The 117,802-nt window shown below is 32.8% G+C and overlaps 2 protein-coding genes across 17 annotated transcripts; both read right to left on the bottom strand.

The window, feature by feature from the left end:
- Positions 1-11,835: 11,835 nt before the first annotated feature.
- LOC143223304 (S-phase kinase-associated protein 2-like) lies at positions 11,836-28,398 on the bottom strand. Its single transcript, XM_076451108.1, has 11 exons — positions 28,302-28,398; positions 27,143-27,404; positions 24,640-24,775; positions 22,069-22,175; positions 19,763-19,877; positions 18,498-18,556; positions 17,647-17,781; positions 16,227-16,325; positions 15,073-15,200; positions 14,565-14,724; positions 11,836-14,084 (listed from the first exon to the last, which is right to left on the bottom strand). The coding sequence occupies exons 3-11, from the start codon at positions 24,688-24,690 to the stop codon at positions 13,898-13,900; spliced, it is 1,041 nt and encodes a 346-aa protein (XP_076307223.1). The 5' UTR covers positions 24,691-24,775; positions 27,143-27,404; positions 28,302-28,398; the 3' UTR covers positions 11,836-13,897.
- Positions 28,399-34,283: 5,885 nt separating this feature from the next.
- On the bottom strand, positions 34,284-105,025 carry LOC143223305 (polypyrimidine tract-binding protein 1-like). 16 transcript variants are annotated; one of them, XR_013012806.1, is made up of 20 exons: positions 99,476-99,518; positions 98,293-98,473; positions 97,359-97,383; positions 60,614-60,706; positions 58,311-58,457; positions 54,070-54,219; positions 53,656-53,793; positions 53,333-53,384; positions 53,032-53,090; positions 52,368-52,530; positions 51,666-51,749; positions 49,923-50,053; positions 48,016-48,049; positions 46,966-47,058; positions 46,513-46,610; positions 45,628-45,746; positions 44,807-44,884; positions 37,900-37,963; positions 36,126-36,259; positions 34,284-34,442 (listed from the first exon to the last, which is right to left on the bottom strand). XR_013012806.1 is itself a non-coding variant. In XM_076451111.1 (19 exons), exons 2-19 carry the CDS (start codon positions 98,367-98,369, stop codon positions 36,191-36,193), a joined length of 1,671 nt encoding a protein of 556 aa, XP_076307226.1. In that variant the 5' UTR covers positions 98,370-98,473; positions 104,867-104,976; the 3' UTR covers positions 34,284-36,190. The 16 variants fall into 16 exon arrangements, 15 of the variants coding, with proteins under 15 accessions (XP_076307226.1, XP_076307225.1, XP_076307224.1 ...); XM_076451111.1 differs by lacking the exon at positions 99,476-99,518 and adding an exon at positions 104,867-104,976 and having other exon boundaries at positions 34,284-36,259; positions 53,656-53,790; XM_076451110.1 differs by having other exon boundaries at positions 34,284-36,259; positions 53,656-53,790.
- Between the last annotated feature and the right edge of the window lie 12,777 nt (positions 105,026-117,802).

Genomic DNA, 117,802 nt, shown 5'->3' on the forward strand with positions numbered 1-117,802 from the left:
AGTTAATAAGATCCATTAATAACGATAAATTTAAAAGTGTAGCATACTTTAAATATAAACCATTTATCATTTAATGCCCAAAATTTGCAACCAAAAATACAGCACAAAGGGCATTTTAATAGTAATACAGATATATATGATTCTCAACCAGGACTAGTTAACAGCCTCATTGCTATTGCAAAATTACTGAACATGCATTCATGATAATACATATTGATAACATCCTTTAACACAGATTGAGAAGAAAAACAAACTTAAAATACACAAAACTATTTATCAAAAATATACATTATCTTATATAGATATTTACTTCATATTCCCACATAACGAAAATAGAATTGAGAGTTATCAAAAATGAAGAGTAATATCTTATAAAGTTAATTTCACTTGTGTACAAAAATCATTATGAAAAAATCACAGATAACTAGTTAAAGTTATTGTAAGTGAAAAGTGACACCCTATTTAAATAGTATTTCACTTGCACTGAAAAACTATAATAAAGGGATCATAAATAACTGATTCAAGTTGTCAGAAAGGAAGGGTAATGTTTTCTGTTCTGGTTTACAAATAAACTAGGGATGATAAAAATGTGAAAAGTAGAAAGGCAGGAATTGTGCACTAAACTTTCGAAGAGTAGTTTCAAATGTCCAATAGCAGACTTTTCAATGCAGTGGCCAATATTATGTTTTCAGAAGCGGTCTTTCATGTGATCTCCATGAACTCTGCAAAGTCTCTCTTCATTTAACAAGTTCTCCTTTGACATGGTAAGGATTTTAGACTGCCTTGGATGGATCACTGCTATCATTGCCCATCTTTTAGTCTTTTTTATGCTGATGCACAGCTCAAACCTTCATCAAATTTATTGTCTAGGCCTAACAACGATGTTTTAGTAGTTTAGAGAACAAAGGTGGTCTTACCTATTTAGTAAACTGGACAAATGCCCAGGGTTCCACATAAGGAAGAGCTCCTGCCGCTATGCCTTTTAATTTACTTCTGAGTTCTTTTATCATTATGAGGCTCCACTAACTGATTTCTGACTGGAACTCCAGAATAATTGAGATCGTCCCTGCTGGAAGCTGTAATTGTCTAAAATAGAAGTCGTTGCATTGTTTAACATTCTCTGTAGGTTACATTAATCCAACTTACATAGTTTAAGATTGTTGGAAGATCAGAAGTTGGTTAAAGAGGTTGAGATTCCTATGCCAGTACGGGAAGTAAAAGTGGAGATACAAGGCTCTTGGCAGTGCTTTCTCAGCCTAACTTCAGGAATCCCTTTCTGGTCTTGTGTATATTGTGATCCTATCACACATGAGTGCGTAGGTTATTTCAATTGTTCCAAGTTTCATCACAACCTTCAGCAGGACACTTGAATGGAATATGGGTACTCTTCTACTTCTTGGCTCTCTTCTCATTCAAGTAAAATTTATTTATGGTCACTAATGTATATTATATGGGCTGTGCAGCAAGCAAGCTGGTTCTGGTGTGGTAACATGGGATGGTGATGCCTCCTAGACTTGCTGTGTTGCTAGAATGTCTGTACAGTTCACGTCAGGTTTATTTTTGCATAAACATCCTACTAGTGCTCGTCGCAAAATTCCACATGAATGCTCAGAAAACAGGGATTGAAAAATGTTTACAGCCTTTACATGTGTTAGAACTTTTAATAATCATTCCAGTCCAGCTAACTCTAAATAATTTTAAGCGTTATATCTAATAACATCAGCTATACTAGCTAACGAATAATCAAGTGACTGTCTGTTTTGTTTGTATGTTTTTTGAATTTCGCACAAAGCTACTCGAGGGCTATCTTTGCTAGCCGTCCCTAATTTAGTAGTGCAAGACTAGAGGGAAGGCAGCTAGTCATTACCACCCACCGCCAACTCTTGGGCTACTCTTTTACCAACGAATAGTGGGATTGATCGTCACATTATAACGATTATGTTTAGCGCGACGGGGATGCGAACCCGCGACCCTCAGATAACGAGTCGCACGCCTTAACACGCTTGGCCATGCCGGGCCCAAGTGACTGTCACACGATACACTACATTTATATCTTAATTTTAAAATATCACCAGGTGGTTTTGAAAGTAAGGATCATAACCCTCTTCCTTTTTACAAATGTTTTATACCTCCTTGCATTCAACTCTAGTCAACGACCTGTCGATGTTATAGATATTATATCAATTAATATCATATCCTTTGTGCTAAATGTCCCTTAATCTAGCTAGCACGTGACGTTCTGAAAAATTCCCACTATTAGTTTAAAAAGGGTCACAATTCCTTTTCAGCATTCAATGTATCGATTAACTCACAATCTTAAATGCTGGGTTGACAAGTTAACTCCAGTTATATTGATCATATAGTTTGTTCGACTAAGTACCATAGAATGAAATGATGACCAGTTCAGCCAGAAATGAATTTCACCTGTGCCAAACCAAAACTTTCATTCCTTCACTGCCTTATCAAAGCGTCTTTTCTACCATATGGCGATTCTCACCAGCTCGTAATGTAACTGTGCAACAACTTATACGGACCTCAACCACTCCACATATTATTGTAGACACTATGACACATTTACTAAAGGGGAAAACAACATACTAAATTCACAGAGAGTTGTTTTTCTTAACCACCTATAAGCATTCTTGTCAAACAACCAGTCAACTTCAATTATGTTGCATGATAAGCCATCATGATATTCAGTAAATGTTCATCTAAGGTTGTCTACTCAGAATTAACAGACTTTGCAAGCACCTGCTTGAAAGCCTTCACTGTCCAGTTTACCAAACCATCAGACTGAGTGTGCAAGGTAAATCTTGTACTTTCACTATATTCAAGATCTTACAACTCAGAATCTAACTGTTGAAATGAGATGCTTTGTGCTCTAGTATGAGGACCAGATATACTTAGGGCTGTTCTCTGTGATGGAGAAAATTTAGAATTTGACCAGAAAAAATAACTTGCAAATTAGTACGTGTTCAAGTATGACAGACTAGGTGCATGAAAATAAGTAGAAGAACCAGTACTAAAAGGAGAAAGTTTGTGATTAGAGAGTATATGCTCTTATCAATATCAGCACTTCCCCAGAGGGGATGATGTCCATTAAAGTCCCCCACGATTAAAAAGGGAGGCAGCAACTGTTCAATGGGAGCATCAAGATCTGATTGATCATATCTCTTCAGGTAGAGAGATCAAACAGTGATGGTATGACCCAATGAAACACGGATGGCTACGGCCTTCAAGGATGTGTCGAATGGCAAAGATAGCGTGGGCACATGCTGATCAACCAACAGTGCTACCCCTCCATGCACTCGTCCTTCACACAGCCTGTCATTTCTGTACAAAGAAAACCGCCAAAAGATTATTGTATAGACAGGTTTCAGAAATGTTTCCAGTAAGGAAAAACATACAGGATGGTAGGAAGCAATCAGTGTTTTGATGTTTACCTGACGATGACCGAAGAAGGTCGAAACGTTCTTCGCTCCTCTGGATAAAAATTTTTTCAACCCAAACGAGCTGTTTATATATATATATTTTTCTCTACAAGTGGGTTTTCTCGTCATCACTGATTTGTGTTTTGATGTAATCCAGATTAGAATGTAAACCTCGACAGTTCCATTGTACCAAGGTGGTAATTTTTACTTACATGTAGGCGAATTGGGTGAAGAACCCTTCTGTTTACGACCACGTCTTTTTTCCTTATTGTCCTCATTCGAGGGAGGTCTATCGACCTCCATGGATCCTGCCCTCGGGGAGGTCTTTACTGTTAGAAGGGAATTCCAGTGACTGGGGACGTGAACAAATGATCGTTTTGCATCTTAGGGTGGGAGAAGAAGATGTATTCGAGGAAATGCCTGCGCCCGAAACCAAAGGATGTAGAAATTGAGGTTTGTTGGAATGTATATAAGGGACAGAGAAAGGTGTTGAAGTTGGTTCATCAACTTTTTAACCATGGAGGTCAAAAGACTTTTCATTTGTTTTGAGAACGATTCTTTGTGCCTCAGAGATATCTGTGCCTTGTTGTGGAATGAAGCGGTGGACAGCAACTTTCGAGCCTCAAGATAAGTAATGTTATGAATCGTTTTCAAACGCTGCACCTCTTTTTCTTCCAACCATTTAGGGCAAGAACGAAAGTAGGACGGGTGAGAGTCATTGCAATTGACGCAATAAGGGTCCATTTCACACTCATAAGCATCGTGGTCCTTGCCACCACAACGAGCACACGTCAGGGAACCATGACATGACGTTTTTGAGCGACCGAACCGATGACACTGGAAACATCAGAGAGTGTTTGGAATGCATGGCTGTACCCTGCAATTAAGATAACCCGCCTTGATGATTGCAGGTGAACGTGGTGATGTAAATGTCAGAACAAGGATATTGGTCGGCATCGTAATTCCATCTTTGCGAGTGGAGATATGCCTCACTGCAGAAACTCCTTGAGTGGAGAAACCAGCGAGAATCTCTGACTCGGGGATGTTCTTCAAATTCCTCTCAACAATAACTCCTCGTGATGAATTCAAAGTAGCATGAGGTATAACCTCAATAGGTAAATTCCCAATCGCCTTTGAATGCAAGAAGAGTTTACTGTGTTGAGATGTGGATGTTTCCACCAATATGTCACCAGATCAAAGTTTCTCAACTGACTTTGGAGAGCTAGCAAGTCCATCCAGTCCCTACTGAATAAAAAAAGAAGACATTCGCCCTAAAGCTTTGTCTGAAAGAGAATGTAGAATAAGAAAATGAGGTGCAGGTGTTACAGATGTTGAAGATTGCTGCTCAGAACCTTTAAGACGTGGTCGTTTACCTGTGGACTGTTTTTTATTATTTTATTTAAGTTTTTATTTGGAGGATCCATAATAAAAAAGGGAAATTTCGGTACCCACCCACCCCACCCACCATGGTACCCTACGAGGGGACGCACTACAATGCCAAACAAGGACACTGCAGCAACGCCAGGGTTTCGTGAGCACTATATCCAAACACCAGCATCAGATATAAAATCCACAACACCTGTTGAGAACATCCAACACTGGTACTTAGTTGATCCTAGCCCAAATGGACCAACCGATTGACCAAAAGGAGCCACCCCAAGGCTGCCCGTCTACAGGAATTCAAGGCCAAAGTCTTGTGTTAGGGTTGGACCCCTCAACCACCAGGATCCTCTCCTTCCCTTCACGGGTCGCCACGCACGGCAAACACGTGGGTGGATGTTTAGGTCCCAGAGGAGGTAAACAGAAAGAATAGAACCTTCCCTGGGAGGGCTCCTCACCACGTACAGAAATCCACACCGAGGGGTCCTATCTCGGAGAAAATTTCATCTACTCCACAGGATACAATATTTAACCTTCAGTGCTTAACACCTCCACTGGCATCAAGAAAATTCCAACAGGTTGGAGTTTCCACTCAGTGGTAAGTCTACCAGCCTGCAAGTCACCACAGATACCCCTCATCTGTCCATGTCTCCTGTGAAAAGAAGGTAACGTTCAGAAGTACAATCTGGTCAGTCACTCTGAAGATCCCTTCGGTGGGCTGAGCAGATAGCCCTTTGTGGCTTTGCTATATGAAAAAAAAACACACAAAACACACTCTGAAGATTCTATGTTAAAGTTTTCTCTTCCTGAATGTAGTTGGAGTAAGATTATAGACATGGTTCTTCACTATAGTAACAAAAGCCAGCATCAAGGGGAGAATTTATTCTGGACCCAACAAATATTTCTGATCAGGTACTACTCCCAATGTCAAACTCCTCCCCTTGTTCTTAAGTCTTTTGTTTGAAATAGCCACTTTTGAGTTTTATTAAAGTACAAATCTTATGCTACATAAAGTTCTCTTAGCAAAACTTATAACTTAATAAATCCTGGGGTAACAGCAATAAATTTCAATCTTACTGCTTTACTTTGTAGTATTCTTGGATGAGCTGATAACTTTTAAAAAATAAGGGTAGCAACTGCAGATAACTGGAGAAATGTAGTGCAGAATTAATATAGATTAATTGAGACTTAAGTGAGATGAAGAAAAGAGATTGGACGTAATTTCGACAGTGCAAAAACTAATTTTTACAAAAGTAAAAGCATGTAATGCATTGCATCTATAGATAGCAGAAAAATGTTTGAATCACAGATGTCAAATAATTCTGTTTCTAGACTAAAAGACCTCCACATATTTGTAATAATAGTGTCAACTCTGCCAGACCATACACATTACCTACATCGTTGGTCAGTCCACAGATGGAAATTAGGAGGACATGGTGTATGGTAACCATATTTTGTAAATCAAAACCGGGGGTACTTATATAAGATTTGTACTGGTAGTCACTTTAATTCCAAATACAGGCAATCCTGTGGAAGCTCGCTGTATTGTAGACAGTTGTATTTCTCTAATGAGTGAACATGTTTTAATATTTTATTATTCTAAGAAAGAATAGGGACGTGCTATATGACATATTCAAAGTCGTAGATGTGGCAACTGCTAAAATGTCAACCACACACATATATATAATGATGTTATACCTAAACTAACAATAATAATTTGTTGAATGTTTAGTTATAATGTATTTCTGCTGCATATTTCCAAATATGTGTAATAAATGAAGTTTAAAGGTACATCGGAACGACTTTTTACAACTAATTGCACTTTCTCCCGTGAACAACTCTCTTCATTCGAAAACTGATTGTAGATGTGGGGGCGTATAGTTATCATAGTACAGCCTATAGATATTCTCAAGCAAAAAATTTAGCAATATTGTTAGAGAGTTCACACGCCTAATTAAGATACTCATCCAACACTAACATCATCAACAAAGTTTAAAAATACCGAAGTGTAACTAGCACACAATATAAAATCATTACTGTACAAAGAGTATTTCCCTGTATTTGAAGCTTTATAATAAGAAAAATTTGAAAACTTTAACATAAACTGACGTTTACCTATCTAATTGTTTTGTGTGGAATTTCGTGCAAAGTTATACGTGGGTTACCTGGCCAGCCGTCCTTAATTTGGCAGAGTTTGTTTGTTTGTTTGAAGTCGAGAACAAAGCTACGCAAAGGGTTAGATATACTATGCCTACCGAAGGTATTGAAACCCGGTTTATAACGTTGTAAGTCCGCAGACCTATCTCTGTACCACCTGGGGCATTTAGCAGTGAAAGACTAGATGAAAGGGGACTAGTCCTCACAACTCACCGTCAATCCTTGGGTTACTCTTTTATTAACGGATTGTTGGGCTGATCGTCACATTATAATGCTTCCACTGCTGAAAGAGCAAGCATATGTGGTGGGACGGGGATACGAACCCACGACTCGCACGTTGCGAAAATAACGCCCTCATCACCTGGCTATGCTAGGCTTACCTTTTTAAATCATTATTGAAAATAACTGTTTTAATGATGTAGTTACTGGGAAGTAAAACTCTCCAAACGTATCTTTTTAATTTTCACTTAACTAGCCACTTACAGTTAGTCCAAATAATAACAAATTAATAATAATTAATACTGTTTCCTTAAAATTAAGCTTTATTAACTTAGTTAGGCCTAATAAAAGTCCTATTATGTAAAGTTATAGTAAGTTTTATTAAAAATGATTTAATTTGAATACTATAAATTTAATATTAAGCTTAGTGCCAGTAATAAATCTAGGTTACAGCTTTATGCACATCATAAATAAATATCATTAAACGTGGGACATTGTTTTGCTTTGTCTTTGTTTTTACCATTAATACTGCCAAGTATTTAAAATTAATTCTAGAGAGACTAAATCTAGCTCTGCACTACTATCCAAGATAAAGTCTAAGTTAGCTCTTGTAGTTACATATATATATATATATATACTCACACACGCATTATATTCCTAAAAATAACCCTTAGGCCTAATACTTTAATTAAGAATAAATATTCAAAATACATTTACACATACATTTATGACTACTTTGTATGTAACACTGGGATTTCACAATTTTTTATTTTTTTTACATAGAGTTAAAAAACATTTTATTTTGGGCTCCAAGTTTATATACGAGAATTTACCATGGCAACGTACTTTACCGTTGATTGTAAAGATTTATTTCTCTACTCATTTTCAATTTAAAATTTCCAGGATAATGTGCGCATGCTCTATAACTTATCCTACGGACATAGCAATAAAAGTAAGTTTTCCATTATTTCATCATATCTTGCGAGAGGTTTATATTGGGTGTAATCCACAACTTATATATGTGTATACAGCCACAAAATTTCACACAAAAACATTAACCTGACCATATATTGCCATTACAGCTTCATCTGGGTAATAAAAAACTCCAGGCAAACTTAATGAAATGTTAATTTGTCACAACAGTATTGTGTTTATTGAACCTTAAACAGAATTTTTATTCAGTACCTTAGAATTTTTACGAAAAAGAGGCTGTGTACTAGTATTTCAAGCACCTTATGTCTCTACATACAGCACCAACCCCCCCCCCTCAGTATAGCGCTAGGTCTATGGATTTACATAGCTAAAATCAGGGGTTCGATTCTTCTCGGTGGGCTCAGTAGATAGCTCGATGTGGCTTTGCTATAAGGAAAAACGCACTCCAGCACCAATCATTGTTTTTCTCAATACTAGAGCTCATGAGGCTGGCTGTGCTACAACAAACGCAACAGTATTCACAATGTTGTTTATGTAACCCATTTGTTAGAATAACAGTTGTTACAGTACGAATATCTTTTATTGGCAAAGCATAATTATATTTAGTTATATTCGTTATGGAACAACAGTATTAAGCTTATTATATTTTTAAACACAACGTACTTTATTGGGTCTTTCAGGGAAGAAAAGTTTGTTTGTTTTTAAATTTCGCACAAAGCAACACGAGGGCTAACTGCGCCAGCCGTCCCTAATTTAGCAGTGTAAGACTAGAAGGAAGGTCATCACCACCTACCGCCAACTCTTGGGCAATTTTTTTTCCAACGAATAGTGGGATTGACTGCACATTGTAACGCCCCCACAGCTGAGAGGCCGAGTATGTTTGGTGCAACGGGGATTCGAACCCACGACTCTCAGATTACGAGTCAAACCCCTTAACCCACCTAGTCAGGGAAGAAAAGTGTATATTAGTTTTCTAACTTTCAGTGTTTGGTTTGTTTGGAGAGTTGGTTTGTACACGAGAGTTATCTGCTGCGCTAGCCGTCCCCAATTTAGCAGTATAAGACCAGAGGGAAGGCAGCTAGTCATCACCACCTACCACCAACTCTTGGGCTACTCTTTTATCAACGAATAGTGCGATTGACTGAACATTATAACGCCCCCACGGCTGAAAGGGCGATTATGTTTGGTATGACGGGGATTCGAATCCGCGACCCTCAGATCACGAGCCGAGTGCCTTAACAGCCTGCATGGCCAAGCGTGTTAAGGCGTTCGACTCGTAATCCGAGGGTCGCGGGTTCGAATCCCAGTCGCACCAAACATGCTCGCCCTTTCAACCGTGGGGGCGTTATAATGTTACGGACAATCCCACTATTCGTTGGTAAAACAGTAGCCCAAGAGTTGGTGGTGGTGACTAGCTGCCTTTCCTCTAGTATTACACTGCTAAATTAGGGACGGCTAACGCAGATAGCCCTCGAGTAGCTTTGCGCGAAATTCAAAACAAACAAACTTAACAGCCTGGCTTAACTTTCAGTTATCTTGGTTATTCGTTGTGATGGTGAATCCGTATGAAATAACTCAAAGCTTTCCTGTTTAAAAGGCTCGCTTCTCAACGATACAGGTTAGTATTATGTAATTTATGTACCACTTCACGTGGTGTGTTTCATGACAATCTCATAATATATACCCCCTTTTTCGTTGGTCGAATGATCAGATGTAAATGCATGCGACATCAGAGTAATAACACTATTTTATTTTGCATATAGTTATTGTACATTTTCAGTCTTATACAGATCTTTGTGGAGATTTCCAGTAATATTTCTTTAGATTTTGGACAGATGACAAAACTGAAGAGCTCTTCAAGTATAGTATTTCATAATGGCGAAAAACCTACTTGAAGTAAAAATATTTTCTAAAGAAGGCTAGTATGGGTATTAAAACTTTAATTAAAATAAACTACAGACCTACTTTCGACCTCTTTATTTGCAAACTCTCTTTGTTAATCTGAAGATGACCTAAGAAGGTCGAAACGTTGTACTGTATTTCAATTCGTTTTAATACCCACACCAGCAGTCTTAGAACACAAGTGTAGTATTTGCGTAAATGATAATAAAAAATAAACTGACCTAAATGAAACTTTTTTAGTTTATAATGTGTGACATTACGAGCAGACGCCCTCTGCCAGGCAGTCAAGACCATATTACAATACACGTGTTTTAAAGTCGTCGCGAGAACGAGGCTGAGCATTTTGACGAGTAAACAAAGCAGATTCTCTTCATTCATTCTATCTATTAACTACAGCCATTACATATGTCATCAGACTGTTAAGTATAAAAATCCACACACACATAACGTATTAAACTTTCCGTCTTTGAAAGGTAAGGTTTAATAGTGTGATTGTATCTTTTACAAGGTAATAAATGGGATAACTACAGCCCTATGGGCGATAACAGAAGCTTCATATATATATATATATATATATATATAGTTAATAACCAGCTTTATACTTTACATGTGGCTGTAAATGAACAAACACATTCCTTATATCTTCGATCTGCCCTTTATCATGATATTCAGATGAAGGAATAGTCAATAAATTACCTACATTTGCAAATGATATTAAGGCCTTAAGTATTGCTAGCTGTAAAGATGCCGCTGCTTTACAAAAGGATTTTGATCATTTCGTGAATTTGGCAAATAAATGGAAGATGGGTTTTAATTATAATAAATGCAAGATATTGCATGTGGGTTATAATTTGAATTGTAAGTATAATTTGGATGGGAATGGCCAAAAGATCGTCTTGAAAGAAAGGGATCTTGGTGTAGCAGTTGGTCAGTCTCTTAATCCACTGAAGCAGTGTGCTGTTGCTAGTGGTAGGTCAAATACGGCTTTAGGTTGTATCTACAATAATTCTGAACAGAAGTCTGAAGAGGTTATAATTCAGTTTTATAGGTCATTGATTAAACCATATTTTGATTATTGTTTAGTCTTGAGCTCCTTACATTACTGTAAGTACAACATAAAATCCTATTTGACATAACACTAGCAACAGCACACCACTTGAATGGCTTAAGAAACTGATCAACCTTTACATCAAGACCCTTTTCTTTCATGAAACCATTAAAGTTATTCCCAACCATATTATGCTTGATACTGTCAAATGTTTTCTGAAAGTCCAGATACACCAAATCTACACCTTTACCCTCATCTACATAAGCAGTAACCTTTCAAAGAATGTCAAAGGATTTGTGAAACCATGTTGACTATCAAATAATATTCTAAACTTTGTTGAATGGCTTTCCAAAGCATCTTTTATCAAACTTTACAAAACTTTTGCCACAACTTATGCAAGACTACTAGGCCTATAATTGCCAAGTGGTAACAGTGTAATTGTTAATTACTAGGTTCAATGTTCTATTATGGTAATGATTCCATAAAGTTAACTTAAAAGGTGGAATTTTTTTTTGAATAATTTAACACAAAGTGAGTTAAAGGCATTTATGGTCATTTTAAACACACGTTGACATGGAGAACAAAATGAATTATTCCACTGACAAATCTAGAATTTACTGTGATACACAATATCTACAGTAAGCAAATACTGGTTTATTAAGTTATTTTATGATATATATTTATATATAGTGAAAAAGAGATTTGTACACTAGTTCCTTTTACATTTATTACCCTTTACCATATCTTGAATAGTGTTAAACGTACTGAACATAGCTTCAATACTTAGCTACAATATTTTTTAAAATTTCCTTTTATACTAGTCAGTAGAAAGCAATATATTTTTATTCTGAATTTTATTCTTTTCAGTCACTGTTTTGAGAGTATTATTAGTGACATACAAAAACGTGGGGGAAAAAATGAAAGCTTATAAATTATGGCAGAAGCTTATTTCACATAAAAAAGCACCAATAAGAAAGATGTAAATTATACAATAAACATAAATTTATGATCTGAACAATTAAATAAGTTTTATTAACTGAATTAGTTTGTACCACCTGAAATAAATGGTCCATACAAAATAAAAACCAGTATGTAATCTATTTATAACATAAATAGATCTGATGAAATAGAGACATTGGTTTTTATTATATTTTTACTGTAAAGAATATGTTGTTTGTCAAAAAATATATTCAAGTGATAAAACAACAAAACAATTAACCACAAATACAATAAAACATAACAAATACCTTGGTTTAACATAGGATTATTCACTCATTTTATCCTTTTATGTATCTATAAATATGCATAAAGTTCACAATCATGTGAATGAAATAACTAGCTAAACAGCAGACACATGAATCATCAGAATGAAACCTTGTCTCTTGTATAAATTTCAAATTAGTGAATTTTCAAGCAAAGAATCTGAATCTACTTTAAAATGAAATAACCTTCAATTTAAAAAGAAAAAATTACAAATACAGACAAGTGCAACAATTACACTGTAAATTGTAAATTTATGAATTGGCACTGTAGTTTTTACACTCAAATATATTCGTAATAAAATTTCACATGGGATAGTCAAAAAGTGTGACACATTAACATAAAATGAACCAGTTTCTGAAAAATACATGAAATAATGAACATTACAACATACTGAAAATATTTTGATTTAAAATTTCCCCAAATATTTTGGAAAAAAAAGACTAATAAAACACACAAAAAGATATACTCTATATTATAAACACCATGTATTAAGGAAAACAACAGCTCTTTTCCCCAAAAATAATAAATCAACTTACATTAATGATTCAACATTTTATCAAATGTTTCATCATACACAATTAGATGTTATTTCAGTTGTCTCACATTCTGTAAGAAATGTATAATAATGAATAATTTACAGTCCCAACAAACACTTAAAAAATGTTTTTATGTGCCATATGTTGTTGTCGTCATAAATAAATGGAAAGCGTAGAAATGTTACGATTTAGAGGCATATGATTTACACACAAATTGATTACACCAATTATCTTGAGGGTGCTTTCACTGAAATATAAAAAATGAAACAAACTATCTTCTACATAACAAACTGTAAAAATCTATCTTACGTTTTGCATTCTTAAATACTATTATCTCTGAGTCATAATTGTTATTTTGAATACATTAAGTTGCAAAGTTTTCCTAAAAACAGAATATGATTTCAGAAAGAAAATGAGATTTAAAATGAATTTTTCTTATAATTTTGTTGCTAACCAAATAGTATTGTAACAATTATGGAATACAATTTCTAGAAACTTCATATTAAGATTAATAGATAATAATAAAATATCAGAAAACCTTAAGAACAAGATTGATTGAACAAATGCCAAAAATTAAACCTTACTCAAGAAATACAAACTTTTAAAGTATGATAGTTCATTGTTCAATAATGTTTTATGCAGAGAAAACAAACCAACATTCTTTTAGTAGACTGTTCCAACAATCCTCAGAAAAAGATACCTTTTCAAGTTCAATAAAAACAAGCAAAGTCAGTGTCTTCTAAAAGAACTTGGACAAGATGACAGTATCTCAATAATTTATCATATTCTAGAGCTAACAAAAGCCATTGGTATAAAAAAAATGTTATCTCATCCTTATTTTTTTTATCACTTTTACAATTATTTTATTTGGAAAAATAGGGGAGGAAGACTTATGAACAATTGCTAGGTTCTTTTTAGGGAAGAAAAGTTTAAACACATTTTCAATCACTAAATATAGTGTAACCCTTTTTAATTGCACTATGAATTATTAAAGCACCTAGTTCACCAGTTACAATATAATTAACTCATTAGTCACGAACACGTAACTCCCAAATACTAGTGCGACGAATGCCTGTAGTTGGTCTTGCAACAACTGAAAATAGTTGACGGTTAATTTCTATGTGAGGTAGATTGATGCGTAAGGACTGAGTGGCTACGTCTGTCAAAACACCAAACACATCTAGGTGACGTAAAGAAGACATATTCTTTAAACATCTAAAGGAAAATAAAATAGATATCACAACTTATGGCTTTTGAAAAGATCTATTAAGTGTGGTTTGTCGCATGTTTAAAGCATCCAAGTCACTGAAAAGTCATACACAAATATTATTCACAGTTATAAAAGGTATATCAATTTAAAATCAAGTTTTGTTTTTACATCTATTTCTTTAAACTACAATAATTTTTCATATAAAATATAACATGTAAAGATAAAAATTAACTCCTGTTAGTTAACAAAGCCCTTACAACCAGCTGAAAACAGCAGTTTAGAGCTTCATCAGTTGTCATTACTCTAGGCAGAACAGTTATTAGAAATATTCAAATAAGTTTAAATTTGGTGTAAGTTGGGATTAAAAACACAGAACAAAAAAAAAAGAACAGTTCTGTTACATAGTACAGTTTCATAAAGTTTATGAAACAAGCCCATTACTTTTTACAAATGTATGCAACTGAAATGGAGCTAGCATTACTTACAAATAATGAGCTGGAGAAATATTGTAACATCGACTAACATGGAGATGTTCCAGGGATTCTAGCTTGATTATTTCATCTAAAGCTTCATTTGTTAGAACCGTGGCATCACTAATATCTAAAGTTTGAAGTCTGGGACATTTTTGGACCAGCATAGCAATATCTGTTAAGAATTGACAAAAAATAACTGCATTCATTTATACAGTTATCTTACTTTTATTAAGAAACAACTATATATGTTTTAATCTTGTGTATATTATAAAACTCTATAAGTAAACTTGAACCAACATACAGAAACAATCAGATAAAAACTGAAATGTTCGAAGAAGATTGTTGGAAAAAAAAAAAAAAAAAAAGACAATACTCCAAGCTCAAAAACCATATTTTTGGCAGAAGTTGTACACTAGTGATTGAACAAAAATATCATATTATGACTTTTAGATTGATTCCACTAGTGATGCCAGAGGACAACACATCTGTGAGTTGCAACTTAGATTACTACAATATGTACCTTCATTGATGAGCCTCTGTCGACAGCCACTTAGGTTTAAATGACAAATGGAATGAGGTAAAGAATGAGCCAGCAGTTGAATACAATCAAGTGAAAGGTGTGTCCACCCCAAGTTCCACGACTCTAGCCTGGGAATAGAACACTCATTACTATAAATGAAAACCTCAGTACTATCATGACTCAATTCCTTATATTACAGTAAAGTTCCTGTTAATGAAATAATTTTGTTACTTGCTTACAGTGGAATAAACTTGATATGCATGCCTGACATATAATAGCTGAAGAGTAGCACAGCAATCTCTCATTTCATTTACATACATGCATTTAGGCTGCAGAATGCCCATCAAATCTTTTAAAATTAATTCTGAATCTATAATAATAAAATCATCCAAGTTTTGTTACATTAAGAGGTTTTTAAGATTTTTCTTTCAAAACCACTAGTATATCTTTCCAGAGAATCAATTCTTAAAATTTGGATGCCAAGGAATGATTCAATGCGTCCCTAAACTGTTAGTCCTCTAAAATGTAAATAATGTGAAGAATTATTAAACTTTACATGTAAATGTTCTGTTCATTTTTCTATTTTAGTTGTTTGGTTTTATGAAATCACACAGACTAGCATCGTGATTATAAAGGACCATTATTCCCCATATACTATCCTAAACTGTGTGGTTAGTTCAGATGTAATCTCTTTGCAATTAGTGTTTCCAAAAGTTAAGTGGATAATTCAAATTTTATAGCTTACAAGCTTATAAATAAAGAACTTGAATTTAATGATACAGTATGAAGTTAAATAATAGAAACAATTATTTTTCTATGTGTTTTCTATTACATATATCAAGAATTATAAAAATAAATCTTTTAAGCTATTAATAATTTTATATTAAGGATATCTTGGTTTAAGTATAATATATTTGTACTGTAGCTCCTACATAAGTGTATAAGAAATGTACAAGAATTCTAATGTTTGACATCTTTGCTTGGTTTGAAGTAAGTTATTCTCCTTTGCTTTTTGTAATGTCTGCAAAGAAAATGTTATTATGGAACAAATAAAAATAAATACAGTATCTATATGGTTATTAACTACTTTATGTACAAAACCTTAAAATGTTTTTTTAAATTGATATTAGGTTTATAGGTTCATTCATACTTACCGTCTACAACCATATAATATAGACTGCAACCCTTCAGCATTCAGTCCTTCACACATTGCCATGTTTAAAGTTTCCAAGTTCGTGTTCAAACCAATGTGACTACAAAGACACGACACAGTTGGCAAGGTATTAAAATACTTATGTTTTAAACTTTACGAATATTATGTTACTATATAGATTGTGAAATTAAAGAAATGAAACAAATATTCCACATTCTTGAATGTTATAAATCTTTAAATTATTGTTGAAAATTTTAACAATACAATTTTACTGTGAAAAAGGCATGACTGATGCTTTAATACATAGAAAACAAGTATCCAAAAATGAGCAAACAGTTATGAGAATTTATAGTTAATTGTATTACTATTACAGATATGGTTATTTGAGACCAACACCAATCTTCCTTCTAATATCATTGTTCTACTTTCCAATCACTTTTTGCACATATCATAAAGTGCAACTGAGTTACATTAAAAACTTAATTAAACCACTTTACTATCAATGTATTTTAATGAAATTAGCATTATCAAGTATGTTATGATTCAGTCTTATATTATTCACTTGTGGGTATGTGTCGACATATATAATCAAAGATAAAGAACAGTAAAGGAAAATAAAATATTAAACCTAAACTATAAGTGTTAACCAGAAAATAAGTAAAAGGTATGATTTCATTGCACTGTACAATGATAATAATAGCTAGTTAGTGATGCTGTAGAAAAAATGGCAAATATAAACATTTACTTCAACAAAAAAAACTTGTTACTCATTTAAAAGGTTCTAAAGATTATGCAAGAGAAATATGAAAAAACTGTAAGGCAAAAATTTGCATTTTTATATTTAACATGAAAATCGCTTTGCAGGTTAACTATTCAGAGTCTAAGTGCAAATAACTACATTAAATAATTAATTTTTATTTAAAAAGTACATAGAAGTAAATGAAAACTCAAGATTAAATATTTTTCTGAAACTGCAGACTTTAAAGAACTTGTCAAATTTCAATTTCACCCACTAGCTTTAGTTTTGTAATAAAATATTATTAGCAACACTATCTACTCTTCGACATAATAGCCAAGACTTATAGGGTTAATGTCATGAACAAACATAACTACTTCAGAAAGTTTGCTTTCACAAAAGACATCACTGCTAAAGATAATTTACTATGATAAGATATCACTAATTAAAAATTTAATGTCCCATTCCACTAACAGATGGCACTGCTAAAAGTGTTTAATTTAATTGTACAGATATTGTTGCTTCATAAAAGTTAGTCAGTAACAGATGTTTACAATAATTCAACATCACCAAGTTATTACTACGTAAGATTAAGTTTACGAGTTTACTATCATTAACAAAAATCAGCATTTATGAAAGCTTTCTGAAAAACTTTCATTAAGAAAAGTTTCAACAAGCTACTCACCAACAACTTTCACTGTTCACTTGACAATGTTCCAGGCTAAGTTTTCTTAACTGTTGACACACTGACAAAATCTCATTCAGACCCTCCAAGGGAATTGTGATCATGCTAAGATCTAGATACTGAAGTTTACTGTATCTGAAATGCAAATGATGATGTTACATCTGAAATAGCTTGAATATTAACCATATTCACCATAAAAACACCAGCATTTAATGACAGAAACTTACCCTGTTTGTTATACAAACACTATCTAATTCTTGGGTATGGAGTAAAAGAGAGTATTAATAGTTTTTATTATTTCATTAAATAATATCTTACTTACTAATAAACCATTGTTTACCAATCAATGACTCTTTTATACCATTAAATTATTTACAAGCTATCGGTTTTGTTATCCTCATATTAACTACCCTTTATTAATACTGGCTTCTCATTTGGAATTATCTACTCTGGTATTTTCTTGTGACAGGTTAAATAGTTTGGAAAATATCAAATAAATATATTTTGCTACTGATTTGTGAATCGTCAACCTGCTTGTTAACAATTTAAGACAGGCTAATTAACTCTTACCTTTAGTGATTAAAAATTGGTTAACCTACCAACTACTTTATTTACAGTTGTTTAAATAACCTATTACCTGACTAGTTTCTAAACTATCTGTAATTTTTAAAAACCTGGTTAACTTGCCTATTCTTGATTTTGGGATAAGTTGGTTGATACATTACTGATTTAGGGTTGACTGACATTCATATTGTTGATATATAGAAAGTTAAATCAGCTGTTACGTATTCAGAATTTCCCAAATTTCTTTTTATATAGTTATTATAAGTAACTTAATTACAAATACTTACCTATAGAAATTATACTTTTTCTGCATCAATGAAAAACTGTCAAAAACTGGTAGCTTTACCTGTAGGGGATAACATGTAACACACTTAACTTTGCAGTTTGTATTGAAAAAAAAAGTTGAAGTAGCAACACACCTTGTTGTATAAAGAAGTAAATAGTATGTGATGTTTATGAAATAGTGCTGTTAGCAATAGTACAACAATAGACAATTTACCTAAAGGAAGGACTTGTAGGCAAACATTTAAGAGCACCCTTTATCTAACAGATTTGATAGTTATATTGTATGGTAAATGGTTACCATACTTTATTTCCAAGGTATAAAAGTTTTCTGTGGCAGTTCATATATAAAATATTTCTGAAGTGTAGCAGATAGCATAAAAAAATTACACATTGGTAAACCTTCTGTACATAAGTTGCACAAGTACATCTCATCTTTGACATGTTAAATTACATCATAATTTGAAAAAGTATAACTTGTCTGATATTACTAAACATCTCTGACACAGCAAGCCACAAAATAGCTTAACAAAAACAACTAGTCTAATATTGTCAAATATCTTGATATGGCAATATATAAAGATGTATTGAGATTACAGATTTAGGGTTTTAAAGACAGATATCCATTCTGTGTAATGACATTGGAAAATAAAAGAATGTGTATCAACTTGTGACACCAGGAACATTCAGAAAGAGACCTACAACAAATCTTACCAAGGCCACAGTAAGCAAAGTGTGATATCTGGTAACATAGGAGACTTCATGAACACAAAGTTGTCCCAGACAACAGTGTACAACATATTCAAGAAGAATCACCACCTGAAAATTTGATACAAGTCACATATACACAAGTCGCTTCCACAACATATCTGTTTAACCATTGCATAGGTCAAGCAGCTGGATAATAAAATGGGTATTCATGCTGTTTTGTATAACAGTATACAAGTCAAGTTTTCTGGTGCAGCATCTAAGGATATCTCTGAGTTTAGACCATTACAGCTGATACTAAGAAACTATCATCCTCACTTGCTATACAGTTTATTGAAAGCAGAAAGTAGTGGTGTGCTTGCAATATACCAGCTTTAAAACAAAAACTTTTTCAACAATAATTTTGCTGCAGGACTGTTGTCAAGATGCACAGCCATCAGAGTATGACAGACATGGTAATATGGACTTTAATGATGAGATGAAGTTACAAAATAATTTTAAAATAACATTCTCAACCCCTGTAACTTAGAAAAGTTTTAGGCTATCCAACATTACTACATACCTCTGACATACAAAGTCGCATAGTGATAACTCCTCTACCAATCACCTTCCCAAGCACACCTGGTTGAAGATGTTTCTTGCCAAGGTCAATTCTTTTCCATAAACTCTCATCATAACTAGAAAATCAACTACTTATGTTAATAAAATACATTGATGTGCATAATTAAAGTAACATTCAATGTATAAAAGGTAGAAAAGTTAGCCTTTTTTTTAAGTACCATTGGATATTGATCCATCATGGTATACCAGTGGTTTCCATAATACTAGTAAAGGATTCTACTAACGTCAAGAAGATAATGACCACAAACACTCATGAGTCATTCCATGTCAAATCATCCAGATTTTGGAAACTTTTCCAGGTGACCCCTTCAGAATGCCTTGAAAAAATTCACATGTGCTCATCTACCCATACAATGAAAAATTGCCAAAGATTAGATCAATATCTCTAATAGTTTCTGATTTACAGCCTTGTCAAATTTAAGTAATTTGTTTTTATTTTTGGCAAATTCATTTTGGGCAACTTTGGCTGCTTAATTGAAGCTGCAAGAGCAATGGTGGTAGAAGGCTGAAATTTGCTACACTGACTGAATTAATCTCACAGAATTCAAAAATGGTCTCAAACTAAGTTTACCTCTCTTATGATTTTCATAGCGAGGCTGTAAAATCACCTGAAAACCCAAAATTGTAAAAAAAACATTGGTTTATTTAATAAGCCATAGCTCTAAGATATGATACAAAGCTGAATTTTGTTTTCAAATTTCCTATATTTCAAATAACTCAAAAAGTAGGTTGAACACTGTCCTGATTTTTTTTGTAGATTATATTCAGAGATGTAAGAATATATAGTAAAAATCTGAAAAGGCTAAATAACTGGTGACATGGTCAAACTGTGGCCTGAAGTAGGGCTATTTTTAGCTAAATCATAAAAAGTTGCATGCAGCTACATTTTTTTACAGGAGATCTAATAGACTTTTAATTACAACAATTGCTGATTTATCAACTGATATGTTATAGGAAATTTAAAAAAAAATCAGCTTTGTATCATATTAAGTATTAGAACTATGGCTTATTAAATAAACCAATGTTTTTTACGATTTTGGGTTTTCAGGTGATTTTACTGCCTCACTATGCAAATCCTAAGAGAAATAAACTTGGTTTGAGACCATTTTTGAATTCTGTGAAATTAATTCAGTCGGTGTAGCAAATTTCAGCCTTCTTCCACCATTGCTCTTGCAGCTTTAATTAAGCAGCCAAAATTGCCCGAAAATGAATTTGCCAAAAATAAAAACAAATTACTTAAATTTTACAAGGCTGTAAATCAGAAACTATTAGAGATATTAATCTAATCTTTGGCAATTTTTTCATTATATGGATAAATGAGCACGTGAATTTTTCAAGGCATTCTGTGGGGTCACCTGCAGTCCCCTGGATGATTTGACATGGAATGACCCTCGTTCAACTTATGCAGAAATAACTTAGCTACAAAAGAAGTTGCTGGAGTCATTCAAATGATGCAATTACCCCCACAGAACCCCCAACTGAACATTTCTGGGGTTTGATAGATCAAAACTTGACAAATCAAAAGTAACTTCCAAAGAAACTTTATGGTAGTGTATTAGAAACATTTGGAGTGAAATCCCAAAGGAAAGTTTTATTAAATATGTTGCAACAATGCCTAAAAACACTGTCTACAGTTATTAAAGCAAAATAGGAATACAAAACATTGTTTACTAAACTCAAACACTTCCACTGAGTTTCTGTTGTACTAAATATGAAGATTAATAAAATATTGATATTTCACCTGTATTTACCTTCTGTTGTTCTTTAATAGTAGCCTGAAATCTGATATTTGATTTTGTTCTAACACTTTGCATAGCATTATATAACTATACAGTCATTGTCCATGGTCATTTGTGTGCATGTTACTTCACCTTTGATAACATGTGATCATTTCTTCTTTGTGTTTTTGTACTTTGTTAAAACTTTCATTTTTTTCTTTCCTCTTGGTTTGCAATGCTTGTTATTTCCACCCCTTACAACTGTTGAAGATATGACAGACGTGACAATTATACATAGTAATCACTAGTGCCAAAAGAGCATCCAATAAACCCCAAAATAACTGATTGTTTAAGAAAAGAACATTGAAAAGGTAAATAGTCTATAATTATTATAAGTCATTAAAACACATCCAGTATACCAAAATACACAGAGTTCGATCTTCCTACTTATCATTCATTCATGAAATAACAACACTTTATTGTATTCCACATGTTATCCTAATAGTTAAAATGAAGCAAGTTTACTTACGCAAGTCTTTTCCATCGTTTACTGACTTGAGCATCTAGCCAATACATACTTTGGAAGCCACTTGAAAATCTGAAGGATGATTTCATCCGATATTTGTAAAAAACGATCTGTGGCAAGATAAACAGTAAAACTTTTATAAAAAAATACACAGATATAACAACTGTTTTTAAATTTAAAAAACTTATAACTGTATTACAGCATTTAGTAACAAAAAAAACTAAAACAAATATTTCCAATTTCAAAGAAAAACATTAATGGATAACACCAATGTTGGTTTTATAAATATGGCACTTAACAAAATACAGAGAATTAAGGAGTTATTAATCTATTAACACATTTGCTGCCAAAGTCGTATTTGTGTAATTTTGCTTCGATTCAACTTCATTTTGTTTACTGAACAGTAATTTTTTAGCAGATTTAGGGTTATTAGATTTAAATATGTTGTTATATAATGTTTTCTATGTTTTTGTTAATTTCACAAAATGAGTGACCTGGGACTCTGTGAAAGTCCATTTACTCCGGGCCATGTCACTTATATGCAATTCACACTTTTTTCTTTTTTTTTCCTTCATGATTTTTGTCCCTAACAAGTTTCCAAGAATTATTTTTCAATAATGTCAGGAAAGAGAAAAGGAAATGCTGAAAAACTGAGTAATCCTGTGTTAGATTCAGATTTTAAGGATGATGATTCTGTGGTTCACCAAGATTTTAGTGCAGGTGAAAAAAGTAATTATGAAAATGTAGAAGCCTTCTCTACTAATAGCTGCTGAAGACGAGGAAGAGTAAACAGAAGATGAAAACCTTGCTCTTCAGAACTCAAGGTCATGTATCTTGGACAGAGTTGAGAAACAGAACACAAAGTGTTCCTTATACAAGAAGTGTACGAAATAAATAAAGGTTAGTAGAAAATACTACCCCATTAGAAATATATCAATATCTTGTTAACAAAGAAGTAATTTCCATGATTAGAAGAGAAACAAATAGGAATATGAAGCAAAATAAAATATCTACTTCCAATAGATCAATCAACATCCACAGCATTCTCCTGGAAACCAGAAACAGAAGAAAATAAAATTTACTTGGTTTGAACATACAAATAGGACTTGTGAAATTAGGAAAATTATCAAATTATTGATCAATTATTCAATCCACAAAAACAAAGTGGCTTCTAAACTGGTGTTGTGAAATAGGTTTCAGTAACTACTTATAAATATCCATTTTGCTGATAATGATGCCATAAAGCCTGGTAACAGACTTGAAAAAAATTCAGCCCTTGATTGGAAAAATGCAAAGAAAAATTCCAGAAACTTTACACCCTGGAAGAAAGCACTGTCATTGTTGAAAGTCTGATATTTAGACAATATATTCCAGCCAAGGCATACAAATATGGCACAAAGGATTTTAGCTTTGCTATTCTGAAGGCTGTTTTTTACCATTGCAAGTATGTGTAGGAAAAGATGCATCAGGTGGTCAAGGAATTGGGCAAGTTGAAAGAATTTATCAAGAATTGACCACATGATTGAGAAATGAAGGACAAACTTTGTATGTCGATAACTTTCACACAAGCTACCCTGTAGCTAAATTCTTTCTTAACAAAACAAAAAACAAAAAAACATGGTAATATACTAAGAGCCAACAAAACAAACATTTTCAACAGGCAGAGATTGTAGTTTGAGATTATATTTGCATTTCCTCCATTTGAGGACTATGCTTTGTTGTTAACAAATGGACATCTCTTGCATCTCTCCACTTCAAACCTACAATGCCATTACTATCTTCTTGAACAATCAAATCAAAACCTAACTGCAATAATTTATTATAATAAAGGAAAAGCTGGAATTAATCTTTCTAGTAAGATGACATCTTATGCAACTGTACTTAGGAAAGAACTAAAATGGTATCAGAAATTAACTACTGAGATATTACTGGGAATGTCTGTTGTAAAGATATCTAATATACAAGAATATTACATCTTTCAAAATTGGAATAAGAGAGATCAAGGAATAACTTGCATCTCCATTGCTGGGACTGCAGAAATCTGAGACGTACTAAATTCTCTGGCCAGGGATAGCTCACACATGAGTGATGTGAAAGTGTTAAGGAACATAAACCTAATTCCTATGGATATCAGCTGAGCTAAATGTGTACAGCTACCAAAAAACTTAAACTGTATTATTCAGAGTAAATACTTATCTCTGAACAGCAACTGGTGATAGTGAATGATAGACATTGTTCCTCCTAATAAGTTACAGTAATATCTTTTATAGAAAATATTATTTTTCAGTATTATCATCTTTGTAATATTATTTTATATTGATGCCCATTTACTCCTGAGAGGTTTCAGTGCCTTAACTAAATCTGAGAGGCCGTGTTCAGTTTCACTCCTTTATGACATTACCTTCAAGTCAATTCATCACAATATTTAAGTCCAGTTCTAAACATGCCATTACCAGTTTTCTCAAAGCAGCACTTTAAATTAGGACATACACTTTTCTTTTGCTTCACAAGTTACTAACATTTAACACTCTAATCTTTAGCATCAACAGATCCACATTCTGAGAGAGTACATACCTTTTCCCAAGAAGCCTTCAGGTCTACTTCGACGAAACAAAACAAAGTCATCTGCTACTCCACTAAATGATGAATTTAAAGAAGTATTAACTTGTTGGTTATTGATTGAGGAATGAGCTGCTGGAGCATAAGGTGCCTATATAATAATATGTGTATGTATTTAAATCAGAGGACCTTCTTTAAAAGTAGTACACAAATATACCAAGATGATTAACCCGTAATAACTTAAATTCTAAAGTTAAGTAACTTATAAATTGTAGAAATTATTAATATTTTTTCAATTACTAAAATATGTTAAAAGCAACTAATCAACTGTAAACCATTTTCACTTATTCAATTGGCAGGTTGTAACAAGTGATTAGAGCAAATGTTAATAGTATTTCTGGAACATCAAACATGGACAAAACAATATGCACTTGCAACACACTTGGGAATTATAAAAATGCTAAACTTAAATTCATTATTCAAATGCTATTGGTATAAAAACATTTAAAAATGTGTAAATAGAGAAATACTAATTCAATGCTACATACATATCTTGAGGTATGAAATTAAGACTTAACTGCTTCTCAATTATTTTGGCAGTTATAAAAGTTAATTTGCTTGTTCCAAATATCTGTGCAGAATTGTCCCTAATTTTGAGCTGATATACCAGATGGCTGGTGGTTAGTCAACAGTATCCAATTCAAATTCTTGAGCTATTCTCATCTGATCAAACTGTGGGATTTCACTGTTGCACTTATGATGCACCTACAGCCAAAAGTGCTGAGTGTACACCTTTTAGAACACATGGGTCCCTGATTCACAGTCTGACACCATTACCACTAGACCATGCTCAATGGTAAATAAAAAGCACAAAAGTATATTACTACAAAAAATATTTCTAGTAATACAACAGTGTTTTTATAGGATATGGCACCATTATTGTATTTGGGTTACTCTCTAAACAAAAATAATTTTAAATTTTCACAGAAAGATAAATAACAATGACTTCAGAATATAAAACTGGAGAAAAAGTATAAGATACAAAATGATAAGCAAGTGCAGGTTACTAAGGGTTGGGGAAATCTTTATTTATAAAGGTTTCACTGTTACTCTATTCAATTTTTGTATGCTACCATTTGAAACATTTTGCCATGTGTTTAGAGTTAAGGCAGAGTTGATTGAACTGGATTTGAAGTTATGGACCACAATATACTGGGAATGTAGGAGCAGATGATGAAGGCCTTAGCACAGAGACTAAACTTTTAACTTCTATACACCAAATTATAAAATGAATAAATTCAATCAATATTTCTTTTACCCATAAAAAGAACAGGAACAACTGTTTCTTACTTTTTAACTTTTAAAATATGTTTCTTTCTTGTTGTAAATATGACATCTAAGAGGAACTGGGGTACTTTGTCTTGGTTGTATTGTGTTTTTTCTAATGCGTTGAAGTATGCTATAATGTTCTTGTTGAAATACTTCACAGGTTAGTGTCGTATAATTGAATAAACCTGAATTAAATCATTACTAAATTTTTATATTATTTAATAATATGCATGTATAAAGTTTGCACATATAAAAAAAATGCAATTCATTGTTCAACTTTTTTCCAAACATTTCATTGACTTTTACAACAATCACCTATTTTGAAAATGCAAATGGAAAAAAGTTCAAGAATTAAAAAGGACACAACTTTAACAGACTTTCTTAAGAAGTATAGTTTCTTCTCAACTAGGTAAATAATTGTAAGTGGCAAACTACATACAAACAAATGATACACACTATATTTTGAAATATTTTAAAGATATAGTACAATGCAAGTATAACGGATGTATTTTTCATAGATCAATACCAAAGCTTTTTGAATTACAAAATAAAGACAAGGTGGCTGACTGTTTAACAATATATAACAATTGTATATTTTTTTAAAAAAAACATTTGGTTGCAAGCTTATTCAGAATTATATTTTTTCACATGCATATACTGATGCTATAAGTACTCTTACTGTTTCAAAAGATTTTGAAATCTTACTTTATTTATTATTAGACTAATGAATAATTGCTGTTTGAATTTCTTAAACCTTTCTTAGAAATCCATATTATTTTAACAATGCATCAGCATGGTCAGTAGTTTGAAATTATAGACAGCACTATGCTTCTTGGACTGCTCACTGGAAAACATGCTGCAACCAGACTCAATAGTTGGATGGAAGAGATCATGTTAAAATCTCTTCTAGCATGCAACCTTAACCATAAAATAGTAATACAGCTTTATGAAGTTCATGATGTATCTGAGATGTAATTTTATGCAGGACATTCAGTACTGGATGATGATGGAAAAGCAAGCAACTGGAGAAAATGTCACAACTGCCATTATGCAAGTAATGAGTATATAAAACAAAAATATTTATAATATCTGATAAATACAGGAAAATAACAATGGGAGATGATCACAAACATAACAGATTTAATTATTTTACAGAAATGTACTAGGAAAATTCAAAATTTCAATTTACTTTACAAGAAGCTCTCTGTTGTGCATTGATTAAACTTTGAGGAGTTGATTCTGGTTCATGATAGCTGTCAAGAGAAGGATCATCTTCCAACATGTTCACTCCCATGTCTTGTAAAATTTCAAGTGCCAAGGCTGTACTAACATCCCATATAACAGGTTGATTAATACATAGAGATTTCCTTGAATGTTGGTCTGCTGTGTTACTACCCTTGACATCAGAGCAGTCCATTGGTAAATCAGACAAATCATCATTTTTTCTTTTCCTTTGCAAAGATATATTTATGCATTACAAACTACACAATAAGTGTTTCGCACAATGTGCCATTTCATTAAACTTATGGATGTTTATGATAAAGACCAGTTATAATAAATTGTCATTAATATTGTTCACATGTTAAGATACTGTTGCTGTCTCAAAACTTAGTAGAGGAATAACTTATTACACCAAATATGATTTCATTATGATTCAAGTTACATCTTACATCACAGCATACTTTAGTCTTCAATAAAACCTCTTTAATGAAACAATGTTAATACTTTACCAAACTATAGTTTAAGTACTTAGGTAAGCCTGATACTTAGTAATAAAAATAGCAGTAAAAATGATGCAAGAGATTTAAACTAATAGTAGGATTTCTGATTAACCTACAAAAGGTTTTATAGCTTGTTTAGCCAAGATCAAAAGTTTAATGTTTATAATTACTTCTATTACTACGCTGTATTTAGAAATCTAAAATTAAATGTAACTTAATTTTTAAAAATAATCAATTCTGATAATTACTGGTTTTCTATCAAATTACAATTTCTATTCAAACATGGCTAAAAGCAATAGCAGTATTAATATTGATAAATCATTATTACTAGTATTATTTGTCAAAATTACATATTTATCATGATACAAAACATTAAACTTTAACAAAATAAATATATTAAAATGCGTTTTAAAAGTACAACTTAACTTCGTGGTGGATAAATCATAACACATATATTCACACACTCTTTGCTTTTCTCAAGCCACTATGTTGCAATAATAAATAGAAAATGCATGACACTAAGAGAGTAACAAACACTTTCACTATGGATAATGCTAATTTTATTTTTTATTACCATCGACACTACATTTCAAATAAAACAGAAAAGACCTAATATTATATACACACCTTGACTGGTTTTGTTTCTTTTCAAAATAGGTATTAGCATTCTCTCTCTTAGTAGAATAAAAAGATTTACTTTTCAACTTACGCGCCATTTCAATAACAGCGCAGCCTAGTAGCAAAATCGTAGAGTGAGAAAAATATTATTCCTTCTTTACTCGGCCCGGCATGGCCAAGTGTGTTAAGGCGTTCGACTCGTAATCCGAGGGTCGCGGGTTCGAGTCAGGGTCGCACCAAACATGCTAGCTCTTTCAGCCGTGGGGGTGTTATAATGTGACGGTCACTCCCACCATTTGTTGGTAAAAGAATAGCCCAAGAGTTGGCGGTGGGTGGTGATGATTAGCTGCCTTCCCTCTGGTCTTACACTGCTAAATTAAGGACGGCTAGCGCAGAGAGCCCTCGAGTAGCTTTGCATGAAATACAAAAAACAAACAAACAAACCTTCTTTACTTTTTTCTCGTTAATAGCTTACAATTTTTCAACACAGAACTTTTTCTTGGACATCATAAACAAATAAAAATGTCCTACCTGTTTATATTCTAATATTGAAGGTAATAATTATAAAGGCACGATTCTAAAGTGTATATTTTTCGTGAAGTGTGATTTCATATTTGCAAATCATCATGTCAGCCTCTTCATTTTACATCTACGTAGTTGTAAGTATAAGTACTGTAGTATTTAGGAATTAAAACAGCTTTAACAATAAGTACTTTTTGCTTTGTTCGAGGGGCACAAGCTACAAAAACACTTTTGGGCGGTTTTCATCTCTCAAACACCTCCTTGTTTTTGTTGTTTTGAATTAAGCACAAAGCTACCCAATGGGCTATCTGTGTTCTGCCCACCATGGGTATCGAAACCCGGTTTTTAGCGTTGTAAGTCCGCAGACATACTACTGAGCCACTGAAGGGGGCTCCTTGTTTTTATCAACATAAATAGATAATTATTTTACCATAAAAACTATTACAGATACTTCTGAAAGTTATACGTCATCGAGAGATTGCTTACATGAAGTTTATATGACTTTGGTTAAACCTCTGCATTAAATTATTTTCTTGTACATTTTAATATTTTAAGTTAGGTTTCTTGATGATGAGAATTGTTTGTTTTTTTTAATTTCGCACAAAGCTACTCGAGGGCTATCTGTGCTAGCCGTCCCTAATTTAGCAGTGTAAGACTAGAGGGAAGGCAGGTAGTCATCACCACCCGCCGCCAACTCTTGGGCTACTCTTTTACAAACGAAAAGTGGGATTGACCGACACATTATAACGCCCCCAAAGCTGAGAGGGCGAGCATGTTTGGCGCGACTCGGGCGCGAACCCGCGACCCTCAGATTACGAAGCGCACGCCTTCGTAATTATAGTTTATGCTCTAAAAATGATTCAATGAGTGTACATGAAGTTTTGAAAACTTAAAAAAAGATACACAGCAAAATTGATATAGCATTTATTTGTTTCTGGGTGCAAAAATTACACACAAATTTTTTTGATATAAACTATGTTCATTTGTGTCATGTAAAAAGACGTATTATCTACCTAATGCTTTCATTAACCAATAATTGTTATAATTCATGAATATACATAAAATTTCAAGGATGAAAAAAGAAAAATACAGAAATAAAATTTCTGATTTTACAAACAGTATTTAAACATATATCTTTGTTTAACTGTAAAGCGTATCACTGTTTTGATTTTATGTAAAATATGGACAATTTAAATCAAAATTGCTTCAATGTTATGCATCATATAAACATACAATACCATGCAAAGGTGTTAGGATAAGAACATTTTTGTCATTCTCTCCATTTTATGGGGCTGATTTTTCCACGCCAATAAAGTATGTAAATTTCAACACTCTGGTAATACTTCACTTATTCCTGTTGACAACTGAATGAGCCAGAATGAGAATGCTTATTGTCTTTAAAATTCCCATATACTTAGCGCATGTCATAAAAGTTCTGCCTAAATGAACATACGGATCAAATTTAGGATCTGAAATAACTCATGGTACACCATATACGTCCCCCAGTGGCTCAGCGTTATGTCTACGGACTTACAACGCTAAAAACCGGGTTTCGATGCCCGTGATGGGCAGAACACAGATAGCCTATTGTGTAGCTTTGTGCTTAATTCAAAACAACAACAACACCATATAGAGTCTTAATTACACAGAAATAAGTTAGCAAGAAGCTACCATATGGTAGCGGTACATGCTAGAATAAATCATTTTTATAGTAGTTTATTAACAAACTTTGATAAAAAATGTTTAACACCATATATTAAATTTTGCTGTTAGGCCACGGTCCAAAAATGTAGAAAATTGTCAGTAGAGCAGAGAGTTTGTATACAAGCTTCATGTGGTTTGTTGGATTTTTTGATAAATTGCTGCCAACTTGAAATGCTTCTCAAACACTGTCAAGCACAACCTAGATTATGAGACCAAGACAGACAAATCTAAAAATAGAAAATGGAGAAGCAGACACCTAAACTCAATGATACTTATATTAATATTAAATGTTTATTTATGCAGTCTTTGGGACATAAGGGAAACTGTCAATTATCTCGAGCATGAAATAAATTACCATGTACCAAATAATAGAAAAATATCCAGATTTGCAGACACAATAGGGCTCAATAAGAATGGAATATTTGGTCGTGTAGCAGCTAAAATCCGTTTACTTCGATCTCCAAATATTGTCAAGAAACTACTGATGATTAGAAAATGTGGTACGGACGGATGAGTACAAGTTCGAATTATCTGTTTCAAAGCTAAGTTGTGTATCTGGCGAAAGAAAGGTAAGAGATATTTACCTCAATACATAGCACTTACCATGAATCATGGGGGAGACAGTGTGATGGTTTGGGGGTGTCAAAAAACTTGACAAATCAAAAGTAACTTCCAAAGAAACTTTATGGTAGTGTATTAGAAACATTTGGAGTGAAATCCCAAAGAAAAGTTTTATTAAATATGTTGCAACAATGCCTAATAACAGTCTACAGTTATTAAAGCAAAATAGGGATACAAAACATTGTTTACTGAACTCAAACACTTCCTGAGTTTCTGTTGTACTAAATATGAAGATTAATAAAATGTTGATATTTCACCTCCATTTACCTTCTGTTGTTCTTTAAAAGTAGCCTGAAATCTGATTTTGTTCTAACACTTTGCATAGCATTATATAACTATACAGTCATTGTCCATGGTCATTTGTGTGCATGTTACTTCACCTTTGATAACATGTGATCATTTCTTCTTTGTGTTTTTGTACTTTGTTAAAACTTTCATTTTTTTCTTTCCTCTTGGTTTGCAATGCTTGTTATTTCCACCCCTTACAACTGTTGAAGATATGACAGACGTGACAATTATACATAGTAATCACTAGTGCCAAAAGAGCATCCAATAAATTCCAAAATAACTGATAGTTTAAGAAATAAACATTGAAAAGGTAAATAGTCTATAACTATTTATTATTTGGAAAAAAGTCCAAAGGACAATTTGATTGAACATGTTGCAACAAAATCTAAAAAGACTATCTGCATTTAAAGCAAAAGAAGAGACGCAAAATATTAACTTTCTGCTGAACTCAGACACTTTGAACGAGTTTCTATTGTACTAAATATGGATAACATTTTGATGCTGCGTCTGTGATTTATCTTCCATCGTTTTTTGAAAGTATCCTGGAATCTATTTGTTGACATTTTTGTATAGTACTGTAGTCTGTATTTCAAATGTCTCGTACAGTCTTTGTTTCTACATTGATCAAAGAACACTGATTTAGCCAGTTTCCAGACAATGCCATGTGCAAAATTTATATATAAAGGTAACAACAATAGTTTTAATTGCTACAATAGTAATGGTTAAACATAGCTATTTACCTACATCCTTTAACACCAAAATAAAGTGAAGCAAATAAATTTATAAAGTTAAACACGAAATTAAAAGTATTTTATGTTATTTAAGTATTTTAGTAATTGTTCTTTTCAAGGCATTATACATATTGAAAACTATAAAGTTAACCATAATGGTATGAAATAAGTGAATGAATACTATAAAGCAAACATAGGTTGAAACGTGTGTGCAGTACATTACCTTTCAAGGAACTATAGTTTCGCTGTCCTTGGTGTGCCTATAGAGCTACCCATCCTATCAACAATGACCTTAGCAAGACCATTACCTTATAGAAACACTGTCTACCATCTCCTTTTCAATAACACATAAGATTAAGCTAATACAGTCATTATACTGAACTTGTGCAAAACTAAAAATACAACTAATAAAAATGTAATTTAATGTAGACTAAATTGTTGATGACATAATATCTTAATATTCCATCGATGTCACTTTGTGGAACTAAGACGCCATCGTCTCTACCTCTTTCCTTTATTGTTTGAGACAGCCATTCAGGGAGCGCGCCCATAGTAACGCACTACTATTTTTTATGAAAAAATGTTATGCTCAGAACTAGATCAAGTGAAATGCAATTTTCATTTAAATTACAGCCACAATTTTGAGGTATTAATAGCATCATTATATATTACTTGAATTTACTATAATGTATAACAATTGGTAAAGCAACAAGCTAGTCTTCTTACTTCTAAAGAATGTGGAGCAAAATTACATCAGTATTTACTCAGTTCCCACTGTTTCAAGCACACATTAATGTGAGGGAAAATTCATTAATTTCGTTCGAATTAAATGCTATTCCTTTAATTTCTGTTATAATAATAGAGTAGTCCATTTCTCCGACTTTTTGTTTTAGCCTTAAATATTTGTAGTACTGCAGTGATTCGTAAAACATTTTGAAAGTAAACATATTATTACAGGCAAAGCAGGTTATGCTTAAATGTAAAAAAACAAACAAAAAACAATTGGTCAGAGTAAGATGTTTCTTCAAAGATAAAAACGAAAACTAGGGACAATCTGAACTTATGTAATATTAACTAAAAGAGTTGGTTGGAATGGTGCCTTAACAAGAAAGACTTCATAGCCATCTTCTCAGCAGAAAAATACAAGTTGTACACCTTCATATTTTTGTGTATGTTGTTACACTTGATTTGTTTAAATATGTCTAGATTTGTACATATTTTGTTGTCATTGGAAATACTTTTTCAACATTGCGTGTGTATACATCCACATGAAAAGAAAACTAAATGAAGCTTTAAAATTGCGAAAACAAAACAGTGACACAATAATTTAAAAAGGCTACTTGAAAAATTAAGCAACTAACTAGAAGGTAAAGCAACCTTCTTAAACTTACAAATATATAACCGAGTTGTTTCAGCATATTAAAGGAAGCCTCCACGTGTCAGTTTTAGTCATGCATGCCCTGTCTTCCTATTACCTTTTCTATTGACGTTAAAAAAAAAGACCAGAGGAAAGAAACAATGACACAGATGAAGTTAAGAACTTTAATAACAACATAGTGAAATACATAGAAAAGATAGTATAGATAGCATACTGAGGACACGAACGACCCTGTTACAGTCAATAAGAAGGCTGAAAAATACGAATGAAAAAGCACAAATGTGATCAGTTTCACATTTAACAAGCTTACCAAAGCGATATACATACAAAAATAGCACATTTACCATCATACGTCCAAAAGGTTCTTGAGGATAACAGAGATACATATATAAAAATAAAAACTTCACTCTTCATTCAGAACAAAACTTTACAGAAATTACAGAAAACAGCAGTTGTGAAGAATTATAATAGTGAGTACACCAAGTAAGGTTCAATAGCATTGAAATTAGGTTTGTTAAAAAATTAAAATCAAAATCAGTACACTTGGCTAATCCACTACAGTGTACAAATTTAGAACTATTCAATTTATTCCAAAAATAGATGGACGTCAAATAATTTTTTTATCAAGTTAAGATCATTATTAGCATTATATGACCCATAAAGATATGTAAAGCATTTCTTCTGCACGTGTTTTCCAGCAGTAGTTTTTTTAATCTCTCAATGAACAATTACAAGAAATGACAGAAATATGCTAAAATACTATTTTCTTTATTTCAATAACTTGGTTTCTTGATACAACTGGGAATGAAAGCTCATTTTTTGTGTTTGTCTTTGGAAGAAGCACCACCTTGATGATAAAGGCACCCGATCCAAGGGTTTATTTTCTCACATTCAGGTCTTCTCTAACTAGCACAATTGAACATACTAAAATATACCAACAGTAAAATTCTACATGGCTAATGAAAAAAAAAAGGGGGAGGTATCTTTACTTTTTTGCTTGTGTCCTGAAAATGTTACATTTTTATTTTTGTAAACAATAAAAAAAATAGCACACTTAATAACAGAGAGTATTAGGGAGGTTAATGCTTGCTACTAGGTAAGGGTGTAAGGAGTTAACTATCCTTAACATGTTAAAGTTTATTAACAAATCACAATATTTAAAGTTTTCAGTAAAAAATTTACGGCCAGTGCTCCCAAACTTTACAATCAAAAACAAAATTTCATAACAATCATAAATACTTTTCCTGCACAGTTGGTCAAATACACAACAAACAGTAAATTTTAAAGATAACAACACATATTTAACTAAAAATCCTTGCTGTTAATTGATCTATTTTATATTTTGCTACCAATTACATGATAATTCAACATATTTTAAATTCATTAAACAACTGCAAGAATGGACAATTATTCAAAATTGTGTGTATTTCTTTTTTCCTAAGGCATCTTTTCCAATTTAATAAGTAGAACACATGAATATTGTATTCTTTTAGAAATATGTAAAAAATTTACTTGTATAAAACAGACATTTGTATAAATATCTTTACCTTCTTTGTTCTTATTTTTAGTAAATATACTTATAAAAACACAGTGATAAAATATTACTAATGAACCTTCATACATAAAGAAATCGACTGTGTCTAACCCCAAAAACTACCACACAGTAACAGGAGATTTGAAAGAAATGAGCTAGAAAGAGGAGGGACAGGACAGAAATGATTAATAATAAATATTTAAGCTAAACATCATGTGAAACCACAATAACATTTTAATTATATTTATAACAAAGCCACAATAAGTATAAAAATGTTTACAAGAAAAATGGTACCTCAATAAAAGTGGACAAGCCTTTTAGGTATGCTACAATCATGCATGCAAATAACTAGTTATAATGTAGCAAAACATTAGTCAGCAGTTAAACTATAAAAAACATTAAACTTCTAAAAGTGCAAAACTTTAGCTAAGTTCATCCAATCTTAGCATTCTTTGGTTTTAAGCCTAGTGACAACTAGACTGGAGATACAGACCAATTCCAAGGTACAAAGAAGTCAATAAATAGAAATATTTTGGTGTTATGTATTCTTGTTTATGTTTATATGAAAAACATTGTTAGTAGATATGAAAATAGAGATTTACAAACACCAAAACAGACATTAGGTAAAATCACTGGACTACAAAAAGGAAAGAAAAAAAGACAGAAAGCCTGCAAAAATACAGTCTTATTTATAATATATAAAAAAAAAAGTTTATACACAACATTAAAACAAACTGCACAAAATACACTTCTTGATATAAAGTATGGATGCCAAGAAAGTTAAAAACCCATAAACACCTACAAAATGTCCCTTCCCAAATGGTTTTGGTAAAACTATTTTCAGTTCTGTTAGAAACTAGTTTCATTCGACACTAATCATGTAGAACTGCTCACAGCATGGCAGTGATCATCCCACAGAGTTAGGCCAAGGTCCCAAGAAGATAACTATTAAGGAATCATTTCTATTGAAAATCCAGTAGCAATGTTGTTCTAGATCCTGGCAATCTGTGCCATGTACAAAAAAGTCAGAATAAAGAACATTTTTCAATTCAGACCTTGTTTCCTGGTTTATAAAATGTAACATCACTGGAACAATTTGCAGGGGTGAAAAATGGTCAATTCAGATAGTGGATTTGGAGAAAGACACTCTTAGATGACTGGAGTCTGCTAACTGGTAATTGTGCATTTTCTGTAAAACAAAACAATTTCATACGTCAATCAGCAACAAAGTTTTAAAATATTTCAGGAGGTGTGTGTTTTTCTTATAGCAAAGCCACATCTAGATATCTGTTGAGTCCACCGAGGAGAATCAAACCCCTGATTTTAGCATTGTAAACCCGTAGACTTACTGCTGTACTAGCGGGGGTGCTTTCTCAGGAGGTATTAAATATGTGTGTAAGAGTAATTTTAGTTTTATGTCCTTCAATAAAAGTGTTGGTCAAACTCTTTACACATTAAATAAACTGTGGTATATAAATTTTTATACCACAAATTCTATGCAAGCAGAATAATCTTTGACACTGTATATTACCATCAAGACTCTTTACAATCTTAAACCAATTCAGTTACAAATGCTGAATTTTTCCCCGATAGTCTGATCTAGTTCTATTTTCACAAAATATCTAAATAAATTTCTTTTGAATTTACAAATTGTCAAATTATTTGAAATAACTTTTACACATATTTCAAAATATTTATTCATGTTTCAAGCAACAAATCAAACTGTGAACCACATACTCATACCATTCCTCATAGAGAAGATCTCACTTCTTCCTTCATACATCACACTAACAGATTTCTAATCCTACATCACAGACTGACTTCTTTAATCCCAAGATATGAATCACTTTAATTCCAGTGTCTCTCATAATGACTTTAATTCCTGTCTTATATTAATTCCTCCTCCTTTGATATTCAGTTTTTATATACACTGAGAAATTTGAAAGGAACAAATACTTATCAATACTACAAATTGATATTTTAGTTTTCAATTGATAGTTAGTTATTTATTTACAATTCTTTAGTAGGATGTAATGAAAAATTGGTTGGACAGTAGCTCTGTAAGAGTTGATAAGACAAGAGAAATGTTAATATTTCACATGGGGAAAAAGGCTTCACTAACAAATATTTTAATACAGATTCATATGTCATCCAACTCATTCTGCAAGAAAGGAGGGTAGGGATTGTGTTATTTAACTTGTTTCTAAACAAAAATAATTTAAACAGATAATTTTAATGCATTTTAAACAGGGGTCATTTAGACAAACAAATAAAAGGACAATGAATCTGGGATAAATTTGGCATACTGCTCAAACTCAGAGGGAACAATGAAATTAGAATAAACTTGAAATGTTACTCAGGCACGGATGAAACAAAACTAAGATAAACATTAAACACTGGTTAGATTTCATGAGGAATAAAGAACTGAAAGATGTGATAGTAACTCTTCTATAAGTAAAACAGAAATGAGAAATGTGAACAGCAATGAACACTAAACAAACATATTACAGAACAAATTAACATAAGCAGTATGTTTATCACTTTCTTAGATCTAATTCATGTACTTAAATTAAGTAAAGTGAAATATTTATAGCTTAAACTGTTATGTTCCTAATGATACAGTAGTATTTCTTGTACTTGCTACACTTCAAATATTAAAGAAACAAACTCAAATTATTATATACATTCTATATTTATAAAAAGTAAAATAATTATGGGATAAACTAAGAAAAGAATATATAAAAAACAATCTTTCTCGGATACCATAAGAATTAATTACATTCATTTAATGCAAGTATTCACTTGCACAGTCAGTATCATACAACTTACAATCAAGGCAATCACTGATTCTTCAATAGATTCCATCTGAATTAAAGCCATCTTCCTATCTTTCCTATAGAAAATAATACATTTTTGTACCACAGTTACTGTACATATTCAAATGTCCCATTGTTTTAACAGAAGGAAAACCAACTTAAGACACTACGAGTAACACTGAATTCTAAACCAATGATACAATAAACAGCAAATAACATTGTTCACAGGGTGCCTAAGAGACTAGAAGTGTCTTGTGTAAATTTATTACACATATTCCGAGACAATTTTATCACTGATCTTACCTGATCGTACTTAGTTCTCAAAATGAAGAGTTCACATTTCATACATATGACAATTATTAAAATCACACACAGGGCTTTCATTACATATGTTATGTTACATATGTTAACAGCCAAATCAGCAAGTTCACAGTTATTACTCTATGTTTATTTAATATGTACACTTTTACACCTACTGTCCTTTAAAAATTGAGTTGTTTTAAGTCTGTACAACACTCTACAGGGTCAATCCCAGGAACTAAATATGCAATCATTTGGTGCTTGTTATAACTTTTAACATAGTTAACATATCTTCCCAAAATGTTACAGATTATTGGTAAAACGTTTCGATGCTTTCAAATACAAAAAATCTTTTCTTTTTAATGTTGACTAACCTATAAAGTAAATTTGGTTTTAAACTGAAATACTTTTATGCATCAAAAAATTTTGAAATTTCAAATGTCAAATCTTTGTAACCTCCAGATAAGTATCAGATGCTTTTTAAGGAAAACCTTTTATGATTATTTCCACTACTATATCTCTGCGTGAGTATGGCTGAATCGACTGATCTTATATCCACCATAAAAAATAGGTGTGAATTACGCTTTTTTGTTCTACAAATTAACAGGAAACTAGAGTGTTTAGTTTACATAGCTTAAATCTTACAATATTATACATATAAAAAATTTATTACTTTTTTTTTACCTTTCAGTAGTGTCTGATTAAAATTACAGAAGTTGAATGATGAAGTGCATGTGCACTCACATCATCATATCCAATAATATAAAATTAGCCTTTACAAAGTGACCTGTCTTGGCTGTGTTCTAGTGGACCAGTACTTTGTAACATACAATAACATTTTGGTTATAATACACTATATGTTATTAGAATTTACATACAAGTTCTTAAATTTCAGTTATTTTTCTTGAATCACAGAACAATAAAATAAAGATGTATAGAAAACAATTAACCATTCTGGTTATACATTTTGTCCTCATTTACTGCTAGGTCTTCTGACATTCTGCATATGGAGGATGTACTACTGCCAGGTCTTCTGACATTCTGCATATGGAGGATGTACTACTGCCAGGTCTTCTGACATTCTGCATATGGAGGATGTACAACTGCCAGGTCTTCTGACATTCTGCATATGGAGGATGTACAACTGCCAGGTCTTCTGACATTCTGCATATGGAGGATGTACTACTGCCAGGTCTTCTGACATTATGCATATGGAGGATGTACTACTGCCAGGTCTTATGAAATTCTGTATATGGAGGATGTACTACTGCCAGGTCTTCTGACATTCTGCATATGGAGGATGTACTACTGCCAAGTCTTATGACATTCTGTATATGGAGGATGTACTACTGCCAGGTCTTCTGACATTCTGCATATGGAGGATGTACTACTGCCAGGTCTTCTGACATTCTGCATATGGAGGATGTACTACTGCCAGGTCTTCTGACATTCTGCATATGGAGGATGTACAACTGCCAGGTCTTCTGACATTCTGCATATGGAGGATGTACAACTGCCAGGTCTTCTGACATTCTGCATATGGAGGATGTACAACTGCCAGGTCTTCTGACATTCTGCATATGGAGGATGTACAACTGCCAGGTCTTCTGACATTCTGCATATGGAGGATGTACTACTGCCAGGTCTTCTGACATTATGCATATGGAGGATGTACTACTGCCAGGTCTTATGAAATTCTGTATATGGAGGATGTACTACTGCCAGGTCTTCTGACATTCTGCATATGGAGGATGTACTACTGCCAAGTCTTATGACATTCTGTATATGGAGGATGTACTACTGCCAGGTCTTCTGACATTCTGCATATGGAGGATGTACTACTGCTAAGTCTTATGACATTCTGTATATGGAGGATGTACTACTGCCAGGTCTTCTGACATTCTGCATATGGAGGATGTACTACTGCTAGGTATTATGACATTCTGCATATGGAGGACGTACTACTGCCAGGTCGTATGACATTCTGCATATGGAGGATTGTACTACTGCCAGGTCGTATGACATTCTGCATATGGAGGATGTACTTCTGCCAGGTCTTCTGACATTCTGCATATGAAAGATGTACTACTGCTAGGTATTATGACATTCTGCATATGGAGGATGTACTACTGCCAGGTCTTCTGACATTCTGCATATGGAGGACATACTACTGCCAGGTCTTATGACATTCTGCATATGGAGGACGTAATATTGCTAGGTCTTATGACATTCTGCATATGGAAGACCTATTACTGCTAGGTCTTATGACATTTTGCATATGGAGAATTTAAAACTAAATTTTCTAGGTTTTATACATGCCTTTTGAAATAAAAAATCATAAAGTGTTATATAAATACCTCAGAATTCCACAATTAATCAGGTTTAGTAACTAAGCAGTACTTCGGTTTAAAAAAATATGATTTTTATGCTTAATAATGTCTTACCTTATCACTTAGAATCTAAAGTAGAAAGAAAGTTTTCTGCATTAATACTTTGCAGAAGTTCATAAAAACACGAGGAATATTCCAAGCTTTTGATTGGTTATTCACATCACAGAAGTATGTTTATATAAGCAAGTATTTCCAAAAATGGAAAGAGGTGGGTGAGTGGGGTTACTGTATTTGAATCAATAAATGTATTAATATTTTAGCAAATAGGAAAGACTGGAGGTTTGTATTTTATATTTTAGCTTGCCAATATAAGTAATTTCAGTTTCTAATTCATAAAAACTATATTTCACATTTGGACATCACAAGTATATCTAATCAGAAACAATGCTGCATTTAACATACCTTGCGACACACAACTCAATATTTAAGATTTTTTTAAGCATTTACTTTCAAATTAAGAAAGTAACTAATACACAGTACTAAAACTTGAATTATAATATACAATTTGATACCAAATTTATTGACACATACAAACATTTATAAAACAGTAGTTCAATACTACAAATGAAAAAAGCCAACACAATTTCACAAACACTTTATTCCTACCTACGTAAAACCGACTCACGCACACCACAAATATATGGCATCCCCAAACCTCATAAACCAGATTGTCCATTACGACCAATAATGTCCACATATGAATTGAGTAGTTCAATACAATTTTGAAAGTAAATTTACAAACATGACAACACAGTTATTGACCTGTGATTAGAGGAACACCTGTGTCAGTAGGGTTAAGCAGTTAATCAGACATGTATCATATTTCCTTATAATATCATATCATGGATTACATAATTAGTGTTTTTACTTAACTTCTAACTACAAATCCATGACATTACTGTAAAGCGACATAACAGTTTTAGTTACATCCAACCAGTATGCGAAAACAAGATATAAGATTCAGTAAAGTTATTATGCAGCCTAGATATTAGCAGCTAATAATCTGTGATCAGCAATACTGAACAGGTGAAGCAAGAGTACAAAGTGCTGTGCATGTACTGTTCACTGATTGGTAGTTATAGCTATTACAAAACTCAATTTTTGTATTTGAAAAAGGTAGCTGAGTAAAACTTTTCATTTTTCAGGATGTGATCCTTCTCTATACAGTTTACAGGTTTTTGTAAATCTTATGTACACACTATACAAATGTTTTTTGTTTTTTTTGTATTAGAGAAGGGGTAAAGTTCAGGTGTATCAAATTTAATTTTTTAATAAAAATTAACTTGGCCAATTTCACAAAATAAAAAAAAGTAACACAATAACAGATAAATAATCAACTGACTTAATATATTATGGATATTCTGCACATGTTGCATATTTGAAAGCATTTTGTGTGTTGTAAAACTTAATACTACAGGTGGGTTTTTATGGGTAATTTAAGGTGTGTGTGTGTGTTTATTTTTACAGGGAAGGAAAAGACAGATAAAAAACCAAGTAATGGGAGAGGTAAAGAAAAATTACTAGTTTTTGATGATCAAGTATTTAGAGAAGCATTTAAAGCAATGTAGTATACAGCAGCATGTTCTCTGTAGATGTCAAAACAACTGCACAAACATAAGTAAAAAGTAACTTAAAAAAACTATAATATGTAAGAAGACAGACAAAGTCTACTGATTTGAATAACTGTTCTCTCTATTCAGATCAAAGCAATTTTATTTTAATGTCTTTGTTAATACTTTCAAAGTCTTTACCACAATCGTCAAATTTTGATGTACTAACTTCATGTCACACAAACAGCTAATCAATCAACAGACCTATTTACGGCAATAGCAGTGAAGTATCACAAGGTTACCATAATGAGACCTTCATTCATCATCTACTTCAGTTCCTTTACTTGTTCTAACATTTAACAATATGCTTGTGATATTAACATCACAATAAGACTGATAATAATTATATCATTGTGTACTAACTCTATACAGATTTCTTAGCTTTAGGCTGTTGCTGACAAGTGTTCTCACTCAACACCAGAGCTAATAAAAGTCAGTTGTGTGACTACTTTCTTTGTTGAACTGTGACTTATGAGTCACTTATGCAACAAGTCTTACAAAGATCACCTTTAGCTGGGATAGTAATTAAGTTTATATAACATTACAAAACAAAAAAGTTTAATTATTTTTTACTGGTTCAACGCTAATGTGAATTAAAATTATAAGAGAAATTTGAATATCCAAAGATAATCTTATCACCATTACTATCATATGAACACATATTCTCACACAAGCAGTCTTAAAATCACCACCATGACATACAAATGAATGTGTTGGTTCAACGTAAATGTTTTAACATAGTATTGAATAAAAAAACAAAGAACACATACAAGATGAAGGTTAAACTGCAGAAGAATTTTCTATACTATGTGGTTACAGCAATTAAAATGCTTTATTTTATTTTTATATATGATAGTTGTATCGATTTGCAACTTTGAAAATTCAGAAAGATATCACTGTAAGAAGCTTCTTTTAAGAAATAACCTAAAATGCTATACATTTTACTGATTTTAATTATACAGTCTTATAAAAATTTTGCAACTTATAAGACAAAAACCACAAGTATAGTTTAAATAGTCTAAGTAGTTGAATCTAACAACACAAAATGCATATTTTTTCTTTATGTTCATTGGCTCTAAGATTTTGGTCAGCATTGTGTATTTATTTATTAACCTGTCAGCTGTGTTTGATTAACAATAAACATTACAGAGGATATGATGATATTACACACATTCAGTCATGTTACCTGACTCAGTAATAAAAAACTGGCCTTTACAAAGTAACTTGTTTTGGTTTTGTTCTATTGGACCAGTATTTTTATTAAGAAACAGTCACATTTCAGTTACACTGCATTATATCTATCTGTATGTGTCTATATTATATTATTACTATTTACAAACAAAATTAAATTTCAGTTATTTTTCCTAACATATAAAACAGTAATATGACATATACATAACAGTAATCTCTTCCAGTTATGAACTTTGTACTTGTTTGCTGCTTTCCATAATTCACTAAACTGTGTTAAATTGTGCACATGGAGGATATATAAAACCTTAAAAAAATTTTACAAGTATTTTGAAATGAAAAACCAAATTAGTTTATCAATACCACAGAATTCTAGTATAATCTATCAAGCTTAGTTATTAAGTTGTATTTGGGTCTAAAAGAAATGTTTCTTTAAAGCTCCATAATGTCTTAGCTCACTGCTACTAATCTATCATGAAAAGAGAGATTTCCCCCAAAAAATGTAGTATCATCTCAGATATTGGTAGTTTGAGTTTCTAACACCCAAGAAGCTATTGACTTTTTATTTGGACATCACAAACATAATTTGAACCAAAACTGCATTCAACATACCAGATGACAAAAACATATATAGTTTTTTTTAAAACATCTACTTTTAAACTAACAAATTAACTAACATACAATACAAAAATTTGATACTAAACTCACTGACATACATTCATAAAACAGTAGTTCAATACAATTTTGAATACAAGTCTACAAACATGATGACGCGTCTTTTGACCCTTGGCCATAGGTAAACCCATTAGGTTAAGTAAATAATTTAAATTTGCTTTGATAATTTTATACCAATCTCACTAGGTTTAACAGTTTAAGTTACATCACAGCTTCCTGCAACTGATAAGGCCTCATGAACATTAAGCATTATAAAAACTAAAGTAAAAATATGTGCTGTCAATCACTATATCTGTTACATCCAGTGCCCATGAGGCCTCTTACTTAACACCAGAGCTCATCAAATAGTTAACTTGTTTGCCATTTTGTAGCATCTATATATGCACATATTATTAAAGTAAGTTCAAACTATTAATATGAGCTTATGAGTGGAAGTTTTATAATGTTTACCCTACTCTATGTTACATCAAATGCGATGAAGCCTTCTGGTAAATGCCAGGGCTAGTCAGAATGGCCGAGATACAATACAATACTGTAGTAGTGATTAAAATGCTATTTATAATAGCAAATACCTTAATAACAACTGTTGTGGTGATTACTGGATTAAATTTATGAAATAATATTGCCATCAATTTTATTGGTCACAACACATGAGAATTAGGTTAATTGTATTATTTATGATATACATCAGCTGATATTAAACCTTAACACTGGCTTTTAGATTATACACAAATATTGATTTAAATAAAGTACTTACGGAAAGAATTTGAAGGCTACAACACTCCCTCCAGTGTTTTCGAAGGCAGTCTTTATATCCTCCTCCGTTACACTAGCCCTGGAAATAATTATTTACAATTAATTTTTCTACAACTAATAACATCAGAACCGTTTTACTTTCAGTCATCGCTCAATGTAAACAACACACACGACAACACCCATCATAAAAAGAAAATAAAACATTATGTTTAAAACTTTGAAATAACTGAAAACAGAATATATAACATGTATAGTTAACAAAATATACAAACTGGGCTAGATTAAAGCTTTCCAAATATGTTTATTGTAGTGTTTATGAAAAAACAAATCTAACTTCACGGGTCCACGGGAGTTCTAAAATCACTTGCCATTCCAATGTTATTAAAATACTAAATTAAACTTGGTACAAAGTTTCTTAATAATTTCTAGTTTACACATGTGTGGAAAGCCTCAGATAATCTGATTTAATATTTACATTATTTTAAATAAATTTTATTCACCGTTTCATTAATTACCCATTTCACAATTCTGGATGTGGTGCTGTAAGTATTCTTCTTTTAAAGAATTGTAAATGTTATCACTTCTCGACTGCACTTAGAAGTATTGGCAGGCATTAAATACATAAAATTATGTTTGGTGTTTTCTGGCACATATAGGTACACAAGATATAAGGAAACAAATGCATTTTAAAACAATCCTTACCCACCTTAACACAAGTGAAAATAACCAATTTTTACAAAACTGTTTCTTCAGTTACTTCAAAGTGTCCTGAATCCAAATATGCCAAGAGAACAAAGAAGAATGAACTGGAGCAAGACTTACGGAATGTTTGAAAGATGAAGTGTAGCCGATGGTGGGTAAATATTTTGGTAATTTTTTGAGCCTGGTTTCTTAAAACGGTGAAGTGGTGAACTGGTAAAGTCTTTGGTCAAACCAGCATCCTAGAGAAAAAAAAAATCTTTCTTAAGAGCTAACAAACCTATTTTCTTTTAGTATGCAAGTCATACTTTTAATTAAAGTAAAAGCAGATATAAACTGATACAAAACAGACATTTTCTGTAAATGTATTTTCCTTCCAGGTTCAGGAAGTGTTATTTGTTTTTTTTTTAACAAGTCTATTACTTTCTAAAAAATAATTTGTAACCTATACATCTACTAGTAAAAGATATATTAGAATTTGGTATAGTTTCTTCAAATCAATTTTAAAATCTATTTTAGGAATCAGACAAATTTCAAATACATAATTTAGATGCCCTTTAAAATTAGTAAATGTTTGTCTAACTGTAAACTACTACGCTATTTAAGTATACTGTATGTACTTCCCAGAGTCTCTAAAAAATATTCTGTTTCACGAGTAAATAAAACCAAAATTAAAAGTAACAAATGTTTTTATTTCTTGCTTTTGAAATTCATGTCATGCTGTATTGTAGCTTACATAGTGCATAATCCTTCTCATGTAACATGGCATACCCATGTTTCACCAACATCGTGACACTATAAATTGTAACGTTAAGCTTCCCTTATATGACATCATTTTAGTATCCACTATCTGGCTGATATACAACATTATAGCAGTGCAAAAGGTTAAGACAAGTAACCCCTTTAGTTATAGTTATAACCTTGCCACCTTTCAGGGAAATTAAGTATACATAAAAACTCAAGAAATAAGTGTTAAAATTTTGTTTTTTACAGTGAAGTCTAACTTACTGGCTGGCCTTCCTTTGGCATCTGTACAAGCTGGTGCTTGGAGGGATTCACTCGAATCTCTTTTCCATATACTTTGATCTTGTCCAAATTGGTAAGAGCTAGTAAAAGAATAACATATAAAAATGAATCGTTACAAAATTAATATTACCTACCCAGCCTCAAATACAGTACTTATATGAACTAATACATATGGCTATAACAGGATTCAAAAGCAAAAAATAGGTGAATGTTTATAGTTCAAAACTTAAGTAAAATTCATTATTTTGTTTTTAAAAATGCAGAGCAAGACACACAAACTGAAAGTTTCTACATGTAGATAATAAGTGAAAATAACCTAATTTAAACTGTTTCTTCAGCAATTTCAATGCTTAGTTAAAGATAAGTTGAATACATTTCATCAAAATTTCTTAAAGTATCAAAACTACCTACACTCAAGTAAAAATAAAAACCTACCTAACTGTGCTTGATGTGGTTCAGACATCTGAACTAGAGCATTGTCTTTCTTGTTAAACAAGATTTTAACACGTATAACATCACCATAGACTCCTGCAAGTTAACAGAAAGCTTTTAGTTATTATGGGCATAAAGAAACTTTTTGTCAAGAAAACATAAACAATCAAACACGAAGAACTCAAGAGCTTAAGGAATTCCTCCTCCATAAAAACATAAATGACTTGAGTTTCAGTAATACAATTTTTTTTTACCATAGCCAGTATATGTTAAAGCAGCTCAGACAAGAGGGAGGCCAGAATGTTTATAAAGCAAGAAAAAATTTACATAAAGTTTCACAACTATATGGGCTGCTAAGCTGATAACTTGCTCTTTTTTTCTACTACTTTGAACACATGCTTAAAACGAAAACTCAAGTTAACTGTATCTATGATTTCAGGATACATTGTGAAAAGAAATAAATAAGACTGCCCTAATGCATTTATCCTTTCAAAGCAATTATCATTACCAGTGGCTTTTTTTTTTAAATGATGCAAGACAATTTCAGGTTACCCTAGTTTAACAAAAAAAAAAAAAAAAACTTTTACCATATAGATGAAGAACCATCTCTTATTTTTATTTAATTTTGTTAGCAAAGTAAGAAGGTTGATAAGTCCCTTTTTTGTCTAAATATATAAAGGTCCCATTTGAACTGTAGTATCTAAACATAATTTCAATGGTAATTTTATATAGTATTTTATTTTGGAAGTCTATAAAACAATGTTAGAAACAAATAAAAAGAGATCTAATGGGAGTTGAAAGCTACAATTACTACACAGAGAAGCAGATTTATAAACAGCTGTACTTTTACCAAAATCATTTTTTAATATTGTTTGTAAAATCAGTTAATCATACCCTTACAACTGTTTCAGGTAGTGTGTTGTTAACAAATGAAAACTAAAACTCAAAAATAAACATATTAGAGAAACACATGATTACTGAGCAGAGAGTCATAGCACTACATTTGTGAAAGATAAAACAAAAAATATAAGAGTGCTGGATTAAAAAACATACCAAAAAGGGTAAAGAGAGCATCGGGCGTGACCATCTAAAGGTCAGAGCAACAGGTGTGGAGCAGAGCAGCAGAGTGGAAGGAATCAGTGTTCCAAACGAATGAATAAAGAAGTCCACATGGGAAGACACCAGCAGGCCAAGTAGGGAAAGAAAAAATTATACAAGATAAACATCAGTGAGTGGCTATTGATACAAGTAAGAGCTGAGGTAACTTTCTTTTGATCAAGAACCATAATTAGCAAGAGATGAAAGAATTGAAAAAAATTAAAGAAAAACCTAGAGAACCAGGCAAAAGGTCACAAAAATACAGCTGTCTTCAACAGCTTATCATGCTTTAACAAATAGTTTCTGCTAGGTTCTTCTCACAAATGCAAGTAACTAGTCTAAACACACACAGAGACAAATAAATGGACGTATTACTTAACTATCAACTTTAAGCAAGCAAAGCACAAAGGCTGCAACCTAGTATTAGCATAATATAGTGTTCCACCTTTACATACAAGGAATAAAACTGATTTTATTTAAAACAAACAAAATAAAATAAAGTAGATAATTAATTATAATATATAGACACATACATACACATATGGAGTGTAATAAAAAAAATAAAAACCTGCTTAAAGATCTCCCAATTATGTTAAATGGACTACATCATCAGCAAGTAATCATATATAATAATACATCACAGTTACTACAGCATAAAAAATCATCCCATAACCTGATACTTCCAAAACTGCTATGCTTTATGTCAAGTTGCATTCTGAAGAAATGGAATCTCATTATTGCTTTCAGGAACTTGCAGATCTTGAACTATAATGTGGTGAACCAGTTTAAATAGCTAAAGATGGAACCATATATTGTTAAGCTACTTCCACTAGGTGTTTCAGTTTTGTTTGTTCAATCTCTCTCTCTGAGTGAGTGAGTGAGTGTGTGTGTGTGTGTGTGTAATATATATATAAAGTGTATTATAACATCATTAAAACACTTTTGGTAAATATTTTTTTCAGAACACTGAACAATTATGTCAAAACAAAGGGCTTATCACATGTCCAGAAGAGATGAATAAAATCACATTTACAAAGTAAGCGAGACATAGTATGTATCTAGCACAAGATATTTTTAAAAATAGAACTATCTATTTTTAACCTTTATTGAAAGACTTGTGTGTGTAATGATATTAAACAAATAATAATGATTAAAATTAGAAGTAAATATGAATGCTAAAATCCACAACATCCCACACCTACAGCTGCTTGTGTACTCACTTCCTTCCCATCAAGCAGAAAAGTAATAATTTAGAAACAGCTCAATATAATGTTGTGATCATCATAATTAAACCTATGATATGCAAGGGAAAATGTAACAAGTTTTGAAAGAGATGATGTTATATATAAGCTCATGTTTTTAATGTGAAAAATATGCATCTTAATTTTCTTTTTAGTTAGATACAATTACCTTCCACTAGAGACATGTAGTTTCATAATAAGTGCTAAATTAGTGAAAATGAAGAACATTTTGAAAAGTTTGTTATTATATGGACAAACACTTCAAAAACTTATCTGAAATTTAATACAGAATGAAGAACAAAATTAAGGAGGAAATCTATTTATGAGAAAACTAATTAATACAATCCTTTCCTATAGTACTTTTTTTTTTTCTGAATCATTCTTTTATGCATACCTAACATTATCACAATAAACAAATGAACATTTGAACTTTTAAAGCTCAAGAGATTACTATTTAGAGAGAATCACAAAATTCATGGGATAATATGAATACATACTTTCACATGTTTCTGCTAAAAGAATTATTATAACCTGGAGTTTATGCAGGTTAAATGGAAAAAAGCATTCACAACCAAACACAATCACAACACTAAACGCCCACAAGCTGCAACCTACACATACCTCTTCATTTAGGTTGCTAACTAACAGGACACATCCTCCAAATGACTGTTGACCAGGAAGTCTAAATCCAGCCAGATTGAAGGTTGCACTAGCCATAGCAGGTGGTAGAGCAAAAGCCCCTAAAGGAAGGCCTTGGGGTTACAAAAAAACAAAAAACAAGGTCAATACAGACTTGGAAAACTATTATTATACTGCACCATCAGAATTCAATCACACAAAAAGAGTACTAAGACATAAGGTTTATAAGCAAACAAATTATGTAAAATTGCAAATAGTTTAACACAGTGACTATAATGTATATGAATATAAATAGAACAAATAAATCTGAGGAAACTTGCATGTAGCATAGGCAGTCAGCTTGTTATGTTGAGCCATAAATCACACAATTTTGAAACACTTCTTTTTTATCTTGTTACCCAGTGATGAGATTTGAAGATAGCAATAAGTATATCAAATTATCTATCTTTTGACTGTTTGCACAAATCTCTTGACTGTTTGCACAAATCTCAGGATTAATATTTTATTGAAACACGTTTTTGCAAATCTGTACATTTTTCATATCCTTGGTTGCAATTGAAGAAACAATTACTTTCTCACAATTTCAATCTACTATTCATGAATAAATACACATAGAATATACAGAAAAAAGCATAGTCTTTTATTGTCATAACAGTTCTACTTAAGGAATACCATTTTATCATGTAACTTGATATACCATGAACAATTAGTTATAGATTAAAAATTACCTTAAAACAAACAGAAAGCAAAAGAATGTAAATGAAACAAATCAATATATATAGAATATACAAAAATGGTGTTTACCTATGGATACTGGTAATGTGTGACTAATACAATAAAGTAATTATATGACAACGTGTAGTTACTACACTTTTGCAATTTTATAATGCTACATATCTATTTATCAAAACATTTTTCATGACTAAGTCATATGTTTTAAATTACTTTATACTGTGCAATGATTTACAAATGAGCAAGATTTTCTTTGCTGATAATACCGTATGCATTTTAAATTGAAGACTTCCATGGCAATATATTAAAATAAACAACTATAATATAACAATAATATGCCCCTTTCACTTCCAGATAGCTGACCACACAATATATAACATTTTCTCCATTCGTAGTTGTTACATATCAAGCACAGATATGTATAGCAACCTTTCAAAATAAATATTTAGTTGTGAAGTACTTGGTCTTTACAGAATAAACTAAAGTAATATTTTTGGATACTTTTAAGTACTTCATTGAACAAAGGAAAACAAAATATATCTGAATGAACATTAATTACATTAAAGCTGTCTTCACACATTTTTCTAGTAATACTCTAAAACAAACAGTGTTTGTGCCAATTTCTTTGGCACTTTTTTAAACAATTGTTTTCTCAGTAAAGTAAAATATACCAACATAAAGAACATTTTTTTGTATAAATTTAAATATAAATAACTACATAAAATCATAGATGTGAGATAAACACGTGTTCAAGTGACAACACAAATGAAAAAGTTTTACATGCAATTATGCTAAGTTCCTTAAATATGAAAATCCTGTGTTATTAAGCAATTTACAAGTGTTTAGAAATGGAATAAAATGTTATTTCTACAGTCAACATCAAGTTTTCCCTCTGTTAAATTTAAAAAACAAACAAACAAAAACAACTACTAGAAATAATAAGTAAACCAAAGCAGCAAATAAAGAAAAAAAAAGAATATAACAACAGCATACCTGCAGCAGCACTATAGGCAGCTGTTAATGGTGCTCCGAGGTTGAGCAGGCCAGAAAAAGGAGATCCCATCACACTCATAGCACCTTGTTTAGAATGACAAACCATAACATTTATAAACAAGATGCAAAAACATTACTGCAACTGATTTTTAAACCATAGAATTGAAATCACCTGTACTTTAAAAAAAAAGCAATGTTCTGGCATTACCTTCTTGGCAGGATAAACCTAGTTAATATTATCAATACAAGACAAGCTAACTGTTTAAAAACTACAGAGATACATTAAGAACACACTCCAAACTGTTAGCTTTGGCTAAGAAACTATGTTAACATAATGTAATTATTAAAAGCAATAAAGATTAACTCAAATAAAGTTACACATTTTTAAGAACTCAAAGAATACAAACAGTGGAATATAAAACTGGTTATAAAACTCAAGGTATTAAAATGAACATTTAAGTAACACTGTATACACTACGAAATAACATACTATTTCCTTTTTTATTAAATAACACTTATCTAAAAACAAAACTACATGGGTTCAAGCAAACAATACTTTCACAGCTACACTGTTATTAATAACAACAGCATTACTCCATGACAGCAGTATGCATTGTGATACACATGAAAAACACTTAAAATCCAAAAGGCATTGTTAAACCTTACAGAAGCACCTCAGAAACCTGCACAACTGGTTCTTACCTCCAAAACCAAGACTGTCTAATCCTATATCACCTGTGGGTAAATTAGGATTGGTAAAATCTCGACTTTTGTCATTATTGTATTTCACATTCAGGTTGGTCAGTTTGGAGTAGTCTATTCTTAATGTACAGCAAGCATTATAGATGTTTTGCCCATCTAAAGACTGAAGATACAGAAATGCAGTAATTAACCACAGTTATGTACAAAAACTACAAATGTATATATTTCCACTTTTAGTAAATAAAAGAAACTCCTAGAATATAAATGCAAACATTCCTGAAGCACTTCAGACAATTTCTTACTTATTTTCAGAGTAATTCCAGTTGTAAAAATTTAACATTCAAGAAAATGAAGAAATTTGGAAATATACTTTTAGAAATTTTACACTATAATAGTTCACTACAACTCAGTACTTGGGTATTAAATGATCCAGACAACACTTACCTAAAATAAGTAATTCAAACAACAATTCTCAGTGAAAAACAAATTTCATATATTTAAACAGGAGTTAAAACAACATTTGTTCAGTAAGAGAGGGGGAGAGAAATTAAATGTATCTATATTTAAAAAAACATAGTGATCAGCACTTTTCACTTAAAAATTATTCAATCCATCTGTAAGTAGTTTAAATACCAATAGTTGAACTTGTTCAAATAGGACTTACCAACTTGGCCGCTTGTGCAGTGATGACATCTGGATACTGAATGAGAGCTTGGAATGTGTCTACAGGAAGAAATACATTCTTATAGAACATATAAAAATTAGAAACTCGTCTGATAAAATTAAGTGAAGCAGCCTAGTCTACAGAGGCATCAATATTCCAATCAACACATTTAACAATGCACAATCAACATAACTATATGTATATTTATTACTTTAGCAAGATAGTCTCACTATTACAGATACATAACTGAACTCAACATTTCTACATTTTACAATACCAATGGCTAGCATCAACTACTCACTGTTCTTGGTGAATGTAATTATCTTCAGAACCTTTCCTACTCTGGAAAATATCTGAAAAATAAAATTCATTTGAACAAACACATCTGAGAAATTAAGACGAAAATGGAATACATTCAAAATTTCAGTATGTAACATGTTTACATCTATCAAAAGTTTCTTATGGGGACAATCTATAGTATGTTTATTATTTCACCTATTGTGAAGAAATTAGTGTTTCATTCAACAGTGCTCTGAGCACTCATCATGTATTACAATATCCTGTTCTTAACTCTATAAAGTATTATTAAATTACAATTATCTTGAAACCATACAAGAACAATACCTGGTATAGAACATCAAGAGTGATGGGATAGATCTGGTTATCTACTATGACCCGAAGCACTGTGTTTGGTCCTCCCTGAGTATCAGTTTCACTTGTTAAAGCTTGGGCTGCTTGTAAAGCTGCCTGAGTTGACATCTGCTGCATAACACAACAATCAAAAACTGACAAATACAAGAATCCAACCTATTCAAACGTTCTTTCTTCCATTATGCTTCAAATATAACTTAGATCTTGCTTTTCATGTGGAAAGACACCTTTTTATAATCACATACAACTTCTATAAACTTTGCTGTGACTTTAAATTGTATGTGCCATGTGAATAACTTATCATACAGAGAATTACATTCATAATTACTGAAGTGCACTATGTTTTGTTTGCTTTAACTCTTAGTAACAATCTTTCCTGTTACTTACTGAACCAGGATGTGCATTGTCCGTTTTCAACTCTTTATGATTAGAAAACTGAACGTATACAGTGCGGCCCCGGATGATTGGAGTTCCTGAATTGTTGTAGTAGTTTACCATTGATGTTGCAGATGTTTCATCAGCCATCTCCAAAAATGCCTAAAGAAACAGAATGTTATTTCAAAAAGAGGTTGCATCTAAAGAATTAACCATAGAAGTCAAATGCTGGTGGTTTTTTCCTATAAAAAACACAACATTGTAGCAAGAGTAAATATATCATGTCAACTTTAATAATTCAAATATCACTATATTGTTGCATATCAACATAAAAAATGGCAGTGTGAATACCGAAACACTCACTACTTTAGTAAAATCAAAATCACATATGTATTTTCTTTCTTTACTCTCACCATGTAGTTCACCCCCTATTTCATTATTAACATATAGCAATAACAACCATCCACACACACAAAAGAACATTAGTGTGTCAAGAACACATGTCATAGGCTCTTAGAAAACTATTCAGATTTGATTAAGACTTGTTTCCTTTTAGCTGTTTGTGCAGACCAAGAATGACAACATTATGTAACTCTATATATGTAATAACGGCTCATTTGGGTTGAGAAAATATTTTACGTAGAGGAGCGAACAATGTTTCAACCTTCTTCGGTCATCGTCAGGTTCACAAAGAAAGAAAGGGGTAAATGACCAGAAACTGACCATGTTTGAGAGGGGTTGTGTAACTGAGTGTTGGAATGTAGAGGGTGGTATTAGATGTTTGAATATATAATTTTATATATAATATAGGTATAAAGGCATTCCTTCATATTGGTTTATTTTGGGTTTAAGTTGTTGTCTAAGTAAGGCTTCTTTAATTTTGCGGTTGTTTATGTTTGTTTCTTCATTTAGTATTTGAGTGTTTTCTATGGTTATGCTGTGTTTATTTGACTTTCAGTGTTCGAAAATGTGTGAAGGTGACTTTTTTATGTTCTTTGAATCTGGTTTCCATTTTTCTACTTGTTTCTCTAATATAGAAGTCGTGTCAATTATCACATTGTATTTTATAAATAATGTTGGTGTGGTATTTGTAAGTGTAGTTTTTACATAGTATAAGCCTCAGTTTTTTTTAATAAATTTGGTATTAACTGGAATGTCATATTTTGTTACTAGTGTTTGCCAAATGTTGGTTATTTTTCTGCTGATGTCTGGAACATATGGTACGCAGCAGTGTACGGTTTCGTGATTTTTTGATTTGTGAGATATATTTACTTTTGTTGATTGATTTTGCATTCCGTCTAAGAGTGTGCATGTAATGTTTTCTATGGTTTGTGGAGGAACCTTACTGATGTTTGTGAAGTATTCTTTTATTTTGTCTAATTCATCATTAATTTTATCTGGTGAGCATAGTTTTATGGCTGTGTTTATTTGGTTTCTTAGAATGTTGAGTTTTTGTTTTGTTTCATGTGCTGAGTCCCAAGGAATGTATAGTCCAGTATGGGTGATTTTTTTAGTGGATTTCTGTTTTAAATTGTGTGTCAGTTCTTGTAATTTTGAGGTTAAGAAATGATATTTGATTGCTTTCTTCCTGTTCACACGTGAAGTTAATGTTGGGATGTATAGAGTTAATGTGATTGAAAAAATTAAGTGTGTGTTCTGTAGATGTGAATCCCTCAATCGTGTCATCTACATATCTGTACCAGTATAGTGGTGGATGTAATGCTGTGTTAACTGCTTGTGTTTCAACTTGTGTCATAAAAATATTGGTTAGAACTGGTGATTCTGGGTTGCCCATGCTTAGGCCATTTGTTTATATATAGTTGTGGTTGTTGAAGACGAAGTTTGTCTTCATTGTGGTGAATTCTATGAGGGTTGCTAACTGGTTGCTGAGAATGTCTACACATGTATTAGGCTATCTTGCAGGCTTCAGTGGTTGGAACTTCTGTAAAGAGAGATATAACATCAAAACTGGCCATTAAGGCTTTATGATTAAGTTGATTTAGATTAGACTTGAAATTAAAAGAGTCAAATACTAAATAAAGAAACAAACATAAATGCAAAATTAAAGAAACCTTACTTATACAACAATTTAAACCCAAAATAAACCAATACAAAGGAACAACTTTATATCTATATTAAAAATAATATAATAAATAATATAAAATTACATATTCAAACATCTAACATCGCCCTCTACATTTCGACTCTCAGTTACACATCCTCTTTCAAACATGTGGTCAGCTTCCAGTCGGTTACCTCTTTCTTTCTTTGTGAACCTGATAATGACCGAAGAAGGTCGAAACGTTGTTCACTCCTGTACATAAAATATTTTCTCAACCCAAACGAGCTGTTTTTACATGTATATTTCTCTACAAGTGAGTTTTCTCGACACCACTGATTATTTTTTAACTCTCCCTCTTACACAACACACCTGTAGTTACATTTTCTACTGCAATACTCTAATGTGTCTGCTGGATAAATTATTGATCAATTAAGGTTTAGAAATGGTATACACATGCACAATATATTTTAATAACTTAAAGTTTTGTGCATGTGTGTGTGGATTTATCCAAAATCAAAATACTGATAAATATGACTGATTTTAAAGAACTAGTAATTAACAAACATGAATTTAATACACATAGGGTAGTTTGAACAGTTAAGTGCTTTACTAAAATTACCATGAAGGTTAATCAACTCAGTCAGCAGAGTGATTGAAATGCAAATGTGCCAGATTTCAATTTGGGAGATGCAAAAGTTAGAAAAATGTGACTATGTATAACTAAGTACTAGTTCACTAAAACCCAGCCAAGGTTGGGTCATTTTGTAAAGAATAAAGGTCAGTTTTATGTTACTGGATAAGGTAACAGGAGTGCACATACACTGCAACTATGGAAGTTATGTGATGTTAACCAAACACAACTGGAAAGCCAATAAAATAAAAAATAATAAATATATAACATTATGCAATTGAAACTACTTAGACTAGATATTTGTATTTTCATGTTATAATCTGAAGTCATTCCAGCAAAAATTAATAAATCCTACACAGTTAGAACTAATAAAATAACAGACAAACTAAAAAGATCGGTGTGTTCTGTTAAGTGATTTCTGCTTCTCTTTTTCACTGCTTACAAATATCATGAAAGATGTAACCTTTCACTGACCAGCAAATAGTGACAAAGTTGAATAATTCAATAATTCAAAGTTGAATAATTCCTCCAAACAAAAATTATCTCCACTCAAATTAACATCACTAAAGCTAAGATTGCATATGTATATATACATACAGTGTGTGTATTAATTTTCATGCTTAGACTTTTTAATCAATCTCAAAAATTTGGCACACATTCTTAGATTCTCCTGAGGGACTTCAAGAATAGAGGGTCAGTATTTTCATTTGACTCTCTCTGCCTCCCACACATGTATTAATCTAATAATTTTCAGTTACTGCACAGTACACATCCTAACAGTTCACAAATATCAACTTCAGCATTCTTTCCATGTTATGAAGACTTAAACAATTTGGTCATCCTTATTCTCCAAACTTGTACAGATCTAACAATTAAATTCTGCCCAGGAAACAACAAATATATATATAAAAAAAAGGTATTAAAGAAATTACACAAAAACGCTCAATCCATGTCAAGATAACACAGAACACCATAATATTTTACCCATAAACATAATTCATTTTAATAAATTTTGATGTCCCCAAAAATTTATAAAGGAATCAAACTACTGCTTAAATTTAGTATAAAAGTTCAATTACATCTACATTTACTCATGTTCAAAAAGCAACCTAACCGAACATTAATTTATATATTGAAGCTTAAAGGTTTATTTTAAGCTATTACAGTTTGTAGTTTCTCTAGATGACTGGTAAGTTAACTTGTGTACAATTTGCAATATAAACAATATCAGCCAGAGGCCTGCAAGTGATATAATAATAATTCCACTAACTCTAAGTTAAGGTGTTTATTTCAATCTTTGTTACAACTATGATATTATTAGCCCAAAGCTTCCTTTAGTACAGTAAAAAAAAAAAGGTGTGGTTAAACAACAAAAATATTTTGTGCCCTAAAACAAATAAAATTTACAAGAATATATGTTTAGCAGCAGACAATATAAAACACATATGTTCTAAATAAACAATACTGTGGTTATACTTAGTGGGAAATAATGTACACTGCAAAACGAAATAAAAGAAATCATGTTTTATCCTTCAGATAACTACTATAGCAGATTCTTACTTGGTTCTTTCCCTTAAGGAGAAGAACATTTGTGATGCGACCAAAAGGAATTCCTAGGTTTATAATGTCAGTTTCCATTGCTTCCATTGGAATGTTCCTTACATGGACAACTCGAGAGGGTTTGTTCAGATTTCTGTCCAACTTAACCTGAAAATTACGTCAGTGTTTATTGTGGTATGCATTCAGTACACCAAACAAGCTTCAGATTTTGATATAATTATTTCATTACAGTTTCTCCAAGGTAACTAATTACCATTCTGATATTTGTAATTGATAACTTACAACCAGACACTAAAACTATTATTTCACATTCCATTTACACCTCAATATAAACAAACATTTATTTAGGCATTGGGTTCAACAAGTATCACACCACAGACACAGTATTACATGTATATTTTGGCATCACAACAGTAACCTGCAAAAAATACACAATAAACCAAATTATGGGTACAGTAATACACCTATATTGTACTATATTAACCATATGTACATAAGCTAGGACTTAGATACACATGCTGCAACCTTGTACGTACTGTTATTCAACTATTCATATAACCCTAAAACACCAATTTAGTAACAGTTCATTGCTGAGTAAATATTAGATACAACTTATAGGAATAGTCGAAAAACTGCTGATTAGCATTTCAGAATTTCTAGGGGTTATGCAGATTTTATGCTAGAAAAAGTTTTAATTTTTCACATGCTCATATCCTTATACTGAGTTGTCAGAATGATATCACCAATTTACAGACAAATCTTGAATACTAATCCTTTATTAACACATCTCATGTACAACATTCCGTGAAGGTATACACAGCATATTTGAAATCATAACCAACATTATTTCTCCAATACAATACAATACAGTGCTCATTCAGTTAATAGTAGTTTGTAGGTGATTCTGTTAGGCTTAAGAATACGGACAAGCACACAACAACTCATCTACAGTGTGCTACATTACAAAGGTAACCTGTAGATAATACAATAACTTAAGACTATGGAAAGAGTAATACAGTAATATTTCAAATGTGGTCAGATTATGTAAACCATATTCAGACTTCAAGCAGAGTATTATAGAGGCATCTATCTGTACTACCAAATTAATCAAATCAATTTCAGACTAGGAGCACAATGTTAAAGTGACATCTCATCATATTACCAAGCTGATTAACTCTGTGTATGGACTGGGGTCAAAGTGAGCATGCCATGACTTTATATGGAGTGCCATTCAAAATGATATTATGTAGTTGACGTCATAGTTTATTAACCCAACACAGCCACTTTAACAATAGTTGATGGGAGAGTAAATACTAGATATAACATACAGGGATACTGAAAAAGACTGTAAATACACATTAGATGCTACATGAAAGCTACATGCACACTGTATGACGGACAAAAGTATTTCTGTCCTACATACCTATACCACCTTGTCAGAGTGTTAATCAGACTGTTATTAATTGACAGACATATTTTAAGGGCAAATACTCGATTAACACGTGATATTTTGTTTACAGACTTGCACATTTTATGAAAAGCTAATGCATTTTGTGTAGATATGTGTAGTAAGTTAAAAATTATTGTCAACATTCTTTTTACAGTGGACTGATGCTTTGCACATTTGGCTAAAGCCATGTCAGTCTACATGCACAGTAGTAAGGCTACACCATGTTATATTACCAGATTAATTAAATTACTTTCAGACAATACAATATTCTATGGCATAATAACAACCTAATTTTACTCTGCCCACTTTAATTATCTATGAAAGAGTTATCAGGTTGTATAGTGTAAAGAAAATAATGACTGGGTTAGTTTTGAAAAACTAAAAGGTTAAGCTCCAATACAAAGAATGTATTAGGTTTATTTATGTATTAGCTGGAATACCCAAACAAATGAAATAAAAACTTGTTTGTACTAAAGGATAGGAAATTTTACTTCTGTTCTTTTGTTAACGCAATAAACATTAAAACTGAACTAGATTACATAAAGATACTAAAAATGAAAAGAAAGATACTGTTTTCAAAAATTCTGTCAACATGAAATCACATGGGGGTTTTACCTTTCTCATGTTATCCTGTATCACTGTGTCAAGTTTATAAACGCACATATTAACGTTTATTTATATAATTATATAATAAATTAATTTGAGACGTCATTCCTTGCCCTTTCTTATCAACACTACAGATTTTTAGTTTCGTATAGTAAAAATATAAAAAACGCAACAGTTAGAAGTCTGCTGAGGTAATCAATTCCGGTTTGCGTCCAAAGATTGTTCCAACGGTCAGAATCCTACCCACCTTTTTGGCATCATTATTGTTGTTAGGCTGAGATGTCATGATACCACCATTACTAACTGCAGCCGTCTGAGAAAGAAGCTCGTCAGAACCTCGCTGGTTGAAGAGAAAAAGAACAAAATTTAAATATACTTAAAATTATGAGTATCCAGGAAATATCAAACCTCTTACCAACAAAAAATTATAAAAAGTAAATGAAAAAAAAAAAGACTGATTTCACAGTACAGCTTCATATGTCAGTATTTTACAGTGCAAGACAACAATGCTGCAGTAGATTTGCAAAAAAAAAATACATAATTAAAATGAATATATTACTATTTGTGACTTGGGAACCAACCATTTTTGTTGTGTACGTAATTTTTTTTTTTTGGGGGGGGGGGAGTATTACAGTTTAAAAATTCTAAACAATTTTCTTTGCTTCACTCAACACCACGTAGTATTAGGCACAAAGATTATTACTCTCAACTTGAATATATAAATATTAACAAAGTTTATTTCATCAACATTTCATTACAGCACGAGTATTCATCGCATATTTACATGTTCCATAGACTGAAATAGCAAGCTGATATACTAATCCTGAATAGAGGGGTGTTCCTAGTGTGGAGTTGATCACAAATTGTGCACGTATAAAAATATCCGTGCAGTTGTGAAAATTCATCTACGTAATTAAGTTTGAAAATATAAATATATATAAAAATTTTAACATTATAAAATTCCATTCTACAGCTGATAAATGAAGAAACGATTATTAGTTAGAGGAGAGGGATTCTTCATTTTGTCGATCATTTATAAGTAGACCTGTGGGGGGTATGGGGTGTGTGTGTGTGTATATATATATATATATATATATATATATATATATATATAGGTGCAGTAAGAAATAATGTATTAAGAAAAATGAAGTTAACAAATAATTGTGCAAATAAATAAAATACTTAGAAAAGGCTCTGTCGAAACTTGTTCCAATCAATAGATATGAAATGAAATTTCAATAACAGTAAATGTATTGTATTCCTTTACACTATGTAAAAATTTTTTACTTTTTCTTGTTCCTAGACAAAAAATGTTATTTCCCAGTCGCTTATGCCTAAAGTAAGTGGAAAAGACTTATTTTTCTCTTCAAACTTTGCTTTTGTGACCTGGGAGCGTATAAAGAAAACATGATGGGAGACTATATTTGGGGGCTAATACGTAAAAGCGATTTACATTACAGTCGTAAATCCCGAAAAACTACTCACTTCTAAACATTTTAGTTAATTTTTGTATAACTTTAGTATAAATACATGTAAATGAAAATGTGCAAATTTGCCCGTTTTTACATAGAAAATAGGTTAATTTCTAAATTTCATTATCCTGTTCACAAAAGCAAAGTTTGAAGGGAACAACGGCCATTTTCTGTACTTTTACAACATAAGCAATTAAGAAATAACACATACTATCCAGGAACAAAATCTGTGTTACATAGTGTTGTTATGTACCGTGCTTTTCAATTTCATATATTTATTTCAACAATCGATCGCTGTCATAAAACCTCATTAATCGTAAATATATTCCAACCACAGATCTCTACTATAAAACCGCAGTAACAACAGGTTAGGTCCTTTCCAGTGTTTACTCGTACACGTGTCACAAAAATTCACAAACAGTAAATTTATTCCAAAGAAACTTTCCAAAACAATACATAGAACGAAAACTCGCTTACCAGTCTTTAGCATAAAACAGTAATTGAACGGAACACATATTCTGACATCAGCATTTCAAATTGTTTACAACAGAGAAGCCAATGACGGTCAAAAAGGATCGACCTTTAAGAAGAAATAATTACAATTTACGTCAGCACGAATGGTTTCAAAGAACAAAACACTGTTGTTACTACTTTTTTAAACACGAGAAAATACATGTTTTTTTAAACTTTTACTGTAAGTAATTTAAAATAAAGTAAATGTAGTGTAATGTTCACAAATATATCAATTTATCATCTTGTCGCGAAAAGTAAACTCAAAATAAAAACTGTTTAAAATATATATAAAATAGTTGTAACTGAACTAACAACTAAAAATAACTAGAACGTATAGTGTCTTTACCATACATTACTTCTAAACATATCCATTGAAATATTCATATTAAAATGTGAGGGATTAATTTATTAACAAACACATGACGTTACATAGTAGGCCTAGCTTATCATTTCACGTTCTATCTTATGCCATGAATTTGTGAGTCAGATCCTCCCCCCTTCCACTCGTTTGTACCACCTGCCCCAAAGTTTAACTGCCAATTTCCCGGAACTTCACGCTGATTGCACTCATGATGACGTCACGTTTGAGCACATACAGCTGGTTCGTGTTTTAGCATACAATGACTGCCTTACAGCACTGACTGAGATCATGGCTTTAATTTAACGCTTTAAATAAGACAAAATGCATTTGCAACCTAGACCTGTTATTTACATACAAACTGGCGTATCAGTTTGTTCTAATACAATCTATCCCAACTTATAAATAAAATATTATTATTATTATTCGCTTGTTTATGGCCAAATTATTAATAAGAAATCCATGTTTTAAATATTATAACATGGTGTACATTTTCTGAATCAACCTAAAGTATTTTCAATTATACAGGATAAAAAATATGTTTACATATTTGTTATATATATATATTTTTATTGGTTACTTTCATACACGTATTTCTGCTTGTTTTCATATATTTTTACCAGGTGACGTTCTTAGTAGCAAAATGCCTTATCAACTGTTCCAACATGAAAGGCCCGGCATGTCCAGGCGGGATAAGGCGTTCGACTCGTAATCTGAGGGTCGCGGGTTCGAATCCCCGTCGCACCAAACATGCTCGCCCTTCCAGCCGTGGGTGCGTTATAATGTTATAGTCAATCCTACTTATTCGTTGGTAAAAGAGTAGCCCAAGAGTTGGTGGTGGGTGGTGCTGACTAGTCGCCTTCCTACTAGTCTTACACTGCTAAATTAGGGACGGCTAGCACTGGTAGCCCTGGAGTAGCTTTGCGCGAAATTAAAAAACAAAAAAACAAAACAAAACTAACAAGAAAACTAAATGTTTCTATACAGAAGCAGCCGGATGCAACAGAAAACAAAATAGCAGAATGTTTGTACGATATTTTAATCCGTTTTTATTTTGGTGCATTTTGTTTTACGTTTTTATATAACTTTCAAGCAATGCATTCTACAACTGACATTAGTTTACGCACATGCAAAAATAATAATAATAATTAATAAGTGATTTATTCGTTGACATGGTGCAGTAACATTTCCAAGACACACACACACGAGCGATAAGGAAATCTCAAAACACATCTATGCTTCATCTTGCCCATTTTCTTAGATTACTTTAAACCATCAAAATGTATTTAATATTTAACAGTTTTAGTAAACAGATTGTATGGTAAACGTTACAAAATAAATGTCACAGAAAATTAGTTGCTGTATAGCACAGAACTGGTAGCCCAGGTAACTAGGAAATCTCCGGATCAGTGCCCGAATTTTTTTTTCCATTTGTTTTTGTTTAGAATTTCGCGCAAAGCTACATGAGCACTAGCCGTCCCTAATTATCACCACTCATCACAAACTTTTGGGCTTTCACCAACGAATAATGGGATTGACAATGACATTATAATATACCCACAGTTAAAATGGCGAGCATGTCTAGCAAGACGGGGTTTCGAACTCACAACCCTCAGATTTCGAGTTCAGCGCCCTAACAACCTGGACATGTAGGACATTTTCACTTATTAATAAAGCTAGTTTTTCCACGTCATGACTGTTTCGTTTACAATTGTTATTGTCAGTAATGCACTTGGAAGGATCTATTTTCTTTGCAATAAACATATATAAATCAAACCAGATTTGACAACACTACAGGTTTCAGCAATAAAGCCCCAAATTATGCCCGGCAGTAAATTAGGAAGGACAGGTTCTGCGTTTTAAGAAATGCACATAAAAGTTGCTCAAAATAATAGCAACACACAGGTACAAGTATTTCACAGATGAACTGTTTATTCCGAACACTATTTCATAATGTATTTTACAGAATTATTGTCTAGAACCAAAATTTGACCTAGTAGACCACATTGGATTTCTACTTGTGGTTGGTTGGTGACGTTCGTAAAGCTAAAAAAAAACACTATTTCATGTAACACTGCCTTTCATTCTAAACAGATAAAAGCTTCAATAAGGAAAAAACACACACACAAAAAACAAAAAAACTCGAAATTAATCTGTACAAGAACTACAGCAGATATTCCTAAAACTGAAAGTAAGTTCAACAAACGGAATTTTAAGTGTAATTGGTTTGGTTTGTTTTGAATTTCGCGCAAAGCTACACGAGGGCTATCTGCGATAGCCGTCCCTAATTTAGCAGTGTAAGACCAGAAGCAAGGCAGCTTGTCAGCACCACCCACCGCCAACTCTTGGGCTACTCTTTTACCAACGAATAATGAGACTGACCGTCACTTATAACATCCCCACGGCTGAAAGGACGTGCATATTTGGTGTGACGGAGATTCGAACCCACGACCGTGGGATTACGAGTTGAACGCCTTAACACACATGGCCATGCAGGGCCAAGTGTAATTGGACGCCAATCTAATTACTGTCAGTGATACCGTTTGACCTAATAGAGTTAACTCTCTAGATAGTTTTGTGATAAGATGCAACTGTCAAAATAAATTTTAATATATAGAGAAACGATATACTGCGGAAATAGCTGCCGATATAATTTTATGAAGGCGAGTTTTCCTTTGTATTCTCCACAAATATATAAGCGAAATATACAGGGTTTAGGTACTGATTAAAATATGGAAGTTTTCTTAGATTTCCTCAAGCCTTATGTCTAATTCCTTGCTTTTATTGAATTTCAATTTGAACGAAGGTTATTACGACTTAATGTTATATCACAAAACTTTCTATGACCATCTTACACAATTTTCGTGTTTTTGTTTATTGAATACCTCATTGTAACGTTTCCCAAAGTGTGGGGTATCCACCTCGAGGGCGCAGCGATTAGGTTTTGAGTCCATTGTGAAATAGCGTGTTTTAACGCCTTTACTGTAAGATGCTACATCATGGAAGACGCACCCTAATTTTGGGAAGACAATTCTAAGACAAAAATATTTTGACTCAACAACCAAAACCTTGATGCAGCCTTGACTTTTTTTCAACCTACTGAGTAAATACAGTCAATATTCTTCATAGTATATCGACAATATTAGTTAAACTAAATGTTTTTTTTGCTGTTGAAAATACTCGTAATTGGTAAGCAATGAAATTACGATCTGTATGAGAGGCCATTTTGAGTAGGCCCTAATCTTACCTCTTGCCTTAACCCATTGCTTTTGTCTTGCAAGACGCATAGGGACTTTTCAAGGTATTTTTTTAAAAAAAAGTGCGTCTTACAAGGCGTAAAATATAGTAATGCAAAACGAACCTTTCAATATCTCTTTTTTATTGAAGTAATTACTACAAAACATGGTATTTTAATGTGTATAGTGGTCTATATCTCGTCACTTAAACCAATCTCATTTAAGAGACACACGCAAGAAACCATATTTATTAATAGGACGTGGATGACAGAATTTGGAAAATGTTGCAATATTAAATAATATAATAATTAGTCGGCGGTTCCTCTTTTCTTCGTACGTGATTATGTAACACACACATCCTTTTGTGTCAAAGGAGGAATGACCATAACTAAGAACCGAAGTTAACTGTAGTGTGGTATGAATGACTGGTGCTATATTGCGAGAGAATGAATGTTGTTTTAAAATAGTAACATATTAAACTAAAAATTACCAAAATATTCGAAACGTTATCCTGTACTTTATTTTAATTAAGGTCTTAATACCTATACCAGCAGTCTTATGATTACATGGTAATATATTAATCCGCGAGGGAAACGGTTATATCATACATTATTACGTTTACAGGATAACCTGTTAACTTCATTTAAGGAAATGTTAAATTACAAACCACGATCTCTCTTGCTAACGATTTTGCTAAACTAACGAGCGATACCTGGTAAACAAGTTGCTTTCTAAGTTAAGGTAGTACCGGTTATATATTAAAACAAAATTCACAACTCATTTTATTCTGTTACATGATCAAATTACAATGTATTAAATTCAGCTGTTCATGGTAAACTTAAGAAATTTGTACTTCAGAGTAATGTGAATATATTAGAAATAATTAAGAGCATCTTCACACAAAACAAAACAAAGCCATTATGAGTAATAAGAATATTCAACTGAATTTATAGCGTTTGAAAAATCAAAAGCTCAGCCAGTTCTGTCGCCAGAATAAATCATAAAAACGATGCATATTGTAACTTCGGTACCCTAAGTGAAAGGTGCACTCACCTATCCAAGAGAATTTATTAGTGAACTTTTCATGACCAGCTCCACTACATGAGACTTGACCTAGTTTTTCGAAAGCGGCGCCAGCCAACGATTACGGACTCATATAGAGATATGTCACGTGTTTAAATATCCTTACATCCTATTCACATGTGTAAATAATCTGCATTTAAGCACTCCTGGGGTAACGTTACAAAATTTAAATGAACAAATGGTAAAAAAAACCAAAACGATATAGTATTCACCTGAGTCCCTTCTCATGCTCAAATTATATATTTAAGGGGCGGTCACCATATTACATGAGTATAAAAATAGAAGTGATGCTTACCATCTGGTTAGAGATAGATGATCAATCAGTAAGGTTACTCTACGTGCGCGAGGAAAAAAAAGGTTTCACTCGGATCTTTGGACACGTTACTGACGCCGGTCTAGTGAATTGTATTTGGTCGATATGTTCTAACAATGGTGTTCGAGCGTGCCGTGAAGGGAGGTTTGTGAACAAGACAGAAAAATCAGAGAAAGATTAGACGAGATGAGACAGAGAAGCAAGCGTCACAGCAAAACGGACACGAAAATACGAATGAGACCACAGCACGCCTACTGATACCACAGGCGTCACTTGGGCAAAAACGTCAAAGCTACGAGAATAGGAACACGGAAACCGTGTTTATACAGTGCTGCTGCTTTCAGAGGCAGTAGCCTCGTTCACAGGCTCTCAACGCAAGCTAGTTGTCTAGCCAGGTTGTAAATTGGCCTACCGTCACCAGCGCATACACACCCTCAATAATATTAAATACTCGCTACCTCCTGTCCAAGTGAGTGGGAAAGAAATACAGATACACTGTTTTACTGGACAGACCCGAGAAGCTAAACAATTATGGAGGAAAGCAGAGGTCCAGTGTGTACCTGTTCCTCCTCGTGACCAAAACTGCAACCAAAGATAAGCATTTACAAATCTTTTATTGACAATATTTACAAATGAATTATATTACATTTCTTAAAAAAAAAACAACACACACACGACGTTGAAAAAAAATGTAAATTGCAAGTAAGTGTAATATCAAATCATGCAAATAATTTGTTGCACAATTTGAATATAATGCCTAGATGCTGCTTCCACAGTGGAAGATTACAATTAACTAAGCATTATATTTATATTGCACTGACACACCAAATACAGAGATTTCTCCAAATATACTAGATGGTATTATAACTATACTTCTGAAAACACATTCTGCTCAATCCAGAAAGGATTTAATCTAAACGAAGTCACTGTACTCGTTGTTGCCTTCATCTAAAGCAACGAAACTAAGTCGAGATTTGTTCTTATCTATTAACCCTTAAACGGCGGCCATCATCAACCGATGCTGCTACTTACAACATTCCCGCTGTTTAAAAGTTAAATAACAGCCCTGCAACGTAAGCCCTGAAATGAAGAGAAAGGTTGAAGAGATGAACACATTAAAAAGATGAAGGTAATAAGCAGGAAGTCGCGTACTTCAGTTACTTAAGTGCTTATTTTTATATTTCTTTGTTCTTTTTTCGAGATAATACCTTTTCTGCCCGTGGAGAATATTGTTGTAACACTGGACGTTGTGCACAACAGCAGCAGTCTCTTTAATGTTGAAATCTCGACGCTACGGCTTCCTCTGTGTTGAATAAGAGTGCTCAGTCAGTCTGTAGATAACGCAAATCATTAAGTGAATCCGACATTTTCCATAAGTAAGAAATGTTAGGTTTAAACAGTGTATATCAGATCTTTAGTAAGTTGAATGACAGGAAGACATTGATGGAAGACAATTTGTCAACCAATTCGTAAGCGCAATAAAATTCAACCATCTAGTGGCAAAAACAAGTGCACACAATACTTTATCTTTGCTCAACAGGGATCTAACAGTACCCATAGCACACCAAGCAACAGGATAGGCAAGGCTATCAGTTCCAATACTTTACCGAGAGACAAAGCAGGATAGGACATAGGCTTCAATCAAAGCTCAGCAGATATACAAGAGCCAACGGTAGTAAATACTGCAACTAAACATCTTGAAGCTCACACTGGACCTGAAAAACAACTGGGAGGAGCACAGCCAACAGCTTGCACTACAGGGTTCAGTGGTCAACCCAGGTCTCTCTGGGCTGGGTGGAGCTTGGTATGTGCACGTGACAGTGACAGGATAAAAGGTCAAGTTTCTGACTGACAAAGGAGCAGACATAACTAGTAGATTCTTCAATGTATTAAACCCTCCGAGACTAACACATGTTGAAATAAAATAGACGAAATGCTTTGTTTGTTGTGAAGCAAAGTTAAACAATGGGTCATGTGTGCTGTGCCTAACATAGATATCAAAGCCTAGTTATAAATTTTCAAGCTTACTACTTAGCCACTTGAACTAGATACAAGTAGATAAGTAGATCTCTGATTGTGTCTAGGAAATAATTACTCACATAATGAAAGAAGTCATTTCCAACCATGAACATGACACTGGCATTCTGGGATAGATGTACTGTAAAAATCATTAGTAAATTTCACCTGGACAACTGAACAATGTTCTGTGAGAAAGCTATCAGTAATCAGCCATCTGGGGCAATGAAACAATGAATTACATAAGTGTATATAGTGGAGGGAGAGAAAACTACCTCTGTATACACAAGTGGTGTTCCCTGTTGTGTTATATTACACACAAAGTCTAGTATAGTAGAAACATGTAATGTTATTATAGAAGCCATGCATTAAATGAACTATTTTCTGTCAAAAAGCAAGAAAAATTATACTGAAAGTTATTTGTTTAAGGAGGGATGAAGTACCATTATTGTTTGATTATTATGAGCAATCAGCTATCAAGCTATATATCACAATGACCACAGGTATGGTAAGTGAAGTGGAAGTGACCAAAGTTAGTGATATTTCAGTTCCATTCATTACACACTGACTACCAACACATATAAAACTGCTGACTAGGGATTGTGCAAACAATCTAAATTCAACAGCAAAAGCAACTCAACAATTTGTTGGTTTAGAATACCAATGTTTTTGTAGGACCATATAGATGACTGGATCAAATAACAGTGACTTGGCACAACAAGGACAAAGGCAAAACTCCTATGATAAAGCAACCATCATACTGACTTACCTGGAGTGCGAGGGATGTAGCCAGCGTCACAATGAGGCAGATGCTGAATGGTAGAATCATACAAATCTTTAGGTTATGCTTGATCATCAATAGCAGTGACTGTTAAGAAGTATATCAAGAATCTCTGTTGAACATAAGTGGGCGAGTACGGTAACTAACATTGATGCCTTCATTTTGATGTGAACAGATGATCAACTGGAAGCTTTAAAATGTTCCCACTGATTCAACATTTTAGATCTGACACATGAAGTTGGGTTTTTAGCAGACCTAAAAATGCTTTTATTAGGGGAGATGGCTTGAGAGTTTCATATCAAGCTATTTAGCCCATGTAACATGCTTGCCTCTCTCAAAAAAATAATAGATCTTTCACTTAAGAGTCTGCAATAGGAAGGATACCTGTTCTATATCAACTATATTTTGATATTTAGTCATGCATTTGAATTTGCAGCTGAGAATGGTATTCCAGGGCACAAATAAAGCAGTTTTGAAAATGAAAAGAAGAAAATGAATGGTCATGTACATGAGAGTGTTGCATTCATATAACTGGTAGAGGTGGAATATTTATAGATCCTGCTAAGGTAACAGCAATAAAAGACTTGCAATAATATGTACCCAAATGAGAAGCTTGCAGTTTTCTCAGTTTTGCATTATGCTATCAATGGTCTGTAGCCAATTTCTAGAAGAGTGCAGACAATGGGGCTGCTATTCCACCAAACCAAACTGTGGGAATACTTAAGTGTTGTTGTACCCATGACAAAACAGAAAATTCCTATTGAACACCAATACCAGTGATAAAGGAACTAAATCAGTGTTACTGCAGTTACAGAATGAAGTGAACATTTAATTATGTACTCTATAATATTCATTGTTCATAAATGCATATATTATATAACAAGAAAGTACCACTTGCAGTTTTAATTTAGTCTCTGTAAAACACTATTGCCATTACTTTTACAGTAGGAGGTTCAGAGTTTGGGTGAATCACACTTTGCTGAAATGGTTAATGGATTTTAAAAATCCTAAAACATTAACAACAAGTTGAATAACAAAAAGTTGCAGGAATATAACTTTGTCACAATTTATTGCCCACATCTGCAATACGAATATGCAGAAGCATCATCCTTCCACATGGAATTTTCTTATTCTGTAGACTATGATACTCCAAACCATTTCTGCCTTAGCAACATCAAGACATGCAGTAGATTTCACTTGCATGTGGATATCAAAATTAATACTTTGGGGCCTCTCACAAGAGCAACTGAATAACCCAGGTCCAGCCATTGTGTTCCTTCTTGTGCAGCAAAGTAAAGCTCTGAAATAGAGGAATTCAGAATGGACATACTTAACCTGTGACACTTGTGTGGTCAGTTATGTGTGTTTCACCATCACTATAAAGCACTGAATAATGTTTATCAGAATGTACTGCATCTAGTGTTCTCAAGAGCTACCAGGCAAAAGATTTTCCAAATTTTTTGTCACACAAAGATTGGAAGGCACCAAGGTGTTACTTTCACACGTTAACAAATGACAGAGAAAAAGTTCTTCGGTCACATTTAAGTTGAGACATACAGACAGTTGCCTGAGCCAATGCTGACAGTCTCTGGTTCAGTATGGGTGAGATTGACTAAAAATCAAAAGTTAGGGCAGCTGGAGCTAGCAGTGCAATACTTAATAGATAACAGACTATTTTTTGCATCTCTGATGAAAGTTTCTCATTTTATGTTACACACCATTTTCAGTAATTTTTCTTTTATTTCTTAGCTTAAAACTCAGTCACTTTAGTTAAAACCAGTGTCATTTCAAGTCAGTCCTCCTTTTATAAAGTGGACCTAACCACTACTCTTTATAAAAATCAATTCAAACTGAGTATATCATATTTCAGAAAAGTTTGATTCATTCCCAGTTTTGGCCTTATCAAATTATGTTTATGGTATCAATGTACACACTGGTTAATTAATTCAGCAATAAAGGAAAGTCAGAAGTGTTTGGTTAGGTACTACCAAGAACTACGTGAAAGTGTATAATAATATGTCATCTACTCTTTGTCCTCAACCTTTGTACAACCGGAATACCGTATTAGGTCTGTACTACTTAGTGGTTGCCATTGGTGCCATATTGAGAACTATGACGTGGTAAGGATTTCAAACAAGAAAAACATAATAAATTAATCTCAGTGTATCTGTACAAATTTTTAATCAAACCTGATAAAGGATACTCAGCAAAAATGAAAGATATTTGTATAATATATCAGCCGCACTATTATATGGTATATCTAGTGCCAATGTAGCTTTCTGCCCAATACCAGAGCTGTTCAACATTTAAGCACAAGAGCTACGAACGTTGTAGGAGGTTAGTTTTTCAAGAATCGAGCACAACGTGTTATAACATAAGTAAGAAAGTTAATTAATTAGACTCCACATACTAAACATGTCTACCATAGTCCTTTAAAACATCTTACTACAATATTTAAATCATCATTATTTTAAAGTTACATTTCTGCTGGGTTTTTTTTTACTCAGTTAATTATTCATGGAGGTATTTTTTCCACGAAAGAATTCATAAGCAACGGTAAATCCTGACAGTTGAAATTCCATGTGATAAACTGTTAGTAGGAAGTGTCGTTAAATCAGTTCCATAGCAAGAGCATAAGTAATTTTGTTGCATAATGAAGTTCGTTTCTTTGTCATCTTAGGTGTTTCTACACCATAGCGCTATGTACATTACCGTTGTACAAGAGTAAGATAACCCGTACAAATTGTTTCAAGAATGCTCAGTATACAGCTATAAAATACGTAACTGGCTACAACATCACACAATACAAAGTCTGTTACATAAAGCCGCTCTTTATTATAATTCAAACAAATAATAATAATCACTGAAGAAGCAATGCTACTCTATAGTATACAGTTACTAATAATGGAATCTCTGTAATTACAGCACAGGCCTGTGACGTCACACAGACACTAGACTTTTTCCCTATAGTAACAGTAGTTAGCAAAGTTAAGATTTATACTTTAACTTCTCCAACCTTTCAAAATCAAGCTTACGTGTACACACAATATTATTGTAATAAGGTGGTGCCAGTGGCATCGCTCATAATAGAATAATCTCTACAACGACAACTATACATAAATACAGAAATGATTTTTTTTTTTCAGGGGGGGGTGTAAGAGAAAACATAGCAAGTCATAGAGACGTTATTATGTTTTAGGTGTATTTTATTTACAGAGAAAGTTATCACAAACAATAAACAATACTGAATAGGCTAGTACTAACTATTAAGTGTTCTGCACCACTTCAGTATCCTTGTTGGACACATTAGTGTTACTGAAAGCGGTTTAGTTTCTTATTCCAGTAAGTAACCTCATTCCTAATATGTATTAGGAATATTCCTTTCTCTACATGTTTATCTAATGTATATGTAAAGAGCACACGCTCAAGGAAAAGTATGCTGCTTTATAAAAACGAACACCTCGTGTGATTTTAGCATTACACACACACATTACAAACACGATGCATTAACTGACAAGCTGGTAGGCATTATAAGAGTATGTGCGTCACACCCACCTGTATATATTCAATAGAGAAGGAACATCACGAGATGCGAGGGAAGCCGAAAGTAATTACAGATTATATTCATGTGTAAAAATGAAACAATAGTTACGACCACGGTATCCACACAAAATGTTTATTGTATTTAACTACAATTTTTGAAACGTTCGTGAACGATGGTTATACTTCGTTTTCGAGCCTTAGCTTGAATTTTATGCAGTCCGTAACAGCATATGTTGGAAACACCGCAACTCACTTGAAACAGAAGTACCACCAACGACATTCACATTCTCGATTTCTCAGCTAATTTGTCTTAAATTACTTTCATGCAACAAATTGTTTGTGGTTCCAATATTTTATTAGTTAAAAGACCCTGGTACCACGCGAGTTACAAAAAAGCACTGATATTGCAGTTAATCCTACTTATTATTGATAAAGTCCCAGAAAACAAACAAGTTCATTTTTCTTCAGTCAGTTTTAACAGAGGATGATATTTAAAACATACGAGTAATCTGAGAGTTAAACCACTTTCAATCATAATCTCAAGCATGAACGTGTTACCAATGGAACAAAAACTGACACAGGATATGTCCAAGACTGCATTATCTTTTCTTTGACGTATTTGGGGAAGCTCATATTTGCATACATTCAACTATTGGTTATTAACATAGATGAAAATCATGTGGTTAGACCTCATTTCAAAGAATATATGGAACACTAATGCTAATCAAGTCTTGGAGTTTGGAACTCACTGATACTCATAACTTTACGAGTTAGTTCTTCAGGTCACTGCAGTTTATTCTAAACGAGCTAGTAAGTACTTCAAGTCCTGCGGCCTCTCTAAATTACAATAACAAAATGTTTAGGGATAACAAGGGACTTCTTAGTCCATCTCGACTGTCCCATTCTCTAAGCCAAACTAAAACGGTTACATAAATAATAATAATAAAACAAAAGAGTTAAAGCCAGCCCTTATCATTTATATAACTATCAAGCTTTCTTTTAAACTCAACACAAACTTACTGCCTCCACAACATCCGAGGACAATCCATTTGAAAAATAAAATCGTTTTAGCTAAATATGACTGAATATGACTGCTATCTTGCCTAAATTTATGTATTCCCTAATTATATAATTCTCGCTGTTAAGTAGAAAAAAATGTTCATGCATCAAACATTATTCATTCCTTTTACAATTTTAAACCCTTCAATCAGATCCCCTCTAACTAGTCTTTTTTTCGTGAGAAAATTCTAAGGATCTTAACCTCTTCTCATATGACAACCCCTGCATATCCCAGGTACCATTTTAGTAACCCTCCTCTGAACCTTTTCCAACAGTTCAATGTCTTTCATAACATAAGGAGCCCAAGACTAAACACAATACTCCATACGTGGCCTAACCAGTGACCTATAGAATGAAATTATAACCTTTTTAAGCATGTATTTTTGGGCTATTGTGATAGGGAAAATGTGTATGTTGAAAATAAAATCCCCACGTCTTAGAAAAAGGTGTTTAAACGAGTCGTGTTATGAACACATTTTATATATTCAATGTGGAAGCGACAGAAACATATTTTCAAGTTCACTTGCTTAGAGAGTTCAGAGCGTAGTTAATGCTGTCAGTTTGAATCACTGTTGGTGGAGGGGAGGGCTTAAGGCTTTGTCTCTACAACACGAACAGAGCCTGAATAAAAATAGGGTTTTTCAAAAGGTCCGAGTTAAACTCGCGATAAATAAACACTCAGTCTCGACGTATGTTCTCTTATATAAACATACCGTCTCCAACCCCTTTTACGGGTATCGGATGGTTTAAGTTCTTGGAAAGTCTGGCAACCATACACGTAGTACGTCGTTCCAGAATATTGCAACTAACCTCCTAATCATCTTAAGTTTTGACTTATCATAGCAGAGAAGAGTCACGTGAGCTAGATCTTGACTTGGTGGGTAAACTGAAACGCATATCGCCTATTTACGACACGTTCTAGCTACTGTATTTCTGCACACAGTTTCCAAATGATAAGAACATCTGTCCAGTGGCAGCGTCAAAATAAAACCAGTATTTTAATTAAATAATATTCATACCAAACCAACTGAAAAGAATTAAAGTTCCAACCAGCTTATATATAATCACAAGCCTTTCCGTTTTATGGCGTTTTAAACGGAAAGTTGCATTACATATAGCAGGAAATACCAACATTCTTTTAATGTTGCAAACTGTGATTTTACATGACGTAATATCCGTTTTGACTGACTATGCCGATACAGTAGTTCTTTGGGGATCAAGATATTTAAGACGTGTAACTCCACCTTTTATTACTTTTAAACACTATAAATATTTTTATATTTATTTATAAAATGATAAACTTAAAACGTTTCTGAACAAGCAGAATAAAGCCAGAAAATAAAAGAGCAGCTTTGTATGTAAATGTATTACCGCATTGTCCCTAATAATAGTATTATATGTACACTTCCGGATTATATTTTCAGATGCACTTTGTTGACTTCATTGCTAATAAGTGTTTTTCTTTTTTGCTAATCAAAATTACGGCAATAAACATGATTATATGATGGATTACTATTGCTGTTACACAAGGTAAGCTTTATGAAAATACCAGTGGGGCGATAATGAGGCAGTACGGTATATTACAAGAATGTCCGCTCCCTTCACCAACTGCCCATCGGAAGACTTCGAAGCTACTAAGGTAGGTCGTGAACTTTTGGAAACCCTAGCCAGACCAAACAAAAACCGACGTTGAAACCCTCCTCATGGTGAAAGAGAATAACAGTTTTGTAGTTTTCAACGTAAATCATGAAGTAAATGTGATAACACAAAGTAAAAATAATTAATAATAATAACGTTTTTCCAAGTTTCCTTAAACAGATGTAAAAATAAACAACAGTAGGAACACAGATACGATTGAACAATATTAGTATGCGATGGTATAATCTTTGAATGTAATACGATTGTAATTTGACCTCGTTCTATTGTTGTGCACACTTGTATTCAAGTTTACGCACAAACAAGTCCCCTCTCTGGGTTAACGGTAAGTGTATGGAGTTAAGATGATCAAATCCGGGGTTCAGTCTACCCCCCTCCCCCAAAAGGTGGACGAAGATGCAAACAGTTATTTGTGTAGCTCTGTGTTTAAACATTTGCTGGTTATATTTTTTGTTAAAAGCAGATATAAAACAAAGTGTGCTTCTGTTAAAAATGGCCTTTCTCAAAATATTACGTAAAACTATCGGAAATATAACATTGAACATTTTCCAGATTTATTTAATAATCATACCAGCTGTACAATACGTCCAAATAACGTAGGTTTCTGATGCCATAGATTTAACGTAACTTATTATTGTGTGTGTGTGTGTGTGTGTGTGTGTGTTTAAACAAATATAAAATGCTGTTAAGCATTACGCTCTCACAATGACGACAACAGGAAATGTACGGCATTATTTACACAATGATACACGTACTACCCTCCACGTGAAGTTCGAAGCACTGCTCCATGCTTTTCTGAACTTATCTAGTGTATGGGGACGGAAGTTTCCCAATGCCAGTTGAAAGATTACGATTGATGTGCATGTTTTCTTACGTCTTAACAAATATCCGTTTCATACTTCAGCTGAATGAACAATACGACAGTTGAACGGCTATTTCATGGAAGCAACTTATATCGCTTTTACAAACAGAGACCATTCTTTATTATTTTACGTAATTTCACCTCTGTCAGATGGATGACGTTTACCATATACATTTGTGTTCACACATTCTCATCTATTACAACATGCTGCACTGCTTACCATGGCTGGGGATACGTCTTTTTACAGCTCTCTTTCTGAATGGTCCTAATATCCCAAACTGATGCGTATTCTTTTGTTTCCTAATACGTTAAGTAATTAATTTGAACACATTTGTATGATCTGAGTGTATGATTTTTTTGCGTTGAAAATGGCTGCTGTACGCATACCATCCTAAAACAACCTATTTTTCCTATCATCACACTACCTATGCAACGTTAAACAAGATCAAAATGTAGTTTTGATCCCTTCCGTTCCCCAGCAACATTATTTTAAAGTCTTTTCTCTGTAGTGTACCATGTAACAATCAATATAATTGCCGCTCTTGTTTTTATATTAATTACAGTTTTTAATCAAGATATTTGTTAATTGGATGTAGATCGTTTTCATATAGACCGTTAGGTAGAGGGGTTCCAGTCAAATCTAGCACTAACTCCAGTTACATGCTGAGAATCTTCAAGTTAGTGAGATGTTAGTTTATACTAGTTTTATTGTGTAAACCATGTGCTCCCTCTGGCAATATTGGTATTTGCAGTACTCTTTTAACTTGTACACAGCTACCTAAGAAATAAAGCAAACTACGTTTATTTAAAAATCCAAACTAGTGCTTATAAAAACTGAAAAATAATAACAAAATAAATCGATTTATTTTTCAGAAAATATAACTTAATAATAAAGCAAAACACAAACGTATACACAGAAGCATGAAGTTTTATTTCAGTGTAACGAGAACATCTAGTATGAAAGTTTACTCATTGATCCATACATAATATTGAAACGCTTATGAACGTATGTATAAGGACGGATCCTCTGTTTATTCTGTGGGAGAGCCATAAATACACACATACTAGTATACATAGTAACAATAGCCCCGGCTATATGATATCATTGTCCTTCCCATATGTACATGCATCTTTAATATCAAAAGTAATAAAGCCTCTCATGTTAAATGGAACACATTCCAACCAAGTTTTCAGCAGCTTTGTTCTATAAACATCGGAGGAGCCAATATATGAAGCACTAGCTTTCGCTGTATGTATACATCTATTGTTGCTTGTAATTTGAACAGTCTCGCTAAAGCAACTTGACTGGTTGGCATGGCAGAGGCTATACAGAAGCACTGCCTTTCAGAAAGAATCCCATAAAGTAAACCATGGCAGATAAACATTGAGTAAAATAAGTCTCAGTACTTAACCTCTTCCCTGTTTTAGATCATTTAGCGGTGTTTCTATGGGTATCCGTTTGTTACTACTTATTTAAGTAAATACAAGCAGAGAATTAAAAAAATGAATAAAAAGTAATGAAAATATGGACCTATTATCATTCACGTGCGTATTAAGCGTTACATGTGATGTTCCAATGAAGCTTTCTTGTGATGACATGTGTTGAATTAAACAACCAGTTCCTGTTATGTTCGCAAGCACCAGCTACATTTTAAATAAATGTATCACATATGATACTTGATCACTTTAGTATAATGTCTTGCGAATCACATGTAGTACCACAGCAGTAACGTGCTAACTTATTTTCTTTCAGCTAAAAAGTTCATAATGTGGAATCTCATTTTACAAACGTTTCCTATCAATGTACTTTCCTACCCATCTTTTCACATTACAACCACTTACAATGCAGTCCCTTTAAACTGCCTATTTCAGTGAATTCCCTAAACACATGAAAGGTTAATATCACCCAGACAGGATGTCGCCAATTTACTAGTCTATTGCAGTAGAAAATTACGGTCATACGTCGCCGAGCAACCATGTAGGATCCAAGGTTAACGAAGTATATGCAACTGGAAACATTCAGTCTGCCGTATCAACATTATTGCACATACGAAGAGTGGTTCTGTTTCTTTAAAGCTTACGTCATTATTTATAACAAAACTTTAGCCACACAATCACCCATGACAAAATTAAATCCTGTTCCACAAACTATACGTGTCATCGAAGTTAAACCAAAATTTATTAACAACGACACATTTTCTCTTTGTACATACTTAGCAAAACAAGGCTGCCACGATGAGGAGGAAGTGATGAAACAAAGGTTGTTTCTCTTTCTAGTGCTAAACACAATGCATTTTACAAAGACTTCAGGCAAACGAACCTACTTCAAATACCTGAAAAAAAAAGGGTCACACCCTGAATTTTTTATTTGGTTTCTTCATTTAAAATTATACCAAAGACGACAGTTCTGAAATATATTGGGTTAGTTCACTATAGTTAACAAACCTACTCTCATTAATCATTAACACAAAATTGTCTTCATTAGACATGTAGGCTGGTGGCGCCATCTCGTATCGCGTATAACAACACACGATACTTTTAACACTTCTAATTAATCTATCGTAATTATATTCATACACGACACGTATACACTAATACATTGATAGGTAGCAGCTTACAAGAACAATGCGTATATGCTAATATAATATTAGACTTACGGTCTTGTTACAGAAGACATAGCATTCAAGAAAAATTCATACCTACACACAGTTATGTAATCACAGATAAATTTATAGGATAGTCATTTTAGAAAATATATATATTCATAAAGCACGATCTTAAATGTACAAAGTGACACAAAATACTGATTATGGTAACTTTAACGTTCTCCATAAAAGCTATAAAATGCAACATTATTCCAAAACCATAACTTAATCAAGCTATTCATATCCATACAAACAGTCATTGCAAAGAAACTGGGGATATTTGCTGGTGTCATTACGAAGAAAATAAACGAAAAGTTGATAACAACTCATAAGCTCGCAGGCACAATTTAAAAATGAACGGCTATTTTCATGAAACGAGATGGTCAAAGAAAGTGGAGTCATAGCAATCCTCCTTGACCACATACCTGCAGCCTGTTAAGTACCCCAAAGCAGCTCCAAGGTGGTTTCGTGTGGTTTTGGGTTAGCTTTTTCAAATGCAGCGACGCCCGGCTGTATGACAAAGGATCCAAATAGAACCATCCTTAATTTTGAACTGCTGATCAGAGAGAAGGAAACCAATCAGCATCACACACCACCATTAGGGTGGTGTCCGATTCTTTGAACTGAACAACAAGATTGACTGTTACTTTTATAACGTGCCTAAAGTTTAGAGAGTGAAGCATGCTAACTTGCATTACTTCTCGCTCGAACCTTCGATCAGCCCAGTGCACTAACCATTAGGTCACACGTAGATCCTGTATAATTATTCTACTTACACATGGTCTGTCGAAGCGACGCCCATGAACACAGTAAAAGGTTTGTTAAGACGTACGGTGTAAAACCCTGACTAGTCCTCTTCCACACAAGCATGCAATGTATATTAAGTCAAGTACAAGTGCTACGTCACGGATATTACACCAGTAAGGCACAACAACGAAAGAGGTCGCGGGACTTAAAGCACTATTCTAATAAACTGTGATTAATATTACAGTACTTAATATTTACATCAATTTAGGCATTAATGACACTTCATTCTTGGCAACATGATAAATAAAACACATAAAACTGATATGACAATGCTAAAAACAAGTCACTTCACGACCTAACCTCATAGCTCTAGAATACTTTTCAAATGATGTGTTCGTGATGACGTTTTATCCAGTTTTCAGTTGATTAAAATATTACTGGAAATCAAATACATAATATGTAAGTACGTATGTCTAACAAAAAATACATAAGCTCTATGTTCCTTGTCGTTTTGTATTAAATGTTTTTCAATAAACTTCTTCCACAGAGGTAAAAGTTTAAATGTTATATTGCGGACGTTTTTGTTTTCTTATAGCTATCGTTTCTGTATGTATTAAAAACTTCTTACTATTACCTAACTATAAGTCTGTTCTATATTAAGACGAACATTACTTCTGTGAAACAAGTCACTCGAATTTGTCATAATCAAAAGCAAGGTAATTACTTCTAAATATAGACAAGATGAAAAACACCACCATCTTCTCGTCTTTGGTTACGGTAAATTATCAAATTGATCTTCAGAGAAAAAAAAAAAAAAAACTATAATTTTTTTAATGTTTTACATTTGTTTTAGTTTTTAATATATGCTATCGATCTTACAAATGTCCTTAGTTTAAACAAGTCCAACTACTTCAAGCAGGCTCTTAGTCAATAACGCTTGGATTACACAAGGACCATATTAGCAAAGAACAAGGAAAATAACTGGTATTTTATATTTAGAACCACACAGGCAAAGAACTCAACCAACTAGAACCTTTGGTTGAATCATCATTTACATCAAACATAAGAGAATTAAGTCAACCGAAGATCCACAAATTAATAATATCATTCTATGAAACACACAGATCAATCCTGAAAACGATCCAGTATGAAGCTATTATTGTGAGAATACTGTTTTCTCCTAGGTACTGTAGCATTACTTTCCAGTTGTTGTTTGTTTTTTCAATTTCACGCAATGCTACTCGAGGGCTATCTGCGATAGCCATATCTAATTTAGCAGTGTAAGACTAGAGGGAATACAACTAGTCATTACCACCCACCACCAACTCTTGGGCTATTTTTTTACCAACGAAAAGTGGGATTGACCGTCACATTATAACGTCCCCACGCCTGAAAGGGCGAGCATGTTTGGTGTGACGGGGATTCGAACCCGCGACCCTCAGATTACGAGTCGAACGCCTTAACCAACCTGACCATGCCGGGCCTCCAGGTTTAAAAAAAAAATTATATTTGCCTAAGCAATTTATGTCACTAAGTTGTTTTAACGCAATGACGAAAGGGCTAAAACTGAAAATGGGATACAATGAAACAGGCCGCCCAGTGGCACAGTGGTATGCCTGCGGACTTACACACTAAAAACCGGGTTTCGATACCCGTGGTGGGCAGAGCACAGACAGCCCATTGTGTAGCTTTGTGCTTAACTCTAAACAAACAAATGATGAAACAGCAACACTTAACAAGGAATGGGGATGGGGTTAGACTTGTGTCTCATCACCAGTATTATTGTAATATTCAAGTCCGATAACAAAATGCTTCACATGTCTACAGACACAATGTAGGAGGACATCCTAATACAAAACCGCGTTTTTTTCTTTGTACGTAAGAGAGGAAAATTTTTATTTGCACAGAAATATTTACAAACATGGTATGTATATATTACATGCATCCGGCCTTGTATACACACATTTTGAACAAACACACGCCACCAGCAACGCCCGTTGGCTCGGCTATCCAGAGTTGCTTAATACCCATGATTTCGAGGTGTAACGACCACTGGAAACAAGTTTTTGCTGTACATGATTTACGGGTAAATGATCCTGTAGTTTAACAACCTTCCGCAGCGAGGATTGTAACTGGCTAGAACATTATACATATAGTTCTGAAAAATACAGTTAATATTAACACTAATAGTAAGCTTAGTAGCACCACAATATCGTGATAGCAAAATCACAAGGAACTTTATTCACTATATGATTTATAACTCATGAACCAATTCAGTATAACTCTATAATATTGTGACACTTACTAACGAATGTTAAAAGAATCTCTTATCTCTTGCTAGCCATCTTCGAGTGCTGCAGCTGAAACAGTTATCAATAGTGTAGCGATCATTTACAACTGTAGCCAACATGGCCCCTTCCAACATGAAGCGAAAAACTTTCTACGGAAGTAAAATAACTTACTTTCCTCTGACCCAGTTACATAAACGTCAACTCTTACTTTTAGCCAGTTAAATGAGGTTCAAAACTTTGCACCAAGATTCAGAGGACAAGTAATTTGTCAGACATGCACGTGCAGGTTCGTTACATTAATCCATATTCAATGTCTCAGATGAGTTTACAGCGCACATCCTTCATCATAAAAACTTTTACTATAATATATACACACACTATAATTCCAACCTAGATCAAACAGAATACTAAAGAAAAATAAATACCATTCTTTGTAATTCTTGACGTGAAAAAAAAATCGGATTGTATACAAATGACGTAGCAAATACCGCTACATCACAACTGCACCAAAAACGCTTCCAATGCTTCACCAACTGTTCGATATTACAAGACGCAACAAGTTGAATCCAGGAGGCAGACGTTGCTATGACAACAAATGTACAGCAAGCGTTTATTGGAAAGTCAATGTTTATCCCTACTTGTACTCACAGGGCGACCACCACATTTTTCATACATCAACGAAAAACAGCATTCACATTCCACGTAATTCGTCAGTAATGAATAATGCTAGATATTTATTAATAAGTCAGCTGACACAGTGAAACGCTACCCATTACTGGATTCGATGTATCATATCAAAAAGACTGTTTAGCCACAAAATTCCATACACCATTTTTGACATAGTCTCCAAAGACTAGCTCTATTACATTGTGGACCCATCAAATTTAATTGTTGGATATGTACACTTCCGTTAACCAGCACATTAATATAATTAGTGGAATGTTTAAATAGATCATGCATTAGGTTTGGTTTGTTTTGAATTTCGTGCAAAGCTACACGAGGGTTATCTGCGCTATCCGTCCCTAATTTAGCAGTGTAAGACTGGAGGGAAGGCAGCTAGTCAGCACCACCCACTGCCAACTCTGGGGCTACTCTTTTATCAACGAATTGTAGAACTGACCATAACATTATAATGCCCCCACGGCTGAAAGGGCGAGCATGTTTGGTGTGACGGGGATTCGAACCCGCAACCGTCAGATTACGAGTCGAGTGCCAAAACCGCCGGACCATTCATGTATTACAAATGATGCAAAAGTTAGTACAAGTTCTCTCCCTCTGTGACCTTGCAGTTTTAGCGAGAAGCTAGTGCAGACAGCGAGCAGCACTATTAGAGCCATCATCCAAGGTAAAAATTTGACTATCATTCTTATCACGTATCCACAGCCTAAAATGCTATAAACATGTAGTGGTACCATATGGATTCGAGCACGGCTCGCCTTTGATACCACAGGGCACCCACCTTCTTTGCAGATAACCCTGTATGTCTTCTATAATAATAAGATAACAGTTTGCTACAATTTCTCTTTCACTTTTAGATTAATGTCCACTACTTCGACAACAGGAATGAAAATGTACTTGAAACGTAAAGCAAGTTTGTTTTGACAAATGTGCATGTGTGCTAATACAAACGTATGAAAACCGTAACAAACAGTCAATGTTTCCCTTGTCTAAAATTATAACAACATTTGCGATATTACATGTAGGCTTGAAGTATGTTAATTGTGCGTCTTAGTGTAGATCCTTCCGGTAGCACACTTATTAAATCTGAAATAAAAGCTGGGCCCAAACTTAAACAATAACAACAATACTTTTATTATTTTACCATATCTTTCTGTCACACGGCCCTCACTGAACTTACTTTGTCTCATAAACAATATTAAGAGAACTAACCTTTCCGAACAGCACAGCACTTGTGGAGATCACAGGAAGCGCGTCCTAATAAACAAGTAAATCCTGCATAAACTTCAGCATGTTTCGTGAACCATGATATGCAAATATACTGTTAGTACGTCATCATGACGTAACGTATAAAGGTACTACATGATGACCGTTTTCAAACTGAATTCTAGAAACAGTTCTTGGAACAATGTGTTCGTAGTAGGTACAGATCCCAGTCTTATTTGCAAGTGTAATATTAAAGTAATTTCATTGTAATGAATCAGGTGAGAACTAATTTTCGACAAGTTTTAGGGTAACCTGGATTCTTTCTTAGAGAGGACCCATCTTAATAGTTTATCATTACTTTAGCCTCGCCTGAAGTCATCTGACTATCTAGGTTGTAAACAGTTACCCACTGAATTGGCTGAAATTATACTGATTTTTTAAAATTCAATAGAACTCCTTTTGAAGTTAAATACTACTTCAACAAATACTAAGAGGGCCGATTTTAAAGTTTAACCATAAAATCCAGTTTAATTATATTCTTCAAAATGGCTACCTTTAGAAAACTATATAGATATAGAAATTTCCCCCTTTTTCCATATATTTTCACAAATGGTAGATGTAAGTAGTTACCTTCGTTCTAGCATTGGTACAATAATGAAACGAAATTATTCTTTTCAATTAGATATGTAAATTGTGAGAAATTATAAGCATGGTCTACTAAACATTTCGATCTGCACGGGTTTATTTTAGTGAAACTGGATTTTTTTTTTTAAATCTTAGAATCGGCTATTGGTATTTGCTTGATACTCGCATCTTTGTAAATAGCGATAGGTTTTATTAGATTATAGAAATTAAATAAACAAGAAGTAATATAACAGATGTGCAAACGAAAACCTGTTTGGGGTGACATTCGCAGACATCACTCATGAAAACTCAAGCAATGACTCATGACCTTCGCATTTAACTCAGTCGGTCACCGTCACAGATTTGCCAAAACTGCTAAATTAAACAGCGCTGTCAACAGTCTCCACTGTCACATTCACTAGATTAATTTCAGTGATTTTGAGGTTGACTTGAAAATTAGCCTCTGTAACTTGCACACTTTGATTTACAGCTAATTAGGCTAGCAGAATAACAAACTTGAAAGGACCTAGGGTCAGTCCAAATTATCCTAGAACTGTGGTTCTCAAACGTTTCAGGCCGCGTAACACTTTTTAATTTTAAGGGAAGAAATTACTGGCGAGTCTAAGTGAGGAGAATAGCAGTATATGTACGTGGAAAGTTCATATAGGGATTATTACAAATATTATGATTTTTTTAATATCAATTACATCGTGTACTACCAATATTAAGCCCATGTTCCACCAGTGGTAGGCGTGCTACAGTTTGAGTCTCTGTCCTAGAAGATAATCTGATGTAACCAACGTAAAAGTAAAAATTAACTTACAATATGTTTGAATTAGCCAAGAAGATAAACTTCTGGAATACTGAGCATATGAAAATATCCTTACTCAATAAATTTTAATCTAAAACACAAAAACGATACTGACCTCAACACACTTAACGGGATATTAAAATAAATAATTTAAATCCACATCCTCTAAAATATTTTATGTGGAACCTTCTACACGCAACCACAAGGTAATTATAACATGTTTTTGAATTTTGTGCAAAGTTGCGAGAAGACTATCTGCAATAGCCATCCCTAATCTTGAAGTGACAGACTAGAACGTAGCTGGAAGGCAACTAGTCAACACCATCCGCCTGTTGGGCTACCCTTTAGTAACTAATATTTGAATCAACGGACACATTATAATGACCCCATTGCTAAAATGGCGAGCATATTCGATTGGATCCCGCGGGCCTAATTTTAATAGTGTTGTATTCATCATTTTATTGAATTGTATTACATTAATACCAATCAGCTGGAAAACTGCGACGATAATGGCAAACTAAACATTAATTACCTAGAATAACAATCTTAAAAATATCTTTACAAAGTGTAACATAGGAACCTTAAATAACTGATATTAATCACTAGGACATAACATGCTTTTTAATCAACAACTACCGAAATCCAAAATAATTATAATATTACTGTTCTGTCTGTCCTAAAAATATGCACGCACCTTACTATCTAAATCCAAACGTCCGCGCACTTCGTAAACAAAAGGTGGATGTAAATATATTTTAGCAGATGTTTTGTACAAACATTTTAAAAGCTTAAGGAAGTTCTAAAAAAAGGTTATAATTAAGGCGTAGAAGAATAACATCATAACATTACTTATTGATAGTATTAAGTACGCTAAAGTTAAGCCTTAACTAAACTAAAGCAAATAAAGAATACATAGTTTACAATGCTAATTTATCTCATTTTCGAATATAGGTCGTAAGGCTGTGCTTACTGAAGAATTAACTATTAACCTTAGACCTAAGACAAGTAGCCTTATTTATAAACTTCGCTTTTCGCGATTAGCAGTTTTATATTATCCTACAAACCTTGTACTTAAATAAGTACTGTCGCAACAAATACACTAAATTGAATGTAAATGTTTTGCGGGTCTCTGCTAGTTAAACATTGGTTCAAACAATAATAACCCTATACTCTGTTCTGAGTAGTTAATTACTTATGAATGTTAGTATGCATCAGATAACTCATAGAAACATTTTAACAATCCATATGTTAAGTCTGTTATGTGTACATAAGTAGTAAACTGGTATACGATAAGTAAAATGCACGAAGAAAAATCTGCCATGCAATTTGGCCATAATGACATCATCCTTCAAATTTCTTCCAAGGTAGTCACCACTTTTTTTGCAAAATATCCACGACCAGAGGGCGCTAGACGAAGTTAATACCGATTAGAGTATATTTGAATGTAGAAAGATATTATTTTCAGTTTAAAAATTATTTACAGTGATATAAGAAATAAAAAATATGACTAAATCTGTGTTGGATACCAAAATGTGTGAGAATTGTTAATCTTGGAGTTGATTTACAATTAGGAAGCTGATGTTGTAATATAAATACTGTTGATTGGGAAAGAAATATTTAAACGTAAAAGCGCAACTAATCAATTTTCAACGTCGAACAAACATGGATACCTTTCTTCATGAACTGGCTGTTAATTTAAAATGAATACTAAATTTCAGTTATTCTACACTTCTATGCCTAACAAAATAGCAGAGGTTCAATTTTATCTCCCAAGAGATCATTTGTATTATGTTTCCGTTGCTACACACAAACTGCTCTTGTAATACAGATGTCCTGCACAAATTACCAGCACAAGAGACGCACAGTACACGAAAGATATAGGCTTAAGGCAGCAACGTGACAAGTTCCATAAGTGTCAACAGTCCCCTATAAAAAAAAAAAGCTAACAACAAAAAAATTGGAAAGAAAATACATATAAAGAGTTAAAGGACTTGTTTGTTTTCATTTGTAGCAAAAAAAAATGTATAATTACTTTCAGTTTCCTTCTGTTATCAGATAATACTTATACACAAGCGATCATGCAAGTTTCAAAATGGAGCTCTACCAAGACCTTTAGATCGAATGTTGAAACATTACGCACTGTAAATATGAAAGGGCAATATAATAACTTCCATCGCCCTCCGCGTGTTTTTGTGTACGCATCTCGTAAACTAATAGACCGATGTACACGAAAATTTTACACAAGACAGGAAAGTCCTATCCAAATTTCGCCTGGAACCAAATTCGCATCCATATAGCTTTGGCGTTTTTTTTTTCTTTTCTCTTAATAATGGGAAGATGGAGCACTTTCGTGGTTTTAGGTAAATAACTCTAATGTGTGACCGATTTGTACCAAACGTCATTGATTCATTAAGGTTGGGCCTCCTCAGTATACTAAAGAAAGGAAAAAGATCCGGGTCGTTGATCGATCTGAGAAGAATTTTCTGAGGTTTCGAAAAGGAGCGGTAGAACGAGAGTATACAATTTCTCCGATTGCTCTTGTTTGATTGCTAATGAAAAACAACTTCTACAAAATTATAAACTGAATAATTTGTCAGATATACAAGTTTTTGATGATCTTGCTTGTTTCTGAATTTCGCGCAAAGCTACTCGAGGGCTATCTGCGCTAGCCGTCCCTAATTTAGCAGTGTAAGACTAGAAGGAAGGCAGCTAGTCATCACCACCCACCGCCAACTCTTGGGCTACTCTTTAACCAACGAATAATGGGATTGACTGTCACATAACGCCCCCATGACTGAAAGGGCGAGTATGTTTGGTGCGACCGGGATTCGAACCCGCGACCCTCGGATTGCGAGTCAAACGCCTTAACACGCTTGGCCATGCCGGGCCCGTTTTTTGGTGAATGAAGCATTCTGGGTAAAAATGACAAAGTGCAAGTTAAAATAAAACATAATGAAGTAAATTAGTAAAAAGTTAACAAGTTATTTTCAGGCAAGAGTTATGAATGATCAGTGTTAGTTCAACCTAAAGGTCCATAGAAAAGAAAAATTCTTTAAAATTATAGGCTTCATGAAAATCTGTAACACAGAAAGATAAATAAATAAAACGTATGAGTTCATACCAAAACAACTGTAGTTCAAGTAATTCACTATTTAAAGGACATCTCGACCACAACAGTTTATGGTATCCTAGCAGGTATGATGAGTCTATTACACATTAGACTGGCATTTTGCTTTCGATCTTTGTTTTATTTTTTTTTTATTGGAAGGAATAGCACAAGCCTTCTAGTTAGTGATATATATGATGCTATAATAAAGAACTGGAACAGATATAACCGTCAATATTTGCTGACGTTTTTCTAGTCGTTTACACTTTAACGCATGCACCATATTTCTAGCAATACTTTTATCCATGCATTACAAATATAAACGTTTACGTGTAATAAAATATGACCATATTAACCTTTGCCTTCTATAGCTTTCCTAACGAGAAGTTGAACACAACTTAAACTGGTTTCTAAGGGGCTTAAAATAAAACATGATAATTACAATTCGCTTCCTTAATCTGGTTCACAACATAATATCTCCACCACTGCTATGTCTAATGAACCCCTGTATTGGTTTCGTCAGCATTAGGTACAGTAAATGTATTATGGTTAACATATATTCTCCTTGGGTTTTAACTCAAACGTTGTAAATCAATCATACGTTTTCGAAGTTGAATGATAATCATTATTATCTACATTAAATTCAGTAATTCAAGCTCTATCGTATTGCAAGTCAAACTAATGTTACGTTTTATTAGACATTCTATATTTTCAAAATTCAGCACAACGTACGAAAACTTTACTAATCTGATCAGGAGAAAACACTATTCCACTTTCCACTGTTTGTAGTATATACGTACACATATAACAGTATTCGGTATCATTCTTACACTTTCTTTATAATTTAGGGTCTCTATCTTTTAAGCACTTGATCACGGCATAAATAAATGGTGTGCTTTTTTTTTTTTCTTTTGTAGAATATCATACATATAAAATAAGGTTCTCTAACGGTTATCACTGATCCGTATTAGCAACAATGGTTGACCAACTGGAATTATGTAGGTTTTAATGTCCACACGACAATGCTGAGTTAGCCGCTGATATGTTACAGGGGTCAGTTTTACTTTTCTTTTTTTGAAGATTTTTATATCCAACCCAGTAAATCATGATAGATTACTTACAGCATTCTAATCACAGAAATAAACGAGTGAATGATTAGCAATATACATATATATATATTGGAACTACGCTACCTCATGTCTGAGTGAAGAAATACGTACGGGAACAGTTAACTAGCACATGTATGTTGGGTCTGCGACATACACTCAACTAATGGTCATGGCGAGCGGTTTATTTTCTGTAGGTACCCAAAATTAGACTGATTTGACCTATACCAGCGTTACGTCCCGTAGCGAGACAGAGGAGTTTCGTCCATACACACACACAAATAGTAGCAACAGGTTTAACAGTGGAAGTCACATTCCGTAATTAGGACAAAGAATGAAAGAGGCTTGGTTAGAAAACACAAGACTACACATAGTTTGCATCCACACACAGAGAAAACAAACATTTATATAATTTCAACAAAGCCAGTTAAGGCTTACCTTTGTCATGCCGAAGTCCATGAAGCTGATGAGTACACGTACACAAAACCTTCATGAAACAACGTTCAATGGTAAGAACGCAACACACATACCACCAAGTCAAGCATCCCATGAACAGGCCGAACGACCTGATTGGCTTAAGTTCAGCCACCTGACATGGGGGGTGGGATTCCTGAAGAAAACCAGACTTTCTGGTCCGTAAGAACCGCGGACAGTAAAGGCTCTGAGAAAAGTCTAGTGTACATAAACTAAAAGGATTGTGTTAAAAATATTTCTAGATGGGTTTATTTTGGCAAATAAATTTATAACAAATATGCAACGCCTTAAAGTGATGACACTTGTAAATACATTTAGAGTAAGATAATTAATGCTAACAGTATGAATACCAATGGTATTGCAACACATGGAATCATACGATACTTTTAACTGTTTCACGATATATACCAGGAAACGTTTTTTAAACACAACTTAAAACAGTGACCCTTGCTTATCATTTTCCTCCCTAGATATTGGTAAAGTCAGTCTACTCGTTTGTTTATTGGTAAAGTCAGTCTACTAGTTTGTTTCACAGAAACTATTCTACGTTTCCTCGTAGGTTTTCATAATACTACTGGTTCACTAATATTAAATAGCAAATAAAGGTTTATAAGCATAATAAAGTGTTTGTTTCTTTTTCGGGTAAGAGGAGGCATACTGTGTGTTTCTACAGAGCATTTGGTCCGTTCTTTAAAAACATGTACTATGTTCCATCGAAATCATTATGCTTATAAACCTTGACTGTCAATTTACTTACATATTAGCATAATGTGTTTCTGTATGTAAGTGTTCCTGGTTTGCGTTATTTACTGCAGTCCACAACCATACACATTTCTACTTGGACTTAACGCCAGTTATATTTATTATTCAGAAACTAGACCTTATACACTAAAATATTGGAATGCACATTTCTACCTATATTTATAATTTCGGTTATGTTTATTATATAGAAACCAAACCTTACTGATTAGTACTTGTTGAGAGGCCTTTTTTTTTTTTTTTTTTGCAATAAAAGAGTAGGGTATGTCCGTGTCCTGACAAGTTAAATAACTGAAGTTGCCAGACAGCCAACGCTTAAATGTATTAAAACAGTGCCGTAAAAATGAACACCCGGTCAAGCTTCCAATGACAAACAGTGCGTCTACATTGAAGAACGCATCTCGTCTAACAACATAATTGAGGCCACGCTAATAGAGACCACACAGTAGATACGGGGGAAAATGGATTTTGAAAGCAACGTAAAATAAAAATATTAACTAATCTAAATGAAACAGTATAATAGTATTTATATACATACAAAGAAGTTTCATAAAAACACATTAAGTGTAATCCACAGATATTAATAATGAATGTTGAATTTGTAGTTTCTCTCTCTAAGGACTGACCAGAAATTTGTTTTTTCTTTTATTGTTAGTAATGAAAGCGTTGTCTTTTCTTTCTGATTTTAAACACATTTTATTAGATAAGTCAATCTAGTCACTTCTATATTAAGTTAAGGAAACGAGATAGTTATTGTTCTACACGTACACACAAAACAATTCTTAAACAAATAAATTAATGCTTAAGTTTGCCCTCAATAAAATGTGATACCTTCTACGAATATATCCCATCCAGTAAATTATATTACGCACCATTGTAATCTCAAAATAAGCAACCACTGAACAAACATTCAAGTAACGAAGATAATGTTTTAATGAAATATTCTATATTCTTTTAACTACTTTAAGTTAATGATTTTAAAAATCCTTTTAACATGAACTTGAAATAAATCTATTGAGAAGTTTTGGAGTGTAAATGTTTAAATATTTTAAAAATTTCTTTTGGTTCATTTTCTCATATTCCTCTTTGTCTATCACAACAGCCTGATACGTTTCAGTTACGTCACCATTTGATAAAACATACATGATGGTTTAAAAAAACAATGTTTACAATTATATGAGATTTTCTGTTATGGAGGTTTGATGATGGCAACAAAGTTGAGTTTAGAGAAGAAAATAAGCTACAGCCTGGATGAAGGTCCACCAGTCTCTCACAATCTTTCAAAGGATGTTTCATAAATACTTCAAGTCTGACCAACCATCCAGGTTGACTGTTTAATGAGTGTACAATAAGTTCATCAGACATGGGCCCATTGAAGATGATTACAAAAGAAACAGTGGTTATAAAAGAACGGAAAGGTCTCCTGAAAATATTCTTGCAACACAGAAAGCATTTGTTCAAAGTCCATGAGACAGTTATGTGAATCCTGAATAAAGACCCAGGAATGTAACCCTACTATCTGTAGACTGTTCAGGCTTTAACACTCTGGGACAAGGAAGCATGTGTTGATTGTTACAACATTTTTCTATAGACATGCAGAACACGTAACCAGACATTCATAAAATCTGTGCATTCATAGATGAGGCAACTTTCCATGTTAGCAGCCACATGAATTGACACAGTTGAGTCATTTGAAGTGTTGAAAACTCACTCATTAATCATGAACACAAACATGACAGCCCAAAAGTCAATGTGTATTAACTGCTCTAGAAGTCATGAGTCGATTCTTCTTCAACCAAAACACTGTCACTGGTCAGGGGATCTTAAATATGGTGCAGACACATACACAAGACAACCTTGACAAGATTGTCAGGATATTTTTAAATCTATAGGGCTCCTCCACACTTTGCCCCTATTGTTTGTAACTATATAGACAAAATTTTTCCCAGGAGATGAACTGGAAGAAGTAGTCCTTTGAAATAGCCTGCCCATTCACTATATTTAATAATGTGTGATTCTAGTGGTGTATAGTTAAAGAATGTGTATAGCACAAAGCCATGGAACGTATGTGGTTCCCAAGAAAAGAATACAGAAATCATAAAATCAGTATCACCTGGAATGTGTTCTAGAACTGGATATAATGTTTGACCACTTTCAGACATGAATAGATATTTGTGAAGAGCAAGATGAGACTGTATAAAACATAGGAAATAAAAAATATAACCAATGCAATCATTAACTTTTTCAGTCACCCTATATTGTAAAATATCCACAACTGCCAAATTGTCTACTTTTTACTAAAGTCTGGCGACACACAGGATAAAATTTAATAATGGAAATGCATTGAAAATTATAAAATAGGTGTGAGGGATATTAAAATTTAGGGTATTCATAAAAAAGTAAAGAACAAACAACTGGAAAAATACTTAATATCATAGGTCAAAAATATATTTGAGAAAGTGTTCAGTCCCCCCTTCTCCCTCAGAATTATGTGATTTCTTGGTTATATTCAATTTTTGATAATAAAACTTTGAAATTTAAACAAAATACATTTGTAGTAATTAGAAAATTTTAAAGTTGAAAACTTGCAAGATAGGCTTGCAGTTTGAAAGGTTCGCATTTTATTTCATTATACAAAAATTCTTTAATATTTAAATATACATTTAGATAAATATGAAATCCCCTTCTTTTGCTTTATTTGGAACACAGATTGGAAATATCCTCACCAAAATTTCAAAATGTTCATAAATATTTTGTTCTGTAATGGTATATTCTTCTGGTTATCTGGAAAAAAATGTATAATGTGACTGATATAAATAGTTGAGCTAAAACCATAGTTAAATCTGAAGAAGGAAACCTAAAAAAGTTAAACAAAGCATGGAGAAGTACAAACAAATTAAATATTTTGTTTTTCACAAAATGAATTAGCCCAATAAAAAGATCTGACTCACAAACTAGATGTAGTCAGAGAGATCTTTTTATTGGGCTAATTCCCAAGCAAAAATGTCCAGTACTTTTTTAAAACATTATGAACAGAAATTTGAATTCTTTGAAATATGTGAAATCTGAATTGCCAACCATTGTGGTGGAACTCATTGCACTTTATAATATATGAGAGAATAAAACTCACACTCCCTTCCATAATGTAATCCAAGACCTTATTCTTCACCTTTCCATAATGTAATCCAAGACCTTATTCTTCACATCTATAAAGTTGTTTTCTATGCAGTTTCTACAAGTTCTGTTGATAAATATGGCCAAGTAAGGTTCACAATTTACACGCCACTGGAAGGTGGCTGGGTGCAGTACTTACCTGAAGTGTATACCAACATGAATGCTTTACAATTTTTGTGCAAGAAGAACACAGTCCAACCAACTCCGTAAGTTCCACAACTTTGTGGCTGAATGATACTGAGGGATGAATTCTTATGGCAGTAAAATGTAGTGTTTTTAGGTTAACAATCAAGATTTTAGTAGGAGTACACTGTTTTGATTGTAACTGAAATATCTGACACAATGACACCCTTCTATAGCATACACAGTACAGTTGAATTTTAAAATTGACTAGTTATACATTTGAATGTTTTTAAGGCAGAATACTACTATATGGTATATACAATTAAAATGAACAACAAATAAATTGTGAACGGAATATTAACAGTTTTGTTGGTAAACTTATCTTTTTAAATACAAGTGTATGTTTAGAAAGATGTCCATCTAAGAAATCTTACACATTGAAGCACATTATAAGACCAAATGAAGTGAATTCTACCTTTTTGATTATGAGATAAATCCTTTTATAAATTTATCTCATCTCATGTACAGCCATTCAAATAAGACCTAACATAGAAAGGTATTAAGTAAGATAAATTCAACTCTTCACAACTGGGCCAGTGTTTTTATAACTTGACTTTTTGACTGACCAAATGCTACACCTCAGTAAGGAAATGATCAATTTAAAATGTACCTAATAAGTAATATTTCCAAACCATTTACCAGATAACCTTTCTTTTCTTTTTTAAACTTACAAATGGTCAGGAATGAATTTTTAAAACTTCTTATATTATAAATAAAGCATTAAGAGCTAGGCACTAACTTAATATAATTATGTATGTAAATCTATAACTATATGAAGAGCTAGGCACTAACTTAATATAATTGTGTATGTAAATCTATAACTATATGAAGAGCTAGGCACTAACTTAATATAATTATGTATGTAAATCTATAACTATATGAAGAGCTAGGCACTAACGTAACATAACTGCACACCTCACCCTTTTTGATATTTCAACTCCATAACCAATTTAAGTTTTAGAAGTGTTTCTTGGTACATTTATAAAAACAAAAAAAATGCTACTTCAGCTGAAAAAAATTCCTCATTCTTTGTAAATATTTAAAGTGCATTGTTCAAAGCAATTAAAGGATAACCCAAAACCATAACACTAGTTATTACCATGCGAAGCCATTATGAAATATTCTTTCCCTAAAGTTTTAATGCAAATCAAGCACTTGATGATTAGTCTTGTGACTTGAAATGCAAATGATTCACCATTAAACTTAAACTTGCAATAAGCACTTTATAATATTGTGTTTTAACACAGACTATGAATGCCACAAACAATGAAAAACATGAAATGAATATTGAATACATATCAACACTCTGATTTGAAGATTTTTAGTATCTTTCACCATTCATTTGAAAATGATGTTTTCTGTGGAGTTACTTTATGTAATGTGTCACATGACCAGAGTATTCCTTATGAGCTTAAGTGGATTGAATTTAGTCTGGTTAGTGTGAAAGACATTCAATTCTGATTTTTTTGTTGGGGGGGGGAGGGATGTATCAACCAGTTTAGCATGGTGGAGGTGGGTATTATCACCCTTGAATAAAACATCAAAATGTCTTCTTTGAGGTCTACTGCACAAAGATTATTGAGTACTTTAAACTCTGTGATTCACTTCAAAGTGATGACAGACAACTATTCAGGTCCTTAAGTATGGACCTTAATTATGATTTACTCATAATCATGCAAATTCTGACTATCTTCTATTTTCACAAACATATCATATCAATAGCTTTTTAAGCTCAATTCACTTTTTATGTTTTATTTCTCTTATTCTAAAAGCTTATTCCACAAGGTGAACATTCAATAAATGGATGCAGTACTGATCCACATTCAGAAGGAAAAGAAGTATATTAGAAACTTTTGTAAATTGTACAAATTAAATATAATATATAGACAAAGATGAAATAATTTCAGGAAATTTTTGTACTAACATAAAAATAGTCTGTTTTAAATGATGCAGTTAACCTAATAAGTGAAATATGAGTTTCATCTCTGTTGTAAGATAAAGGCAGCAAACATTTCTCTTAACTCCTCATTTAACTTTGCAAAATTGTCTATAATGAAGTACAGAAACTACCATCATCATTCAAATCTACCAATGTCAAAGTCTTAAGTTATCTAAGTCTTGTATATGCTACCTTACTTTATTCTTCTTTCTACAGTCTTAGTTATTTTAACTACTTTAGGAAAATAAATTGAAGTATAATTATTTTCACCTTGTATGATAGTGTTATTTGAAGTTGATTATCTAAAGCATGCAATATTTCAATAAAACCTAAACTGTTTAGTTAATTTCAACATACCTTCAATCCAGACAAACGGATTCCTCTGGAAAAAAAAAACAAAATTTTTTTTCAGCAATGAGTGTATTTTCATAATAAACTTACACAGTTCACAATTATAATCAATTTCACAAAATGACATTTTACTCAACATGTATTTATAAAAACAATACCAATCAACTATTTCCAGCAGTGTGTAAGTAAGAAATTTCTTTCACTTACAAGAGTCATACTTAAGTTTTAGTATTTGCTACATCTTACGAGGAAGGAAAAACATTTATCTTGCATCTTTAAGTTTGTAACCATCATCTAGCTTAATAATAAATTTAAACAAAGTGTTACAGTTTGGATACTTTACCCACAGGGAGATTTGAATTGTGGAATTTTAAAGTGAAATAGATATTTGATAATTAGTGGTAATGTAATAAGAATATGGTCTTGAACTTCTGGTCCCAGTTAGATTTTATTAGGAAATCATTATTCCAAACTTATGAAACTGAGAAAGAGTTTATTTTATAAACTAGGTGGTATTATGACTAGTGATGTTTCACTTGTGGTTTTATTTCATAATCATACTTTTTGGGATGAGCAAAACCTATCAAAGGTGTGAATAACAGAGAAAACCCTGCAACAGAAATATAAACATTAATTGTAAGTTGATATCTGTCCAAATAAAATTATAATCTATAGCAAGTTATTGTCTCGATTTCTGGTTGAGTCATAAAAACACATTCATCCAGCATAATACCCATGCTTGATCCAAGTAAACAGAAAACTAATAGTACAGACCTGTTATACTGTTTTTAAATATATACATGTTATCAGAACTTTGTTTTCTTGCTGCCTTAAAGCTTGTCAATGTATAAGAAAAGCACCTAGTCATTACCACCCACTGCCAACTTTTGGGCTACTCTTTTACCAATAAATATTAGGATTGGCTGTCAAATTATACCACCTCCATAGCAGAAAGAGCAAGAACTTTTGGTGGAATGGAGCTCTGAACCTGCAATTTGCAGATTTCAAGTCAAGCATCCTAACCACCAGACTATGCCAGGTGTAGTTGTTAAGAACTGACTTCAAGTGTCTCAAAGTGTCACTATCAGAATGTACATCTGTTTCCACACTTGCTTGGACACCTGAACAAGACAAACAAACATGTCAATGTTATCCACAACTTAAGCAGACAACTGTTATCTGTTATTATGTTACATATTATACTTCATTTCAGACAAGTCTCAAATTTATTATATTACATACATTACATATTATTATGTCAAATAACTGGAAACCTGAATTTAGAAGTTAATTAAATGTTAATATGTATCAAAGTTATGATATATACCAACAAGATTGATACACACAATTTTCTTTTTTAACACAAATATATTTTAATATATCAAACAAAAAACAATACAATTTATAATAACAGTTATTACTAATAGTTATTACAAATGATGGCTTATATACAAAAGTTTTATAAACTTACAAACAATACTGAGTCTTACATATGGTCTAGAACTGAATCTTTAATCAACATTCACAGAAAGCAAATTACTTCTTAGATGATACACCTGTTCACTTCATTTGATGGCTAGCCAGCTAGGAGTACCCGTAAGCGTTCAAAGACGACAATATCTAATGTCCTGGTATAAATACTAATGTTCAAAGTTATTTAGTAAAGTTGAACCATTTGTAATGTTTGAAATCTATAAATATTCCTGGTCAAATTCTGCAGTTTTCTGATTAATCAGCATTAATTACAATTATAATGTCCAAGACCTACAGCACAGTGACTGTAGCTATCCAACGATATTCTTCTATTACTATTTATCAGCTGGTTTATGAAAAAACATTTTCATAAAACAAATATTGTTCATTCTTACTCTCAAGAATCTTTTACAAATTTAGAGAACAGGCAGGACCTATTGCAATACACAGCCATCAAACTATCACTATGTCATTGATCATGATGAAAACCCTTCACAATTTTCTGTTTGTTTAGCCTGTGCTCCCATACAACATATTATGTGTAGCAACTCATGGTAGAAGTTCTAACCAGAAACAAACCTATTACAGTTGAACACAACAAAATTTTTTTTATTTCATAAAAGTTCAGAAAAAAATAACAAACAACCTACAGAAAAGACGGAAGGGAGTGTTGAACATTGAATTAAAATTTGTAAAAATAATTATCCAGTATGGGGTAGGCCTTCATCATCACAACCATATATCTGTATTACAAAGATATAATAATATAAATGTAACATACAGATGCTCCTACTATGGTAAAAAAAATGTATTTGAGATCTCAAAACTTCAACAAAGGGTATTATAAAAAAAAGTTTAGCATTACCTACTACTTGTACAATATATTTCACAAAAAATATGAACTAGATTTGGTATCTAGATACTTAAAACACAAAGCACGTTATTCTTAGACTTGAACACAATTTATTTTTTCCCCAACAGGAACCAATAGGCCATTCTTTGTTGTGCTTAATAATGTATTTTAAAGTTTATGCCATGATTTAACTAGTACCATAAACTGTTCTGATAGACATTCTAGAAAAAACAAATTGTAAATCCTATTCATTTGATAAAAGTGAAATGTTTAATGATTTAAAATGGTTCTGTAAAATATTTAGTACAATAAACTAACATTACACAAAACTATATACATGTGCATGATAAGATGTGCTTTACACAGTGAAAGCACATTAGAACAGTAGTTTATAAGTGGATTTGCTACCTCACCATTTCTCTAACATAATGAGACATAGATAAAAATAAATTAGGTACAAACTGATGACATTTCTCTGTGATATTCTAAAAAATAAATAAAAAATGTTTCCAACTTATGTGAAAAAGTCATACCGCTATAGAAACAACAAATTCTGTTACATCAGTTTCAATGTATGTGAAAAATATACTTAAAACAGGTGAGAAGGCTCTGTCACTAATATCTTTACAAGTAGGCAGATAGTACAGGTGATAATTTACTTTTACTATCTTCATAAACACATTTTTGGCAATACTTTTGATGACTTAACTCCACACCTACACATGTTGTAGTAATTTATCTCAGCTGCTACACTCTTCTAAAGTTATACTATCAAAGCTGTCTAATTGATCTTCATCAGTCACAAGATGTTTTAGGGTAGGTTGTGGAATAATCAGCTTACAAAGAGTTATACTGACGTTACATTATTCAATGGACGTTAAAGGCAGCAGTAACTCAACCTGACAACTAGTGTTTGTGTGTTCCCTCAGTAAAAACACTATTTATTTATTGTTGCTCACAATAATGGAACTGGTTAGAATATTTAATACATCTCATTTTATTACTTTTAATTTTATTTATTCTTATCATAACTTTATTAGATTGTTTTACATTGTTTGTTTAATATATGCATTCAGGACCAACCTAAACCTGCAAAGACTTGCATTATTGGATTTATGAACAAAAGTTTCACCTCTATCTACGTATAACAGTAACTATAAAGAGAGATAAGAGCCATTTTTATTTGTAGGGAACTAATTATTCAAGTAATAACTAATAATACATACTTACAACAGAGGGAAGCATGGTTACTTCAGTTTTGAACAATAAATTAGTAATTTACAAAAAAATTAAGCTTGTACTCAAACACAATGTAAGTTGTAACAATTTTTGTATTTAAAATTAAATACAGTAGAAAATTATGCACCTACAGCTTAAAGTGATTCAAAGTGTTTCACTTTCAACTCCTCAAAGTATTAACATTGGCATTACGATTTCTAATTGCTATATTTGATTAATTCAGGTCTGTCCAGCTTAGCATCACTAATAATAATCAACTAACAAAATTAGTGTCTTAGATTATTCCAATTATCCAAGAATTTGAAATCTTTCCATTATAATTTTTAATAAGCTAATCAAAATTACAATTATCATTTGCTATTATTCAAATTAACAAGATACTACCATTATGATTTCACATTAATTGTGATCTGTTCAATTCAACTGATTAATATTAGTATTAATAACTAGTCAAACTTAATGTTTTTAATTATTCCAACTATACATATAATGAAAATACTGCCATCATGATTTCTCATCATAAAAATTTTAATTAATTGGAGCTAGTTCAACCTCAAGCTATCACAAGGAGTAGTTACGATTGTCGTCTAGTAATTAAAGCATTTTAGGTTCTGTTCCCATAGCCATCAGTTGTGGAGTATTATATTTGTTCTTTTTGTTTTTGAGATATGGCAAAGCTACAAATGGGAGATTAATGGAATTTGCTAACTGACTAATTGTCAGACTCATTACACAAGCCTGTGATGGTTTTATCATCTTGAGATGTTTAATGTAATTCCTGTATGTTGAATCTGAAAATATCCATTTTTGTTTCATTATGTACAGATTTTTCACAAAACATCATAATACAACATATAAAAGAAAGAGCACAAAACATAGTTTTAGGACTAAAAGACAAACATTTCACACACAAAAAAAATCATGATGAATGAGGATACATATTTTACATTAATGTTCTTCTTTTTTATTCAATTTACTTGTATTTTTCTCAACAAACATAATGACAAAAAATATCATTATGATAAACAATATAATAATTTGATCCAAATAAATTATTTTTCTTCCCGATTTGTAAAAAATCGTTATGTGCTAGCAAAAAATGAATATTATTTTTGAAATCTACAGAGCTGAGCTATGGGAAATCCTTTACTAAAACAAAAACAACTTTTATGAAGTGTTAATTCATAGGCCTGTGTTATTCTCATTAGATATCTAAAAACAAATTCTCACTAGTTGAATAAATTGAAGTGAGGGTATACATTTTCTCTGATTGCTGTTGTTTTGTAATGAAAAGCAACTTTTACAAAATTATAAACTGAATAATTTGTCATATATACAAGTTTTTTGATGAATGAAACATTTTGGGTAAAAATGACAAAGTGCAAGTTAAAATAAAATATGATGAAGTCAATTAGTAAAAAGTTAACACTCCTACAAAAAGACGTTTCTAGTCCTGATTTCTCCAAGCCCCTTCCCCTGGCTGTGGTTTCGCTAGATAGTAGATAGGGACAGTGGGAATCTCGTTAATCCATTCATTAATGGATTTAAATGGCAATTTCATTTAAATACAAAATGATTAGCCTAATATAAATAACCTTTCAAGTTGCTCTGAGGCCTATTAGGCCCCACTTTTCGTAGGAGTGTTAAGCTACTTTCAGGCAAGAGTTATAAAAGATCAGTATTATATTAACCTTAAGGCCCTTAGAAAAGTAAAATTCTTTAAAATTATAGGCTTCATGAAAACCTGTGATGGAGAAGGATAAATAAATAAAAAGTACGAGTTCATATCAAAACAACTGTAGTTCAAGTAATTCACTACATAAAGGGCATCTCGACCACAACAGTTTATGATATCCCAGCTGGTATAACAAGTCCTGCTATTGGCGAAAAGTGTCGACACTACTGTATTACTCATCTAGACACATTATAACCTTTCTTATTATAAGTTATAACTGAAAATAAACGTACAACCATTAATGTCAACCATACTATATGCAATATCCACTGCTGATTAGGCTTCTTGATCAATAACAGGGCTACCCACATTGGTTATTTTGGTATGAATTAGATTAATTTGGTGGTTTAACTGTAATTTAAGTCACCACACATTAGAATAGCATTTTTCTCTTGATCTTTGTTTTATTTTTTATTGGAGGGAGTAACACAAGCCTTCTAGTTGGTGATGTAAATGATAATATGTTTTCGGTTCTATTCACATTGTCATCAGCTGTGGTGTATTATATTTGTTTCTTTGTTTTTGAGTTATGGCGAAGCTAAAAATGGGAGATGAACGGAATTTGCTAATTGGCTAATTGTCAGGCTCATTATACATGCCAATGATTGTATTATCACCTTCAGATGTTTAAAGTAATTCCTGTACACTGAATCCAAAAATGATATCCATTCTTCTCCATTATGTACAGGTTTTTCACAAAACGTCATAACACAACATATAAAAAAAAAGAACACAACACATAGTCTTGAGACTAAAAGACAAAGATTTCACATATACACACACAAAAAAATCAAGACAAATGAAGATACATATCCATTTGACATTAATTGTCTTCCATTTTATTCAGTTTGTTTGTATTTTTGTTAACAAACATAACAAAATTGTGATTGTGATAAACAATATAATAATTTGATCGAAATAAATTATTTTTATTCCTGATTTGTAAAAAATCGTTATGTGATAGTAAAAAATGAATATTTTTGAAATTTGCATAGCTAAGCTATAGAAAATCCTTTACTAAAACAAAAACAACTTTTAGGAAGTGTAAATTCATAGGCCTGTGTTATTCTCATTAGATATCAAAAACAATTTCTTACTTGTTGAATAAATTAATACGAGGATATACACTTTCTCTGATTGCATATGTTTAGTAACTTACAATTGCTGGGTAGTTAGAATAATCAAAAATGCTAGTTCATTATTTTATGTAACATTAATCAATGCCCATAATTAATAGACTATAGTGTTTAAATAGCTTAAATGACCGGCTCTACTGATGATTAAATTTAAAAAAAAAAAAGAAATATCAGTACTTCTTCAGAGTTATTAACAAGTAGCGGAAGAAAAACTATAAATGCAAAATTACAAGATTAAGCTTTTGAAAAAATTCTAAGCTTATAATTTACCTCAAGAATAATTTCTATTGAACATTCAATGTTATACATATAACTCAGAATATTTCTAAATTATGTATGATAAAAATATTTTACACATTTTGGATGACACAGTGCCAATGATTAATAAACAAATTAAAACTTGTAAATAATGAAATTCTATATGAATAAACACGTATGGCAAAGTATAATTAAAACGTTCAAGAGTAATTAGCTTCATATTTAAAGTTACTCATATGTCAGTATGTTGGTATGCGAAAAACAGTCTCCGTCACATTGCTACAAATTGTCGAACAAGATAAGTGCTTTTTGCAAGTTTCCAACTTAAACTTATTTCGTAATAGCATAAATATTATCTGGTTTTGGATTAAGAATTATTAATTTCTACATTTGTATTAGAAAAAGTTAAATATTAAATATTAGATTATTAATAATCGAATTGCTGCACGTTATTTGAATATTGAGGTAGTTCGTCTTTTGGCAAAACTACTTCAACTGTTACAACTTAAAAGTTACAATCTGCCAGAGTTTACGTAATTTATTGTTTTGCAACCACATGCCGCAACCTTTAGTTACGATAATATAAACAGTTATACCATTTTTGAACTATACAAAAAAATTCGAAAATTAGTATGTTATCACTGTTGTTTTTAGTATAATAATATTAATAAGTAATATTCTGTGGTTGTCGCGACTTCGAGATTACCAGTACCATTCGTGACATTTGTATCACAAATTCTAATATTAATTTTAAAAGTAATAAATTGTATCCAACCTTAGTTCTATTTCTAAATAAAGTTCCAAATTATTGTTGTCTTACCCGTTCAACATGTGAAAACCCGCACCTAGCAACATGGAGGATATCTATTCTCTACTGTTTTTGTTAAAAAAAAAAATCGAAAACACTTTTCTTCTTCGTCAAAACGTACAATGGTAAGATTAACAGGTTGTTGTCTTCTCATAACGCTTATTTCTTCGTTGTCTAACCAAAAGATGGCGGGCTGTAAAATCATAATCACAAAGACTAATAATTTCAATATATATTTTTTTAATGTGTTGTCATTGTCTGATTACAAAATAATATCACGAAACATACCGTTATTAAAGTATTTTATCTGATTTTTATTTATGAAAAATAGTTATAAGAACTGAAACAAGAACTTCAGATATGAGATTTGTTAAAAAGGCATTATTTATTTAATCATTATGGAATTATTTTCAAAGGTAAACATTATTTATATTTGTACAGCATTATTATGAAATAAGAGATTTTGATGTTATACGTTAAGTTAGTAAAATATATATAGATTTACATATATTAATTGATAATTATTATTTTTAATATAATTCGTGTAATTATATATGAATATATATACTTAACGCTTTTTCTTGCATGCTATGTGTCATATGTTTTATTAAATGAATACAAACACCTGTTAAATTAACAAACAAAGGTGAAATGAACATTAGTTGCTTTGTTCAGCGAGCATGCGGAGAATGTCTTAGAAAACTAATATAAGTAGCACATCGTCTTTCTATTAGTGCTCTAAATTTGTAGATTATAAATTCCTATTTTTAAAAATAGATTCATAAAATGTTTAAGAGACAGAAATAAAATTTTTAGCCATCAAGGCTTGTGTGTTTTCTTATAGCAAAACCACATGAGGCTATCAGCTGAGTCCACCGAGAGGAATCGAACTCTTTATTTTAGCGTTGTAAATCCGTAGACTTACCGCTGTACCAGCGGGAGACAGCCATCAAGCATGTCTCTTCCAGCTTCCAACCACAACCACCCCTTACTACTTATTCATTCTTCCAATCTTTTGTTAAATTTTCTGCCTCCATCATCCTTGAAAGAGGTTCATTCCAAAAGCCAACCAACCTTTTTGAAAAGTAATACTATTCAAACTGCAGACGATTTTTACACTTTGAAATCTGAACTTATGCCCCTTCGTCCTATTGTTTTCACTGCTAAACACAAAAAGATTTAGTGGAACTATATTACCAATACCTTTAATCTTAAGCACCTCAATCAAATCCCCTCCGACCCTTCTTCTTCCAAAAAAACCAAGTTTAGATACTTTTTTTATCTCCTCAAACAATCCCCCATCCTTGGTATTATCTTTGTGGCTCTTCTCTGAACGTTCTCCAACAATTCAGTGTCATTCTTGAAGAACGGAGCCCCAAATTATACACATTACTCTAAATGAGGCTTTACAAGGATCTGCACAGTGTGTAGAAATTTATTCGTTTTATTTTTATTTTCTATTTAAATGTATTGTACAAACAAACTAAAACTACGTCAAAAACAAGATTAAGATGAACAAAGATATTAAAACAAGCAAACTGTATTTAACACTAGAAATCAATGCTTGTTATCTATAAAACTACAAAATACTCGAATGATAATAGCCGAACTTCAATGACGCTCACAGTTTTTGTTGTATGAATTTAAAGTGTTCCTTTTTGGAATGTTCACACAAATTGTAGAGAAGGCTGCTAGTCAACAGCATGTATCACTATACCAGTTTTTGTGCTACACTCTTCTGAACAAATAAGTAGAATTGATTATCACTTTTATAGCGCAACTATAATAATTAGTTGTTTATGTCAGAGCAAAGCCACATTTGACTGTTTTTTGTTTTCATCGCAGGGAATCTGAATCCTGTATTTTAACATTGAATGTCAATAAATTTATCACTGTCCCCACTGATAGCAGGGGTATCATCTACTGTGAGCAGCTTATGAAAGTAACAGAAAAAAGATATGAAACAGAAAATTCTTGAAAGGAAGAATCATGACTTTGCTTTATGACAGGATTATTTAAACATTACAAGAATGATGGATGATGCTACCGATTTGGGGTTAAAGGAAAAAGTAAAAAAGTTATCACACTAAAATATGGGTGCATATACTTATCAACGCAAAGCAACTAATTTATCAGTTGAATCTCATATTTAATGCTCTTACAATTGTTATTAAGTTACTTTTCAATAACTTACACAACTTCATTAATTCATTATCAAAAAATTCATCACCAAATAGGGGCAACCTGTAACAAGCACCTATTCCCTATTTCCAAGAAAATCAATCTTGCTAATTGGAAAACGTATTAAATTATAAACTTAATAGCAACGCGATAAACTTATAATGACAGGTCATTTAAGAAAGCATTTGCCTTTAGAAACATGTTATATGACTAACTCATTTCTTGATGTAGTTTACAGGGTGTCTTGTTTTGTCTTGTTTTTTGACAGTAGCACATGATTTTTAGAAAAGATGGCCCACAAGAAGTAAATTAGGAAATTGTGATTTTATAGAATTAGCGGAAAGTGTACAAGCGAACAAATAATGGTTTGACGGTAGATAGTAAATGATGATGATGCATAGGACTTTTCCTGTGAGCATTTTATATTGAGACATGGATCCTGGTAAATCAGTCAATAAAGCATTGGCCTCAGATAATTTGTTAGTGTTAAACACCTGTATCTAAACCCTCATCAGTGTATATATTTAAGATATTGATTCATGATAACAGATATCTGACATGAAGAAGTATACTGTGTATAGTTTAGATGTTTTGGTCAATGTAAAGACGATTTTGATGGACTAAGTAGCTTTTTGTCACTTTGAATTTTATGTTTCTTTGGTTTATTATCCTATTATCAGTGCTTTTGATTTTGTTCCAGATAATTCACCTTCTACTTTTAGCATCATGGTATTGTAGTTCCTTTGGAATTCACTTTTAATTCTAACTTTGTGATTTTAAAAATATATTCACAACTTTTTTAAATTCACCTTCCCATTGTCAGCTCTCATTTCAAGTCGACTCATAGATTTATACTAAAACTTTATAATGCTCAGAGCTGTAGCTACAAAAATACGCTATCCACATTCTACTGACTTACTAATCATTATAAAATAGATCAACCATTGGCCCGGCATGGCCAAGCGTGTTAAGGCGTTCGACTCGTAATCCAAGGGTCGCGGGTTCGAATCCCAGTCGCACCAAACGTGCTCGCCCTTTTAGTCATGGAGGCGTTATAATGTGACGGTCAATCCCACTATTCGATGGTAAAAGAGTAGCCCAAGAGTTGGCGGTGGGTTGTGATTACTAGCTGCCTTTCCTCTAGTCTTACACTGCTAAATTAGGGACGGCTAGCGCAGATAGCTCTCGAGTAGCTTTGCGCGAAATTCAAAACAAGATCAACCATTACGTTACTGATAAGATTAGGCTTAAGAACGTTTTGGGTAAACATAGAACGTCTTTAAATGTGTGATTAAATGAAATAATCTAGGTTGAGGAAAAATAGCAGTGTAACGAAAAATAAGTATTTGACTCTGTTATCTTACTGACAACGTCTAACTAATATTTCGAGGTGGATAATAATTCGAAATCTGTAAAGATCTATAATGAGCAGAATCTATTTACAACTAGTTGTGATAAGAAAATTTTAATGCTCAATACCATTTATAGCATAAAAATGAAAAATACACAAAATACAGATAAATACAATTTACTGAATACTTTAATAACCAATTTTACAGTATTAAAAACATTTTTTCCTATCTGTTAACAATTCACCAGTATGCATTAAGCTATATTCAGTTAACATTCATATCTGTTTTTCACTAATAATTACTTTAATATAAAAAATACAGTGTTGGATTTAATGTCTTTAGTAAACATTTTCAATTCGTAGTCCTCTCCGTTCTTTAAGTAAAGGAAACCTAAGGTGACATTATACAATATTCAGCAGAAGACCTAGGAAGCAGTTTTTTATAGCGTGGCTTCATGAAAAATATTACACTTTCGTTGTTTGTTTTGATTTTATGTTATTATTTCAAACTTTTTAAAAGAATTAAACATTACTCAACAATGTTAAGATATTGAAATATGATAAATAATTGTTGTAAAAATTGAACTTTGTGAAATATTTACCTCAAGCTCGATCATTTTTATTAAAAGTAATGATTGTGATGTATGTATATATAATTTATTCGTTATTATTTTTAATATCTGAAATAACTTAACAGGATCCGACGTGTCTTCCAAGGACATCTCAAACAGCATCAAAAAGGTTTGATGTTCACAGATCAATCAGTTTACCCTTTTTTTTTACAAAAACTGTTTGAACCAGTTTATCACACTGAAGATATGGTCGATTACACTTAGTAGCATAAAGGACTGTAGGACATGTTCTATATTATTGGTACTGCTCTGCAGGACTTAGAAGTCTGTATATTCGTCCCTATTCACACTTTACTTCCATCAACGCCACTTTCTTAAATAATAACATAAGATATTGGATATTATTCCAGATTTTTTCAAATAACTATGTCCTTTCTATCTGGTTGCAGGGTGAAGCACGGCTCATGCGTGTAGGAAAAATTACTCTACACATTATTGATCCATTGAATGCGCCCTTGGTATTATCATAAACGAGTCATTATGTGCCTTGCAATGAGCAGGATACGGCTCCTCACTGGGCATCTGGCAGTCTGTTTTTAACTATACGTTGTCACGCTGTGGCAGTCAACATACGACTCGGTCTTGGAGCAGATACCCTAAGATTTCGGCTAGTGAGAATCAACAGACAGCGGTCGTCTGCTTAAGTTGTGGATGATATTGACATGTTGGTCTATCTTGTTTAGGTGTCCAAGCAAGTATGGAAACATATACACATTCTGGTAGTGACACTTTGAGACACTTGAAGCCAGTTCTTAACAATTAGGCCTGGCACAGTCTGGTGGTTAGGATGCTCGGCTTGCAAACTGCAGATCGCAAGTTCAAAGCTCTGTTCCACCAAATATGCTCGCTATTTCAGTCATGAAGGCGTTATAACGTGACGGTCAATACTACTATTGATTGGTAAAAGAGTAGCCCAAGAGTCAGCAGTGGGTGATAATGACTAGCTGCCTTTCTTCTGGTCTGTCGCTGCTAAATTAGGGACGGCTAACACAGGTAATCCTCGTGTAGCTTTGCGCAATATTCAAAACCAATTACAACAACTGTAAATGGCTACCTTGAGATCTAGCCGTCGTGGTTTATGAAAAACCTGGAACACGTGAAATTCTGTAAATCCTTTCAAAGTGACAAATATTAAGATAATACTGTAGAAGACATCTATGTTATAGATATAAAATTTCTTGTTACTTGTGCTATTTTATCTTTCTAGTTACTTACTGGCTTTATTTCTTTGGTGAAGTAAGTTTCAGGATTGGCAGTTAGAGAAAAAGTTTTATGACTAGTAACCACTGTCAAAATTGCAACCTTGAATATATTGTTTTATTATTGTGCGTGACTCATATGTTATTAAGGATCTTGTCAGATATCTAGAAGTTACATGGTGGATCAATAGTTTATATATATATATATATATTAAAACAATGGAAAAACCTATACCCATACGATGATCCTATGGTTATTAACTTGTGTTTATATATGCATTGTTGTTTTGATTGTATAATAAAAGTTAAGACCTTCACAAACCTGGTGTTCTAGTAGATATTATGATATTATTAAAATTTATTCAAGTATAAAAGAAAAGCAGCAAAGAACTGTATTATTACTGTATTGAAGCACATGGAATTTCAATATTAAAATTCCAAGATAATATAATCCATAATATCTATTATAAATATGTGCGTGATAGACAATAAATTATTTTTAGTTAATAGATTAAAAAATATAATGTAATAATATGAAACTATTGTATAAAGTAATAAAAATTAAACTCTGAGTAATTTTGGTTCAATTGTAATTTGATAATTTTGGTACTTTTGTGCGCAAACAAGTTGCAGTTGTCATCAAAATCCCATAGAAAAATCTTTAGCTTTACATCTATTTCGGGGAAGAGTTTGGTATTATAGAAAATATACAAATAATAACGTATTGTTCGTTTATGTTACTTACTGTAATCATGAATTTACATAATGGACTACCTGTACTGTGTCCACCATAGGTGCCTAAATTCGTTTTTTTTCTTAGCGTTATAAGCTGCCAGTCTTACTGCTTAGCCTCTTGAAAGCATAACCATGTATATGGTATGACAAAACAAAGAACATTGTAATTTGATTTTTAGTATAGACATCATTGAAAAACTCCACTTAGAAAAAATGTGGTATTAAACCGTAAACAACACGGCTTTCCAAATACTCTTATAATTATTTTAAGACGTTTAAAAAAGGGTTTCAACATTGAAACACATTTCATCATTACAAATTACTTGATATTGTTGAGTGGACGAGTATCAATGTTTGATAAATTACGTAAAACAAACAACTGACAGGCTTAAAAAGTGTTGTTTTTTTACTTTTTTTGCCTGTCTTAAATAAACGTAACTAATAGAATATTTATTTCATCTTTTTTACAGTCCACACCAGGTCTTGTATTTCAACAAAAAAAGAGGCGGGAAAGTGTTGAAATTTTGGAACAATATTCGGTAATTGTTATTAGAATCAATTGTGAATGGTCCTCGAAAATGTTTTTAACATTATCTTGTTTACTTCCCGCACCATCTGCGACGTTTTTATTGTAGGCAGTTTTTACAGTCGATAAGAGTTTTCACAGTTAACAGTTAAACTGCAGTGTAATTATTTTAGTGACAACGCCGTATGTTCTATTAACTAAAACAAAAACGAATTTATAGAATTCAAAATTCAAAATAACAAATGTTATTCAACACTATAAAATAAACTTCTAAGCTGATTGTATTTAAAAAGTGCCGAAATCCTGACAAAAAGTTGTAATACTTTTCTTTGTTTCACTAAAAATCTCGTGTCTCCCAAAGATTAGATGTATTCGTAACAAGCTTACATGTCACAGATCAACATGGAGTACGAACAGGATATATCTTTCTTAGCTTCTTTGACAGCTGTCAAACTGAGTTCCAAACATTCTCAAGTCTCTAGCCTTCATATTCAAATTGAATGCTGCCAGTTTTCTGTTACCTGAGAAAACTTCCAAATATTCAAGTCAAGATATTTGACAGCAAATAAAGGAAAGTAGAAAATATCCACCTCATCTTCAAAATGGATCTGTGCTATAAAGCAGACACGTCATTATAATATCACATGAGCAAATATTTAATCCAAGTAATATTCCACTCAATTTTTAGATGACTTTGGAGCATTATGGAGTTGGTTGAATAGTACATTCTACTGCTTTAGTTTGGTGTAATTATAAGGTTAAAAGTTAATGTGTGTTATTAGATTGTAAAACGTTTTGCTGTAAGTTTCAATGTCTGAAACCATTTTTTCTTTAAATGCTGTAACTACACATAATTGTATGTAAACGTCTAATCTGAAGAAAAAATCAAATTAGAGGCCAACAAATTATTGGAGTATATTTAAGAGATATATAAATTATAACCTGCATGCTATTAATAACGGTAACATTTATTAGTTTTTTTAAACACAACTCAACATACACCGAGATGTGAAAATGAAGCATTCTAACTTGGTAATGACACACATCATCGTCTGGTAGATCCTGCAGCATTGTCATTAGAGTTTTTAAAATACTTGCGCTCCTGTTAATCTTTTCAACACACTTAAAACTTTACAATACATATGATACGTAGAACTAAAGTTTTTTTTTATATTATAGCTTAGAACTTTCATATATGATCATAGCTCTGAAGAACAATACCATGTGTTGCACCAAGTGCACATTTTCAAATTACGAATTGCACGCCTTTACCCACCCGGCCATGTCGGGCCGGGATTAGAGGGAAGGCAGCTAGTATCACACTCACTGCTGGCCCGGAATGGCCAAGCGTGTTAAGGCATGCGATTCGTAATCTGAGGGTCACAGGTTCGAATCCCCGTCACACCAAACATGCTCGCTCTTTCAGCCGTGGGGACGTTATAATGTGACAGTCAATCCCACTATTCGTTGGTGAAAGAGTAGCCCAAGAGTTAGCGGTGGGTGGTGATGACTAGCTGCCTTCCCTCTAGTCTTACACTGCTAAATTAGGGACGGCTAGCACAGATAGCCCTCGAGTAGCTTTGTGCGAAATTTCAAAACAAACAAACTCTTTAATTTACATAATTTTTTAAAAATTTTATATAAATTATTAGTATGATATATACGACTGTTTATTTTAAATTTACTACGATAATATTGTTCAGTTTAAATTGTGTGAGTTAAAGTAAATTATTTTTAGATGCAATAGTTGAAGCGAGTTTGTTTAGGTAACTGTTTGCAAATCATTTAGTATGTATGTAGTTCACCTGTGAATTGACGTCATTTTTTTTAAGTGAGTATTGTTAGTCGTAACATCTCGTAGTTCGTAGAAAGTCCTAGGCTTCTTTCGGGATATACATGTTTATAGGCAACCAAGTAGTGCAAGTGCAAGTAAGATAAAGTTACACTGCGTATTCATGAGCTTAGTCATAAAAAGTGCATCGTGGCGACTTTTGAAGTGTAACATTTACAAATTACATTGTTGTAACAGAGTAGAGAAGAACTGTGTTCTACAGTAACTGAATTCGCCTGTATTGCATTTTGACGTAACAGACAATTATTTAAGCTCTGAATACAACTGTGATAACTGGTAGTGTAACGATTGTTTGTACATTTTTTACTTGTCTTAGATACATTTGTTTGAAACAAGTGGATTGGGTACAGTCCGTTTATCACTGTAATTTATCGCCAAAAGAGCACAGAAACTACTGTAAAGAATCCTGCCTACACATCCATATATAAAAAATCTGATTGATTTAGTGTTTTATGGAACAAAGCAGCTAGGCTATCTGCACCATACAATCTCACAGTATCATTTAATATTCTATACAAGAGTATTGAATAAATTAAGATCTGTTTTAAGTTAAGCACAAAGCAACACAATAAACTATCTGTGCTCTGCCAACCATGGGTATCGAAACCCGGATTCCAGTATTGTAAGTCTGCAGACACACCGCTGTGCTTTGGTTTAGTTTAGTTTGAATTTCGCTCAGAGCTACACGAGGGTTACCTGCGCTAGCCGTCCCTGATTTAGCAGTGTAAGGCTAGAGGGAAGGCAGCTGGTCATTACCACCCACCGCTAACTCTTGGGCTACTCTTTCACCAACGAATAGTTGTATTGACAGTCACATTATAACGCCTCTACGGCTGAGAGGGCGAGCATGTTTGGTGTGACGGGGATTCGAATCCGCGACACTCAGAATACGAATCGAGTGCCTTAACCACCTGGCCATGCCGGGCCTACCGATGTGCTACCGGAGGCCTTAATTTATCTCAAAAATATATAACTAATATATATATATATTTAGTGCAATCGAGCAGTATATTTGATGTCATCAAAGTTAGTATAAAACCTTGACAGTTTTCCTGTATCAAGTATGACCATTTTCACATAGATTATTAAAGAAATATAAATGATGAATTCTTTCGTTTGGATTGTGAGTACCATTTTTTTAGTTTTATAACTAGAAGGTCTACTTGTCTCCGTTAAGCCTGAGCTGGAAGTAACGAGCAGGACCTGTCAGATTTAAAAATTACTGTGAGTGAAAGTGAGCTGAATAATGGTTCTGCGCAGTCAAAACTAATGAAACTGGTCTCAATCAAAATATATGTTACTTGTGGGTAGAGAAATGGGGTACACATTAATTTATTTTAGAGGGTAAGGTAAGCTTTAAATTGTTAGAGAAATATTCCGTAGATGAAATGTAGATATTTATCTGTTCGAACCTTCTCTGTAGCAGTGAAAAAGAGCATACCAACGTAACTCTATTTTAGAAATAGTGTTACCATTTTTATATCTTGAAAGGAGATGTTAGGTAAGACTGAAAGTATGAAAGGTGACAAACAAAGCAAGAAGTTAACAAAATGTGACTGTAACCGACTGTGTTAGTTACTGCAGTATTTCTTACTGCAATAAACTGAAGAAGTCACTTTACAGTGTCCAAAATTTTGACACTGGAAACATCAGAGAGAGTTCAGAATGTAATGCCCTAGTTTATAGTTCAGTTAGTCGAGGGCTATCTTTGCCATCCGTCCCTAATCCAGCAGTGATAGACTAAAGGGAAGGCAGCTAATTAACACCACCCATCGCCAACTCTTGGACTAATCTTTTTACTAATAAATACTGAGATTAACTGTAACATTATGACGTCCTCGCGGCTGAAAGAGCGAGCATTTTCGATGACGATGATTCGAACTCGCAGACCAAGAGCCATGCATCCTAACTACCAGGTGAGTGAATTAGGGAAGAATAATTTTGTATCGTTTTTGTGCTTATGCATAAATGGGAGACTAACGTAGTATGTAGTTTTTATAATTGTCAACATTATATATCTATCTATCAGTTTTACGCATCCTTTACATCAGTATTTGGACGCTGGTCCAGGCATTAGTTTAGACAATTTGGTGACAGTTGAAAACTGCAATGTTAACCACAGATTAATGTAACCATACGTTAATGATCAAACTTTTTTAACTGTTTCGAATTGGAAAGAAATCCACATCGGTAGTTATATCTATCATTTCCACTTCTGAGCAGACATAACATCTAAAATTAATGTCTTTAACTGTTACATTACTACTTGCATTACTTTGTTTTTATATTTTGGGAAATAAACTAAAAGTGGAAAGATGGAAAATAAAATCCCACATTTTGGCTCTGAAACTGTGAAAGTTTTAAACCGTAAATCTGATGACAGTGGATACTTTTACAGATCTCATTCATAGATTATTATTTTGGTTTATTATGGTGTAGTTTCACCTTTGTGACATCACACAAGTTTATAGTTTTAGTATTGCAGACAGGCACCGACTTACGTAAGGGTTACTTTCCGAAAACCTTTATGTAAGCCGGAAAGGCCTAAAAGAGATATATGCTGATTTATTGGTTTTTATATACCAACCACAGTTTACATCACACAATGCTTAATTAGGCTAGGTAGATATAATAAAAATGGCCGGCAAGTGCTAAGAGAAAAAGCAGTTTTCAAAAATTGAAGAACATTTCATTTGGAGCAAGTTTGTTTATTACGAAGTGCCCCTAGATGTCAGCGCGATTTGCTATAAACACAGCTAAAAATGAATGAGTTTTAATAATTTCGTTTATTGGTGAAAAGAAATGGAAATTAGTTAAACAATTGTACATGATGATTAAAATTGCTTTATATGCCTTAAAACTATTAACATCCAAGCTTGCAGGAAGTGGTGAGGACGAACTTAATTGTTAGATGAAGAAGAAGGAAAAGGAGATGCTTCAGATAAAGCGAAAACTTTAGGGTCAACCACTGGAGCGGTGGAAAGTCCAAGCTTAACAAGAAAGAGATCAAGCTATGATTGTTTGATGGCCTTTTAAGACTTTTAAATAGGGAGAGATATTGAGGTTTATTTCCTCAAACTGCGCCATGCCTGCCTCAATTTCACGCAAAGCATGTGCCATTTTCTTTGCTATGAAGCACCATAGTTTTTCTTTTAACTCGTCAGATGGTTCACTCTGAGTGGTTTTTTTTTGAACTCACTGCTTCTAATTGCACGAGATCTTCATTTGAAAGTTTTTTCTCTTGTACTTCAATTTGCTCTTCTGTGTCATTTTGCTCGATTGCCAGGGCCAACTTTTCAGCAAGCCTCGCAATTTTATCTGTAACTTTCTTGTAGGTTTCATCCTTCTCAACACCATTGAAGCTATGCAAGAACTGGGGGTATAGTTTTTCCTACACAGAATTCAAACTATTCTGTGTAACCTCTTATCATGTCTTTGAAATGTTGAGAATCCCTTGGTGGATAATGTATGATTTCCAAAAGTCTCTGAGTGTCTTATCAATGTCCTCGGTAGCAGCCAATGCTTGCTGAAAAGCTATGCGTAAATAATACGCTTTGAAATGTGCAATTATATATTAATCCATTGACTGGATAAGGGAAGTTGTGTTTGGTGGAAAAAAAGACAACTTTAAGGTTCGGATGAAGATCATTGAGATGAGTTGGATGGTCGGGTGCATTGTCAATAATAAGTAAAATCTTAAATGGGATGTCATGTTCAGAACAATATTTCCCAACTTCTAGGACAAAACAATTACACAAACATTCTTCAAATAAAGTAATAGTAATTAACGGCTTTGAATTAGAACAATAATAAACGGGAAAGGCTGCCTTACTGGTTCCCATAAACGCGTGTAGGCTCTCAGAATGATACACCAGCAACGGTTTTAACCTGTAGTCATTAGCTGCATTGACCCTAAATCAAAGAATGAGTCCATTTTTTGCTGCTTCAAATCCTGGAATTATTTTTTTTTTCAACTGAATTGTACGTACGACTAGACATTCTTTTCCAAATCCCCAGTCTCATCTACATTAAACATTTGTTGTACTCTATAACCACCTTTGGCCCGGCATGACCAGGCGTTAAGGCACTAGACTCGTAATCTGAGGGTCTTGGGTTCGAATCCCTACCACAAACATGCTTGCCCTTTCAGCCGTATGTTAATCCCACTACTCGTTGGTAAAATAGTAGCCCAAGAGTTGGCGGTGGGTGATGATGACTAGCTGCCTTCCCTCTAGTCTTACACTGCTAAATTAGGAACGGCTAGGACGGCTAGCGCAGATAGCCCTCGAGTAGCTTTGCGCGAAATTCACAACAAACAAAACAAACAAAACAAACTAACAAACCAAACTCTTTAACCACCTTCACTGATTTTTTTTTCAACACATCCGAAAACTGCTTGACAGCGTTAGCATCGCCGCTGGCAGCCTCGCTACTCACTTTAACATTATGAAAACTAGCACAATGCTTAAAAC

Source organism: Tachypleus tridentatus, chromosome 8 (assembly GCF_004210375.1).
Source record: "Tachypleus tridentatus isolate NWPU-2018 chromosome 8, ASM421037v1, whole genome shotgun sequence".
In the NCBI taxonomy this organism is placed as follows: domain Eukaryota; kingdom Metazoa; phylum Arthropoda; class Merostomata; order Xiphosura; family Limulidae; genus Tachypleus; species Tachypleus tridentatus.

Coding starts and splice junctions, on each gene's coding strand:
- LOC143223304 (XM_076451108.1), bottom strand. CDS start 24,690: ATGACTTTGTTTTGTTTCGTCGAAGTAGACCTGAAGGCTTCTTGGGAA. Junction 18,557..19,762: donor TGCGACTTTGTATGTCAGAG/GTATGTAGTAAT, acceptor TATCCCCTACAG/GTAAAGCTACCAGTTTTTGA. Junction 15,201..16,226: donor ATATTATATGGTTGTAGACG/GTAAGTATGAAT, acceptor TTCTATTCCCAG/GCTAGAGTCGTGGAACTTGG.
- LOC143223305 (XM_076451109.1), bottom strand. CDS start 99,503: ATGTTCAACACTCCCTTCCGTCTTTTCT. Junction 98,474..99,475: donor CACTCCCTTCCGTCTTTTCT/GTAGGTTGTTTG, acceptor TGTCTTGTTCAG/GTGTCCAAGCAAGTGTGGAA. Junction 37,964..44,806: donor GTAGCCTTCAAATTCTTTCC/GTAAGTACTTTA, acceptor TATTTTCTATAG/GAAAGATAGGAAGATGGCTT.